This window comes from Pseudochaenichthys georgianus, chromosome 9 (assembly GCF_902827115.2).
Source record: "Pseudochaenichthys georgianus chromosome 9, fPseGeo1.2, whole genome shotgun sequence".
Classification (NCBI taxonomy): domain Eukaryota; kingdom Metazoa; phylum Chordata; class Actinopteri; order Perciformes; family Channichthyidae; genus Pseudochaenichthys; species Pseudochaenichthys georgianus.
In genome coordinates this window covers 24,107,609-24,251,787 of record NC_047511.1, presented here as the reverse complement: position 1 = coordinate 24,251,787, position 144,179 = coordinate 24,107,609, and the positions used below count along the sequence as shown (strand labels likewise).

The following is a 144,179-nucleotide window of genomic DNA, read 5'->3' as shown; positions in this document are numbered from 1 at the left end:
GCCGAAACCAAATAGGAAACAATGATGCTTGGAGCTATCTCACCTCTAGCTGTCTCTGAAGTCTTCATTTTGTCACTGATGAGGTCGGCCTGAGTGTCTCCAGCTCTAATCACTTCTGCAGAACATCTGAGAATAGACATGTGCGGGTCTCGCCCTTCTTCTGAACACAGCTTGTGAAAGTTACAGTGACAGGCGGAGAGGTAGCTGTACAGAGTAATTATACAACGGATGATGGATGGGTCGTAGCCAGTGACTGACAGGAGGTTAGGTTTCACTGCACAGCCCCTTGGAGAGCGACTCAAAGACATAAAGAACCAGGCAACTGAGAGGAAACTCACTAGATGTTCTGCTGGGAATGATGTTGAGCAGACAGAGACAGCGTGGCCCCGGGGGGAGTTTAGTGGTAGAACAATAAGCAGCTAGTCACAGCAGAATGCATTTCAATCCTTCCGATTGACCCGCTGATGGAGATAACAGCTTGTGTCTGTATAAGACTAACTGCTTTGTATAAATATAATATGCTTTTTATAGATGTTTTTGTATCATAATATGTTTGCCCTTGGTAGTCAGATTTTAAGGCATTTTAGATTTCAGTAGAACAAGACATAATTCTATTTGGTAATTATTTTTAATTAATTTACTGTCACAGTCAACCTCAACTCTATGAGATAGTGTTTCAAATTACCTGTGCATAATCATCAAATGTGAAAGGAAACAAAGAGCACATTTAGAAACCAGCTGTTTTATAAAAGCTCATGTATATGTTCTCCCTTGTGTCAAGTTCAAACCATGTAAAGAAATACAAGAAATACAAGTGCTGAACAACTAGCAACATTTCTGAACATGAATGACTATTGTGAGATGTCCATTCATTGACATCTTTCTCTTTGACAAATCTAATCATATTCCAGCAAAGCAGTGCAAGGACTTCGGTTACTGACAATTTGTTAAATATTTCTATTTACAAGATTGTTTTGTTTGCCGTTTTTGGTCAAAAGTGAAGAAAAAATATTTTACTTTGAACTCGTTTTTTCTGAGATTTGAAAACACACACAGTTGTGGAAATAAACAATCCAGCTTGAGGAGTGTGGCCACAGGGAGTGATGAGAGATGAGGTCAGAGGTCAGCAGTACATATGGTGAACTCTGCGGATGGCTCAGGCTACACAACACATTCAAACACCTGCAGCTGCAACACACTCACCTCCGTCTGGTTGAAGTTGGCACAAACACTCACTGATCAGATTAGCGTTTTTTATAGATGTATTTAACATGCTGTGTCTTTATAAACCCGTATAAGGAAATAATGGTTCAGAAGGGTTGTTGGCAATCACCAGTCAAAACTTCACATTGATTCGACTGAATTTCTTATGGAGTTTTTAGGAGTGAATTTACATGGGATCACTTTTGGTTTTGCATTTGTGTGTTTTAACATTTCAGCCCAGACCATTATACCACATTTTACCACTGCACACCCACATTTTAGCTAACTTTGATAGATGTTTTAAAACAATGGAAATGGAACATACACTTTGATAAGCATTAAAAAGATAGAATTTCTAAAATACTCTGCGATTTACTGAACTCTATAATGGATTATATTCATATAATACAAATCTGCGGATGGCCAAATTGGCTATACTTTTTACCTTTTTTTTCATATTTCCTTGTCGCTTGAATACACACATGGATTAAAGGTAGTACAGATTTCTGCTCTCACCTTTGCAAAAACTGCCAATTAAGGAGATAATAATGTTACAACTGTTGAATAATTTAGTCTTGATGATGACAATTATTTTAGATTCTTACCATTATTGTTTCATTTTAAACTGAAGTTGTATCTCTGTGTTTCTTTATAATCTCCCAAGATTTGTCTTGGGTGGTTGCAGCTCATGAAGCACCTCGATGAATAAAACATGACTTTAGTGCATTGTTTAGCCGTTTTTGCATCAAATCTGGTCTGTGCTCAGCTTGAATAATGTAGATGGGTCCCATGGAAAAAGGTCATTGTATATTACCTTTCATTGTGACCTTTAATGTATTTTTCTCTGAACAGGTGGTATCTATTGCAAACAATGTCAAGCCAGCAGGCTTCTCCTGAGCCACACAGGCATCTGACTAAAGACAGTCGGAAGAATATAAATGCACTCCGGTGACCGGGGCACTGTAAACTATTTGACTGCAAATTCACAGTAAATCACGCGCTACTAGTTGCATTACTTTTATTATAGTATTACACATTAACTGTGGTTTTAAATACCCATCATATTACTGAGTACCAGTTTACTCTTGTAGAATGGCAGTATAACATGTGAAAGTAATGCAACACATACTCTTTTTATTCTGGTAACTCTTTGTAAAACTAAAACATTGATACAAATCCTGTGTTAAAGCCCCACTTGCATACATTTCACAATAAAATAATCAAGTCAATATTATATTGTGAAATGTCACGGTTAAATATTTTTGAAATTCTGTGAATAACTTAGTGTGTCTTTTCTTTAAACTCAGCTAAAGACTCAAAGTCCAAATCACAAGTTTGTAATATTACAAATAACCCAGGCAATGATTACGAGTTGTCACACTGTACAGAGATTTGTTTGTATTTAAAAATCATTGCGTTCCCTCCTCAAGTGCTCCAAGCAATAGATCTCATCAATAATAATGGATGCTGATAGTGTCCTAAAAGGATTACATAACATTAATGTCTGAATAATTGTTGTCCCTCTTACTTATTTCTGATAATAGGTCCCAGTGTGGCCCGCCATCTTCATGAACTTCTGCCACAGGTGCCAGTGACACCAAGCTCATTGTACTGAATTGCAAGAGCAATTAGTAGGTGAGGCAAACAATGCGTTGTGACTGGAAACAGCCAAGGGATTTCTCTTCTTGTCAACACTGATTAATTCAGCTAAACACTAAACTTATTTGTCCCACAGAGAACAGCGCTTATGACAGCGCATGTGTCACTTACAATTTGCGTGACATCCAACCGGAGATGATGTGTTGAGATATTGACAGATTTTCTGGGTGGTAGAAAGAGCAGGGGGCCATTAAGTAGTGATTTCTGGTCAAATGGAAAAGCCCCTTCTCTTCTCTTTTACCAGCTGTTCTTTCGTGAGAGGAGACTTTCAACATCTTCACCAGCAGGTGTTTGACAGGTACCTTGCTACTAATTTATTTGCTTCTTTAAGTCATGTGGTGGTTTTGGCTAAGCCTGGAACCTGGGTCATAGTTCAACCTGGACGTCCTGTAAAAGTGTCACCGAGGCAGATTGGCTACATGGTCTCCTCTGAGAGGGTAGAATAACTGATGGGAAAGAGAGAGAGAGAGGGAGAATGTAGTCAAAGGGGACAGAAAAAGAAACAAGACCGATAAGAGCACCAGAGCAAACAACTCACCCATGGGCAAACTCACGCCAGCCTGAGGCTTCCTGACAAAGCGTCAAAGCCTGGTGGAATTTTTTGAAGTGCATTTTGGAGCCCGAGCTGTGGTAGAAATGGACTGCAGTTTTCCTGACGGCAGGTTCTCGTACAGTAGGTCAGCTATTGCAAAGACACTTAAAATATGGCCTTTCTGGAAGGAAGCAAGAGAGGAAACAGATCAGACATGTGCCAGTCTACTACTTCTCAGCTAAGTCTAATTATGAGAATTAATACAAGTAATACAGTGATGTTCATAGATACCACGTGTCCCACATCTATGATGCATTCAATTCTGTAGGGACAGAATTAACTCACTATCAACACACATCAGGTGAAGACGCACTTCATATTTGGGATTGGGGAAAATAATTTTTCGGGGGGGGCTGGGGACTTTCTACATTTAAAACATATCAACGTCCCTTTGAATATTTTCATCACTTCTTTACACACTTTCTTTCTTTCTCTCTCTTTCTCTCACTCTCTCTCTCTCTGTCTCTGTCTTTCTCTCTCACACACAAGTCCACAGTTTTAATTTGTTTCAGTTAATTTAAAAGGATCTGTTAAACACAGGGAATATCAAACAGAAAGGAAGTTTGCATCTCCAGCCACTTAACAGACTTTCTTTTGATCGTATTTTTGGACTCATGCTGATCGATCTTACCTCTCGTCTGTGCCCCTCTCTCTCAGATGGCTGGAGTCTTGTCAGTTGTCTCTTTCCCCTCCAATAGGTTGTCCTGTCAGTTTATAGCCAACCTCCATCACCAGCATTATCTTTGCCTCTCTCCTTCGATATTCATTTCTCCCTTTCACACCCCATAATACTGGACAGGCTGGCCCCTCTGCTGAACGGCCAATACATTGTCTGTCTCAACCAGTTAGAGTTCACTAAAAGTCCCATCAGGGCAGAGAGAGGAGTGCATTGGCCAAATTCATTTGGTGCAATGTCATGGACCATGAGGATGGGATGAGGATTAGCACCTCCAAATCTGAGGCCATGGTTCTCATAGGAAACCGATGGACTGTCCACTCCAAGTAGGGAATGAGTCCTTACCCCAAGTGAAGGAGTTCAAGTATCTCGGGGTCTTGTTCTCGAGTGAGGGAACAATGGAGCGTGAGATGGGCCGGAGAATCGGAGCAGCGGGAGCGGTACTGCAGTCGCTTTACCGCACTGTTGTGACGAAAAGAGAGCTGAGCCAGAAGGCAAAGCTCTCTGTCTACCGGGCCATTTTCGTTCCTACCCTCACCTATGGTCATGAAGGATGGGTCATGACCGAAATAACGAGATTGCGGATACAAGCGGTCGAGATGGGTTTTCTCCGCAGGGTGGCTGGTGTCTCCCTTAGGGATAAGGTGAGGAGTTCAGTCATCCGGGAGGGACTCGGAGTTGAGCCGCTCCTCCTTCGCGTCGAAAGGAGCCAGTTGAGGTGGTTTGGGCACCTAGTTAGGATGCCACCTGGGCTCCTCCCTAGGTAGGTGTTCCAGGCACGTCCAGCTGGGAAGAGACCAAGGGGTAGACCAGGACCAGGTGGAGGGATTATATCTCTTCGCTGGCCTGGGAGCGCCTTGGGATCCCCCAGTTAGAGCTGGTTGATGTGGCCAGGGAAAGGAAAGTTTGGGGCTCTCTGCTGGAACTGCTACCCCCGCGACCCGACCACGGATAAGCGGGAGAAGATGGTCATGGACCATAATGAGCTTGCAAGAACAACACAACCAAGGTTAACCAGATTGTGTTTAAACTCAACCAAACACTAACATTGGGCTGTCATAGTTTCATTTGATTTTTTTTTCACAATTGATTAAACTGACTGGCAAATAAACTAATTTGTGCACATTTCTCATAATCATGAAACCAGAGTTCATCCTCATCTTGGGTTGTTTAGGATGTTTTGCTAATAGAAGCTGTTTTGTCAAAACCTTTATTGCAGCTTTGTCAGATCACACACATTTTTATATATTTTTTAATGGTGTCAAAATTATCGCGTTAACGGCGGTAATTCATTTTTTGAATTAATTGCGTTAAAATATTTAACGCATGTGCAGAATGGCCCGCCCCATACATCCCACCAGTGGCAGTGCCAGGGTATGGCTGGGTAGGCTACACCCATACCAAGAAATGGCTTAGCCCCACCATGAAAAATGATGTTAAAGTAAGCAAAATAAAGTCCGCCAACTCGCGCGCAGTAAATTGCACAGACAGCAGTTAGTAAGATTGATTTCAGTAGCCACTTGTCTGGAAATACCAAAGACCAGAAACGGTTTTGAAAACTTTTGTCACGTAGTGATCGTCTTCTCAATAAAACATCTTTGATAATGTCTTCTGGCCAATCAGAATCAAGATAACGGCGTGGTGTTGTTGCAGGAAGTCCCGACGGAGAATACTTTTGCTGTAGTACAGGGGTGCACATAACTGGTACGCAGGTTATGTGCACATTTCTGAAATGCGTACCGTCACCTGTGTCACAAAGCGCATTTGTGTACCGACGTACTTGTGAAGCTTTTCCAGAAGGCGGTTAGATCACCGGACGACAGAGTCGGTCTCCGTGTGCACAGGCAGGGCTGCTGTTAACGTCGGTCTGTACAACGGATTTGTGCCTAAACTACGTCAACCGGCTGCGGAGGGAGACTCCCCCCCTTCACTGGAGAACTGCGCAAAAACAGCTGATCACAACGTTCACGCTCTGTGGTACTCCACTAGCCGCCGCCCCCCGTCGACTTTCCTGAAGTACTCCCCGTTGATAGAAATCAACACGTAATGAATTAAGACCCCACGGTTTGATGATTGATAGGTGTGTGCATGGGCTGTCTTTCATTTTGACACACATGTTATAATAAACATACATACTGTATGTTAAATGGATATATCCGCCTTCTTTCATTTATCTTTCCATTCCCACAACAATATACATAAAGAAATCGCATATTTTGGACATAGTTCGAATGGTGATTAATCATGATTAGTTAATTTTTAAGCTGTGATTAATTTGATTACAAATTGTAATCGTTTGACACCCCTAATATTTTTTTAATGATTAATAACAGTTTGGAAATGCACCAAATAAACATAATGATGTTATTAAGTTGCCAAAGGCATCGGATCAGAAAACATGTCATTCTGGTAGGATATTAGGATAATCATATAATACGATGGATTTGTTGCTCGAAAAACCTTTTCACAAAGTGAGGACTCTAGCTTTAGAAAAATGTCCTCACTCTCACTTGAAGCAAGAAGTTAGGCATATTGCATATAAGTAAATAAATACATATTTGATTAACACCCACACAGGTTGACATAAAATGCATTGTAAGCCCAACACATTCAAACATGTGAACAAAAACACACATGCAGTTACATGTGCACACTCACAAAGCCGGGAGGTGAGTAACCATCTGGCTTCTGTTTCCCTGCGCGCTGTGATTTACACTCTGAGGCAGAAGGCTGAATCTTTAGCTTGACGTTGCACAGTGTGCTGCTCCAATCAGTGCCTCCATCTTCTGTTTATGGATCGCAGCTACCAGCTGTTAAGCACTTCCACTTGAACTATAGTCATTTCCTGGCAAAGACCGAAGGAGGCCAGCTAGTCAAAGGTTCACTCTGACCCAAGTGGGACCAGAAATGTTCGATTGAGTGAACAAAGTTTATTTTAGCAAGAGTCAAGGAATGAGGTGTGGGAAGAGCACTGAAAATGTTGCAATCTTTTCAGCAAATTCTCTGGATTAATGTTGAAAAATGTTCAAGGGCAACAGGGCAAACTTATATTTCACAGCTGAAAGCTGAGATTTTTTTTTATTATTTGTTCTGATGTTGTATTTGACTTTGGTATTTTTGTATTCATGATTTTACCCTACATTTAGTTTCCCCAACATATTTTGAAATTAAATGATCACAATATTTAGAAATATATGTATTATGTAATACAAACCTCAGTCTTAAAAATGACCAAGAATAAATGAACTCATTACATCATACAAAACTGGTCTTTATCTTGGCATAATAACCAGATTTGAATAAAAATGTTCTGGTCACTCAATGTATTGTTGTAGTGAAGATGTCAAGAATCACTTTCTTCACATTGAGAGCAAGGTTTTCTTCTATGTATGTTACGGTGAGTGAAGCAAGCAGGACCCAAACGCAGATAACACCGCGGCACTCAGGGGGCCGGGCTCGAGGGCGGCGACGGGACAACTCCGGAGGACGGGCAGGAAGGCGCTGACGGGACAGCTCCGGAGGCCAGGCAGGACCCGGTGTCGGCCGGACAGGAACCGGAGCCGGTGGGGCAGGCTTCGGCAGGATCCCCCACGGAAGAGGACCAGGAGTTGGCAGGACCCCCGGAGAGATAGGTGACGGCGGGACCTCCAACGGAACAAGACATGGGATTGGCAGGACTCTCAGCGGGACCTCCAACGGAACAGGATATGGAGTTGGCAGGACCCCCAGCGGAACCTCCAACGGCACAGGACATAGGGTTGGCAGGACCCCCGGCAGAAGAGTAGTCGGCGGGACCTCCAACGGCACAGGACATAGGGTTGGCAGGACCCCCGGCAGAAGAGCAGTCGGCAGGACCCCCAGCGGGACATGACATGGAGTTGGCAGGACCCCCGGCAGAAGAGAACAAACAATAGAACGCATTATCTCCAAACAACTCCACCGCCATCTCCAAACCAACCAGCTTTTTGAACCCCTTCAGTCTGGTTTTCGTCCCCACCACAGCACAGAAACGGCCCTCATCAAAGTCCTCAATGACCTCCTCACCTCTGCTGACACCGGTTCCCTCAACATCCTTATCCTCCTCGACCTGAGTGCAGCCTTCGATACCGTGAGCCACACCATCCTGCTTACCCGACTCCATGACATTGGTATCGATGGTACTGCACTCAGGTGGCTCCAGTCCTACCTCTCCGACAGATCCCACTTCATCTCCCTCAACAACCACTCCTCTGCCACAGCTTCAGTCACCCAAGGTGTTCCCCAAGGTTCAGTACTCGGCCCCCTCCTCTTCATCATCTACATCCTCCCCCTTGGTCAGATTCTCCGACTTTCACTGCTATGCCGATGACACCCAGATTTACCTCAGCACCAAATCCCCCAACAACCCCCCCCTCACCCACATCGAATCCTGTCTGACTGCAATAAAATCCTGGATGCAACACAACTTCCTAAAACTCAACAGCAATAAAACTGAACTCCTCCTCATCGGATCCAAATCCACCCTCAGCTAAACCCCCAACCTGACAGTCACCATTGATGGCACCCCTGTTTCCCCCTCCACCCAGGCACGCAACCTTGGCGTGATATTTGACCCCACCCTCTCCCTCGAGCCCCACATCCGTCATGTTGTAAAAATCTCATTTTTTCACCTCCGCAATATTGCCAAACTCCGTCCCTCTCTCACCCGCCCTGCAGCTGAGCGACTCATTCACGCCTTTATCTCCTCCCGCCTTGACTATTGCAACTCCCTCCTCTACGGCATCAGCTCCACCTCCCTCAATAGACTCCAGCGTGTCCAGAACGCAGCCGCCAGACTCCTCACCCACACCAAATCATGGCATCATATCACCCCGGTCCTCAAAGAACTCCACTGGCTCCCCGTTTCACACCGCATCCATTACAAACTCCTGGTCCTCACTTACAAAGCCCTCCACCATCTGCCCCCCCCTACCTCACTGACCTCCTCACCCCCTACCAACCACCCCGGTCCCTCAGATCCTCATCAGCCGGTTTGCTTTCAATCCCCAAGGCCAAACTCCGGAGCTTCGGGGACAGAGCCTTCTCTGTGGCAGCCCCGAAGCTCTAGAACTCCCTCCCCCAAGACCTCCGTGAGTCTGAGTCCCTCATCCTGTTCCAGTCCCGCCTCAAAACCCACCTCTTCAACTCTCAATCCATAAGCCCCCCCCCCTCTCAATCAACTTCCTCCTGACTGCTTTTCTGTTGTGTTTTGTCTCTTTTTGGTTTTGTCTTTGTTTTTGTTTTGTTTGTCTACCCTCCCTCCCAAATGTAAAGCATCTTTGGGTTCAGAAAAGCGCTATATAAAATTAATATATTATTATTATTATTAAGACTAGTCGGCGGAACCCTCAACGGGACAGGACCCAGGGTTGGCAGGACACCCAGCGGAACCTCCAACGGCACTCGAGTAGGGACTTTAGTGGAGACTGGAGAGGGGACTTGAGATGGAACTGGAGAGGGGACTCGAGAGGGAACTTGAGAGGTGACTTGAAAGGAAACTGGAGAGGGGGCTCGAGAGGGGACTCGAGAGGGAACTCGAGAGGGAACTCGAGAGGAGACTCGAGAGGAGACTTGAAAGGAAACTGGAGAGGGGGCTCGAGAGGGGACTCGAGAGGGGATTTGAAAGGAAACTGGAGAAGGGGCTCGAGAGGGGACTCGAGAAGGGACTAGAGGAGGGACTATGGCTGCTGGTGCCGGAAACAGGGCCGGAACCATGGCTGCTGGGGCCAGGACTGAGGCTAGAACCATAGCTGCTGGGGACTGAGGCCGGAACCATGGCTCTTGGGGCTCGGGCTGCTAGCCTGGACTTGCGACTCCTTCTCTTAGGAGCCTTTTGGAGGCTCCGTGGACCTCCGAAAGCCAGACGAGTTCCAGAGAACGGCTCCTGGACAGGAGCAGGACATGGAGAAGAAGCAGGGGTTGACTCCGGACGGAACACACTGAGACGTTTGTAGTCAGCAGGCTGGAAATCACACACCCAGAGGAAGTTCAAAATTCAGCCAGAGCGGCCTCCTTCTGCAGAACACTGGACGCTCCCTTCCACCAATCATAGCAGCAAGCCAAATAAAAGGAAAAATGTTGTAATTCCACCTCAAATGGATCATCTGCCGGGTCCATTTCTTGGTCGGTTCGTTCTGTTACGGTGAGTGAAGCAAGCAGAACCCAAACGCAGATAACACTGAAAAATCCTTTATTTCAAAGCTAAACGTCAAAAACCAGAACACTCCCCGGTGAACACAGTCACAGACAAACGACGAACCAACAATGACAGACAGCAAAAACAGAACTTAAATACACACAAGACCAGTGTTGGGCAAGTTACTTCCAAAATGTAATATATTACATATTACTTATTACTCTCTTTTGAAAGTAATAAGTTACATTACAAAATTACTGTCTCTGAAATGTAATGAGTTACACTACTTTAGTTACTTTTCTAGTTACTTTCACCAAAATAACCGCAAAAGAATGGCTAGGTATTTTAAATGCTAAAATGTAGTTTAGTGCAGCTCATTATACATCCAATGAAGGGCAATGTGGTATAGCATAACAACTGTGTAGGCCCTTAAGGCTACTAACAACTTGTATTACACGGGTTAGTCGAATACTCGATTCTGATTCTAAATGCTTAACATGTGACACGTTGTTAATACAGTAGTACAGACCACTGTCATGGACTATAATGAAGGTTGCTAAGGAAAGAAAGAGAAAGGAAAAGAGGTTAAAAGACGGAGCGCTGGACGTCAGATAAATCCCCAGAAGAAGGCAGACAGGACACGGAATGGGCTCTGTAGTTTGTTTAGTATTGGCCGTGTACACTACAGGCCCGGTTCCAGAACAAAATGACTCAGGGTGCCTCTGAGATTACAGGGGACGCAGCAGTAGCAGGTTTACGTGAGCAATAGTGGCCGGCAACAGCAATGAAAAATAGCATTGATGGTCCCCAATGAACAGATTATGGCCTTTGTTATGTTTTGAAACCACGCAAGTGAGAACATTTCAAGTGAGTTAAAAGTGCAATCCTGAAATATATATAGTCTCATATAGTCCAAAGCTTCAAAGCTGTACTGATAAAACAAAGGAGAACATATTGTAAATCAAGGCACATATTATTTGAACCAGCTCATGGTTTGAAATGGCAAACATTGAAAAGCAAAAGTATTATTACAACCATGTAGCCTACTACATCATCACTTTGGACCCATCATATACTCTGGGAAGAGAATATTTACTGTGCTTGAAAACTGGTATCACATCATCATGTGAGGTTGACTTTGTCACCTGGAGAACATTTCAGCTGCAACATTAGCTCGTTGATAAGCTTGGGATATGAGATCTTTTTGTAGCCATTCGTGGTGAAGGCATCTGTGCTATTGTGTGCATTATTTTTGACCCAACATTTCTACAGGCATGGCAGAGTATGGCACTATTTTCACATATTCTAGCCCTTGTCTATTTGTATACCACGAGCTGCAAAATGACCACCTAACCCCACTGTACAGGCGGGTACTTGTTTAGATATACCTGGGCAGGCTCTGTTTTGCCGTGGTATCCTGGCTGGCACCTGCGGGCCGCAGAGGGGCGGCGTAGTTTCGGGCAACGAAGAGTGCTGCTCCGGGGTTGAGGGCGGCGAGTCAGGCGGGAGTAAGCTCGTGTCCACAACGGAGGGTAACGTGATGTCCCCATCTGACCTGTTGCTACGGTCTGCAGTAGATGCAGTGTTGCTGGCGTTTAGTGATGGTTGATTTAACCATTTTCGTAAAAATGATTATCCACAGATGTGTGTCACTGCTGTGGAAGCACTTTGGAAATGATGCACGCGCAGCGGAGCAGGTCACGCGCAGCGGAGCAGGTCACGCGCACCTGACACAATTTGTTGTTAGTATTTTTCGCTCCGTTCTCTTTTTTGAATAGAGGGCATAACATTCAACTGCCCCGAAGATCCCGACGCGAAGCCTGAAGAGTACACACCAGGTTTACTAATCTACCCGCACAATTTGTATGGTGTCGGAATGTCTCGCTATGTTAGTACATTGTTAAAAAACAAAACACCATTACATTTCGGGTTAAAATGTGTTGTAACTGCGTTACTGAGCATTGTAACGGGTAATATATTACCCACATTTCATTAGTAATGCGTTACATTACTTCGTTACAGCAAAAAGTAATATATTACTGTAACTCCGTTACTTTTGTAACGCGTTACACCCATCACTGCACAAGACTAATCAACGAAACAAGAGACAGGTGAGGAAGGAGGAGAAAACACAGGGGCAACAGGTGAACACAATCAAGTAAACAGGTAGGAGGGAACACACACAGACAGGAAACCAAAGACAGATCTAAACAAGACAAAACACAACGCAGACAGAAAACCAAAGACAGATCTAAACAAGACAAAACACAACAGACAGATCGTGACAATGTAATCATTGTTGAATTGTATTCAAAGCCGATTAAACACTTTTTAAACTGGTTCAATGGTAACATTTTGATAGTACTGTATTTACTGTATTTTGGAGTAAAACGAATGGAATGCAATATGCTCGTCAAACCCGTAATCTGATCTGCATTACATTACGTTTTTGATTCCTTACTTTTTTGAAAACATAGCCAATCAATGTCAATGTCATATGTTAAAAATAGTCTTAACATAAGTAGCTGTATAAAAACGTGTGTTCCAAAAAGTTGAACACGTACAACCAGAATAGATCTCTGAATATGAACTGTATAACTTTCTGTTTTGACATACTCCTTCATAAATAGTACGACTATACTTCTAAATGTAGTTTCTCTGACAGGAAATTAGTTACATATAACTTCTCAGAGGCTAAGCAAGATATGAGTTCTTATATTTGTTTCCTTTATACTGTTTTTAAGTCACCTTTTAATAATAATAATAATAATAATCCTTATATTTATTATAGCGCTTTATCAAAGACTCTCAAAGCGCTTTACAAATACACATTACACATACAGATCATACATGTAATGGTCATCTACTGTGGACAATACCCACAGGAGCAAATTCGGGTGAAGTGTCTTGCCCAAGGACACACCGGCCTGACGCAGTGGGGCGGGAGCGGGTTGTCTGTCACCATAAGACAACCTGAAGCAGTGTGATATCTAAAAGTCATATCGGTTATTTGTTCCTGGGTTGGTGTTGTATCTCTGACAGATCTACTTGGGACCAATCAGAGCTCTGGTTGGCTGCGTGAGAAGCTCTTCCACTTATGTTCAGGCCAAATGTTCATGATATTATCTGATTCCCAAATAATTACCACTGAAAAGCAGCAGATAGGGAGAGAGGCAGTGAATGTCGGTGATAGGCATCTCCAGAGAAGAAAGAGATTTAAAAATAAATAATAATATTATAAAAATATGAGCTCACATTCACAGTACATGAATGACGCAATGCACTGACAATTATATTTTGATTTAAAATTCTAACATGAGCAATTCCCCTGAATGATCCTAATTAGACGGATGTGAGATTGAAAACATAAAGAGACATCATGGTTTGGAATGCATTGTGTAGTGTCTGGCTCCTGGTCAGGTTTATATGCCACAGGCGATCCTCAGGAGCTGAGCCAGGTTTCTCCCCTTGATAAACCTCCAACATTATGACTCTGCACGCACTGTCACATCAATGTATCTCCTAACCCAGCCCAGCCACTGATTATACAAAACAATTTGCCCATTCATTTCTGAGAGCTCTCTGTGTGTTTGCTGTTACGGCAGGAACAGTCGCAAGTCTTTCAAGGTTTAAAAGCTGAGCTATCGGGATCCAAGGTCGACAGCATCTATCTCTACTTTTCATTTCCAATAAAAAGTCAACACAAACTAAATAATATTCTATTTGTACTCTAGATAGAAGGACACAGAGCTAGAGGGAGGTTCATGTAAAAATCAGTTGCAGAACCCATCATGCTTTCTTTTGATGCTGTTTAGCATTTAAATGCCCTCAAGTTGTACCAGGGCAGCTAAACACTCTTAAATTAAAACCTTGTGTTATGCTGCAAGGATTTAAGTCTTGTGTTTCAAACAGCAAGGCTATAATTGCTTTAGTCTTGATCAGAACTACAGTCAAGCATGCAGCTGCAGAAATGTTAAGCTCACACAGTAAGTTCACATTAATTCAGTTTGCATCCCTCTGGGAGTTAAAACAAGGATCCTGTGATGGATTTGTAAAGTAAACAGATTGAAACATCAGAAAAACTCAAGGGGACTCATCAAGGTATTTCGGGCACTCACTTCCCTCAATGGCCTGCATGATGCAAGATGTTTGCTTTGCTTTTACCGGCAGATATGAAATTCAAAAACATGATAAATGAATGATAAATATAAATGGGTTGATCAGTAGGCGGTCAATAAAACAGACATAGGTTGCAAGAAGCAGAAAGAGGCTGAGAATGAGAAAGCAATAATGGTGTAAATCTCCCTGTGAGCATGTAGTCTTCTCCGTAATGGAAATGGGAAAATGCATTTTCATGATTCATGTTGGCCATTTCCACTTATGGTCTGCAAATCATTAGAGCAACAGACGTCATATTTCTGTCTACATGGCAGCTGAATGCTCAGACGATGGATAAGAAAGAAGCTCACAGGGAGGAAGAGTCACAAAAAATGTACCGGGAAATAATTTGGGATGGTACGGCTTTAGCCACTGACTTCTGTTAAGTTGCTGGTAAATTCAGCCCCAAGCTTTAGTGGCTTTCAAAGGCAGAGGTGTACAGTATTTGAAGATGAGCATCTTTGTTTTGTTTTTTGTGTTAGTGTATTAGGAACATCCTTTACAACAAGAACCCTGGTGAGAGCATGGAATTATATGGGATTATAGTCAACATTAGCATCGTTTTTGAGCGTCTATTCATCTCAAAGACTGCAGTTCTGCTGTGGTTACCTCCTCCGAGCATGTCTCTCCAAGCTGCCACATCAGCACCACCGTTTTTATTCAAATGTCTTGCAAATTCTTAGTTATATTAGGAAACACACAAGTGATAACCACAAGCATATGTATGTACACATAAACAAGAATGATCAAATACTAACTTAATCCCAACAGATGGGTTCATACACGAGAAGGGAGGGAGGAGGAGAAAGAAAGGAAAAGTAGTATTACAGTTTGTAACACAACAATGATTGTGTTGTAATTGCAAGATAAATTCAATGTATCCATTTTGTTTTGTAATTGTTGTTTTTTAAACCAAGTTTTCTTTTTTTGTTCCACTCATGGCAATACAAATAAATCAATTCACAAACACAGCTCTGAGCAGTTTACAGAAAAAAGAAGGGAAAATTAAGTCTTATTTCTGCTCCTTACTCAATAAATGGTCTGTCAATCACAGATGCTGAGCAACCAATACTTATAACATTACAAAACAAACACAATCAAAAGTAATACACAGTCATTTGGCCCCAAGAAAAATTGAAATATTTGGATTTTGACAAATGTTATCATATGCTGGACTTTAGATAATACTACGTACTGTATGTTGTAGAATTCATTCATGAAATGGACCATTTATTTTGATCCCGGGTTGGGTTAAAATCAGGCCTGAGCAACTGTGAAATTGTGTTGCTTAAACACATTTCATGATGATGGGCACACTGATGTATTTTATTTCTAATTTTCTCGTTTACAAAAATATTTGTTGATCGTTTTCAGCTTATTCAGTCATGCATTGAACTTTATTGACAACCTTGTGAAAACACTTCTTCATTTACAAGGATTCTCTGACAGGAACAAGTCAATGATCTTTAAAGTTCTTAATACCCATCACATACGCACAAACACACACACACACACACACACACACACACACACACACACACACACACACGTGTTTCATGCACGAACACACACACACACACACACACACACACACACACACACACACACACACACAACCAAATTGGCTCTAAACATTTGGAAAATATTAAGGTTAATTATAATGCCACATCAGGCTTATAATTCGAATTTGCATATTTCATTAAAGCCATTTGGTTGTATGCTGCAATTTACATGACACCTTCAAAAAGCTGCCTATTAAACTGACAGCCTCCATTGGTCGCTGGCTATTTGGAACAATTTGTATCTGCATGGCTTGGGTTTAATTGAGCTGCAATTGCTCCCACAGAGTACAGAGGAGGGCAAGGTCAGAATGCTAATGTGTACCCTCATTCTAGCATATAAAGGGTGACATAAATCATATTTCTAAAGAAAAAACACTTGCACTTTGATAATTTACAGTTAAGACGTGAATAAGGCAGTGCAGACACTTTGAGTTGACGCATCCTGTTCTAATTTTCTAATAGCCTTCCTGTATTTTCCCTCTCTGAACTTCTCTGGAAATGAATGAACGTCTTTCTCTAATTTTTCCATTTATCTCAATTTACTGTATTTGCCCTAGACCTGACCCTGATTGTTGCAGAGCCCTTCACAGCCTGACATCACTCCCTGATACCAGCATAGACTGTTTCCCCTTCCTCGTCTTGAGGGTGACAATTAACTGCCCTGACATCTCTTGTGTAAGAATGAAAGCCGAAGAAAGTGTACCTACGATAAAAGGAGCAATGAATCATGTTGCTACATAATTGACAGAGAAAACGAATGCACCACTGGAGTCAAATATTCAATCAAAGGCAGAAAGTGGGACATATCGTTTCTGTTTAATCACATGTTTTCCCTTTTTTTGGGCCAAAAGGGAAAAAAAGTCAGCATAAAAAGAAAAATATCAAACAAAGCTTTTTTTATTAATACCATAGGCCTCTGGCGCACTTTCAGGTCTGCTTTTTTTGAGTAAATTCTTGGACCTGTACTGTAGAGTGAGACTTTAAATCACTGTACTCTAAAATCTCACATCCCCTCTCATCTTTCCGTCTAAAATGCTGTTTTATAGCAGAGTGACAACCTGGCAAACACACTTTGCTCACTGTTAAGGTCTGGCTCCTAGTTTGTCTGCTAACACTCAAATAAATAAAAACTCTGGTCTACTCTTCATGGCCTCTTGTCTCGAGAGGCCCTCTTTTCTGCGACTCTGTGATTGCGATCTTCGTGCCTTTGGTTCGGCCATCCGCATCTCGTGCTCCCCTGTTTCGTAGAAACTTTATCTTCCACCGTACACCCGTGTCTCTGGACTAATATTCAGGTTGCTTTTAAAGCTCCCTTCAGGGGGGTTTGTATCAGATGCAGACAGACAACACAGGGAAACACACAAAGGGCAGAAGACACCGGCTCACATGCATATGTGGATTGTGGGTTCTTATAATAAGGCCATTGTTGGTTGTTATCAGTCACGCTTTCACGTTGAAACTGGCTGACAATCAGATGGATCTAAATAAGACATTGCCGCAGAGAGGAGCTTGTCTAATTCCTTCTTTAATATCTGTCACAGGGTGTTATGAGCACATTGTGAAGTAATTACGTCACAAACAACATTATACTTAGAAAAAGGATCCATGCAAAAGAAGGTTTGGTTTAGCTGTGGGTTTGAGGCTGCATCAGTTCTATTTTTAGGTTTTGGGATATTGTTTGCATGTTTGGTGATGGGGGGTACAACCATTGTGGTAGGATTCACTGACACAGGTTGGCAGTGATGGTCGTGCTAGGAGAACAGACCAATATCCAACAGCCTGGGAAGTGCACTTTAACACCAACAGATCCAGGCAGCTGTAGAGTAACTCAGCTCCATGCCAGCTCGTTCTCCAGATACCAGCTTGAGAAAGCTGTAACACGGCTAAATGTGCCCCTGCATTATGGCTTTGTTCAGTAAGCAGTTAGATGGCTTATCTTTCTTTATTTTTTAAGCAAAATATGTGAATAGTGGAACCTTGTGGGAATGAATGACCAATGGCCAGTGACTGGGATTATCCAACCAGTGATCATCTGTTCCATTCCTTTTATTGAAACACGCACACACTTACATCCATATGTTCCATAATGCAGCCCTATAATGGGCCATTTAATCATTCTTACTGCACTGTGAGGGAGTGGATCAACATTGACTCCCTTCAAATATCCCTAATAACATAGTCATTGGTTTTAGTCGGTTTTAGTGGTAGGAGCCCGCTTGTCAACGTGCTACAGGATTTTCCATGAAGATCCTTTTGGGTGTTTAGCAACAGCACAGCAGAGAGAGATATATGAGGTGGAACTTCTACGATAGCTGTGTCAGTATAACCACACTAATGCTAAAGCAAGGTGTCTAAGCAGCTGTGCAATACTGCAAGCCTGCAGTTATCATGATATATCAGCTGCCTGTTTCACAATCAGCAGTCGAAGCTGGTATAGCAAATCACTCAGTTAGGCTCATCAGAAAATCTTATCATCTCATTTGTTGTGGTTTTAAGCCTAAATTAGTCAAGGGATTTAGGGATTATATAAGAACGTGGATTATACCAACTACGACATAGGGTTGCAGGTGTGTGTGTGTGTGTGTGTGTGTGTGTGTGTGTGTGTGTGTGTGTGTGTGTGTGTGTGTGTGTGTGTGTGTGTGTGTGTGTGTGTGTGTGTGCGTGCGTGCGTGCGTGCGTGCGTGCGTGCGTGCGTGCGTGTGTGTGTGTGTGTGTGCGTGCGCCATGAAGCTGTTGTGTGATACAGGGAAAGAGAGAGGATTGTGTATATGTAAGCATTTGTGTGTTTGCATACATGTTTATGAATGTGCGTGTGTGTGTGTGTGTGTGCGTGTGTGCGTGTGCGTGTGTGTGTGTGTGTGTGTGTGTGTGTGTGTGTGTGTGTGTGTGTGTGTGTGTGTGTGTGTGTGTGTGTGTGTGTGTGTGTGTGTGTGTGTGTGTGTGTGTGTGTGTGTGTGTGTGTGTGTGTGTGTGTGTGTGCTCCTTTGACACATTCACATGTAGTTACTACTGCTGGATGACTTGGCCAATCTGTAATAGCTGCCTGGCAAAGAGTGGCCACTATCACTTAGAATGTTTTGCTATGATATAAACAGTATCTTATTGCAAGCGAAAAATCAAGGAGAACAACAGACAGCCATTTTCCATAAGTCTCTATTTGGCTGTGTTTCCATTCCTCTTGCATTCTCACACTTTCTATCACCCTCAACATGGTTTCAGTCATATGAAGTCATCAGAAGGATCAGTCAGTAATTTATCGTTTTCCCCATTGTATATTAATGTAGAAATCATATCTTGTATTAATCGAGAAACCAAAATGATCATTGTTGATGTTACTCGATAATACAGGATGTGACATTTATCATATACAGTACATCATATTAAAGCTATCTCGTAAAGTCAGTGAATCCAGATTTGAGGTGTGGGATTTGGATTTCACCACACACTTCTTGGCCTCATGTTTACTTTCTTTGGCATGCGTCAAAGCTGAACTTTGCACCTACCATAGTCTCCAGAGATTTCAAGTGTTCACAGACCAATCACAGGAGGCACGGATGTTAGATGTTCGAATTTCAGCACAGTGCTCATAGCCAAAAGCACTTTATGTTATTTCTCCCCCTGTGTCATGGATTACAAGGAGACAAGTTTAAGAGTTATAATGTTCTTTAACATGACCTTACAAGACCAAACGGTATGATTTTATTGTGGCTGCTCACATGAGTTATATTATTATTCTCCTTCCTCACAGGGAGATGCATCCCCTCTTCCACTATATAGATGTCGTGGTTGAGGCAAGTGGTTAGAAAGGCCTTGTCAACAACTACAGGACAATGACTTTAATATATTTTCTTTTGTTAACAGAGCAAATATCTCCACACAGTATGAATTATCTGAACTATAATAATGAATGAGGGGCATAATGAGATGTTACAAATTGGCTTTCATTTTTTTCTCCCTTTTGGATCATTAGCTGCTGTCCCACATGACGCTGCAGACCAGGAAACTTAGTGTAACTGTTAGAATACCATTTCAAGCACATTTTAGGGCTCATTTGCGCAGCATGTGAGGAATGTTTAGCTAAGAGGTTGTAGGTCTGGTGATTAAGGCTTGGCTCCATTTTCTTCTTCATGAAAATGGATTACTTCAAAATAATCCCATTTATGGGATCATAAATAACTTTACTCTGAATTCATGAGCCTTGAAGACTTTGAATGTTTGTGGCAGGCTGATGTTGTTATTTCACATCTGGAATTACTAATTTTTTTCTCCAAAAGAGGTGCTCCTGTAGGCATGTGTGCACATACACACACAATGTTGATATTTCTCAAACAATAGACATTGTTTTAGCATTTAAATAGGAAACTGGGACAGTTTTTTTACACATGGAAGTGGCAACGGTTTGAGCCTGGTCCTCAGCCCTCCTTTTGACTGGGCTGGGTGTCACAGTTGACCCCAAAGTCTCCGGTCACATTTAATTGCCACTATGACTCCGCAAACTGGAAAGCTCGCCAGTCAGCTCGCCTGCAATGCCCGGTCCAACCTCGAGCCACAGCAGAACAGAGCAGACCAAAGCTTTGACATTTTGAGAGATAGCAGCCGCGGAGCAGTCTGGGGTTTGTACCAACTGTCTTTCTTGGCCCGGAGTAGAGGAGCCCGTAATATTCAGCACATTTCCTACACGGCTAATATGTTCTGGACATTGTCTGTTATTGTCTGAGCCAGTAAAAATACACTCATTTCCAGACCTTGAAGCTGGTTTGCATCCAGGTCTCTTTGAAAATGTATGGAAAAATATGAGTGCAGGAAGGAGGGGGAAAAGTAATATTAATGTATTGCTTAGTGTGATGTTATTTGACTGCCACAAAGAAAAACTGCAGCATACAGCATTTGGAATACAAAAAAGAAAACGTTTATGATGTTTTTTTGTTTTTTTTTATGTATGCAAAAAACGTGATGACTACAATTCATTAAATGAACAATTGATATATCAAGCAATAAAAAACAATGGTTCTCATTGGAGGATGTTTTCCATTACTAATCTAGTAGATTGAACCAATGTAAACTCTCAGCCTGTTTCCCAGTTTACAGCCAAACCTGGCTCATGTTCAAACTGCTGTGGTTTTTCTCTTGTGGGACATTTTGGACATTCTGGTGGACAGTTTGAGTTGCACCAACATTCTTTGTATATTTTTGCAAAACTATTGTTCATCAGAAAACACTTTAGCAGAATCTGTTCAGTTGTTTTTGGACACACTCGGTCAACCCACATGAAACGGGAAAAGTTTCAATGATCAATATCTCCAGGTCTGCCTGTCAGCACGCAATAATCAATTTTGTCTGCTGAAATATTAGTTTATGGATCTTAAGGCTTTCATGGGTGGTGTTCCTGTTCCACGCATTATGATGTTTTGACATTGGAGCACTGTTAAAGGAAACCAATCTCTTGAATGCCTCAGGTCAAGATGGATGTGTTGAGAGCCACAACCCAGACCAGATTCCCCATGGTGGTTGAGCAACTGGCCCATTTCTTGAATCCCCTCATCCTGCCTTTTCCTTCTCCTCATCCATCCCCTCCATTTCCCTCCCAGGGACTATTCCACCTCGAGCAACTGGAAATTCCCCTGTCTGTTGAAAGGCATCCATCACTGGCACTCAGCAGCCATTTCAGACATGTGATTTGGGTGCAGAATGATTATAACAAGCATCTCAATCTTTCAGTCGCTGCAAAATGACTACTGACTGGTTCAGGGGAAGGAAATAGTTTGACAGGGAAAATGTTTATGCCCTGACCACTCAAGTGTAAACGTGGATTAGGGACAATGTTTCAGAGGTGGAGAAGTCAAACTGAACAGGATCATGTTTGCCTATCTTGACAAACTGGACAAGGGTTAAACACCATGTTTTATATCCAAATAACTATTATGTTTAGCCTCTGAACAACTATATTGTTTTAGTAACAATGAACAATGTTCTGTTATTCTGCTGTTAAGTAAATGGTGGAACAGTCAGGTACGGAGCCCTGGAGGGTTCATAGAGAGAACAAAAATAAAACGAGGCCACGCTTTATTAATTTGTGCGCACGATATACTTTCTCGCACAAGAAAATTACTTGTAGGAGGTGGAGCGCACAGGAGACAACCGTTTCATTGCAGACTGTTATGTTTATGTGGGGAAATTAAAGAGCATACATTATTTTAGATATATTTCAAACTCGGACTTAATTTTAGGGACATTTTGGCCAGAGGTGTAGAGCTATTTGTTTAAGCACCGGATTCGCAAAACAGGAGAGTCTGTGAACCAGTCTGCCTAGATCTATGAATTCCTGTCCGTGACTCTCACAGTATCTGCTGTGTCTTTTAACAGCTGAATAGAGATACAGTGTAGAGGCTGCTACGTTTTAGCCTCACACACCTCTACACACACACCTCTATACACATCGAACTGCCCGATTATTCCCTCTATTACTCGTTTTATGAAGGAGATGTCCGGTCACCAGGGCGCATGATGTGTAAATAACCCAATTTGTGTACCGTGAAACTGAAAAGGATATGACATTGTTTTTGTTACTTTCGTTGCAGTTGTATTTGTCTTAAATGTAATTTAGGTTAACTTCCTGTTTTATTTAGATGCTTTTATTTTGAAGGCGAGTTTACACTGTTGACAGGAAGTTGTTGTTGCTATGGAAACGTGAAATGCTACATGATGTGTGTGTGTTCGGTGTATGTGTGTGTCCGACACCGGCATTTGTTTTCAAATTACCATGAACAGTAATTTACACACATCTGGCTAACTCCATATGTGTATTCCCAAGTGAAAGAAGTTTGTTTAATCTTAATCTCGATAGCTAGTGCTAAATGCTGTCGGAGTGCACCGGAACGAACGCCACTATCATAATATCTTCAGAAAACAAATGCCCACACACACACACACACACACACACACACACACACACACACACACACACACGCACACACACACAAACATACATGTACACACACACATACGCCCTGGCGACCGGACATCTTCTTCATAAAACTAATAATATGGCAGTTCGATGTGTCTAACCATAAGACAAACAGCTTGTGTGTGTGTGTGTGTGTGTGTGTGTGTGTGTGTGTGTGTGTGTGTGTGTGTGTGTGTGTGTGTGTGTGTGTGTGTGTGTGTGTGTGTGTGTGTGTGTGTGTGTGTGTGTGTGTGTGTGTGTGTGTGTGTGTGTGTGTGTGTGTGTGTGTGTGTGTGTGTGTGTGTTATCGTGTGCACGAATTAATAAAGCGTGGCCTCGTTTCATTTAAATTGAGGCCACGAATTACATCTTGTGCGCACAAATTAATAAAACGGGGCCTCGTTTCATTTATTTTTCTCTCTATGTAGTCAGGACCATTTGCAGTCTGTGAACTTCGCTGAAAAAAGGGTGACAATGAGTGTTTTGCACTTTCTTACTATCCAAAAAAACCAGGCTAATGGTGGTGCAGTGTTCATTTAAAATAATTAAGACAGCTTTTGAGTTTTGTTTTGTGTTTACTTATTTAAAAATGGAACTGATTTAATTTCTTAAATCTATATTATCCAGCCTCTAATTTTAACTGGTCTCAGTGTATGGCTTTGGATGCCTGTCTGCAGACTCGGGTTTATGATTCTAGCTGTTGTACCCTAGAGGTATGTTGTGTCTCAGCATCTACCCCCATTTCGCTTTTTAACACTCCTTGTCAGAAAGGGGATATGTCATATCCCTCCATAAATCTGACTGGAATGTCGGCTTCCCCTGGAAACACATCTTTTACCTTTACAGACCTGATGAAGGTTATAGCCTCTCAGTCATCCTAATATCCTACTCTGACATTCAAGCACACGAGAATGCAATTCCACATGCACTAGCTCTCACACGGAGCTGCACACTTACACAGTTATTCAACACACTCACTCACAAGCCTTCTGCTCGGCAAAAGTGATATCATGTGACGTTCTGGCTTTAGATGGCGTCCCATAGTGGAACTGTGAAATGTTATCATTTAGTTCCTTGCCAGTGGTCTGTGACGCTATGAAGGACAGCAGGGCATACAGAGGAGGGGCCTAGGGTTAAACACATGGTGATAAACACTAAAAACATCCAGCTATACAAACAGAGTCTAACTTATTTTAACTGGTGCACTGTATTTCAACTATGAACTTTTTCTCTGCCTAGAACTGTATTACGATGGCATTACACACTCAGTCAGGTCTGATATACATTCGATGAGTTTCTTTATAAATTAATGAAATTATCAAGTTTTTGTTTTTTTCCAACTCTCTTTCCCATTATCATTTTCCCCGTGACCTCTGTGGTAATTGCCCGAATAATTTCCCATTAGCCACAAGTGTTTGCTTGAGTTCAATGGCCTTGACTAACTGTGTCTCAAGGTGGAATTTCAGTTTGAGGACATACTTTGGATGGACAATGTCTGTGGGAGAGCACACTGACACAATTACTTTAACCATTAATGTTGGTATAGGCTTACACTAGACCAGTGATTCAATTAATGCTTAGAAGAGGAGGGGCGGATGGCCTAACAGCCAATTACACCAATACTGAACCGCTGGACCGCATTATCTAATGAGCACTTACTCACACAACAAAGGAGGAGGTGAGAGGAAGGCGCGTACATTAAGGCAACTTCAAGCCCGCGCTGTTACAATTTGTGTGAAAAAGGAGATTTTCTGCAACTTTGAGTGGATTTCACATCCTGCCTATCACTCACAAGCATGATTGCTTCCTGTGGTGTATGGAGCAACTTCCCCCTACCTTTTCTATTAACACACACACACACACACACACACACACGCGCGCGCGCGCACTCACGCACACACACACAGGGATATATATGTAACATAGGGTCTAATTGATAAAATATGGTATTCATTCAAGCTAATGGGCCCTCTTTTTAACTACACACATGATATTGAGAGGCAATGGCTTCACCTGTGCCCTTCTCCACACAAGCACACAGCTCAGGGTTCACCATAATGGAAGCAGGGCGCTAGTTACAGGAGACATTTTAAGTGCACAATTTCAAGGTCTGTAACCAGATACAGTACGAGGAAACACTCAGTGCTCCTCAAAAAGCAGAGGCAGCTGCAGTTTAGAAAAACATTTCTCATAAGCAAGTCAACAAAACCCCCAATAACTTTTACATTTTATTATAATTATATATTTTTATATTTTATACTGGTATGTGTCTGTTTATATCAGTTTCAATGTTGATCTTAGTACATATAGTATACATTTAAATACATGAATGCATTGATATAATCGAATGATATCCTTATGATTGAATATATAAACATCCTCAGTTTGACTTTTCCTCTTGTGGGTTGAGGCATCCCAGAGTTAACAGACAACAGCACCTCTTGTTATAGTTGGCAGGACAGACACTAAGAGATCATTGAGCTAATGATGTGCAAACCAGCTCCTCTCCCTGTTAGTCTGCTACCCTGACCTGGCTCCGGGCACTGCAGCTGTGGACAGAAACTGTGCCAAAACACCAGGGTTAAGGTTTGTTGGATAAAACATAGGGTAGTCAGGGCATAATATAGTACCAATTGAATGCATCATTCCTACATGTATGTGACAGTAGAGCTCTTTTTTTCATAAAGACCGCCTTGCAAATGTGCCAGTTTTCAAGGTTTTTTTCCAAAACAATTTTAAATGATTAAAATCAGAAATATACTGCCTCATATTTAATATAAATCGTATTTAACCTGACAAGCAGCAGTAAAGTATGTTTTTTTGTATATCATATTTAGTATGCTTATCAATATTTATGTAAACCAAGGGAGGAAAAAGCAATTGTTCCACACCAATGCTAATCCACCACATAAGTACTGATTTATTCCGCACAGCACGTAGTAGTTGTGTGATGAATGGAGTTAATTTATTTCTAATCGGTTACAGATCTAGCTTGGGCAGCATAATGAAAAGTGATAATGCAAACTAGTCCAGCCAATCACATCAGTTAACACTGAGGTCGGCGTCCTTTGTACCACTGATAAATGTATAATACCTCGTTGGTTATATGTTTAACAATGATATGAATTGAGCAAATGGAAGAATATGCCTGTAGATGATCAATTTTAAGATTTGGTAAAGTTCTTTAAAGAAAGACTGATCAGGAAGGAAATAGAAACCTGTGATCAATCATGTGCAACGGCTGTGATAACTTCTCTATCATTTGATTCATTTCCATCACTAGAAATTAGGATGTGAAATCAAATTTGCTATGATATGTGCGTGCATGTGTGCGTACTCGAGTGCATACATGCGTGTGAGTGATGTGTGTTATCTATTACCCCCTACAGCACAATTCATGATTTTCAGACCACAAGACAGGGATTATACACCTGAGCGGACAAATCACGATAAATACATGTATCTCACACAGACCATACGGTATATATACTGTCAATAATTGATATTGGCATATTTTGATTGATTAGCTGAAGACACAATATCCCAGTAACAAAACTGAAACAAATCCATATTTGGTGTTATACTTACTATACTGCAAATTCAATATGAAGAAGAACAAGAACTCATAAATTAGGGCATCTACTGTTAGGAAAAAAGCAAGCAAGAAGAAACTCTTTTCCCCTGGTCTCATTTTGTGGTGATATATTCAGCACGGTGTTGTGATTGAAAAATCCCATCTCGTTACCAGACCCTATTAATGCAGTAATACTAATGTGTGTGACTCTGGCCGTGAGCGCACCACCAGGTGAATGTCCCAGAAAATCAAGAAAACACACATTTCTTCTGACTGGGATTATGTGACCTCATTCTGAGAAAGGAAGAGAACACCTCCAATTTCATTCATGACTGTGGAATTCCACGCATATCTCCTTTTGGTTTAAAAGAAAGAGGGATGAATCAGTTCATGAAGATGGACATGAATCGTAATTAATTATATTGACCCTGTCTAGGTATTTTTGGAGGGATAAAACACTACCTGTTCAGTACCAGTTTTTACACTCAGTATATAATTTATTGGATTTGTTTTTTAAGGAGACACTGGCTGAAGGGAAAGAGACAGCATCACACACTGGGAGGGAATTCACCACAAAAGCTTTGCTCTGCGACCTTGAGATGAGCTGCTGGCTCTGTGCATGGCATGGCCACAAGAGAGTGAGGGGAAAATCACAACAATTGAATAAAATAAAGCCATGAAATGCCCAGAAGGGAGAGAGTGCAGGTTCAAATGTTGATGCATGTGTGCCTGTTTGGAGAGGGGGCTGGAAGAAAGTTGAGGGGCTTGAGTGGTACCTCAAGTCTAAAAAACTCTACACACCTCAATTACTGGTACTTAATAGGGCTCTAAGAGAACTGGCCTGAAAGCAGTTGAAGTGGTTCAAGCGAGGAGGAAAATCAAAGACATTTTCAAGCAGAAGGAGGCCGTATATGCTTTTATAGCTAGACCTAGGTTTTTAGTTGGCGGGAGGAGCGTGCGGTGCTTGGAATAAAGCTTGATTCAGGCTCTGAAAGGTTTTTACGATTATACGGAAAGTAGATTCAAGCATACGAGTGTGTTCTAATAGGACCCACATTACTGCCATGGCAACAGATACACCAAATATAAAGTCACAAAACAATACAAGAGGAATGTAAATGAGATCAGGAGAAGGGAAAAAAAAGTTCCCTGGATGAAGTGTATCATCTGAAGTAAAAGACTGGTTTGTGGTCTACAGTGGGAGTGAGTTCTCCCCCAAAGGAGCTTATTATCCACATATAGACACATCACTTTCCCTCTGAATGACATAGAAGATTGGGCCTAGCTAGTATATCTCACTCACACACACACACACACACACACACACACACACACACACACACACACACACACACACACACACACGCGCGCGCGCGCACACACACACACACACACACACACACACACACACACAAAGACTGGTTTTAAAGCAAGCGCACTACAGAGAGAGTTTCCATCGTGTTTGACCACCCTGATAATCTAAGATGATGAAGTGTCGGTTGCTCTCTGCTGTGGGAAACACATGTGCACATTTTATGTGTATATTTCTGGATGTGTTTATAAGGCTACATATGCGTGTGTATGAGTGTCTTTCCATCTTTGAATCTTTCTTGTCTGCTCACTGTTAATACTTGATTGCCAAGAGATTTGTTTTTCTGTTCTTTCTTTTGTAGATTTAGCGACAGGGTTTAAACTGACCTTTTGTCGGAATGTTGGATCTCGAGTTTTACTGCCTCTACGGGAATGGTTGTCTTAACTTATGAACAACCTCTGGTGCTAAAGCAACAGGTATTTTCCCATTGTTTGACTAACCAAAGGAACTTTATATGTGGGGAAAGATCTGGTCTAGACTCAACAATTCATGTATGGGGGATTTAAGTTGTTGTGGCTTGTACAACTCAGGTCAGTTATATGTCGTGGCTTGGTCAAAGACTGGGTTAAACATCTCAGTCATTTCAATTTTGGTTTTGAATATGGTACAAACAATGCTCATACAAGGTTATTGGAACATTTTGATCTCGAAAAAGAAATGAAAAGTGTGAAGCTAAACTCAGACAAAACCATAACCAGATAATGACCAATGGCTGATTTGCTATGTATCTGTATACATAACCATGCAGTCACACAACTCCTGAACTGAAAATAAATGAAATGACAGGGGATGAATATCATCACATTCATTAAATCAAATGGCAATTCAAAGCAACATGCTGTAAAACTAATGTTCCCATTGCCATGTAATCATGTAAAGCGAAGAAAATCTGAATTGTGTTTTGAATCTGATATTTTATGCTTATTTTCCACACTGTTATGTTCAAGTGAGCACAATTAGTGTGCTATAGTGGTGCACTTCTCTCTGGCTGTATCTACATTGGTTATTATAGGCTTTACAGCGATAGCATCCCTCTGAAGAAGAGATTTGTAATCTTGCTCACGCATCCAAACCCAGCAGCAGCCTGGTTTTGCTTTTATTGATTTCTTATAGTTTGTGTAAAGGGTTTTGGGCAGGAGGAGATTGATGCTCACGTGCATTGTTTGGTGCCAGATTGGTAAACTATATTTGTATTATTTACACTCAAATCACAGCTCATGCCAATGTGTTACAAAGACTTGCACAAATATACAAGTATTATAACGGCTAAAACCACAGACTTAAGGGGCTGATAGACAGTTTGAACTGACTGGATTTCTGTGATTCTTCTCCAAAAACTGTAGTTGAAGAGTTTGCTTTTGAATGTGAACACAGTATCATGTTACTTTTGTGCAGCAAAGGGGCTAAACGGCTAATGGCTTAATGTCAGACAAATTCTCAAACGGTGTAATACACCACTTACTCGGCTGCATAGAAAATAACTTCTTGGTGCTCCTGTGGTATTTGCACATATCTAAATTACGTAAAATTGGTCTCTTTTATACAAATGAGCCTTACTGCTACAACAGTCCAGTTCACAAAGATTACAGCCACATGCACGTACAGTGCCATTGTTTGCCTTTTTAGAGTTCATGTTTACTGAAGCACAAGCTAGCAAATGTTCTGGGCATGTTTTCGATTTAATCAAAAACACAATGTCTTTTGTGAATCTACCTTGAGATGGGGAGGATAGCGGTTGTCAATATTACGCGATTCATGGAGCTAGCAGTGGCAGCAATCCATCCTTTCTGAATTGAATTCCCCCTCTGTGCCGAGTTACATGTTCTTCACGTCATCACATATCTTTAGTGCCTGACTAACTGTGTGTTCAAAATAATGTTCAGCCTTTATTCAATGTGATACTGTTGGGCTCCATGCAACCTGTGAACTTAAATTAAAGTTTGTAGCAAATGGATTAGTGAATAATGAATGTCTCTACCCACCACCCAATAAAGTAGCTAAAGGATTTGATTTTTCACTATCCTTAAAAGACCTTCAAATGCATCCCTTTTTCTCTTTGGATGTCTCTGGTCTGCTTAGTTTAGTTAGGCCCTCAATCTCTATCCAGAGACTCTCTCCACTTGTTTCACAGGAAATGCTGCATACTTAATGAGCATTATTTTAAGACATCAGGGTTGTATGGTTCTAAGTGGCCAAGATAGAAATAAATGAACTGAAAACACCATTATCTGGAGGAAGAGATTAAAATGCTTATTGGCTGTTAGGCCCAAAATAAAACACTTTATGTGACTTTATTTCTTTACGTATGCATTTAGTAATGGTGCACATAAACTGATTATTTCTATAATCCTTTCAGGATTAGGTCTTTTAAGACTTGACTGTTTGTGATTATACCCCACGCAGTCAGCTCTCCCGGGTTCAGCCCAGAACATGTGTTTAAACACTTCATTGAGACTTTCCATGGTCGCTTTGGTTCCAAGATGAACTGCGATTCTGGCTTTTTAATGTATCCCAATAAAAATTCACAGTAGTCCATTTATCTCAAAGGCTGGTGTGGGTGTGATATGTGCCACAGCGCTGCGGTGACATCCAGGGAGGTTTTGTTTTTTTGTTTTTGTCAGGCTTTGACATGATACTTTCGATCCTTCCCAGGTGACCTACAACTTAGTCACAATGTCTGCTCATGCACACTATGGTAAAGATATCATCATGTAGGAGGCCGTACATATTACACACACAACATTTCTCTCCTGTCTCCTGTTTTACCGTCTTCTACCCACGTTCCCTTCATCCCCATATTCATGTTTATAGATGTGGCAATATTCAATGGTTGTCTGTAATAAAGAAAATCTAAGCTAATAAATGCAGTCCCGTTATGTTAGTCTGATCAATACAGTCGAGACAGTAGGTTCACAGACAGCCCTTAAACTAAACAGCTTTAATGGTGTTTAGGGAGAAATAACATCTAAGGGCACTTTGCCTTCGACATATGGGTATTATTCATGGTTATTACACTGTGTCATCACAAATCTATTTTTATCCACTGAATAATCTTTCAGAAACAAAACAAATTAGAAATGAGAGCATTGAGCCTTTTCTGTTATGCATCAATAGTTCACAAAGGTTTCAATATGGCATATAGATTTTCACTTTTACAGTCAGAGGTAGCAAGAAGTTAGCAATTTGTTATGCAATTAAAGTGACACCATATATATATATATTTTATTATCTCACATCCGAGATATATAATAAAGTAAATGAGCATTGCTGTGTGGAGGTTGAAATAAGGGAAAATCAATAAGACTATTATAATTGAGGGAATGAGCATTATTTAGAGGAAGAAGTAAATATAAGTCATCCACCCACAGGGACCAAAGCCAGATGATATTATTGAGAGCCTGTTGACGTCATTCCTTAGCTTTAGCGCATACAGCAGGACAAGTAGCATGAACTGCCACAGTTAATCATAGTGTATTTATGTGTACCCGATGCAAATCAAAAAGTGAATCATTGCTTTATTATAGATTTTGCCTGACTGTTATAATTGTTATTATCATGACACTTCGCTGCTGATTATATTTAATCGCTGACATGTTGTTTGTAATAGCAGTATAACCTCAGCTCAGAGCTGGTCAAGTTGACCAAAGCCAGGCCAGAATGGTTACTCCCTCATATAATGCACATTACACCGCCCTCTGCAGAACACACAGATCATACAATGACACTAAGCTTGTTCAATTTCGCTGAACACGGAGGGCCACAACAACTCAATGTAACTACAGTACCAGGCGCTGGACATCTTAGAAGTATGGTTATTGGATTGTTTTGTGTCTGGTGTAAGCGATAGACGTGAGTGATACATTTGTGTGAGAAACAGGCGTTAACATCGGTGCCCTGATTTTGATTAACAGCCTTTTCATATATTACTATGTGATGCGATATTGGCCAGAAAATGATTTACAATAAAAAAACTGTTACCTCTGTTAATGTGTTAATCTTGAATAAAACAAAAGCAGTAGCCCTGCATAGCTGTTGTCCAATGATAGGAATTGTATAATAAATATTGTAGGGCAGAGGGGACAATATGTTTGAGTCTGTTGCATTCCCTCTATTTATAATTATAGGTAATTTATTTAATGTTTACTACAATGTTATGAAAACCACTGCCTTCATTTCACCTCATCTTTCTGCTTTGTAGCAATTAATATTACAGGTCCGTCATTTCCTGAACATTTCCTAGAAAGCACTCTAAAAATGGAGACTGCATATAATTGGTACACTTCCATCTCATTAATTCTACTTAATTGCTAGTGTAACATAGAGAGTCTTTTAGTCAGTGCACAGCAGGTCATTATAATATATAAAACAGTAAAGATAATCTACAGGCAAGCATACTGTACAATCAACATAAGCGAAGAATAAAGTTTCCACTTATAAATCAGTAATGTATGGGCTTAAATGGAAATCAAAACCTCATTATAAACATGACTCAATTATAACTGTATATTTATCATAACTATCTCAATTTTCCCTACAATAAGTAACATTGTAACTCTTCACAAAATGTTTCAAGAAATTCTAGAGAACACATTTTGACCCAAGGAAAGCTCAGGTTAATACAACTGTGCATACATTTTTGCTGCTACCCACGAGTCCAATGGGTTTTATTTTCATTTTGGTTTATTTTTTTACTTTAACGCAATTATTATTATATAAATAAAGGATGAATACAAATCAAATATTATTGTCTGTTAAGTTTCTGGGCAGAGTCTATGGGAATTTATCCTAGCAATATCATGTCTCTGATCTTTGCATACTGTACTACACCCTCAGATACTGGCATGGGTTTGTGGATTTAGCCTCACATTATCACAGTTTACTCTGCTTTTATCTGGAATTAGTAACTAAGCCCAGCTAAGAGGTGCCCACCTGCCTGTTTAGAGCATATCACACTGCAGACCCCTGCTCTGTCATCATCCACCTACCCACCAAACCCACAACCATCCCTAAACATTCTCCACCACTTACTCTAAAGCTTAAACACACACATGTTTGAAGTGCACAAAATGTAATACAAACAAAAGCGTGCACACACACTTCACTCAACAGCTACATTCCAGGTGGGTTACCTAATAAAATTGTCTGCATCTAGTGGGCCTCCTTTGTCCTTGACCCTGATGCTTTTGGTCACCCCCCCCCCCCCCCCCCAACGGGCCTGCCTGCCTGGCATATTTATAACCAGACAGTAGAGGGACAACACCCACACCAAGAGCTAAAAAGAACACAGACTATAAATCTGGGCATTTGCTAGTCATTGTTCTATTTTCAATAATTACCCCAAATATAGCCACTCTATTGAAAGGCTAATGGAGGAGGAGTGCTCTAGGTTAAACAAAATAAAATGCAGCTCCAGCTAAAATAGACTTTTGTGATATTGCCAAATCCAAACATATAAAATGTGCATGATTACAGTCACATGGGTCATGACTCATGAGCCTACATAAAAAGAGGAAATCTAAACAAGTGCCATTACAGAGTACCCTCATCAAAAGCAAATGCATCTCTTACGTAATGTCAAATATGGAAAATACAACACATCCTGTCAATTCGGTTTTATTGTTTTCACACTGCAAACAGTCTCGGTCAAAGTTGCTCAGGTTTTGGCGCTCTTGGCGATGCGATCACATTACATCAACAATGTGAAACATGGACATGACTAATCCTCCTACACCCATCCCAAACTTTCGTATCCGACCATAAGGTTAGAGTCATGACAGGTACTGAAGTGCACAGCATTAGCTCTCATAGCGTATGCAAAATCCCTGTCATATCTGTGCCCACACACCAAGAGGGGCCTACCGCACCTGTCAGATAACATCTGTTCATCTGTCCTCTGTCTTTCTGTGCTCTCTCTCTCCCTCTCTCTTTTTCTTTCTCTCCAAGTTACTCTCTAATGAATATCTCGGGATTTAATCATCATTTCTAGACAAACAAATTCATACATAAATGCAATCCAGACATTTTAAAATACAGCCCTGTTTGCTTTTGCATCTACACACACGTCTTGACATGAGTATGGCTTTCAGTTAACTAAATAATGTAGTGTGATGTGATAATTGCTCTGTTTCAAAAACCTGCAAGGAGGCTTTCAAAAGCGTCCGGATGTAAAATGCTGATAATTAAATCTCACAACAGCAGGACAGAAACCCTTGAAATCAACAGTTAGCTGAAATGGCTCCCTTTGATATTTCATGCAGTCTGAATTAATACACTATTTTTCCTCATTAATTACATGGTTATTATGGTAGCTTTAAGGCATCTTTTTAGAAGTACTTACTGTAGAGACTTTTAACTTTCTTAAATCTGTCGTAGAACCACGAGGCCCTTGCCATTGGTTTCATCAGCCTCACCTTCCAAGTGAAGAAAGATATCTTCAACACTATGAGAAATGGGCAGCAATACATTTAAATGGCTTACAATATTGCACTAGTGCATGCACCCTTGATCTATCTTGCACACCACTCTGGGAGATATAACATGGCAAGCTTTCAGTGATAAAATATGAATTAATATTTTTGTATTCAGCTTGTATATTACAAGTACCTACTGCATTGAAAGTGGAATACATTCAAATATCATATCGTTTTTCATCATGCATTCAATGGTAGAAATGCATTTTCTGTGCATACTAAACATCCCTACAGACTTTCTTTAAGTGTTAAGGTCACTAACTAAATACAACATATTTGTATGTATTTATGCTGTATGCCTACTCCAAAAGCTTGGGAAATGGTGAGTGTGACAGCACATCACCTGGGACAACTCATGTACTTCACAGACAGGCAAAGCCGACCGTATTTGAATGTTGACCTTGTGACCTGTGACATTTAGGATTGATCCTCAGCATCCACACTAAAAGTCAGGGGTCAGCAAAGGTGCCAGTCATGTAAGGATCCGACTTCAATGAAGACTTGCGGTTGTTAGAGCCTAAAGCAGAGGAAGGCAGCTTATTGTATTTGTTTGTCTTCATGATGACTCAAACCATCATGACTGAGGTGGTGTAATACTGATTAATGACATAACATAGTCCGTCAACCTTCACATTGTTAGTTATAATAAGTTCCATGTGATATTCTGTATAATGATCTATAACTTGACCAAGCTAATACAGCTTCTTATCATGGAATAGGAATTAGGGGCTGACATTAGAGAATTTATTGTCAGCAATCAAATGTGTGTGTACTTTATTGTGTGTGTGTGTGTGTGTGTGTGTGTGTGTGTGTGTGTGTGTGTGTGTGTGTGTGTGTGTGTGTGTGTGTGTGTGTGTGTGTGTGTGTGTGTGTGTGTGTGTGTGTGTGTGTGTGTGTGTGTGTGTGTGTGTGTGTGTGTGTGTGTGTGTGTGTGTGTGTGTGTGTGTGTGTGTGTGTGTGCAAGAGAGAGAATATGTGTGTGTGTGTGTGTGTGTGTGTGTGTGTGTGTGTGTGTGTGTGTGTGTGTGTGTGTGTGTGTGTGTGTGTGTGTGTGTGTGTGTGTGTGTGTGTGTGTGTGTGTGTGTGTGTGTGTGTGTGTGTGTGTGTAGGTGAAATAGTAATAGAGGACATCAGCGAGGAACGAAAGTTAGAAAGGTCATTTTCATGATCTTTTGAATTACTGCCATAGCCTCAGGCTTTTACTGAGAATACTGAGTTTAGAGAAAACTGCATTTTTCCCATACTGTGTTTACTCTGCCAGTTTGAGATTAATGAATGCATTTCCATGGTGCATTAAAACAACCGTATTGTAGAACTCTCACAATTAGCTCTGCCTTTCCCCTTAATTAATGTTATTCAGTCCTACTTCAGGATAATGACGTTTAATTAGCTCCACTAAGAATATGATTCCCAATGCATAAATTGGACAGTATTACTAAACGTATTTGTTATTACAGCTCCACACAACTTAGTCTAAGTATAACAAGTGGTATTGGAAGTATGAGATGATTATATAAAAAGTAACATTTAAAAATGAATTATTCATGTTGAATTAAGGTAGATGTTTATGTTTCACACATCATGTGTTAGTTAATGTGTCCTCATGTACGTATTCTGTCCATAGTTCTTTAATTATACTGAATTATTTTATCACTTATTCTGAGGCATTGTGTTTCAATTTGATTCATTTCGATTTGTTTTCCAATGCTTGCTTTGCAGTGAATTCATTTGACAGGCTGCAGTTCTTTCACTGTAAAGCCTAACAGCTCTTGCTGGTCTGTGAAATAACATTTGTACTAGGTTATTCTGGTGAAAGTGCTCTTGAATATGAATATAACAGCACTGCCATGTTTACTTCATGGCCTTATGCATAAATGCTGCGCAACATATGTTTGCTGTATTCAGCCTAAAAGTGCAACTGACAACAGTACAAATACACATTAAAGGTAGTCATTTATCTTCTGGGTAGAAATGCAGTGATAGTTTGAATTACTTTATACTCAGCATGAGAAACCTCATGTTTTTATAACTTCAGTACCAACAATATTTGTATTTTGTCCATTGATATCATGGTTGATGCAAATAAAACAATACAACTTGGACAGTAGGGCTGGTGATGTCAACATATTCTTGTCCAATCTATTGTTTGTATAGGTCATTATATACATACACATACATCATACATGAAAACATATGATAAAGCCTATTTGTGTAATCCTTCACAACAAGTATTTTCTCAATTTACTATTCTATAGTGCAACATAAACATTACAGTTACAGTACATGTATAAATGGCTTAAAGTAAAACAATTTATAATGGAAACAATATAAAAGAAAAATACAGCACTGACACTTGCATATCATTTTATGTTTATCATCATACTGTTAGCAAGTATTCAATCTTTTATGAAACAAAGGAGTGAAATGATTTAATGAAGGTTCTGAAATAAATCTTTAGCTTTTAAAATTCCAGTAATATGGTTGTTATCTATGATCAAATGTATGAACGTTACTTAAACTGTGGACCAAATGTCCTGTACCTTTACACTGGAACTGATATTGCAAGTGTCAGATCTGTTTAACCTGCTATCCAGGCTGTATAGTCAATATTTATAGCTAGATAATTGAGATATTGGAACACTAACTGGAGCTGATTGCTGATCTTCATCCTCATTTGAAATACAATATGATGCTATCAAGAGAAGGAGCGATAATCCAACCAAAGACAGATTTGCAGAGATGACGCCTTCATGGAAATTGCAAAAGACTGACTTGAAATATTGTCAGAGAAAGAAAGTCTTGAATCAAGAATCAGATTAAAGTTATGGCGAGCTTCATGAATAATGCAGCCAGCGTTTATTTCCCAGGAAGTCAGCTGTAAGACATCGTCTCATGGCCAAGGCTCCCTGCTCTCAGTGCTCTCCACATTTCATCCACAGTAGTAATGATGGATGGCATTTTAAAGTAAACTAATTAAACCAGAAAAAGAAAATGAATTGTGACGATATTTCATCGCATCAACATTATAATGGCACAAGTGTCAGACTATTTCTTGCCATCAAAGAATTAAAAGCATAAATCAAAGGTTATGGAGGCAAGAAAAGGAGACTGGGTTGGAAAGTTATTGTTTTAACAGCATGACAAAATCATTAGAATCTAATTTATGACCCCGGGCAAAGACTTTCTATGATCTAGCGTTGGCATGTCTGTGTAATATCCCTGTCATCGCTTTTGCCTCATTCATTCAATGGGCACTGGCAGGAAATACTCTATTTCAATGGCACACTCACTCTAAGTGCAACGGGCTGCTCGGATCTGGAGAACCAATGCCCGCTCCCCCCTGGCAAAGCTGGCAGACTGTCATGCTCAAATCACACTGCAGCACGCCTCAAATGTAACTCGTCTATTTTGTGACTGTGAAGGAGAAAGCAAAGAAAAGAAAATATGAAATATTTGAAATATGAAAATATGTGCATCAAATGATTCTGACTCTGATTGGCAGAAAAATGGGTTCATTTCATTCCATTTCTGTAAAATAACTTGATGCCGCTTAGTGCAGTTCTGATGTTCCATTGAAGCTTCATAAGTGTACAAACATTTTATATAGATGTAATTTAAAGATCTACACTTACTGACAGTGAGAAATTTGACAACCATTTAACAGTTGACAATCTAATTTACTTTTGTGTCTTAATTTGTTTTTAAGCAAATAAGCCAATTTATGTTACTTCTCTCCTTGTGAAATGAGTTGTCACTTCAAATGAGGAAATCTTAATTTGTATCCAAGTGTGTAACACTTCAGCCGGGGTGTGAAACCTGCTGTTTTCAGAGCGCTTCATAGCATCTGACCGCCTACATGAAACGCTGTTAACAATCTGTCCTGTAGTTCACATCTCACTGGGACCCTTTTCCCATTTTTTCAAGATTTAAAAATATGTTTACAATACCAGACATATAAACTTCATCCATAAAACATTACAGACCGAAACATGTGATCCTCAGTCTCAGTCCTGACCCTCCAGTATCACCTCTTTCAATCTTGGTCTCATTTCCCTTGAAGCTCATATTTTGTAGTGGCGTCACATCTTCCCGTAATCCTCCTTTGGAGTGGCTGCAGACCCTCATCTCTCAGCCCTGAAGGTCAACATGTGAGAGGCATCAGTAAAATAAAATGACCTGTGTGAAACATGTTGCAGTGACCTCCACCTAAGCTGAAGGTATCCCTCTTTGTAATATTAAAAGACATGCGGAGAGAAGCCTTGGGCATCGTAGGCTGATAATTGATTTAGAAACATAAATAAAACCTACTGCAGACCCTTTGCCTCAACATCTTTGCATTTCACTTTAGTTTTTACAAGATGTTGCTTTCTAGTATTGAGACCCTCAGACACTATTTGATACGGTTTATTATTTGAAATTCTGCAAATCATTCATGCATCGTTAAAGATAAAGATCTGTGACTCTGTTTTCTCCCTGGTACTGACTGAGCAAGTACAATACAAATTACTTATACCTTATTTTATTTTGATGGGTATTGATTTACCATAGCTGAGTGGAAAGATACATTGTGCCTGTTTTTAGATAGACAAGATGTTTGAAATCAATATGTTTTGTGCTGATAACTCTGCTGTAAAACACTGTGTTGATGGCTGTTTTATTTATCTTCTTCTTTTTTAATTTTTTAATTTCTGCAGTTATTTATATTTTTCTTACTTAACTTGTTCTGGAAACATGTCAAAGCTGTCATAAACCATAAATCCTGAACTTGAATTAACTTCCAAGTCTCTAACACTGACATTCCTCAGTGTGGCTGAGACTCTGGAAATGTATCCAGCTTATCAGTTATTTCTGGCACAAGCAGCCTCCCCCTAACTCCCTCTCAATAAATACGGGGTTGACTAAGTTGATATGCCTCAGAGGCATTTTAAATATTCCCCCAAAAATATCTATTCATAAAGCGGGGCAACATAATTGGGTGATTTATGACCTTTTCACACCACTGGAGCGATTAACTGAAGACATCATTCAGAGCTGTCAATCAAACTGATTGTTCACATGGAAACGAAATACCATCTAACCAATAAGCAGCTGACTTTGAGAATGATGCCTTCAGAAGCCTTTTACTAAAGTGGCCTCTTCAAGACAGGCTCAGTTGCGTTGTTATGTTTTAAAATAGCACATCTGTATCTGAAAGCTGCACTGGCAGAAAGAGGAACAGAATCAGGCACAGGTTAATCTGTGCACATCCATTTTGCCATCTCATGAGGGACATGGTGTGAGTCTCATCCCAGTGCCCTCTTCTCACTCAATGGTGGTCACAGACCTTGATTATGTTCATAGCTTCATAGTACATCTGGGACACATCTTCACATGAAGCTATCATTACCTTAAATTTAATGATCAGGCGCAGTGATTTGTCTTTATTGGTCTTCATAGACACACACACACACACACGCACGCACGCACGCACGCACGCACGCACGCACGCACACACACACACACACACACACACACACACACACACACACACACACACACACACACACACACACCTGCATCTGCAGATCATTCCTTTGGTAATAACAGCAGGCAGAACAACTTGACACTAATTGGCTCATCATGTCAAGTGTGTTCTTGCATAAAGCATTTCTTCTTGTGATGCTTAAAAAAGTACAAACCCTGGATGAGAAGGATGAAATTGTAAAGGATTTCATACTGATGATTGTATGACTAACACGATGTACTCTTTACCTTTCAAACAATACCTATACTTCAGGAATCCAAGCGTTCTTGATGTTATTTATCAAATCCTTCTTCTATATGTACCTCCCATATGACGGACAGTGTTTGTATATTATTAAGTCAAATCGTTATAAAATGGCTCCAATTGGCCTATCACGACCCCCCCCCCCCCTTTGGTCCTCAGGGCTGGCTGGCTCTGAGTCTAATTACCAGAGATAATGGAGGGTGAAGCTAAATGGCATTGATGGGGTCCAGCAGAAGGTTATTAGGTGTCCTCATTAGTGCCCGAGTGAAGTGAAAGGAGGTTTAAGGTCTTATTCTGATCCTGATGGATGGTGTTCCTCTCAGTCTGTCTTTAGAGGGTGTGATTCCCCAGAGTAAACCACTAGGCAGGGGCATGGAGGGTGAGATGCGTATAAACGGGAGTGTGTGTGTGAGTGTGCATGGTTATGGTGCATCCAATTTGGTCCATGATTAGACATGATTATACCCAAGTCAGAGGTATATGTTTATTTGCTGTGTTAGTTACAGTTGGAATCTGTATTGCAGTATACATTTGCCATATGCATTGGCACCAATGCATAATGCATATGACCACCATGTGCCATATGCAGTGGCAGATTTAACAGTTATTTTTGATTACAGGGCTAGGACAACCATCACAGTAAAATAAGTCAGTTGTACTTTAATTTCTCTGTTAAAGGTTCAAAAAGACAAAAAAGAGTAACACAATGATCACAATGTATTTCTGTTTTATTGTATTATTCATAGTTGCTCAGACACGTGTATATACAAATACAGATCATTTTTTGTCAAATTTTTCGTTGTTGTCTATATACTGTAAAAGAGCAGGTTGGAAATATTCCCCACTGATGGCAAAGTGGAAGCGAGGTTTAAAGGTGAGGGAGCAGGAGAAGGTGGGGTTCATACAAGCACACGAATGGGACAGGACAGGCGCACAAAATGAACAAGAGCTCATTGGCAAAAAGGGAGCTGATGAAAAGAGAGGCTTTGCCCTGCAGGCACAGAACCTGGATCGATGATAGGCATTACCCCGCTAACAATCCAGTTAAGGATTTGGTGCAGGGGGTGAACTAATCCTTGAACTGTGTCCAGGACTAACGTCTACTGTAGGGAGGAGTGATTCAGGGTTGTTAGAAAGGGAGAGAAAGTGAAGGGCCCTGTTGTAGTCTCTTGGACGCCAGCAGCCGTCCTGTGTAAAAGCACAATGGCAGAAAGCGTCTGAACACAGACGAGACTGCCAGGGCAGAGGCTGGAGGGCTAAGGCATGGGAAACACTCTTCGTTGCCAAAGAGGGTTGCCGCTTCCCATTCACTGCGGCAACAGCAAATGAGACACGCACACACACAAACTCAAATGTCTCACACATTTTTTCACACTGAAAAACGTCCACACATTGATGTATACACTCCCAGAATGCCTCCTCTTGGGAGAGCAGAAATAAGATGAATAGTCAGGAGAGACAGACTGCAACTACATGAATTCAATAGACGGGTATGGAGAGAGTCAGCCTTAGGATACATGAAAAAGTTGCTTTTGAACTACAAAATGACTGTCCCCTACTGTAACTTCACAACAATGGTTTGTGTTATGTACATTTGTCATCTGTCACTACACAGTTTAAATGACATCACTCAAATGGGGATGCAAAAACACACAACATGAAAGTGATCCAAAAATCTAACACGTCTTAAAGAAAAAGGAAAACAAGAGCAAAATAATACTTTCTTTAAAAAACATTTTTGATATTTTTTTTTTTTTATGTCATCAAGTTCATGCGCATGCCACGTAATGAAACTGGTGAGATCCTTCCAATAAAAAGCAGACAGTCCATTCCTGGCAGATCTTTAAGCTGACTAACATGCTTTCAAACACTGAAGGCAAAAAAGTACAAATAAACCGTCCGTTAAGTCCAAAGTGTGTCTTTCCAAGGCAGGATCCTTATGAAGAGATGTGAAGGTTGGTGACTGGTTTGAAACATGTAACAGGTAAGCCAGCCTTTTGTACATGGTGTACAGCTCCCACAGGTTTCCCCTTCATATTAGCTCAAAGTTTCATTAGGCATTGAGGGTCAAAGCACACAATGCATTGTTTGAGTACAGTATACACTCCGCAAAACCCAGAGATAATACCGTATTCATTTTTTAGAAAAGACATAAGAACCAAATTAATACTTTAATATCAAACACTATTTACATCAAGTTTTCCTAATAATAATAGTCATAATCATCATCATAACAATAATAATAATTATACAGTTTAACAATGATCTAATTTTTTTGTCCTCCAGAAAGGTACAAAACAGATACTAACCTAACACTACTTGTATTATGGTTGACTACCTCAGGATACACAGTATCCAGTTTATAAGTTGATCCTCATTTCCCAGGTTAAGGTGTGTACAGAATAAACCATGGTAATAATAGCAATAATGACAAATAGTAGTATCGGTAACTATAAGAGAGTACAATTGAAGCTGGTTTCTGATAAAGTCTAGTGTTAATCTGCTGACAAGCGTCCATTTTGTATCTTATGCGGTGCTTATTCCCTGTGGTGTTCTCCTGAAAATTAGTACCTCATTAAATGGCCTCGTCTCCTATTACCCCCCATAGCTGAGCTGCTATTCTGCTGTAATAGCATTGTTACCATAGCGTAAAAACAAATGGTAAAAGGCAAAGGCAGTCTTTCAGGAAAAAATTAATGAAAAAAGGCCGCTACAAAAATGGAAAATAAAGCAAAAACATAACAGTGCATGCCTTCTGAGACAGCGTGATACTAAACAATAAGTTTGTCATTGAGTCAGGTGTTTTTTCAGTAGTGTTGCATGGAATTTAAGTTGTTTTGTCTTGTCGTGTTTTTTTAGTTACTGTAGTCACACCGCCTTCGGCTCTCTCCCATGTCTTTCTGACTCCCTGTGTGTTTGTCTCTCTGTTTCCTTAACTAACCAATTTTCTCAACTGCAAGGTCATTGGTGCTTTCAAACCCCCCACGATGGAAATCTACACCCCCCTCCTGAGACCCCCCAAGCCTTCCACCATCTATTTTTAATACCAGGAATAACTCCCCTTGCCACAACATGGGGTCCACATGCCTGTCATTTTGAACCTCATTAAAGAGTCACTTAAACCTGTAACATTAGGAGCTGAAGGTGGACATGCTCATTTTCTTGCTATATTTCTCTCTATCTATCTTTCTTAACCAATTGGTGCCCTATTCTCAAACTAAAACTTGTCTCCAAAAGAAAGGAATTAGTTTCTCTACCCTCCCACATTTCTTGAAAACAAAGAAACACGGTCCATTCCTTTAAAAGAAAAGACGATAGCTTTCATTATGCTTGCATACCATGTGTATCTGTGGGAACTGAAGGATGCTGAATGTCATTACTACACAGGCATTCTTTTTTATGTAAGTGCTAACATAAACCTGGCCCGTCTAAAAAAAGAGCTGGCATTGCTTTGAATTAAATGGAAAGTTGTTCTATTAACGCTACGTGTTTTCAACTAATGAGCTATGCATCAGGCCTGTAAAAGCTGTCTAAATACTGCAATAAACTAAATGTGAACTAACTAACATTTAATAAGAACGAGTCAAAGCTGTGGTTTAAGTGACAGAGAAAAAGCTATGGTACTGTGAATTTAAATGTATTTTAAAAATGTTTCCCATGACATCTGTTTTTTAATTGAGGGGGCTGTCAGACAGTACAAAAATACATTAAAAAGTTTACAGTGTCTCCACTGAATATAATGTTTGAAGACACCATTGGCAAAAATAATTTAATAGTTTGAAAGTCTCCAATTTAGCTGTGAATCATTTTTTAAACAATCACTTAAACAATCAATATCCGATAAAAAAAGGTGTAAATCCAAATGTTTATGGGAGTGTTAATATTGATTAATACTCAAATGGAGCGGAGAGAACAATTGCAGTCCTGCTCAGTAAACATTGCATACAATGACTGTGACTGTGGCCGTGAAATTGTGTGATCAACTTTCAAAAGATATTGATCCTCGAGCTTGATAGCAGTCTACAAAGTGTCTGGTGAGAAAGTTTCAATTTAGCTGTTTTGTGAGTTGTGGTGAACCAGAGGTGTTTTATTGAGTGGACTGGCACACTCTACACAAAGAGGGATGAGGAAAGAATGCCTCGTGTTTCAAAAGGTTTTACACTCACTTGCTCTAAGCAGCTTATCCACCTTTACACACACACTTTGAATTCCTAAGAGAATTGGGCTCAACTTCAATCCGAGACAGTCTGAAGATTGGCAGGCTAAGGTGCATGCCATGTATGTCAGTGCTCAGTGCTGTGGTTTCAAATCTGACCTTAGCTTAAAATCATTGCTCCTCTTTTCCAACATCTTTATCTTTCAGCTTTGTACTTTACTTCATTGTAAAATGGAGGAGCCAAAATCGGCTTCATATGAACCCAAATAACTTGTTCAAAACTATTTTCTGAAAGGCTTTTCAGAGGTCTCGGGACAATTTATTTTGTGTATGTACAGTTCTTTCTAAAACCTAGATTCTCTACATTCCTACTGTGTACTGCTGCTACTGTTTACAAGTGTAAAAAACCCTACTTCTATTGATTGTTAGTGTAGTTGTGTAGTTTGTATTTGACTCTCAAAACATGTTTCTGTGTATGTGCTGTTTATGTGTGTGTGGCTAAACATCAGTGCTGCAATGACATAAACATGATGTAAAGGGATGTCAAAAGTCACTGGAAAATAAGAATCACTAAGTGTCAAAAAAGGGATTTGGCATCTCAGTTGAAGAGAGAGGGGAACTATCTCTCCCACTTCCAAAATCAACTTTTGTTCACTCACAGATGGAGAAAGACCACTTAAATATATTTCTGAAAAAAAATAGAGGGTTCTTTGAGAAGCCTGCTCTGATGCCCAATCAAGCAAACACACTCCACCCAAATCCCGCCCCTTCCCTGCAGCCTCGGGCAGATTCAGGCCACGCTAGGTGTAAATGCCCTCCGGGGAAAGAGGGGAGCGCTATAAAGTGAAGAGTGCTGATAGGCAGACCAGCAACAAAGCCAGGACTGGACTTGTTTTCTGCAGGTGCGTTGCAGCATTCGTTTCGTCACTTTTGGAAGGCTCAGCCGGTTCATGGCTGGTATCATCTAAAGAACAGGAAAAAGGACCAAAGCGGTTGTTATTCATTGAACAATGTTGCTTCATTGCATCACAGACAAAAGAAAATAATATACAATTAATGAACTTCCATATGTTTTAAGTGTGCCATACAAAGCTGTGAGCTATATTTGAAAATGAATACCAATTGTGGAGACTTCGTGCATCATGTGGGAGATGTTTGGGCTCATGTTTATTAAACTTTATGAAGTTGTTGCAATGAAGTCTGAGTTGTCATATGAACTTGGGTTGCTATTTCATACTTCAAATAATTTTGAATTAAATTCCCAGGTGAGGTGCCTCTTGTGTCTGCTCGGCATCAGTGTGTGAGCAGCCATGTGCCCTCTGCACCATGGGGAGCAGCTGAACCGCACAGCAAAGGATAGAGACAGGAAAGAGGACCTGGGCAGTTACATCATTAAATAAATGTGTGTGTGTGTTTGTTGTTTGTGCAATGTGGAGGGACATGAGTATATGATGGTTGAATGCTTTAATTTCCCTTCTTTAGAGAGCGTTTTAGAGGAATGAGCCAAAAGAAGCATGCAAGGTGTGAGGCAGCCCTGAAAGAAGCAGGTAGATAGAACATCAGGCAGGACGAGAGGAAGATGGGCGTCATCAATGTCCTAGGATCTGGCCTTGTGGATGTGTGTGTCCCATTTATACACTTTGAACGTCATAGTAAACCTCCAATTTCAGATTGGAATACTTTAAAATAATGATTTAATATTCATAAACAGTCTTTTTTTAAATGTCATATGTTGGACAGGCTGTTATATATTCCCAGCGGGGCTTTTTCTGATCTTTGGGTGAGCTCCTGCTGGGAATGAGACGTCAGCATGTGGGTGATGTGTTTCAGTTCAGTGACTGGGCTAGACTCATGTATGAAGAAGACATTAAACCCCTCAGCGTTCTGAGCACTGAAAATAATCAATCACTGGTACATTTTTATATACAAAGCCATGTTAGGGAAACTTCCATCTTATATCTGCTCCCTGATCTCACGGAAAATTGTAAGTGGCTACTGCCTGAGATCGAATGCTGTGGTTTTATTAAATGTGCCAACTGCTAGGACTGTCTTAGGGAAGACAGCTTTTAGATGCGCAGCTCCTCTGTCTTGGAATAGTCTGCAAATTAAATGGAAACTGAACAATCTGGTGCCACTAAATGTTTTTAAAGCTCGGTTGGATGCTACTCAATCGGAAGCTATTGGTACCTGTTTATGTGGATAATTATGTAAATGATGCTGTATGATGTCCTTTTGTTGTTCTATTTATGTTTTTATGTTTCATGTGGAACTACTTGAGCAGGTCTCCCTTGAAAAAGAGATCAATGATCTCAATGGGATTCATCTGTATAAATAAAGGTTTGAAATGAAATGAAATCAATGCTGTGCTACAGAGCAAACAGAAGAAAAACACGAGTTATGTTATGGAGTACAACATGCAGTTGGAAATGACATTTAGGGTTAGTGAAAAGGTTTGAAAACGGTGTAAAAATGTGAGACATGCACTTCTATGAAAAACCCTCACATTTAAAGTGACACATTCATGAAAGCAATATGTTTGAAATTCATTATAAATACTAGTCAGTGTATTTAAAAATATATATCACCATGCAACATAGTCCATCAATACCATATACAAGCAATAGTAACAAGGCACAACATCTGGAGAAGCATCAGGCAGGAAGTGGAAGGACACCTCAGCTTCCAGGAATCGGCAGAACAGAACAGAGCAGGAGACACATGTACAGATGTATGGAGGTCATACTGAAGAGAATCAAAAAAGCAGGAAGCCATACTAACCTCGTGGTTCTAATGTATTGTCTACTTTGTCGTTTACGTCAAAAACGCGGTCATGTACGCCTATAGTTTTCACACAGCTGTCTATAACAGAAAATAGGGAGAATGAGAGATCATTAGAGGTTTATGCCAAATAGGTTAGTGACATTTGAAGCCCCCCCCCACTCAGCACTGAAATTAAACATCCCAAGCAACAAAGCTCATGGCAACATTCAGATGAGGTATGAAGTGACTTGGATTTCATTTAATGTGATTATATATCAACCTTTTCATGTTAAAGAAAACTTGGTGGGGAAGTTTTTGTGATAAATGAAAGGGATATGTTGGGCAGTGAGCACAAGGTGATTGAGGAGGAAGTGAGGTAACCAGAGAAGTAGACATAAACTGTTTTGATTTTCAATCCAAATGTGTACTTCAACCAGCTCGATTACAAAGCCTTGTGTTGGATGCAAAAACGTACTTGATGGTCGGACGAAAACTTTGAGCTTCAGGCATGTTTTCCTCCCGTTCTCAGCAATGGTGGAGGCTGAAAAACAAAACAAAAGACAAATATAAAGAGGATGTTAATAAAAGACTAAATAGAGCATCACATGTGTACTTTGCATATTTCTGACTGTGTTTTCCCCTTTAGAAAAAGCTCTGCATGAATAGACGTTTAAAAGGACTACTTTCTTCCATGTAGACTGAGGTAATCTATACAGAAAAAAACAAATTGATGCTTAATGTTGACTCTTAAGAGGATTTTGTAGGGTTAGTCAGATGTGTTAGGCAAATGTCTCTTGGGAAACCTGAGTGCTGCACCCACAGTTTAATTGAAGCGTTTTAGATTTAACCACTGGCAGCATCTTAAAAAGGATCAAGTACATTTGCATCCTTTAAACAATGTTCGAAACTGAAAGATATCATGTTGTGCTAACACGTCGCATGTTTACTATATGTATTTTTCCATCGATAACAACCTCAAAGCTCTTCTAGCGACACAAAGTTCACACACTGAGGATATATGTCCTGCATGCGCGGATGGTTTGTGGTTGCTGTCAGGAAATGGATCCCTTCCTGTCAAGCCCATCGGGTGTGAATCTCTGAGTGTTAGCTACCATAGTGGTTGTATCACATCTTCTAAAAATATCTCATGCGGAGAGCGTGTGGAAGAGAGTTGTGTGTGTGTTCATGTGTGTATGTTTGTGTGTGTATTTGACCACTAATGGTGTTGTGTTGAGGCACCAGGTGCTGTCTCCTGTAGACAGAATAGGGGTCAAACACATGTCAGCTAGAGCATTGGGGCTGTGCAATGTGTGCATCCGTCATGACAGCAGGAAGTACAGTATTTAAAAAATGTATGCTGTTGTCTCATGTCAGGACCTAATGCACCATATGTCCCATTATTGAGATATCTTAACGCTATTTATTGGTAACTAGTTTTCATTTCCATTATCTCCAGAGAAATGGTGAAGTGTCCACTTATATGTCTTTCGGGCATCATTTTACATCTTCTGTGGATCATTCCACAGCTGATGCAATGAAGCCAAGCATTTCCAAAGGCTACCATTTGGGATCTGTCAACTCCTCTCTAGTGAACCTTTACCTTACCCCTCCTTTCCTTCCCCTCTCTCCCAGCTGTGTCACCCTCTCTTCTCGTCTGTCAGCGTGGCCATATTCATTCATCAAAGCTCAACTGACTCGGCTTCATCATATTTTACAGCACACAGCTACCAATGCGTGCACATACATATGCCCATGCATACAAGATGCAGATTTTAATGTCTACCTGTGTGTTGTTCAACGTCCTCTTAAATAACAGTATTTATGTACAATACTCTGATCTCTTTCTCTCTGTCTGCAGAATGTTTTACATTCAAACATGTTTGTAGACATTGCTGCAATCAATGTTCCAGCATATATTTTATGTTAAGGCCGTCTCTGAAGCCTTATGTTCATTAAGATAATTATTGACTAATAACTTTGGAAAAGGGTAAGAAAAGATGGAAATCAAATCCTTTCTTGCATGCTCTGTACACCCGATTTAACCTGAGATCAAGATGCCAGTCTTTAATTAAATGCATTTTGCGTACTCTCTCAATAACTTCCTCTGTGCGGAATCTTCTTTACAGCTCATCAAGCTCTCTCTCTATCCCTCACAACCTCGCCGTTACATGCTAATGTTGTCGCTTCATCAGCTATTTCTTAGTTATGTGTCAGTGTGTAAGCTAGGTCACTCAAGATCAGATGCCCTTTTTCACAGCTCAGTTCAGCAGATACAGAGAGGGAAGAAAGTGAAGGCAGTAGAGAAAGGGGGCCTTATTATTTCGGTGTGGAGGCAGCCGATGACACACTAATGAACCTTGACCACAGCCGCTCACCCACTCAGTCATGTATACACACCAGTACCCACACCATTTATGTCACTCTTCTTATTGCTCCACTTCTCCTTCCACCACAGCTTAATTCACCCATATTTAATGTGTGCACACAATGGGAAAGCACACACATACATCTCCAGATGTCTTATCTTCATCATTGTGGCAGGCAGAGCTGAGTCACAGAGCTGAGTCGCAGCCATCGACACCAGCCACTTAGCAAAGGCAGCTGATCATTACAGAAGTATGGCCCCGATGAAAATGGCAAGAAGCATATGGGAGTCTCTGTCATGATGACAGTGGGTGAAGCTGTTGTGATGTTTAGAGATGTGGCTATATCACGCTATCCACCGCCTACACACACAGAACAATGGACAAAATGTGCGAGTGAACAAATATCAAGATTGTGTTATAAAACTACCTTTCACCAATTGTAAATTCATATTTACACTGGAATTCATTCCTTGATCATTTGCAGGAAAAGTATAAGGCTTAAACTCCTTTGTGAAAAATCAACTAAATCAATTCAACTGAACTTGGATGTTGCCATTGTGTTGGCATGCTGCAGGTAACTGATGTGCGTTGCTGTACATTTTAGACTACAAAGGAAGGATTACGGTTTGGCTCTACATTCCTTTCTTGCTAACAGCTCTTCATACTGGTGTGTTTGATGAGGATCCCTGCACCCGGGACCAAACTGTCCGCGACAGCGCCTGTTTATTTTGGATTAACATGCTGCTGAGGGCCAGCTTATTGTTCTTGCAGGCTGTAACATCAACACCTACTATTCTGGTTCCCATCAGGCAAGCAGCCTCAACCATCAATCCATCCAGCCTGAGCAAGTGGCTGCTTTGAAGGACAGAGGCCCTGAAAAGATGTCCCAGAGACCGGAGGGGGAGGAAGGCGGGGGGACGAGGTCGGGTTACTCCTCCAAGCCATGTCCCCTGGCTAGTAATGGCTGGTCCCCTCAGTACACTGCATTATGCACCAGCATTAAGGCAAATGGAATGAAGCAGAATCCAATTACGGCAGAACAAACAGGTGGGCTCAGTGCGGCTTAGGCACAGTATTGTTTCAATCACAGCCCAAGCCAAGTTTTATTGCAACTGTAATGTTATCTGGAAAACACATTTCCGTTGCCTTTCAATGAAAGATTCAACAGCACATTCCAGACATGAGGACATAAAACATGTGTCTGTAGGGATGAGAATCTAAAGCTAAGTTAACGCTGGCTAAATGTAGTAGATGATATCATGGCAGGATATTGAATTCTGAACCATCATTTAGGAGGTGCAATGGCTCGGCTGTAAAAGAACACTGTGAAACTACAAGTAAAAGCTTTTTTTGCTAGACTTTTACATGAAATCAGTTAACCAAGATGTGCTCATTTGATAGAATCACCACAACCAGAATGCTCAATGCAATATTGCAGACTAGTAAGCATTGCGTGAGTGGTTTACAATCATTTGTAGTGTAAACGTTTAAAGTTCCTTCTTTTGACAACTATGTTTAAGAATCAATCCATTGAGAGACTACTGATGCCAAATCTCCACAAATCTGATAACATACTGTAACTTTTGATATAAACGTATTTGTCAGCGAAGAACCCCAGCTCTCTAAAGTCATGTATCCCATGATGTGAAAATGCCAAATTATTAGCATCATGCTTCTAGTCGGCAACAGGCCTCCAGCTGGTTTTAATAATGGTGCTCTAATCCTTTGATCCCTGCTTATTTGTTAGGATGGGGCGGGTTAAACAGAATGCCCTGCAAAGTTGTGTCCAGCGATGAGCATTCCTAGCGAGCTAATTCTGCCAGCTCTCTAAAAAAAAAGCCGCTGGCCTTGTCTTTGATTCACTGAGATTACTCATGTGGATTTTAGGTCCAGGAGTCTGAGTTTACTTACACAAGAGAGCGGACACACATTGACAAAACATAAACACATGCAAAGCTCCTTTTCAGAACATTTGTGCCATCTACCCTCGTCTCCAACCATTTAATTAGACAGTTTGCAGCCAGAACACATCTCTTCCATTCTGTGTACAGAAATCACTGCCGGGATTCATTAAAGTCTCCTTCGCTCTCAGGTTGTGGAATCAGTTAACAAGGACAATGTTAAATAAATACACCCAGAGAAAACCTTGAATATAAGAGAATAGTGCGAGTCTTAGACAGAGAAATAGAGAGAAAATATTTGTATAACCCCTTCAATAGGTAATATTAACTGCTACACTGTCCAAAGTAATTTCTTTAATGCCTACAATCGCACACACAGACAGTGCAGTTCATGTGAATTTAAATTATTTTCAGACATACTCGAAATTACTGAATGTCCTTCACAAAAAGTCCTTTCCACATTCAACCAGTTAGCACACATTCTTACCAAGACATCGTGGAACGAGGGAAAGAATACAAACTGTATGTGTGGTTGTATGCCCACACAAAATGTGCGCGTGTAAGAAGATGGAGGAGACTATCCACTGAAGAGGCTCATGAACCAGATGCTACCACAGCGAACACACAATAGGAGGGAAGGAGGAAGCTGGGAGGAGCAGTGAAAGAGGAGGACTTAGATTCATGCAGCCGAGGGAACATACTGTAGACTGTCCCCCTGGTGATATCTGGCCTTTTGCTCTTTCCTTGCATCTTTCAACCTCCGCCAAAAAGGAACCAAAGTCATTTCTCATGCCGCTTACTCCGAGGTGAAGAGGTTACAAGCAATGAGGAAAAGAGTGAGAGAAACATGGGGAAAGAGCAATGAGTCGAGATGGAAAAGTGAGTTGAAATCGATAAGGCCTAATTAAACAATGCACTACTTTCCTCGCAGAGTGTGGGGACAAAATCATTTGCATCTGCTATTATTTAATTCTACATCAAGTGTCATTATTCTGTTAAAGATAAAATAATAATCTAACAAATCACTTGAAAATGCAAAGCAACTAGAGTAATTTAACCTTTGAATCAGCTCATTCATGTCTTCACAACCAACAATAATGTGTTTTTATAATCTAAAGGGGTACATATACCTGTATATAATATGGTTTCATTACTGCACTCAGTGTGTCCCATCGAATCATAATATTATTATTATAGCAGATTATACATCCACTGATTAAAGGAGAAAAAAACTGTGTGTGTATCAGCACAAATGTGTGTATTCGGGAGTAATGAATAAATGGGGAATAACCAATTCAACATGATGACCAATGGACTGGGTTAATATGTCAGTGTACGTGTTAATGGTTTAATGGCCAAGGATAAAATGTCCTTGGCTTTGATAAAGGGAACCATAATGAGTTCCTGAAGACGGCTGTTAGAAGCATGAACAACATTAGGCTGAGAGGAACCATGTGCCCTCGCCTGCCCTACTTCTCATCTGATGCCTTGGCTTTCTAACAGCCTTTCAGTTTCTGTTTCTCAGCAGACAAAGTGATGACTACTTTATTGGAGTTCAAACTCAAAGTAACTTGATTAGAGACTTTTGTCTCCTTCCTCGCTTTCACTGAGCTGTCAACAAGTGCAACATGACTTAGCTCATAGACTATTATTAGCCAACTCTGGCAAATGATCTATCTGGCTGGTTGACTGTTTTCACTTTATTTTAAAAAGGAACTCTTGAAACACCAATGAGCATGTAATAACCAGACCGTAAACTATGTATTTGTATGTTATTGGAGCCAGTCGACCCAGCTGCCTTAAAATGTGTAATGTGTGTTGAATGTTCATATTCAGATTGATGACACATTTAAGACTTGTCAAAATAAAGTGTCATAGTAAGGCCACTACAAGCCAGAAAAGCTTTACCACACTGTAACTTGGTTTCACAAGTCTTGTGATTACAACTTGAGGGATGAAAAAACCTAGCGTTCTTCCAAATAATATATCATACTTTTTTGGGTACCACTTTACAGTAAGACTACCCTTATAAAGGGTTTACAAATAGTTTGTAATAATTTTATTAATTAGGTTGTGCACACTTTATAAATTATTAACAAGCTTTTATAAGACATGAGATAAACAGGGCAACTGTGACCGGTTGCTTGCCAAATAGTGAGCCCACATTTATCTGTACTGCTAAGCATTATATTGGCTACTTAGCTTACTTCGTCTTCTTCATCAGCCAGCATCCTTGGTATCTGTTGATTCTCGCTAAGTAGCCAATATAAGGCTTAGTCATCTTGCCAAATAGTGAGCCTGTGTTGATGTATGAAAACTATGTTAGAACTGGTTTATAAATGGTTCTTAATGATTAATAAAGTGTTTACAACCTAATTCATAACCTAATTATAAACCCTTTATGAATCCTTTATAAGGGTAGTCTTATTGTAAAGTGGTACCCTTTTTTTTTAATTATGGTTTTAAAGGGCAGTGCTGAGGTTTACTTGGGTTAAATCTCCATCCATCCATCTTCTCCCGCTTATCCGTGGTCGGGTCGCGGGGGTAGCAGTTCCAGCAGAGAGCCCCAAACTTTCTTTTCCCTGGCGACATCAACCAGCTCTGACTGGGGGATCCCAAGGCGCTCCCAGGCCAGCGAAGAGATATAATCCCTCCACCTGGTCCTAGGTCTACCCCTTGGTCTCTTCCCAGCTGGACGTGCCTGGAACACCTCCCTAGGGAGGTGCCAATGTGGCATCCTAACTAGGTGCCCGAACCATCTCAACTGGCTCCTTTCGACGCGAAGGAGGAGCGGCTCAACTCCGAGTCCCTCCCTGATGACCGAACTTCTCACCTTATCCCTAAGGGAGACACCAGCCACCCTGCGGAGAAAACCCATCTCGGCCGCTTGTATCCGTGATCTCGTTATTTCGGTCATGACCCATCCTTCATGACCATAGGTGAGGGTAGGAACGAAAATGGCCCGGTAGACAGAGAGCTTTGCCTTCTGGCTCAGCTCCCTTTTCGTCACAACGGTGCGGTAAAGCAACTGCAGTACCGCTCCCGCTGCTCCGATTCTCCGGCCCATCTCACGCTCCATTGTTCCCTCACTCGAGAACAAAACCCCGAGATACTTGAACTCCTTCACTTGGGGTAAGGATTCATTCCCTACTTGGAGTGGACAGTCCATCGGGGTCCTGCTGAGAACCATGGCCTCAGATTTGGAGGTGCTGATCCTCATCCCAGCCGCTTCACACTCGGTTGCGAACCGATCCAATGAGTGCTGAAGGTCGCAGACCGATGAAGCCATCAGAACCACATCATCTGCAAAAAGCAGTGGTGCAATCCTTAGTCCACCAAACTGCAGACCCCCTCCCCCGTGACTACGCCTCGAAATCCGATCCATGTATATTACAAACAGGATTGGTGACAAAGCGCAGCCCTGGCGGAGGCCAACCCTCACCGGAAATGGGTCCGACTTACTGCCGAGGACCCGGACACAGCTCTCGCTTTGGGAGCACAGAGATTGGATGGCCCTGAGTAGAGACCCCCTCACCCCATACTCCCGCAGCACCTCCCACAGTAACTCCCTGGGAACTCGGTCATACGCCTTCTCCAAGTCCACAAAACACATGTAGACCGGATAAGCGTACTCCCAGGCCCCCTCCAGGATCCTTGCGAGAGTAAAAAGCTGATCCGTCGTTCCACGACCAGGACGGAATCCGCATTGTTCCTCCTCAATCTGAGGTTCGACAATCGGCCTGACCCTCCTTTCGAGTACCTTAGAGTAAACTTTCCCGGGGAGGCTGAGTAGTGTGATGCCTCTGTAATTGGCACACACCCTCTGATCCCCCTTTTTAAAAAGGGGAACCACCACCCCGGTCTGCCACTCCTTCGGTACTGTTTCCGACTTCCACGCAACGTTGATGAGACGTGTCAACCATGACAGTCCCTCAACACCCAGAGCCTTCAGCATTTCCGGGCGGATCTCATCCACCCCCGGGGCTTTGCCACTGTGGAGTTGTTTGACGACCTCAGTGACCTCCCCCCGGGAGATTGGTGTTGATCCCCCGTCATACTCCAGCTCTGCCTGTTGTCGGGTTCAGGAGTTCCTTAAAGTGTTCCTTCCAACGCCCCAACACTCCATCAGTTGAGGTCAACAACGTCCCATCCTTACTGTACACAGCTTGGATGGTTCCCTGCTTCCCCCTCCTGAGGTGTCGGACAGTTTTCCAGAACAACTTTGGTGCCGCCCGAAAGTCCTTTTCCATGTCTTCTCCGAACTTCTCCCACACCCGCTGCTTTGCCTCGGCCACGGATGAGGCTGCTGCCCTTTGGGCCTGTCGGTACCTTGCAACTGCCTCGGGAGTCCCCCGGGATAACAAATCCCTGAAGGCCTCCTTCTTCAGTCGGACGGCTTCCCTGACCACCGGTGTCCACCAGGAGGTTCGAGGGTTACCGCCCCTTGAGGCACCTAGGACCTTGAGACCACAGCTCCCCGCCGCGGCTTCGGCAATAGAGGCTTTGAACACCGACCACTCTGGTTCAATGTCCCCAACCTCCACAGGAATGCCCGAAAAGCTCCGCCGGAGGTGTGAGTTGAAGGCCTCCTGAACTTGGGCCTCCTCCAGACGTTCCCAGTTCACCCGAACTACACGTTTGGGCTTACCAGGTCTATCCAGAGGCTTCCCCCGCCACTCGACCCAACTCACCACCAGATGGTGATCAGTTGACAACTCCGCCCCTCTCTTTACCCGAGTGTCCAAAACATACGGCCTCAGGTCCGATGATACGATAACGAAATCGATCATGGACCTTCTGCCTAGGGTGCTCTGGTACCACGTACACTTATGAGCATCCTTATGTTCGAACATGGGGTTTGTTATGGCCAATCCATGACTAGCACAGAAGTCCGGTAACAAACCACCACTCCGGTTCAGATCAGGGGGGCCGTTCCTCCCAATCACGCCCCTCCAAGTGTCTCCATCATTGCCCACATGTGCGTTGAAGTCTCCCAGCAAGATTAAAGAGTCCCCTTCAGGAGCCCCATACAGGACTCTTTCCAGGGTCTCCAAGAAGGCCGTATACTCTGAACTGCTGTTGGGTGCATAAGCACACACAACAGTCAGAATTTTCCCCCCCATAACCCGCAGGCGTAGGGAGGCGACCCTCTCGTCCACTGGGGTAAACTCCAACAACGAAGCACCTAACCGACCCCATCGCTGTTTCCCGTAGGTGGTGGGCCCGCGGGACGGAGAAGCGGAGGTGTTGCCTACGTTGCCTTTTCGGGCTGGGCCCGGCCGGGCTCCGTGGCAAGCCCGGCCACCAGACGCTCGCCGACGAGTCCTCCTTCTGGGCCTGGCTCCAGAAAGGGACCTCGGGCTTCCTCCGGGCCGGGTATCCTCACTTCTTGTGTCGTCTTTCATGAGGTCTTTTGAACCAATCTTAGTCTGGCCCCTTGCCTGAGACCACTGCCTGGGTTAAATCTTTTCATGTAAATCACAACCTATTTATACTCCAACGCGCCACACATTGGCCCCATTGGGACATTTATGGAAGCACCTGCGTGACGGACATGCAGGGTTCTCCCTATCTTTTATCACCCTCCTTTACATGTCTAGCATTCATGTGTCCTTGACAGGAAGTGCAACAATCTGGTGCAAAAGAGACACAGGGAGAAATAGTTTTGTAGTACCATTGTAGAATTCAAGGAGAGAGATGGGATGAAAGGGGGCACAAGAAATGATGTTGTAACCAGGGGAGGCTGAGTTGGTGGAATGTCTATCCATCTATCAGGATTATAATAATGCATTCCAGACTGGGTGCATCTGCGTGGCTTTTTGTATGTCTGTTCATGCGTGTGTATGCATATTGTCCATCAGTGCATGTGTATCCATGCAAGTATGTGTGTAGCTTTTTATCACATTACTCCGTTTTGTCAGATAATTTCTGAATCCTGGTGACAGGATTGATTTTTCATGTGAATGTATGAGAAGGCTGAGTTATGATGGTGTCCATCCCTCCCTGTACCACCAAATGGTACAGCACCGGCCCTTTGTCATTATTAGCAGACCTCCCATAGCTCTACAACAAAACATAGAGTGAATACACCGTCCCCTGCCTTTATTTCATTTATCCATTAAAGCTTTTCCTGCTCCTGCTACCGCCTGCTACACGATCTGTACTCCTTTCTACTTTTGAAGGAGGCGTTTCACAGGATTTACGAACTATCAGTTGACAGCTATGTCACAGAGAATCCGTTTGAGCTCTCTGTGTGAAAGTAGCAGTCCAGTAAAGTTGAAGTGAGGTTTTTTGAAAAAGCCTTTTGGATATAAGAAGGTGTTTCTTGCCTGGTATTTATGATCAACCCTAGTCTTCTGTTGCATTTTGCATATTGGCCTATGGGCATCTACAGAGTGATTGAAGCCTCACCAAATATTTTTCAAATATTCATCGCCCACCTCTGGATTTTGTGTTTTACCATTAAACAAATGTTCATTTGATATCAGCCACAGGCTCCCTTAAGCTCTCTAAAGGTTTCTAAAATATCCTTATTTGACATCCAAATAAATATCTTCATAAATAAATGGATCCACATTTAAGACGCAACATTTTTGTTTATGGTGCTTTCGATGAGAAGCAGCACCAGTCCTTGAAGGCGAATGAGTCAAACCACAAGAAAACGACATTTGTTCTGCCTACAATCTGCCACTGCATGATCGCATCAAGTGCTTTCCTATCTGCCACCGATCTTACACACCTAAAACACCATAACTCGGCTCACTCATCTCTTGCAGTGTGCTGCAACTGATATTGGATTGCTGCCCTTTTCAGATTAAAATCACTCAAATAGGAGATTGAGGATTGTGTCCATATTAGACCAACGTGCGTGCATCAGCATTCTGCGAGATGGGTTTCACTTAAACCATGAATGCACTGTGATCTCTGACCCAAGAAGTGCTGTTACTGTCTGCTTATCCCTTGTGTCAGTCACAGAGGCTGTAACTCATGTATACAGTAATACTGTATTTTGCTAAATTGTTGCATAGCGGCCATCATTACATTACCCCCTGTATCTTCCTAAGTCTGGTACATTTGACATGTTTAATATATTTCTATGATAGGTATTTTGCTCTCTGTCATGTGTTGTTTTGGATAGCAGAACAAAAACACAGCTGAGTGTTGTCTCCACAAAGATCAGGCTCCTGACTGACTCCAGCTTGTCTTCAATTACCTGCCAGAGAGGAGAGGCTGACACTAACATAAATGAAGAATTATGACCTCCATTCGAGTAAATTCCCTCCGTCCTGCTGCCGTTGATTAAGCTGTTTTTGTTGTTGAAGCAGATGACAGCAGAACCCTGTTTCCTCTCTATAATCTTATCAGAGATACAACAAATCAACCCTCGACCCGCATCGAACTCATAGGGCGAAAACACCATTAACGGGAATTTTCACAGCAGGAATATGATTTGACAACTTAATTTTCATCTACAAACAAGAACGCTAATCAATCATGTCACTGCGGGCGGATTTTTCGTCCCCCATTCCCTCAGGTTATTTGGCTACAGAAAGTTATTTGAAATGAGGAAAATATTAATATTATGACTGTGTACATGTATATGAGCCCTGTTCCTTTATGTACAGTATACAGTTTATATATATATATATATATATACACATATATATGCTGTGTGTAGTAAACATGGGTAATCTGAATGGATACTTGAGTGGAATCAGTGAAATATTGATTATGGATAACTATTCTTTCTTCATTAGGACTATCCTTCCACTGCAGTGCTATGAAACCAAAGAGAAAATGCATTTAATGCATTTCCCTAGATGATATACTGTTATGTCTCAAGTGGATGGGGCCGTTGGAAGTTAACTATTGCTAACCTCTGCCTTATGTGCTCATGGATAGTGGCCTCTGCCTCGGGACACTTTGTAATTTCTGTTTAGTGCAGGTGTAAAGTATAGCCAGTTTCAGCGGGTAATGATGCATAACATTTTCCCCTGTTAGGTATGCTACACTTTGCATTCACACAATGTAGGCAAACGGGCTTCAAGGGCAAATACTGACCACTGTGTGTTGTGCTGAGCTGCACTTAACATCGTACGTTTTAAAGAGAAAGTCTTTGTTGAAGCTAGTCATAGGCTCTGTTTGTGGTGTGATGTATTTTGAAATGTAACTTATAAGAGACCTTGTGTCAATAGAAAGTAATGTGTTTCATAAACATTCAATAATGAAAGTAATCACCCACTAATTACTGTTGGAGATTCATTATTTAGACATTTAGCCTTGAACATTTCTATGCCCAGTGGAAGCTGATAAGATGAATATTTAATGATACCTGGGTAACAAACATGGGTAAATTCAGGTTGTGCATGCAAGCAAGCCATAAAATAAATTTGATTCCCCTACGTTGTAGGTCCTAAAAAGTATTAAACTTAACATGTTTTCATTTCAATTACAATTGAAAGTGGTATGAATACTTTACTGTATAAGTGGTTCTGTTTCTACTGTATACAAGCAATGTTGAGAAACTTAGTTTTTAACATCAAAGTAAAAAGGAACTTATTAAGCTGATGAATATAAAAATTGTTCTTGGGGCGATTTTACCATAATGTAATACGATTATGAGATAAGAGTTATTCTGAGAGTGGATAAACCCATGCAACTACAGGTCCACTGTGCATGTAATCATACATTACACTGGGGAAATATAAAAATATACCTGAATATGTTGAAAAAATACCTGCTTCTAATGAACTCTGGCTTTCCGAGAAAGAAATACAAGTGATTTCCTCTCTCATATTTATAGTACTAGTATATTGTAATCCCTGAGAAAATCACAGTAATTTCTTTATACTCAGTTAACTAATGCCGTGTTTTGACAGAACTTTGCAACATGTTTACTCGTAGCTGAGTCAGATCATTGTATTTATTACATTTGTAAGATTAAAGGATAATTAAAATGATGTAACCCGATGCAAGCTGGAAGGTTTTTTATGTTTCTACTTCTGGGGCATGAGGAAGACTTCCCGATGATGAAGATGAGGATGATGATGATTATGATGATGGTAGTGATGGAAACAGATGTTGCAGATAAATTGGCAGGTGTAGTAATGCAACTACCTCCCTCTCAATCTTCCTCCTTCACTTCCACATTCTGTCCACTAAAGAAACTGTCCAATCCATCAGCAGCATCTCCCATGCTACTTATGGACATCCAAGCCGGACACATTGGCAGTGGGAAATCACATGTCAGACCACTTCATGGTAGATGACTTTAATATCCGTAACAATAGCCAGAGAGGCTATACGCTAGAATCATTCAATAGCCAATGAAGCCGCGGGCCTCTAAACCAATATGGCGTGCACCAGCAGAATGGATGTGTTCCATGGGAGCCCTGTTGGTCGCAGTGTAATTTAATCTAGCCTTTAGGACAAGCATCTCTCAACAGAAATGGAAAAAATATATGTTAGAAATACAGACTTGAAGGAGTGGATGAATTGTATAACCCTTCGCTAACCCCAATCTACGCTCACAACTTCCAAGACTTCCATTTTTCCCTCATCTCTAGTATGTCAATGCGAAATCTGGGTAATTGTTATCAGACAAATGGCCAAACACCTAGAGTTGAAAGGGTTTGAAAGAAGATCTCAGGCTATTTGTTTTGTAGACAAGCTTAACGGAGAAAACACCTTTCACCACAGAAAAAACGTAAACAGGGAGGAGCTTTTTGTTTTTCTACTCAGTCTCTAACCCTGAAGTGTAACAAAGCAAGAAGAGGGAGAGGGAAAAAGGCGGGGAAACGCATGAAATGAGAAAAGGACAGAAGTGTTGGCTGGCTGTCAGGTTAACTGCTTCATAAAAAGGTGCCAATTTAAAAAACAGACATCAGTGTGTAGAGCTCGGCTCAGCAACGCTCTCGACTCTTTCAACGCTGTCTCAGAGAAGGAGAAAACACTAAGACTTTGACAGCCACCGAGAGCTGCATTAACACCTCATGCCAAACTTTACAGATAAAGACATACAAGAAGCACAACCTGCAACATTTAGCAGGAAGACGTTAACTGTCAAAACTGACACCCCTTCTGAGAAGGAATTTATAGTTTTTCTCATACATTGGCCCACAAAGTCCTTCAACAGATGCAGACATGCATTACACTGCATGATGTTGCACTCATGCCACCAATAGGAGAACATAACCATGCTTCCTGTTTTGTATTTTCAGCGTGTCCCTGTGACAAATTGTGTTTTGAGCGAGTGGCAGAAACTGCACCTACTGACAGTAACTCCTCCGTATAGCCTGTGAGGGGAGGACAACTCAACTCCATTCCACTCTATCACCTTGCTTTGATAAAACCTAATTTCCCAGGGGCTTCAACTTCAGATGAACTCAGTTTCTATGCCAAGAAGCAGACAACTTAAAATCTAACGCAAGTTGAATAAGAGCACAACATAATGCAGAAAGGACGGCAGTATTTTTTGTGGGATACAGTATTGTGTAGCAGGGGAAGTGAGGTATAACTTTCAAACTGTCTCAATTTAACTCCCGCGTGAATTCCATTGCCATTTTAGGGAAGAGTTCTCCATGAGCGATGAGAGCCGAGTGAAAAGCTTGGAGAAAAGCACAGCATGGAAGCACCTACTAGGATCACTGTAATGCCACTCTCAAAGCTCTGTGGTGAAGTTGTGAAAACATGGGTTAGGGAAAGCATGTAACTATATCTCTCAGGCTTTGTTGTATTAAAGGAAAAACATAAGGTCAGAAAGGGGCCATCTGAGTTTGTAATTAATGTCAATTTAAGTTTTTTAGGTTCATATTTTTCTTTTAATGCATGTCGGGTTTTGTGTAGCTTTTGGAAACATGCACAACATAATTAAACATCTAATTTGAAAATAAGATTGAGATTATCACTGCAGACAATGATACTATTGTTAATGTACTCAGAAGGGTGAGAATGAAAGGAAAAGCCTAAATAAACATTTAGTTGTTTACCCTTTGTTACCCCGCAGTGTAAACAGTATTCTATTAAAAAAGCCATCATGATGGAGACTCACATATGTAGTAGTATTCTCTGCCTGGTCTGAACTCAAAGCCCAAGGAGAACGGAGTGAAGAGCTGGAACTTCTCTGAGAACTTGAGCGGCCCGTTGGGGGAGTGCGGCCTGTTGCACTCCCAGCGTTTGAAGCCCTTGGCGGTGTGGTCGCATGTGCTGTAGCCATCGTAGTTAACCATGTAGAGGACGTAGCGCTCTGTCCGCTCTTCAGGCACCGAGTCTTCATAGTGAGGGCAGTACACATCAAGGTAGTCATTTATGCATACGTCGATGTGGTAGTCTCCACGATGGAACCTGGTGGTTAAAAAGGAGGAAAAGGTTAATTTGTATATCTATTGTTATTAAGACAAATCTTATAATCCTAATACGTCTGTGTATTGGTGCATCAACATTGCTTCAATAATCACAGATAAAAGGCTGTTTAAATTCAGAACATATGCAGAGAATGCAGGTTTGATCTCTCTGCATTCTTTCAAAGCTGTGTGGACATTTACAAGCCTCAGCTCTCTCATCTTCTGGCTCCAATACATTTGTGTGGGTTGGTTTATCTATAAATCAGTCATTGCAACATATATTTACCCACACATCTGTGTTCCCAACGCACCCATGTCTGAAAAAACAGGCTTTCAAGAAAATAGTTTAACGTCTCTTGAAAGAAAAAGACACTTTTTCTTTAGTACTTTTTCCACAAAAAAACTAAACAGACAGCAAGCCCGAATGATCACGGGGAAACAGGATGGCCCAGACAGTAAATGTCAGGAGAGGAAAAATACAGAGCCTGGCTGTCCCTGAGGGCTGTGCGGTGAGGCATCTTTACAACTGCAATGATCTAGAAAGGGCCACACAGGGTCAGAGGGCTTCAATGCGTACAGGCAGATTCATCAGAAGGCCACACACTGTGACAGGTTGCATCTACACACACACACACACACACACACACACACACACACACACACACACACACACACACACACACACACACACACACACACACACACACACACACAATTCTCTCTGTTTAACAACAAGGTTTCTCGTGGGGTTTGGGATGGTATGACCCTAACCATGGGGTCACAGGGGGCCTGACAGAAAAGCACGAAACACCTGTAAGCTTGCTAGAGATGTCCTTAATTTAGCACACACACTTGAAGTGCCCCAAAAGGTGATGATGTGACTCACAAAGTTGAAAAAGTACACACACACACACACACACACACACACACACACACACACACACACACACACACACACACACACACACACACACACACACACACACACACACACACACACACACACACACACACACACACACACACACACACACACACACACACACACAGCTGGTGCCACTGCTTCACCCAGAGGCTAGGTGGTGTAGTTCATAATTGAGACTCAGTCTTAAGTGCTGTAAGAGCACAACCTGACAAGAGTTTTGACAAAACTTTTAATTGAAAAGTGCCACTGATGTCTATAAGAAGGGCTCTTAAAGCTCCACACAAGGGGCAGAGCGTATAACAGGCTACAATTATTTTATCCTGAGGACTCTCGGGCCTCAGGATTAACTAAAGCAGTACACACGCAGAAGTGTGACCTCTTTCTCTTGCCATCCATTCTTTGTGTGATTGTGTTGTCCTTTTTTCCACATCTCTATGGTGGCGAGAAGGTTGTGGGTCTCAGGTTAAATCTGTTTGGTGGCACCAGGAAGTTATTTGACAGTTTTTATCTTTAATGTTGTCATCCTAATTCACCATACTGTAATTTTACAATGTGTATCTATTTGTTACACACGACATGTATTGTATGACTGTACATTCTGGAAAAAAGATCCCTCATCTATTATTTCTCCATCTTCCTGAGGTTTCCTACATTGTTTTTCTTTCTGACAATGACAGTATGGTGGGTGTAGTAAGCTGTACACATTGTATAGTATAGTATATGCATTTGCTTTCTCTATTCAAAACTATAGCTAGTTCTTCTTAGCTCAATGTGATGTTTGACTTCTGGTTCTATAGAATTCATTTTCTAAATCGCTTTATGTAAACTAAAAACACTGCCTTTACTTGCATCTGCAGTACATCTATACCCACATGATTATGATCACAATGCAAACCAGACCACTTGTTTGGAAGATCAAATAGCAATTTGTGCAGAATCTGCTTTAGGCGCCTTCACTTGTCATTCATTTCTTTTTGTTATTTGGGATGATTAATGTAACAATCATGCGAGAAATGGAATCACAGCCATTTCTCATTTATGTGATCATGTTTGTCTGCCCGTTCTGCTCTTCTGTATTTATGTATGTGCATGTTTGTGTATGTGACCATAAACTAGCATGAAATGTAGCCTTTCTGTGTTTACCCGTGTAGGGTAAATACCAATGTGAGAGTGTTTACAAGCAAGGCAGGGAGCAGCTCATCTGTAACATCTCATTTAAAACATGTCTGTGGAGGTCCAGGAAGAGCCATGCATCTCCCTGCTTTAAAATGTCACTGACTTAATGGTCACATCCTCCCATCCGCTCACGCAGTGTGTGTGTGTGTGTGTGTGTGTGTGTGTGTGTGTGTGTGTGTGTGTGTGTGTGTGTGTGTGTGTGTGTGTGTGTGTGTGTGTGTGTGTGTGTGTGTGTGTGTGTGTGTGTGTGTCTGTGATGTTTCAGCTGCCCTTCTCTCCCTGCCTCAGCAGTCAGAATAGTGGCTCGTGGCCCTGACTGCAAATGAAGCAGAGGATGTTTGGGTGAGTGAGCACATAAAAAGGACAGAACAGGCATTTGTAACATGTGACACACTCACTGTCTCACACACACACATACACACACACATGTGCAACAAACACACAACTAGCACACACTTCCACATGCACACATACACACACCCACGTACATACATTAGGTCGGTGTTATCAGCTCAGTGAGCTCCCTGGCACATTGGCACATGAACAGCAGTGAGACAGCCAAAAGCTGCTAATGGCACCGAGTGAGAAAGAGCGTGAGGGTGAGAAACAGACAGGGAGGGAGAGAGAGAGAGAGAAAGGGACCTGGTTCCAAAAGAAGGTGAGGGAATACAAAAAGAGGCAACAGGACTGAATAATGCAGATAGTATTGCCAGGTTCCCAGAGGATCCAAGTATCTGCAGGAGTTATTCAAAGAGGCATTTTTCATTAAAAAAATATGTACTTTAACTGTGTGTATGACATAAATGTGTTTGCAGTTAAAGATGTACACTTTTCTCCACATCCTTTCAGTGCCGGATTATCACCAAAAGGTCCTCCTGAAAACGTCCTGTATTTTGTAACAAGCTGTGTTTGTTGTCCTTATAAAACCAGGTTATCAAGGGACTAATGTGGGAGTTTTAGATGCGGCTGGTGTCTTGTTTATAGCGATGGCAGCTGCTGCTGTTCTATAAACATTCCCCACTTTTTGGGAGGAAGAGGAGAGGAGGCCTTTCCTCAGTGGGAATGGACATGTGTTGTTCAAACATATATCAGCCTCTGTAAAGGACACAGGAGTACCAAGAGGTTTCACCAATGGAATGTAAATCAAGGCTGGACTCTGTGAGAATCTTAAAGAGTGACATGTTCGCAGAAGAGACAGTTCAGTAACACTGCAGTCAATAGAAGAGTGTAATTGCAAAGAGACTGCAGGATCAACTAATCCAGTGGGCACAAAGGACACATGTAAATTAAAGTTGCATCAATATTTGCTGTTTTGTTCATTTGTCAGCGATATTGTGTCTGGAGTTTGCTTAACAATAGCATTTATTTATTGTTATAGTTAAATAAATAGAACATTTATAACTTGGCCATAAATTGGCCAATCAAAACTATATTTGTCATTATTATGTCATAAAATGTTAAATAAATATTAAACTTTCATTTCTGGCAGTTGAGCTTTGATACAGATGCCCCGCCACCTGTTGCTGTGTTCATTTAAAGGGGGCAGTATTGTTCAACCATCACAACAGGCCAATCAAAGTTGATGTTAAAGCAGGATCTCTTTTTTAGGTGTTTTAATTATGATATGTTATAAGAAAACAAAAATATATTTTATGGTGGCACACTCAAAAGTGCTTACAAAAATGGCTTACATGTTTGTTTCTATGAATGCTCCTAGGACGAAAGCTAAAAGCTGGTACAGATCACATAAGAAATTGTCCAGATGGAGTTAACGCTGAGTTGACTTCGCTCCTCCTCTCAATGCCATACACATGTACGCACTCCACCCAACCACCACAATCACTCCCTCTTTTACGACATACTAATAGCAACATCATGAGAGCAACACTCTTTTACATTCTTGTGAGTAAAGAGTTGCAGCTGAGAGGGGCAGCGGAGGCCTGCTTCCAGCAGTAAAATAGGTAATTAAGGAGCAAAGTTGGATGGTAGGCTAATTGTCAAATGGAGATAATTGCATGCCTTTGTTATGCCACAGCTGTCCTAGGGAGCTGTGGTCACAACACAAAGCCAGAGAAATCAGCTGGACACCGAGGGTGGCTGCATATGTTTGTGTGAGTGAGAGAGTGGCACATAATCTTTATTACCAACTGATTACACTTTCACACCACCTCCTCAGGTCCTCAGGGCTGAAACTGAAGGTCCAAGTATTGTCAGCACAAACACACACACACACACACACACACACACACACACACACACACACACACACACACACACACACACACACACACACACACACACACACACACACACACACACAGAGACCAAGCAAACACAGAGTCACAAACAGAGAGTTTGTGAGAGCTGCAACAGTGAAGTGAATGCTGGGTAAGGTGGCACACCACTGCAGTCGCTGATTGGCTCATTTCCATTTCAATTACACAGCCCAGTGACATCGCTGTGTTGCCACACACACACTCACGGAGAGACAAACACACATGCACAACTACACTTTAACGCACTGGCTCTGCGCACACACACAAACACACACGCACACTGTACCCAATGAACTCCCATCAGCCACCTCTTTGAGCTGTGCACCGGTGACTGCAGATAGAAAGCAAGAAGGACAGGGAGAGATAGCTAACCTGAGTAAAAGAGAAAGACAGAGAAAAAGGAGGTGAGCAAGAGCTTAGTGGAAAGCTGAGGCAGGGAGCAATCGGAGTCATCTCGCAGAATAAGTGAGATTCAATAGAAAGTGCCTTAGTAGTGTGCTGCCATAGTATCGCACAGCTCTGAAGTGAGCAGTGCAGTAGTATAGCTCACAAGTGTCACCCAGGAGAATCAGAGAGTGATCCCACACACAAGTTTATAAAGATGATACAATTATTGTTCTTGTTTATTATGGGAGAAGATACTCTTAAACATCCTCATTTAAAAAAAAATGCTTGTCTCCTATGTTGATTAGAAATAAATTGTTACACAGTATAACATCTTCTCAACCTCAGGGCACATTGTGAGATGTTGTCATTGTTGTTACACCAAAAAATGTAACTGACCACATTTTGACTATAAGGAAGGAGAATTGATGAATACACGGTGGCGAAATACTATAAAGATGGTGAGTTATAAAGCAAAAAAGCCAAGCCTTAACAAACTACTTTGACAGGAACTGTCAAGAACATAGCGCTCCCACACTGCTGAAAGCTGCTTGCATTACAAAGTCAAAGCCTCCTCTCCCTGAGTATAAAAGATCCACTCAACTTCTCTTTCCTATTTTCACTTGCCTGAGTGTTTTGATTAGCCCAGTACCGCTCTTGACCCCAAATCAGATCTATTTACATTATTTCACCCTTCCCTGTTGAAATTCATACATTTGATATATTTTCAATTCAATATCCTCCGGCAATGTTCCTTTGCCTGATAAATCAAATCACACTCACCTCCAAACTGCAAATTAACTGGGACCTTAAAAGGCAAAATAGTGATATCCTGTTGAGTGTGAATGTTTACGTGTGTGTGCATGTGTGCGTCTGTGTGTGCATGTTCCTCAAATGAAAGATCATTTGTTGATTTTGGTCCGGAGGGAAAATATGTTTAGCCAAGAGAAGATGAACTCTGACTGAACCTCAACTCGCATGCAAAGGCCTTTTCAGGACCTTTCAACACTTATGACACAAACGCACATCGCAAACACTTCTCGATTTAGTTTGTGCAGTTGTCTAATTAAAGATGATTGGTTGTGTGTCAGCAGATGAAAGAGAATGGCGAGCAGAGAGAAATAATTGAAAGACAGAGGGAGGCAGAGGGAAAGGAGACACTTCTGCGATTGATTGTTAACAGCAGCCAGAAACGGACTTGGCCTTCTATCCAGAGAGGTACATGTATTCACCTTGTTATCACTGATGGCAAAGAAGTGTAATGAAAGAGCCAAGAGAGGGGTGAGGAACAGATAACTGCATCCAATATTTCCACTCCAATCATCTTGACTGTACAATTTAATTTCTCAGCAGACCACCATCTCAGCAGCAATTTTCTTTTCTTTTGGATCTGGAGATGGAAAGCATTTTTTTCTAATTTTGTTCGAGAGAATAGCAAGAAATAACAATACCAACCCCCGGGAGACTCCTTTTCCAGCTCATAATGCACAACAGACAATTTCTCTACCAGTCTAACAATCACACAACCAGGCGGCATCAACTTTGGCTGTAACTAGAATACAAAACCTCTCAAAAAAAGATGCAATGTCACAAAAGGGGAGAGGTGGATTTAAAGGATAACATATGGGTCGTAAAACAAAGAATGAGGAGGTCACCTATATTGTTTGCAGTCTATATGTGATTGAAATGTAAAGAAATACAATAATTTCTATTTGAACATTTGAACAATAACCTCAATTTCCTAACTGAATTTTCTAAAATGCACAATAGTAGTAGTGCCAATAGGAATGAAAAAGCTGCTTTTATCCACTAAAATCTAAAATATGTTGCTCTACTTTGATATGGTTGAAGAACATGATACTGTGACAAGAAGAAATGCAACCCTCAAAATACTAGTATTGAGGTAGAGACACGGCTAAGCAGAGAGCAGTGAAGTCAGAGGAAGAACATGTGAGAGCGTTGCTTGTTATACGAGTTGACAGCAGCATTCCTGGCTGGCTAACGGGCTGATATGCTTACAGCACAGGGAGGGGATGTAGGAAGACACGGAGACATCAGACCTATAGAGTATCACATATTACTGGAATTTCCTCCTGGACATGTTGGAGGGCTGAGATATTATACGGCATATTTGAATATATATATATATGACAGGATATCTGCTGGAGGAACACACATACACATTAACACTTGTATGAATGCTTAGCTGCTGGTCATGGTGCATTTTACTGTGTCCATCTGCTGTAGCTTTATGGAGGGTGCAGTGCAGGCTCAGAGCAGGTGGTCAGCCCAGTATAATATACTGACTGTCAGCAGTGAGGGACACAGGGACGTACCCATGCATTCCTTCATCTCTCTTTCTCACATGCATTAATTCGACCTCCCATCCAGACCATTTCTCCTACACTTCTCCTCTCTGTTTCTGTCCATCTTCAACATCTCTCCTTCCCCCCCCACCCCCTCTGCTCCCTCACTCTTCTCACCCCACTTTCTCTCACCGCCACCCTTGACTGTGATCTTACGATATTCATTTCTGCCATTTATGTCTGTCAGCGCTCATTTTGCCCCAGGGAGACAATGAATTAAGAGCAGTGACAGACAAGTTCTTGTTCTGCTCTTGGTGCTGAGTGATACAACGATATGCCGGCTCCAGTGAGTGTTTGATGTAGGCTGCATTAGCATGCTGCAGCTCAAGTCCAAAACAGAGAAGAGGGGAAAAAAAGGACAGATACTTCCTCTGAGCTCATCTACTCACTGCTCTGCCAAACAACCATTTTTATGGGTGTAAAACACTGATGTGTGTAGGCTATATGTGTGAGTGAATGGCTGGGTGTGTATGTGGGTCTCTGTATATCTCCCTGTGTGTAAAAGGATTTCTTTATGTGTCTGCTCGTCACCAAGGGAGTGAGGGGAAAATGACACAACCCACAACATCCTGTCAGACCCTGGGGCCATTCTCCTGAATCATGGCTGCCCCAAACCCACTTCAATCCCTTAGTAAATACTGTACGCTTTGACATGTTTACCAGGACCACAGTGGGTGTGTGCATGCCGTACACCCACGTGAGTTTATGCACGGTCACACATGGGCAGTTAGTGTCAATTAATAGCTATACATCATTGAATGGGAGACGTGTTTGCCATTAATCATAAGTCATTGTTTTATAGTGACAGGGCATTTGGCAGCTGAAACAGAACAGCAGCAATGAAACATTGTGAGTCGTGTAACATGTCTTCCCAATGTGAGAGAGAGAGAAAATGACCTTGGTGTGTTGTTCCCTCTCGTTACCTGCACTCAGCTCTGTAGCTAGCTAGTGGAGAATATGTTCTCGGAAGTTAGATAATCACAAACACCTCACATGGACTGAAAAAGGTTGCCACGTGTCGGCAGCAATTATTGCTTCGATAAGTATAAGTGCCACAACTAACTCACTTTGATAAGTTAGGTAACATCCATGTGTTACAACAGAATACAACTATGGTGGCATAGAATATCATGAATAGATATTACGTTTTTTAGTAGTCACTGGATTGGAAAAATTGAATGGAAGAAAAATATGCAGCTTTTTCCTTTCCTTTTTTCATACTATTTAGAAGTTCATTGTACTCACAATACAAAGCGTAGGTGCAATACATAATGTCCCTGCTGTAGACCTTAAATAGAACGTTATGAGGCTGGATTAAATAAAGACTTTTATAAATTAAAATGTGTACTTTCTCTCACACACCAAGACGATCACTGTAGTCAGGAAACAATGCAAGTCCAAAAACTCGTACTCTCCAAATTTAAATCCAATTCCAGAATTTCATTAAAACTTTTAACTGGACAACGAGCACAGCGGCTCGATAAAGAGGTTTATAAAATGAAACCTTTTTTGTTTATTGACATTCAGTAACCCACTTCCCATTAGGCTAAAAAAAGACAGCATGTTCAGGACTTGAGTCATATCTCTGGTATAAAAGACTATTACGCATATTCCTCTCTCCCCTACCTTCTTTTCACTTTATCTGCTTCCTGTGGTCCACTTGTCAGTCCACTTTTCCTGTGTTGTTGCTATACTGTATGTAACTACCCCCCCCCCCCCCCCACCCCCCCACACACACACAGACACACTGTCTCTAAAGACAAAATATCAAATGATGGATGGAGGAGTGAAATGAGTAAGAAAACTGGCAAAAAGGGCAAAAACCATGTGGGAGAAGAGAGATCTAATGTAGGAGGAGGCAAAAGGCAAAAGGCAAGTATGAAAGCTGCAAAAAATGGTAGGGACATTAAAGGGTAAATATGTGGGTAGAAAACGGATTGTCAAGGATGACAAGAGGACAAACAAATGTTTATGTGTCCTGTTTGTTTCATCTCAGTAAGCCTGCACCGTTGCACTGATCATTAAGTCCAGCATCACAGCAGGTAACACACACATGCACAAACTGACCCACGCTGACACCCCCGTATGTATATCCATACACTAAATGCACACAGGCAAACACGCACTGCCCTTCAAGGTATAGGTTGCTATGGAGCTGTGTCAGGGTGTTATAATGTCACCACTTTCATAAAACCCTCGCCCCTTTCACAGTTCACAAACCACTGAATGTATACTGCTGTACTGAATGTGTTACTGTGGCTGTGGCTGTGTGTGTGTGTGTGTGTGTGTGTGTGTGTGTGTGTGTGTGTGTGTGTGTGTGTGTGTGTGTGTGTGTGTGTGTGTGTGTGTGTGTGTGTGTGTGAACGAACGCCACTATCATAATATCTTCAGAAAACAAATGCCCACACACACACACACACACACACACACACACACACACACACACACACGCACACACACACAAACATACATGTACACACACACATACGCCCTGGCGACCGGACATCTTCTTCATAAAACTAATAATATGGCAGTTCGATGTGTCTAACCATAAGACAAACAGCTTGTGTGTGTGTGTGTGTGTGTGTGTGTGTGTGTGTGTGTGTGTGTGTGTGTGTGTGTGTGTGTGTGTGTGTGTGTGTGTGTGTGTGTGTGTGTGTGTGTGTGTGTGTGTGTGTGTGTGTGTGTGTCAGGCTCTGTGATTGCAGCAGATTGAAGCTGAGTAAGGTATGTAGCATTTAAAGAGGGAGACATGGTAACTGTCATGTGTTTATCTGTGGGACGTAATTGCTTTACTGACTGATTGTAGCTATAGTTGTGCCTCTCAATACATCACTGTTGTCATGTGAAAACCACATAGGTCTCCTCCTTCTTTGGCCAATGGCACTTTTAAAGTAAGTCAACTCTACGTCTTACAAACCTTCAATTCCCTTTTCACCTTTCAAATGTCTTGTCATCAAGCTACTGAAAACGTCTGATTTACTATTTATTTGCGCATAGATCTAGAATCCAATCTAGACTGAAGCTGAGACTAAATATGTGTTGCCTTTTGAGGAGGGATTCATAAGAGATTAATTTACAAAAACATGTTTACATTTGTGTCTAAAAGTTGTATTACAGTAAAAATGTAATGTAAATTGATTTGACATTATTGAAGTGTTGAACTGTACATTCAACTCTATGGCTGCCTATAAGGCAAGTGCAGCTGGGAATCTTCCCGATGTGTCCATTGGTTAGCACTGTCTTCCTCCCTCCCTCGCTTGACTCATGTTTCCAGGATCTTTCCTATATGTCCGTCTTGTTTGCTCCACGATAGTTTTATATTACATGATTCTGATTTAATAAAAACCAGACTTTTTAGTCTTTTGTTCTGGATAAGTTAAACACAACTTCCATTATAAGTGTTTATCTTTCCTCCTCTGGTTCTCCCATGCTTGTCTAGCTTATACAAATTACCAAGTACTTCATTTAATGGATTAAGCTTGTTCGCATTACGAGATGATACATCAACCATTCATTTTTACACTAATTACTGTCCTAGGGCAATACCAGTGGGCTGTGAAGTGAAATTCAGATCCTCATTGGCATCTTAAATAAGAGGAAAACAGCCCATGATTTAAACTCTACCCAGCCTAATTCAGAAAAGTATGATTAACTCGCCCTGTTGCTCAACAGAGACAACTCTGCCAGCGTTTTTTATTATTTTATTCCCAGGGACACTCGTAATAAAAGTGTATTATTTCTTTGTAATGAAAAGACACTTTTGCCAACAGCTCATGTAATGTTACTACATGTCCTACCAACATGTCATGTGTTGCCTCCTCTACTAACTGAATAAGTCTAGACAGTGATACACATGTCTTAGTCACAGCACAATACAGCCTTAAGGGACAGTGTTGACACATTCATAAGATAACAAAAAACAGCAATAGACCCTGATAACTATCACCCTGGAAGTTTATCAAGTTTAAAACTAGGGTTTTACAAAAGGCTGATACAGACTTTTATCTTAACAGGGAAATCTATAACAGTGAATCAGATTGCATGGCCCTGTCTTCTTTCCAGGAAGATAACAAGTTCAAGTTCCATCAGAACTTTTAAGAACAATTGAAATTCCCCAACATCCTCAGTGTTATCACTTTGTTATTGAACTGCAGATCTGGCAGACAAGTGATGTGGTTGATGTGGCAGTGGAGGGAAATAGGAGGTAATTTCCAGAGCATCTGCTGATTGTAAAAGACAGAGTGTTTTAAAAGCAGATGGTAATGGAGATATGATGGAATCCCTTCATAACCAGTCTCGGCACAAGGCGACAACGGCAATGTTTTCCATCAAGGGAATGCTGTTTCTTGACACGGGAAGGATTTGTTTAAAGCATTTGCTGAGCTGTGAAACAAGAATCTATGAATACATGAAACACATCCCATGCTTAGTCTGTGTTTGTTGTTGAATGGTTTCAACTATGTACAGTTAATCTATCTGCCTTTGAATAATTATAAAACACAAGGTGAAGTGTTCACAGGTCTTCTTGTGTTTAAAAAAATATGCAATTGGTAAAAATGTAAAGCTGAGAAATTCAGCAAATCTTGATATTTCAGAAACTGTGATCAGTCAGATTAGGAAATCATTGTTTGATAAAAGTAGAAACTCTTTACATATATCTGTTATTGCATGCGTGTGTGTCGGAAAGATACATCTAGAGCTGGCCAGGAGGACGGAGCAGTAGCTGTAACTTTAGGGGGCTCAACAGTGTTTTTGTCCATGGGGGGCTGTCACATGGGCCTCTCGGCTAATTCCTCATGCCTGTTTAAAAGCTATATGGTCCTTTAACGTATACATTGTATATGCATGTGTGGCCAGAATGTAAGTCTCTATTAATGCACCGTGTTTGTGTGTGTGCATGTGTGTGTTTGGTATGAACAAAGCATTTTCCAGGACCTTGAGGGTCAGCCTCCTGTGGAGAAGCTGTCAAGGTCCCAGGCAGGGGGTTAAGCAGTGTGTCGGGTACTTGTGGTGTGTGTCTTATGAAGGCAATGTCTGCGTTATATAGGGCAGCAAAGGTCAGTATTTAATAAAGACATGAGCACACACTCACACACCCATACATATATGAATGCATACATAGACATGACATACATCTCCACACATAAATCCCTTAAACTGTACAGTTCAGGGCCAGCTTGCAGTTATCCTTGTATTTTAAATGGCTAACATCACAAGGCCTTAGTAAGGCTACATTTGTGTTTGTACTTATTGCAGAGAGACCTTGTTCAGTTGTACAGACAGCCAGCACATGTTGTGTAAATGGTAAAAACCAGGAAAGCAGCAAATGATTAAATAAGCAACATGTTTTAAAGCATGAACAAATGCTTTATTAAGGACATTGTGTGTCCATTACGTTTATGCGGTGATTACAATGGGTTGCAGTCTATATATACACTTCTATACAATTTCTGTTGTGTTTAGCAGATTTTTTTTTTTAAAGCGGTATCACAGTGATCTGAAAACCTCACCAGCGTGAATGGCCCCCAGGTGAAAATATAACAAATTAACAAGGTCTCTTTCATTTGTTGGGCTGGAACGTGCTTATGAATACTTTGCAAAATGTTGAAATGTGCTTTTCTGTTTCCCTCTGAAGAGACTAAGTGTGTTTCTCTCTGGAAAGAGCAGCAAACAGGATCAAACTGTGCAAAGTGGAAGCAGTCAGTTCTGTCCTTGTCTTTGATCCAAACTCAGCCCTGTTTAAAAGGCCCAGTTTGACGGAGCAGGAAACTCTGTCAGTTTAACTGAGCTTTGTGTCACGTCAAACCGGCTAAGAGACGGTCAGCGGGCCTTTGTTCTGCTGTCCTGGAGAGCGAGCCGCAGGCCATTCGTGTATCAAACACGTTTCATGTGTGTCAGGTCACCTTACTGCACATATGTGTGTGTGTGTGTGTGTGTGTGTGTGTGTGTGTGTGTGTGTGTGTGTGTGTGTGTGTGTGTGTGTGTGAGAGTGCATTTGTTTTAATAACTTTGGGGGTCTATATGACAATACTTGTTTCAAAACATAAATATTCATAATCCAAACCATTCAATTGGTAAAGAAAGATATACGTAACATGTATGACCTTCATGCGCACACAATTTAAAACCTCATCTTTCCACTTAAGCAAATATATTCACACACACACAAAGCCTTCCCTCTCATAATAGAGATTCTGATTGATTCTTGTTGAAGCAAAACTAGTTGTGCATTCTAGCTAATTGGCCTAGTTACGTTTCCCGTGTGTATAGATACAGAAGCTTTTGGCACTGAAACAAGGTCTGTAGGTCAGGTCTTGGTGGGCACAAGCTACACTCTGTTCACACGTCCAACTGTGAGATCATGAACTTTTGAACTTGCCTGGCAGAGCAGGAAATTGAAAGAATACGCTTCTGGAAAGAAGACATTTGGAGCAGAGACGGAATTTGTTACACTAGCAAATAATGTGGCCTCTCTGTGTGGTTTATTTATGCCATCTAGTTAGTCTGGGCAAAGAGAGAAAGGCTCCCCAATATACGCTTCCGGAAACCAATACACACTCACAAAGGGGGTTTTATGGGAGCAAGTGGTGACACGCTGTGGACAGGTTTTGGGAGGTTTACCGACATGTGTGGTCTAAAGTTAGAGCAGTTGGAGAATGCCTTCCATCCTTGCGTCCATCCATCCCTGAACATACACTCCTCACAGCTGTCTCCTTCATCTCATCCTCTGACCTGAGCTGGCTGTCAGGGCCTCCGGCCTCAACACAGCATACTGCACGTTCACCACATACCACTGCTGGGTACTGTAAGACCTCATAACATAAAATTACTATTTCTCAGTATTATAAAAGAGAGCCCTAATCTTTATTATTGTAGAGCTGCAATGATTTCATATAATTTCAAATGTATTTTTCAACCTCTGCACAAGTTAATTGCAGCAATGTTTACATTAACACAAAATAACCAGTCTGTCCAATATTATCCCTTCTGCCTTTCCTCCATTGTGTGCCTGTCTCACTCCACCTGCTGCACTCTCTCTGCACACTCTGATGCCTGTGTGTCGAAAGCCTAAAACGCCTGGTATTGATGTCCCCATCAGGGCACAGCAGGGGCCCCTTCATCACGGACACACACACACACACACACACACACACACACACACACACACACACACACACACACACACACACACACACACACACACACACACACACACACAGATGCCTGGGTGAGATGTCCCAGTTGAAGCATTAGTCACATGTGTGTGTGTGTGTGTGTGTGTGTGTGTGTGTGTGTGTGTGTGTGTGTGTGTGTGTGTGTGTGTGTGTGTGTGTGTGTGTGTGTGTGTGTGTGTGTGTGTGTGTGTGTGTGTGTGTGTGTGTGTGTGTGTGTGTGTGTGTGTGTGTGTGTGTGTGTGTGTGTGTGTGTGTGTGTGTGTGCGCGTGTGTGTGCGGTGAGATTGTCCATATCATGTTAGCTGTGTGGGCTCAGTAGGGTTGGCTGAAACCTCCCACAGGTGTTAGGGATCAATTCAAACACAAATCATTTCATACACTAATCCCCACCTGCATGTTTTACACTTTCTGACATTACACAGCTGTTAACAGATCCAGATGTATCTCATCCTTGTTTTTTCTCTGACAAATTACAGACTTTTCAAGGAATGAGATAAAAAAAAAGTTAATTCTCATAAATACTTCTAACATTTTGTTTCTGTTAAAGGAAAATGAAACATCAGGCAGATATTTGGCTGGTGAGCAAAAGACAGATCAAGATAAGCAAAATAAAAATGACATGATCTAAGCCTTTAACACTCTTTCTGTCATGAAAACAATTATATGTCAAAGAATATCATGGGTGTGAGCAGAATTAATATTATTATGAAAGAATGTCAAAAGGCAACAGAAGAAAGAAGTAATGGGAAAGAGATTATGAGATAAGTAGAATATAAATCATAATTTGCTATCTACTTCACCATCTCAGTTCAGAACAGTCTGAGGCTTACGTGGGAGTTGGTTTAATATCAGCCTTTGTATTATGCTTATGTAAAACACTAACATATGAGAAAGAGAAAGAGAGAGAGAGAGGCAGAGAGAAAAGACATCTGTTACAATACAGACAGCTCTAGCGCATCTCATTCAAGCAAATTTGACAGATGACAATAGATCAAAGCAATACCAGAAACAATCAGTTTCACAAAATGTTACAAAAGTCTAGATTTGCTGTAAAACTCAACGACTGACGGTACAGATTGTATTTAACACACGCACGCACACACACACATGCACAATCATACACGCCAACACACAATGTCAAAGACACTTTCATTATTCATCAGCCCAGACTCAATATATTTCCTGATGAAAGGTGAAATATTTAAAGTGGAGGCATCATGAATAAACAGCAAAGGAAATGATTGGCTGGAAAAGCTTATTTATTGGGAGAATGCCACAGCGGTTGGTAGGTGATGGAGGTGGTAAAGGAAGGGTAAACTGGGATTTGGGGAAAGGGATTGTGGGTAATATTTCTGCAGTCACAGTCAGTTGGCCCGAAATTAAACTGGCACACTGGAGGGCATGCACATTTAAGCGTGCACACATACACACAAATGCAAATGAGAACCAAAATATCATGCATACACTGTACAAATAATTATTTCAAATGAACAGAGAGTCAATGGACTGAGTGATTCAACCAACATTATGTTTATAGACCGACATCCAATTGAGCCGCTCGAATTTTCATCATCAGTGTCTACACACTAAACAAATACTCTCTATTGAAAACAAACTGATGGCCAACCACCAATGAGCATCATTCAAAAAAGCGTGCAGAAAAGCATACACTTAGGGAATGCTGTTATATGTCAGACATACGCGTCTGAAGTGAAGCGTGCTCTTGCATAAAACATCAGGTGTTGAGCATTTTAAGTGCTTCTATTGTAATCAGACCTAAGCCATAACCGCTCCCTTAAAGGCTTGGTGAGAGTGTCTGAAGGTCCATTTAGGCATCCAGAACAAAGAGCATCACTTGATCAATAGACAACCTCGTTAGGGCAATATGCTGCGGCGGGCACATTCTGAGACACAGGGGATGATGGGAGGTGGGTGTGACAGGGGAGGGGGTGGATGGACGACGGTCCCTGTGGTGTTCCTTTATTGGAAAGCATAAAAGGGCCAGAGTGCAGACAAAATATACAGACATGAGCCAACATGCATGAAGGACAGTCCCACAATCACTAACAAAGTGCATTGTGAACAACTCTAATAAGGCCTATGTGTGTTTGTGTGTACGCATTGTGTGTGTGTGTGTGTGTGTGTGTGTGTGTGTGTGTGTGTGTGTGTGTGTGTGTGTGTGTGTGTGTGTGTGTGTGTGTGTGTGTGTGTGTGTGTGTGTGTGTGTGTGTGTGTGTGTGTGTGTGTGGTGTGTGTGTGTGTGTGTGTGTGTGTGTGTGTGTGTGTGTGTGTGTGTGTGTGTGTGTGTGTGTGTGTGTGTGTGTGTGTGTGATGGAAAGCCACTAAAAGCTCTTTAGGGGCACCTTAGGGAGCTATCCTTCATGACTTATCAACTAGGCAGACAGGCAAAAGTGTGTGTACACATACACACCTAGACACAGACACACACACACACACACACACACACACACACACACACACACACACACACACACACACACACACACACACACACACACACACACACACACACACACACACATGCACTTATACACACAAAGTGGATCCTTAATAAACCCTTGTCAGTTTGAAAGGAACAAAGGTTAGAGAGAAAGAAGAGAGGGAAGAGGAGGAGAGTGTAAAGAAAAGAATAGAGTGTAGGTGAGGGAGGGAGGCGTGTGGGGGGGTCCTGCCTGGGCTGTTTGGCCTTGAGATCGATCGCTTATCACTGTCACCTAATCTAACCATCTTCCCCCCTCTCCTTCTTTTTCTTTCTTTCTCCCTCACTCCCTCCCTCCATCTTGCTGTGGTGCAGAAAGGTGTGGAGAAAATGGAGGGCAGACAGAGATATAGGAAGACAGAATGATGGAGTGTGCGCCTCTCATTAATAGAATTAGAGAGGAGAAAGAGGGAGAGGAACTCAGTGCGGAGATGGAGTAGAAAACAAAGGCAAATAAAGACCAACAGAAAGGGGAGAAGAATGACAGTGAGCACATACTGACAGAGAGAGAGAGAGGGGGGGGGGGGAGAGAGAGAGAGATAGAGAAAGTATGCAGTGCAGCTTGCCAATAAATCTACAGTTCATCTTTTCAGAAGCGCACTTCAGATATATGAACAAAAGACTAAAAGCATTAAAGACAGAGCCAGATATGTAGTTGGATCTATTGCATAAATCAACTATATCTGAAGAAATGATAAAAGTCAAAATAATAAACTTGATTTTGGATTAAAACGTTAATCCCCAGGCAATTTAATTTAGAAACAAACCTTTTCACAGCACTTGTTGCTGTTGGTTCAGCATGACCAAGAGACGACTGGCTCTAGACAGTCAATTAAACCGAGACAAATACACACAGGTATACCAAAGGTGTTGCACCATAAAAGTGGATCAAAACTCTATCAATATCGTATAAGAAATGGATATGAATTATATATAATTTTCTTTTTACACCAATATTAAATATTTAAAAAGGTTCTAAACTACCCTGAGCTCTGTGAATGTCCACGCTGTACAGGTGAAGAAAAACATCTGTACTTTTCTCAACTCCCCTCTATTGCGCCATTACACACTGCTTCCCTTTCCATCCTTCCTTCCTTTCTTCCCTCCCTGTTATTACCACGCTCCTATTCCCTGCCTCCTGGCTGTCTTTTGGCAGGACGGGAGGGATGACAGATGAGAGGCAAGAAACAAGAGACGGAGACATCGAGGGGAGAAAGAATGGGCTGTTGTTTGGTGTTGCACCTCCATCATCTTACAGTAAGCTATGCAGATTGTACTCCCATGCTCACATTCAAGGTCCTGGGGAACTACAGTAATATACTTTTTCTTTTGTTTCCAATATTTGCCAGATTTAAAAGACTGATATACCTCACAGCAGAGTGAAAATAACCTGTTGAGAGAGAGAGACAGGCCCCCACAGAGATGGGAAGTGGCCCACTGTATTTCCCAAAGGTTTGCTTTGAAACAATAGAGGACTATGATGGTGAAAGAGAAAGAATAAAGGGCATTAAGGATGGTGTAAAATGGTCCTTTTGAGCTGCACTAGGGGCTCCACTAAGGGCTGCAATTAACCTGAACACTTAACCCCCATCATGGAGAGACAGAGAGAGAGACAAGAACATCTGACAAAAACTGAAAAAAAAAAAAATGTTCCCAATTTGTTCAAATGCTTAAAATGAATTGAAACTGTGAACATACTTTCCACATGAGAACAATAAAGACAAATGAGCTGACCATCAGAAAATACGTTATTTCTTGAATTGAATGGTTAAATTGCCCAAACTACTTCCACAGCGAGCAAGCACGTTTGTCTCTTTTTTGAGTGTTTCTCAAAACGATGTATTAAAACTACTAAACCCACAGCACGTCTCCACTTCAGACACAACTGACTTCTAATCTGTAGTATTATTATGACTCTGGCGTGTTTACTTAGATGTGACCTTTCCTCACTCGGAGAGAGGATTTGCTATATTTTCTTGTGATATATATCTTTTAAATCCTTGCATTGATCCAAGCCAAATATCTTAGAATCAATGCTTCTGGCAGAGTGATAACTATTGGCATGACAGGAAGACAGGAAGCAGAGTTTGAGTCTTTTATCTTCTTACTTTGAGTTCTGTCCCATCAAAAAAGGCTTTCCTGGCATAACCATGTATTACAAGTATTGGATGCATTGCACATAATATAATATATAATAATAAAATATAATAGGACAGATGAGCCGGTGTAATTGCCTTCTAATGCTCCTGACACCGTCTGGGACATCCCGATCATTAACAAACATGTCTGACATTTTCATCGGCACTCCTGTATTGCCAGCATTAGAATGAGCTGCGATATCAAGACAGAAATGACTCCTCTTAATGTGATCGAAGTTGTCCTCAGAAACAACTTAAGGCCCTGACACACCAAGCAGTCACCAGAGGACTAGCCGACGCTGAAGTCGGCTGTTGCCTGGCCGTGTTCTCCTGCGTTTTGGCCATGTGTCGCACGGGAACACACCGCACCGACTTCAGTGCATGAGTGGCAATAACTCTCCTTACCAGCAGGCGGCGGTAGTGTGTATTCGTCATTCAAAAGAGGCAACAACCGGAAGACAGAGAAGAAGAAGAGTATCTTTTCTCCGTAATATCATTACAGAGCTGGCCTCTCCTGGATCAAGGTGATGAGCAGGTCTTCGTTTGCATCATTCCAGATCGCCATGATGAGATGAAAATGAATAGCAGTCTGTGTGTGCCTTCTTAAATCGTTTGTTTACGTCCCTCACTTCCGCTTCGCTTCTCATGCACTGATTTGCTAGCTGAACAGCCAATCAGAGTGATTATTTGGTCCGAGTGCCAGACCCGATGCATGGCCGATTCAACATGTTGAATCGGCCATGCATCGGGTCTGGCAGTCCAAATAAGGCGTGTCACGGTCGACGGTGCGGGACACACCAACCTGACTACGGCGCCGCGAATGCCCGACAGCCTCTGACGGCCTCTGACTCCCAAAATCGGGTTGGTGTGTCAGGGCCTTTAGAGAATGCAAGATTAAGACAACTGCACCCCTTGTTTCACCTTCTAAAGCCAGGATGGAACAAATTGTACAAATACCTTTCACACATTTTAGTGATTGCAATTAAGGTTTAACATTGAATAAAAACAACTGATATGTGTAAGTAAAGTCAAGTGTTGTTTAAACTGTTCAATGGCTTGATTTAAAAATGATTAAGAAACCGTATGATCACAGATTGAAGAGTCATGTTAGACTAAGAGAAGATACATCTGAAGAGTACTTAAAGGTAATCCAACTGTAAGCAAACTGAACCGTTCTCTAATCTGAGATGTATTCATCATGTAATGAGTAATCTGAGAAGGCTCATCACTGTGATATATTACCAAAAGCCATCTGGCAGGGAGGACCACTGTTAAATGTTGACAGTAATGACAATTTAGTTCACCGGCCTTATTAAATAAAGAGCTAATTTGTGCAGACATATGGCCAATCAACTCGTTGCCTGGCACTTCATCATGCGCATAACACACACACACACACACACACACACACACACACACACACACACACACACACCCACATTCATGTACACGCACTAACACAAAGAAAATACACTAAATGCATGCACACACACATGAACATGCAAATGATCTAAGGATAGAGGGTGTCGTGTTTCTCATACTGATATTCTGAACAATCTGTGCTGTTGTATTTGCTGTAAAGTGTCTCTACTGTAGGCTATTTTTATTATATGTACAGCACTTTGGCTCGACCAAAAATCGTTTATAAATGTGCCATATAAATAAAACTTGATTTGATTTGATGACAAGTTATGGAGATGCCTTTGGCCAAGAACCTAGTGTGACATGTTGCATCTGAAGGCAAGACCTGTTTGCCTACACTTTGGCACCAGAGCAGTAGGCGCACTAGAAGATTAGTTAGAGACACATGCCGGCATATAAAAACATGCAGTCTGTGGGTTCACATGCTTGTTAAAAAAGCATATATTTTCTGGGTTGAGGCGTGATCTTTCTCCATTTCCTCCCTCACCAAACATATAAATCAGGCATTGGCCCATTTTCTAGCAACTTGAAGCTAGGGATGGGGGAAAAAAAACAAATCCTGGCGGAATGTTGTCACATGGGTCTTAAGGCCCAAGAGACACACATAACTCTTTGAATCCTTTTACCAGACATGTTAAGACTCTGGAGGAATAAAGAATATGTGTGAATATTGGTGTGGGGACCTGGAGAGAGGACAGACAAACAGCTGGGACAATATTTATTGGATTCCACATAAACACTCCTAGTGGTTGTGAGGGTGGGTGTCTGTCTGTCTGTCTGTCTGTGTCTGTCTGTCTGTCTGTCTGTCTGTCTGTCTGTCTGTCTGTGTCTGTCTGTGTCTGTCTGTGTCTGTCTGTCTGTCTGTCTGTCTGTCTGTCTGTCTGTGTCTGTCTGTGTCTGTCTGTCTGTCTGTCTGTCTGTCTGTCTGTCTGTCTGTCTGTCTGTAGGTGTTGATCTATGTAGAATGCCTATGACGCAGCTCCTGTTTTCCACACACACACACACACACACACACACACACACACACACACACACACACACACACACACACACACACACACACACACACACACACACACACACGCACACGCACACATCCTTTGTGTTCTACAACCAACTGCGTCATCAATCTAATCTTATGCCTTTCCTGCCATTCTATCCATCCTCTGCTCCTCTCTAGCTTTCAGCAGCCTACAATGTGATAATCTATTAGCTTGTTGTGTCTGTGACAGGAGGGAGCAGGATAGCACTTTGAAAGGAAAACTCCAGTAAAGCCCAACATACTCATTTAGATCAGGCTTGAAACATCAATAATGTTGTTACAGATTTCCACACTGTACCCTCTGTTTAAGCAAACATGACTGCTTTTTTCAGAGCAGCTGTGAAAATCCCACATCATAGCATCTCTCAAACAAAAGGAAATGTTGCACATAACTGGTTCAAGAAATTGGCAAGAAATCCAGCAATGTTTTTCCAGTCTCCAGTGCTCATCTGTTTCAAAACACTGACTGACATTGTTGTATTCTATTGATTCACAAGAGGAAGACCTGTTCTGTTCTCTGTTAACATATTTGTGCTTGGCAGTAGTGATGGCAAGTGTTTAAATGTCCCAGTTGTGGGTAAGTAAAAACAGAAACTATATATGATAAGACTGTAAAGTAGTGGACATCTATAAAGATGCTAGCGCTGTCAATGACATACATTTTTGTGTTTGTTTTCAATATGATATACAGTATATATTTAACAGAATACTTAAGATGGGCTTTATATAACAAGCTCACAGTATATCATAAAGGTATGTTGGGATCGACATTTCTTTTTAACATCATGAGTACCATATAATGCTTTTATGAGGCCAACGTTGCCACAGTATATGTTTTTTCAGATTTTAGACAGACCCCAGTCAGAATTGACCTTTGAAACGCTTTCACATCCCTGATACCAGACAGTGTAACCATAACTTACAGCTTTAAGCTTTCAATTATTCTTCCTACACCATGTATTCTTCTGTTATTGGTCACTTTATCCCTAACCAACTATCTCTTTCAAATCTTCACAACTTAAATATATCATATCCTTGCATATGAGCATGTCATTGTACTCCATCTTCCGGTACACATTCTCCTTCTATCCATTTTGCTTTCCGCATTACTCTTCTCTTTCTGTTCACACCTCTCCTACGCACCCTTTCTCCTCCCTTCTCCTTTGCTCTCAGGTGTTGTTTAGATAAGGCTATAAGAGGGGATTAGAGAGAGCTCTCTGCCATGTTTGCCTTTGGCACAGAGGACAAAGGGACTGGGACGTTTTCACTGCTGCGCCATCTCCATTCACCTGCCTGTGTGTGTGAAAAAACCTGCCATGCAAGGACACATACACTCACACTCACCTGTGTAATGACTATGTCACTGTGCCCCAGTTATGAACTGAATCAGCATAATCCCTTCACACTCCATTAATCAAGAAAAGGCAGGGTGGAGTCTCACAAAAACATAACAAACACACACAGAGAATTACAATGCTGACACATATCGCACACTGTGTGGTCTTCCAAATTTAGCTGGTCCCATGGGCTGCTGTTATTGGTCTACTGAGCCCAGTCAGAAACAATAGCATGCACAGTCTACAGGTGTGTGTGTGTGTGTGTGTGTGTGTGTGTGTGTGTGTGTGTGTGTGTGTGTGTGTGTGTGTGTGTGTGTGTGTGTGTGTGTGTGTGTGTGTGTGTGTGTGTGTGTGTGTGTGTGTGTGTGTGTGTGTGTGTGTGTGTGTGTGTGTGTGTGTGTGTGTGTGTGTGTGTGTGTGTGTGTGTGTGTGTGTGTGTGTGTGTGTGTGTGTGTGTGTGTGTGTGTGTGTGTGTGTGTGTGTAAGCCCATATATTTTTTAAAGAACATGATTGAAGTTACTGTAGACGACATGCCGTGCAGGGATATTACGATATGATTGCCCTTGTTTCCAACACAGGGCCTGGCAGAGCATAGCAGGTGGTTCACATTATTGTAGTATTTGATATCTCTCAGCAGTTCTGTAATTTTCTTTTAATTGTTTTCCCTGCTAAGATGATAAGTCAGCTCACACTTCAGCCTTTAATAAAGAAATTAGGCTTTTGATCACATGCTATAAACATCCAATTAGCATAATGCAGACTGTTGATGAGAAGACCAGCAATGTTCATGGTGCTGGTTTCCTTACAGTACCTCTCATTCTCATGACTCCTCTTTTTGCCTATTACAACTTGAATGCTGCATTTGCTCATGCATGTGCCAGCTTCCAACTGGAGGAAACCATGATAAGTCCACTTAAATAAGGACTTATCCACAACAAAGAAAAGTAGTCATGGTTTTAATTTTTTGATAAAGCCCATTTGGGAAAGATGCAAACACGTTTGTGGGCACAGACATAACATTCCACTCTAGGTGTTATCAATTAGGTAAGGAGGCCTATGGTGCATGTGCTAAGGCTTTATGATACCATGTCATGAACATATAGGGGGGAAGAGAATAATCTGAAAGAAAACAAAGGAAAGGCCTGGAGTTGAAACGCCTGAAGTAACAACAAAGAGATATATATGGTATAACTGCAAAGAGAAGAGCTGCTATATCATTTGTTATGATCACTAATTCCTCTTCATCATTTCCAGAAGGTTGAGTTTCCATTCCTTCTCCAGCCCTCCTACATGTTTATTAAAAAAATAAAAATGAATCTCTTGTGCAGGCCAATGATGACTAATCCTTTAGCAATCCATACTGGGACAACATCTCAGTAAAAACGTCAAGTGTACCAAGGTAAACATCTACGGTATATCACGGCGCACATTTATATTGTTTTCCAATCCACATTCTTTACTATTCACCACATATCCATCAATCCATCAGTGTGTCAGTCCCAGCTGTGCAGAGCCTCAGGGCTGCGGTGGTCGCTGGTCCAGAGCAGACTGTAATCTGGAGCTCCTATCATCGAGGATCCGCTGTCTGCCTGTGTGATCAGGCAGACAGAACGCTGAGCATTTGATCAGCCTGATAGTGAGCCCAGTGGGTACGGGCCACCGCGGAGAGACACGACAATCACTGACATACATACACAACTAGACCAGAGCACATAAGTACGGATTCACACACATATACACACACAAGCCACGAGAGATGGTATGAAAATAGACAGATTCAGTGAGTGGGCAGAAACAATATTGAGTTCGAGAGAGAAAAACAAAGAAAAAATAAAATAAGCCAAGGAGGGGAATGAAAATGTGTGTTTTTGTGTGAGAGAGAGGACTCTTGTATTTCTGTCTGCTAAAGGCAAGAGTATGTGTTGTTATTCTAGCACCCGCTTATCAGTCAGAGACCGCAGGCAGGGAGCAGAGCAGTGTGGGTAGGAAAGGTGTCAGGCAATCCGCTGTGATTGATGTGCGAGTCCTAAACTGACGAAACTTTACTGTACTCTGCAAAGGTCTGTGTAACGTCCCAAAAAGACACACTTGTCTGCACACCTACACAACTTACACAAATAACTGTTCCTGAGGGATGCACAAAATCATGCATACATAATAATTGTGCTGCACCCTGATCTACTACACTCACAGCTCATCTCTAAGCCTCTGTGTGCATCCTCTAAAGCCGGAGATTTCCTACCATAGCTGGGGTTTCAGTGAGACATGCTCTACATTTCACCTAATTGGCCATAAAAATGCATGACAAACATAAACAGCCACTGGCATTGTGTGTGTGTGTGTGTGTGTGTGTGTGTGTGTGTGTGTGTGTGTGTGTGTGTGTGTGTGTGTGTGTGTGTGTGTGTGTGTGTGTGTGTGTGTGTGTGTGTGTGTGTGTGTGTGTGTGTGTGTGTGTGTGTGTGTGTGTGTGTGACCTGCATAACGAGCGTTTGCGCGTGTGCCTGGATATTTGTATGGAAACTGGAAAGCGTAAACTGTATGTATTGTATTTATTTTTAAGCCTAATTGCTGAAATAACAGTGTACTTTCGAACGGCGCCCAGATGTGGTTAGAACACCCACACAGAACAGAGATAAAAAGAAGGGAGAGACAGAGGAATAGGGGGGAGTGAACTTTCTTCTTTTTTGTCGGAAGGTATTTTTCAGAAAGTGATAATGAATTTTAAAACATGTAAAAGATAAAGTTACACCCCTCTTGTTATATTCTCCATATCGTATTTGCCATTTAATGACTCATGAGCTACAGATTTACAAATACAACACACACACATCCCCACACACACACGCACACACACACACACACACACACACACACACACACACACACACATCTTTTTATGCATAAAATATGACCTTCTGAGTGGTGATGTCATCTGTGTGAGAAGTGAGCAACAGGGACTGGGGACATTTTATTTTGATTGGTTGACAATGATTCATCCCCCATCCGTTCTCTCAATTAGTTTAAATGGAAAAAATATCATTAGGTGAGTAAGGGTTCCGTTATTAGTTGCTTTGAACAAGTGAACGAATATCTTAATATAAATTCCAACTGTTAATGATTTAATACTTTTTTCTATAGAGCATTTTTTTCAATCACCACTGCGGTCTTCAACAAATCCTATATTTCATTTGAATTCCTCTCTTCCCTAGAGGCTTTGAATAAAGCCTCTTTTTTATTCCACTGCTAAATTGTCCTGTATTCAAATGGACACAGCAGCAGTATTTAGAGTGGTGTCCAAGGTGAAGGTGTTGCTATCTGAACACAATCTGTGTATAGGTCAATGAATGATTCAGTTTTCTGTACGGTACACATGTAAAGTTTGCAAGGGGTCATTTGTGAGGGTGTGAGAGATTAACCTTATTGTGAAATATATATAAGCATGACATTCATAACATGACTTATTTATTTTGAGTGATTGAAACCACGACTGAATTTGTTGTTTTTGAAGCTCAGGATAAGTCACATTATATCTATGTATCTGAAATGGCTAGACTTAAAAAGGCCATTAAACCACACACACTTCCTGCCACCTACTGCCCCATTTGATCTAAAGTGTGTATGTGTGTGTTTGTGAGAGAGAGCGTTGAGTGGTAATTCTCAGAACTAAACATTATGCAGGAATGTTTTTGTTCCCATTTTAAACCAAATCCAAATTCCCACCAGTATTTACAAATACGGTCACATCCACGTTTGAACATGGGACACACGCATACGCACGCATACACACGCATTGAAACAGCAAAGGACCTCTCTCTTTTTTTTCCCATTGCAATTAAAACTTATAAACACCAGACTGGCACAAAACAAGGAGCCAAATGCAAAGGTCCTGCACATTGCAAAGCCTCCCAAACAAACCTTTAGTGGTTCCCCAGAGAGAGGGGGCCTGGGTTAGGGTTAGAATCAGAATCAGTAGTGAGGGACATTGACATGCTACACAATGTTTGGTGATGGGAAACTTTGGCAGCCTTATTTGGACGTGCCGGACTGGAATTGTTGATGAGTTGATGTTTATTTGATCTGGGGGAGATAGTCATCAATTCAACTAATTTGAAAGGAATTTGGACAAACAGCAGTGCTGCATCCAATCAGACAGGGGAAAAATGCTAAGCAACTTCATCACAATCACACTCACGTTCGTGCAAACACATGCCTGTAATGGCCAAAGCCTAGTAAACGGTGTTCCCACTGTGAGTGGGATGCAGAGTGAGAGAAGTTACAGCGGTCCTGCTGGACAGGGGTGGGAGGAAGGTGTCCTCCTACAGCAGTCAGTCGCCTGAGGGCCATTTCGTCAAAGGAGCCATGGTAAATGTTACAGGTTCCTCTCCTATGCTTTATTTATCTTAATGGCTCCTTCCCCCATTATTAAAACAATTACTACAAAGCAGAGCAAATTGGGGTAGACTATCATTTAGAAAGTGTTGCATTTCATGCACGGTTAAAACTGGATTTAGATTTAGCATTGTTTTTCCTGAATAAAGATTGTGAGATAGTATAATATGTATTGTAAGAATAGTTATGTTTACCTGCCCATCTTTACATATTGATACGTCTGACAAAGCTTTAATGAGAGGTCCAACACCTGATTGGTTCTTGCTGGCTTCCTTCCTGCTCTTTACTGCATGGTGCAACAAAAGTAATTACCAGGACCTCTACTTCCTGCCCTAGGGACAGGGAAGAGAGCATGCTATCAGACACACACACACACACACACACACACACACACACACACACACACACACACACACACACACACACACACACACACACACACACACACACACACCAAGTAATATGGTCCGATACGTGTTCACCATCTCTAGCTCCCCGGCCACTGAATGACAGCTTAGCTAATTAGAATCTGATTTACCCATTTAATGAAAAAAGGAATAATTAGATAGCTAGATAATAGCCAGGAGACATTTATTCTGTATGTGTTTGGAGTCACAGAGCCACTGTGTGTGTGTGTGTGTGTGTGTGTGTGTGTGTGTGTGTGTGTGTGTGTGTGTGTGTGTGTGTGTGTGTGTGTGTGTGTGTGTGTGTGTGTGTGTGTGTGTGTGTGTGTGTGTGTGTGTGTGTGTGTGTGTGTGTGTGTGTGTGTGTGTGTGTGTGTGTGTGTGTGTGTGTGTGTGTGTGTGTGTGTGTGTGTGTGTGTGAGTGACCTAGGGGGGATAGAGTTTTGAAATGGGCCGCCTGATTGCACCGCCCATCTAACTGCTTGCTAAAGGAAATTACTGTTAATTAGAAACACATATGTAAACGCTCACGCTCATAAGCACTCTCTACCTCTCAGATGCACGCACATGCACACACACACACACACACACACACACACACACACACACACACACACACACACGGATACACTTTACTTACAGATAAAAATACTAATGTGCATTGTGCTATGCAAACATGTAACAAAGCACTTACTCTCGTGCCTCGGCTGTGTAAGTGACAAGATAACTCTTTCATTGTCCATTTCTTATTTATATATTCTCTTCAAATTGGTGTTTATTTCTGTATCAGATTGTGATTGGACACAGACTAATTTGATTTAGGCATTGAGAATTCCTTTTGTCACAACTCAAGTGTTTCTACAGAGGCTATTTGCTGTTTCATGAACTCAGAGTTCTGTTGCCTCCATGATACATACTGTATGTTTGCGTTCTGCCTTTACAAGCAGGGATTGCCTTTTTCCATGGCTAGCATTTATTATATCTCTAAATCAAATTACAGATTTGTGAGGGAAAGAAGATTATTGTCTTAAATTCAGTAGATAATGATGGATGGTATACAAGTGGTGTACATAATAAAGTGCAGCAGGCAACATGTGAAAGATAACTGTCACAGTTGATGGTCAACGAAGGGAGTACGATATTTAAAAATCCTCAAAAAGCAAAAACGTCGTGTTGAAACATCCACGTTTTTTTCATTATCAAATGAAAACTTCTGAGATAAGCACAGAATAATGCTTATTGGATTAATTTAGTGTGTTGCCTTTGCTTGCAGCAAGCATCAACATCACAGATTCAAGAGTCAGCTGTCAAAAAGCATTACGTTCATGAGCTATGCTGTCAGAAGATCAATTCCCGATAAAAAATACATAATAATGACCATTTTTGTGAATGGGAAAGATTGCTGTTAAGCAATAGAATTTTTTTTTTTCAGTTTATAGCAGAGAAAGTTTTCAAACGTTCCTTGCCCACTACCCATATTATGTAGACCATGGGTTCAAAAAAAGTGTCTTTTATGCCTTAGTTTTTAGTTTTTTTAGGCATTGAAATACATTTAAAATATTAAACTACACAAATCTGGACTGAAAGCCACCTTTCCTTGTCCTTGAGCACTGTGCTTAGGTAAATACCCATAATGCCAGCCTCCAGGTGTGAGTGTGTGTCTGATCCTTCTCCCTTTGCAACCCTCCCCCTGGCTTTTGCTGTACATACTAATGTGAACCAGTGAACCTAGCAGCGCTAATAAGAGCTACGTTTTCAAATTACATTTCAATGAGAAGGTCAAAAGTATTTGGGATGTAAAATGAATCAACTCCTTCTTTTACCCTTCTGGTTCCAAACTCTCCATATGGTGTAAACAAACACAAACAAGGGCATCTGTTAATGAGATGGCATTGCTACAGCTTCTCAAGTTGTAGGCATTAGAGGACTCTCTCTCTTTCAGGGCCACACACAGCCTGACAGAAAAGAGTGTGTGAGCGCGTTGGGGTGGGAAAAAAATAGTCACACAGCCAACTTCAAAGAAAATGCACATGTACATAGAAGTAAACTGTGCTGCCCACCACAATTTAGCTCTGGTTTATGTGTACTGCCAGATTAATTACCCGTTTGGTTGGACTTGGAATAGTGTCAAATACAATCAATGAGGCACACACACTATTGCGTCTGCTTTTTTTCAATCTCAGCTCTGCATTGTGGAGAGAGAAGAACACTGGACAGTGGGTAAAAGAAAGAAAACACAAGCCCACTGGCCTAATGTGAAATGCCAAAATAGCTTTGTTCCCATCCAAAACTCTCCACTGGTCCACTTTCTATGCTGGAAGTTTGAGTAAGCTGCTCTTGAGGCAGAAACGCCCGCCCTTCCTCAGAGAGTTGATGGAGCATTCTCCTTGCCTCATTGAGCTGACTCACTGTAGCATTGCAGAGGATACAGCATATGGGAGTAAATAAATAAACAAATACCCCAAGTGTCCTCTCTCCATCTTGGCTGTGTCGACTTGTAGCCGGCGGCTGTATCCCCTCCCTTCAGTCAGCACTGGTGAGAGGCGCCCCAAGCAGCCAATGGGCCTCGTGTTGATCCATCAAGGTTCATCATCATGTAGGATCAACCACCACCCTGGTGCCTAAAGAGCTGCTAACCGACAAATCTGTCCTCTTTAATTGTCTTCTTTCCTGTCTGTTCCTTTCTCACTCCTTATTTTTCTGTCTCACAATAACACACCTCTATACACACCTGGTCAAACAATGCACCCTCTCCATGCCATGCCCTCCAGCTTGCCTGGTTTGCCTGTCAGGGAACTGTCTCACAGTTCCAGGACAAGCACACTAACACCTTGAACATATCCAAATACACACAATAGAAGTGGAAGACAGGTAAAAACTTTGATCCATGGCAGAACAGGTTGATAGACGGTTATGTCCTCAGGGCCTCTGATTAGGTGACTTACTGCTGGCAAGGATTGCGGCATGTATGCATCACTGTCATGTATTTTCCAAACACAAGTCCTTCCTTGTTCCTGCTCAGGCTTCAAAAGCCTTGCACCACAATGTGAGTACAATAAATAGGATGTATGGAATTAAAATGGAAATAATCCAGGTTGTTAGTATACACGTTGTGTTGTCTTTAAAATGCAACTTAGAAGTGCCTGCATGCTTTGAAAAAAGATCCTGCGTGTAAGTGCAAGCTTCTACACAAACTTTGAAACTTGCCCAGGGCAACAGGCTGGAGTCACAGTACCGAGAGGGAAAGACAGATAGCATGATTGGCATGAGGGTGTTTACTGTAAACAAGAACAAGGGCTTGCAGTCTTGCTGGCTATTACGCAGGAATGCACCCTGCTCTCATCTTTCGGTTTGTTCTGTCTCCGGCTGGCTCCATCTAACCCGGAGACACCAACACAGCATCACATTATCACTCTGACGTGTGTGAATTATCTACCTGGTGCCATGACAAGGCTGACCACAACAGTATGTGTGTGGCAGCATGTTGCATACAGTGTTTAATTAGGTGAGGAGAGTTGGCAAAGTTAGGTAATAATACTATCTCTTTATCTACTAAAAACAATATTTGAAGATCTGGAGACAGATTCCGTGTGTGTACGATTAGACAGTGTGAACAAAGTACTAGAGCCACAACTGGGAATGTCTGTGCATGTGTAGGTATCTATATTGTCATTAACTTTATCAATAGGACTATTTTTTATAATTATCCTACTAACTTATATTGTCTCTGTCTACAAATGACAAACAAGTGGTAGCGTTGTCATTTGTATTTATTTCCTCCTCTTTGACAAGTGGCTTTCAATCAAACAGTTATATATAGGTAAGCGTACACACACACAAACGCGCACACCAGTGACTATCATTCATTTGGCTTCCTCACATCCTTCTCCCAAATGTGTTTCTATCTGTCTGTAGGTAGGGATGTTAATTACCTTAAGTCAAGGGTGGCACCACCAAGTCAATTTTGAGATATGATCTAATCTCTCCTTCTTTGATCCCCTTCCTTCTCTTCCTGTGTACTTCTGTTCTATGCCAAATGTGTTCACCATTTTCCTCAACACATGACATACTGTTGTTTAGCGATGACTCGGGGTGTCATTGATATAAAGTGGTATTTATAGTGAGCAGTATTTGCCTTGTAATTTTTTACTCACTCTAAGTTTAATAACTGTTGTTTACTATATATTGCTGATCCTATTATCCTTTGTTCCTCCTGGAAACGGTCCTTTACTTGTCTACACTATTCCCTCGTGCTGAATGAGATGAATACTTAAACACACAACACGATTACGCATAAGCTTACTCATATATACAGATGGTTTTCCTCTGATCTCTGGGCTTGTGGTGTCCCAGATGACTTCCCCTCACAAACAGTTTGTATTACAAAAACTGCTTTTGTAACGAAAGACAAAATGTAACACGTCTGCATGTTCACATGCCGTTAAATGCAAATGCTAGAGGCATGCAACTAAAACAAAACTGTGGACAAATGCACATGCACGCACAGCTTTTATCCCTATTTTCCTCGCTGGACACAGTGGATTTGTCAACATGGCAAATCAATCGGAAGACAAACACACATTTGTTTTGGCTGTGAACGGATTTACCCTTGGTTGTTTTGGAGCAGTGGTCTGGTAGATAGGGGAAAATGCAAAAAAGGGGAAACTGGTGCAAGTTCTGGAGTTATTCCCATTTGTCTTTTTCCTGCCTGCCTTCCTCTCACCCCTCACCCTCTCTCACCTTTACCCTCACATCCGCCTTTTCCCACTCTACCTCTTTGCAACGTTATTGCAGTCTGGCCCATTCACCTCTTTCGCCCCTGGTCATTGTGATCTGCTACCAGTGGCCTGACAGCGTGTGGATATTTAAACTCGATTGAATCGCACAAAGATCATCAGCTGACATTTCTCGCTGTCAATCTACCTCCGCCCTTTTCTCATTGCCCCTTCCTTTAAGATGACTGCTCTGGTTTACAGTCTGGCCTACATTCCTTTGCTCTGCCTCAGCTCTCACATCATCCCAAGACAGGTCCAACTCCTCTCTCATAACCGGGTGTGTCCTCGTCTCCTGGTTTCGGGCCAACCCTTTTCATCACTTCTTCTCATTTTTTCCCTGTAAGTCCCTTTTTCTGTATGCTATGCACTTCTAATCCTCTCTATCTCTGCAGATCATCTAATTCCCCCTATAGCCCAGCCTTCTAAAAACAGCACTAAATCCCTTTTCCAAGTCAAAGTGTATTTCCCCTTTCAGTCTTTAAAAGGAAATCAACCAAAGTGAGAAGAAATGCATAAATGGTCCCAGGTTGCTAGGAGACCCTGTGTCCATGCTTCAAGCAGCTATTCACGGGTTGTATGTACTCTCTTACTCTCTCTTTCTCTCCCTCTCTTTCTCATGCGCTCTCTCTTGTACTCTTTCTCATTCTCTCGCTCTCACTTAGGTTCTGTCTCTTTTCATCTCTTTTTACTCTGACTTACTGTATCTGTTTATTGTCCTTACATTTTTTCTCTTCACTATCTGGAATCTAAGAAAAGAGAGAGGTCAGAGAGACGGATCAACTCAAAGCCAGTAAGGGACAGATCTATGAGAGTTTTTTTGCAGAAAAATTGAGAGAACATGAAGAGGGGGTAAAGCACTCTCGATTTGTCATTATTCTTCTCCAATGTCCTATACTCTCTTTTCTTTAACCTGATGATTCCTCTCTCCCCACTGTCCAATATCAATATCCATTTGCTCTTCCAGATCTCATTACTCATCTGTCTCCCCTCCCGTCACCAACAGGCCCTCCTCCTTGTATATTTGTCTGTCTGACAGCAGCACCAGGGGGGCCGGGGGCAGTTGAAGGGAGGCATGGTAGCCATTAGCCAAGCACCTATGGTCTGCTACAGGGTGGGAGGATGAAGGAGGAAAAGAGGAGGATACAGTGTGGCTAAAACAAGATGATCTCGGTTGCATGTTTCCTACGCCGTTCTGTTCCGTTTTGTTTTGTTCGTCCCCTGCATGCTCCTAATGGCTTCCTAATGACAGCTTGCAGGCATAACACACCCTGCCATTTATAACCATCTAGACATAGAGATTGTGTGTTTGTGTGTGTGGACGTGGAGAGTTTAGTAGAAAGGGGGGACGTTAAAAGCAGATGCACCTCATCCACAACCCCCACATGCTGTTAGCCATTAGCCTACGCTGTCCCTGTTTAAACAACAGTTGCCCGGGGCCGCTCTACATGAACCCGAAGGTGACACAAAGAGTTTTAGGCTGCGGCCCCACGAGGACGAAAACGGCTAAACGCATAGGATTAACGCAAACGCAATCGCAAACGGCTTCCGTCCACATGCAATAATTATCCGGATAGTGTCTGCCCACACGAGACCGCTCCGTTTAGCTCCAACCGCTGGAGAAGCTGCAGTACATATGCAGGAGCCTCTACGTGGCGCTGTAACTTCCTCCACAAAAGCAGCGAAGAAGAAGGTTGTCATGGTTGCCCTTCTGTTTATTCTCCGCGGTGGGGGCCGAGGGAACCGGGCAGAGTTTTTCGCCAGTCAGCGTGTATTAAAGTTGAAATCTTCCGGACAAAATTATAAAAGTGCCGGTCACAGGTCTTCTTTGTTATTTATTGAGCTTTAAAACAAATGAATAACGACTCTATATAATATAATGATAAAATACACGGAGCCTCTCTTTTTCCTCCTTCTCTTCGGACAGCGTCAGTGTCTGTCTCATGCAGCAGCTGATCCAGTAATGAGTGACCCGGCCGACAGTAAAAAATAAACATATTTATAACTAGTTTAGGGAGTTTGAGAGGTAATTAAAATAGCTAAGGGTGATGATCTGACTTGAAGTGTGTGTTTTGCTGCAGCGGGAGGAGCTGCAGGTGGGCAGAGCTGCGTGTCTCCGTCCTGTCAGATTAGACTTCACTCGCGAGAGAAAGATAAATAATCTGAATTCAGGATGCAGTTTACTTTGACGTGGGGGTGAGCAGCAGAAGTGGGGAGAGGCGGGGCTATTGCCTCATCATTATTGCTGTAGATGTTGCACAAACAACTGTAGCATGGTCAATAGCGTCCGGAGCACGATAGCAACTCTGCGATCCGCCATTGTTGTTGTTGTTGGTGGCGAAACACTTCAGCACTGGCGCGGGGTAAGCGGAGGTGAACAGAAGAGGTGGGGAGAGGCGGGGCTATTGCGCAATCACTATCAGTGATCTGAAAATGTCCGTATAGGGCGCACACACGGAGCTGTTTGACCCCCCAGAGAGTGGCGTATGCATTTCTATCCACCTTGGGACCCGTTGTCGTTTCCTCAGTCGTTTAGTGCCATATTCGGTCGTCCTCGTGTGGCCGAACGGTCTATATGACACTAAACAGTAACGCAAACGACCAAATTCGTCCTCGTGGGGCCGCAGCCTTAGTATCTTACTAGGATTAACCATCATTAGCGAAGGCTAGTTTGTTTGAACACCTGAAGGTGATGTTTACGTGCAATTATGCTCCATCACTTGTTCTTTCTCCATAAATATCTCACACAGAGGTACAAACAAACCAACAACTTTTCAGCAAACTGTCATATTTTTAGCTACTGGTTGTGAAGGTAAATGTTGACCTGTGACTTAAAAAAGTGAGAGGTGTGAAACTGCTCCTACGTATGTTCTCTCTGTGCCAGTTTCTATTTAAATCCCCAGTATTGTCAAGAAGAACGTTACATAGTTATAGCCTACTACAGGATACAGACTCAGATGTCTAGAGTACTGGATGCATTAATCCAGCAACACGCTAAAGATTTAACTCACTGCCTGGGGGTAATAGAAGACAACGCAGCAAACACTTATAATTGACTTATGGATTACATAACTTCCAGAGACAAGCCTTGTCACAGCAAGTATAGTGTTTCATTAGGAAATGGACTAGAGGAGAGGAAGCTCGTGTGGCGGAGACAGTCCTCGGCATCAGCAACAACAGCACGGTATGTCAAGTTAGAACCAAAGGGACAAATGTAAAGCTGACAGATTCAGCACAACGCCTGCTTAAACTGCGTTAAATAGTTATTGCCGCTGATAGGTGTGCATGACTTGAGTATTTGTTCCCAATGCAAAGTTTCATTGACTAAAGGCAAGCCACAGGAGAAGATGTTTGAGGAAGAAACAAAGCCCCAGTGGGGTATTGGACCCTGGCCAATATCCATTGACCTGGCAGAATAAGTCTGGGCTCAGGTTTGTGAATGTCTCTGAGTTGTTTACATTATTTTTTCAGCACTAGATATTTGTTACAATTCATTAATGTTAAACTAAAATGTTTGTTTTGAGAAAAAAGTGAATAAATGCAAGCAAGACACTGACATGCATGCAAATACTAATGACATCTTACCTGAATAGTGTACATGAGACAAGTTAGATCCTATCTGTGTCTGAAAATCATTAACTACATTCCTCCTGGGTTGAAAGGGAAATCCCTCAGCAGATAAAGAATGTGTATTTCTGTGTGTGTGTGTGTGTGTGTGTGTGTGTGTGTGTGTGTGTGTGTGTGTGTGTGTGTGTGTGTGTGTGTGTGTGTGTGTGTGTGTGTGTGTGTGTGTGTGTGTGTGTGTGTGTGTGTGTGTGTGTGTGTGTGTGTGTGTGTGTGTGTGTGTGTGTGTGTGTGTGTGTGTGTGTGTGTGTATTGGGGGATGTGGATGTGGGATCAAATCAACACCTTCTCGCAGGCTCTGTCTCAGCATGTGTTGAAAAGGTACGCCACCCTATAGTCAGACAAAATGTGACCAAACACACCAGTCATATGAGAGTGGGGCAAAACTGGGGGTCCCTGGGATCGGTCCAGTGTTTCTTTGTGTAAGACCTCACATTTTTGTTCAGCTAATATCAGCCTTATTTAAACCTCCCATTTTTTTCCTGAGCCTGTGATTCGCCTGAGATTATGAAACACAGAGTTGCCATTGAAAGCGCATCCTCAGCTGTGAGCAGAGCCGGTAGCAGCCATATGATCACAGTGTTGACAGCTCTCTATGACCTCATCCATCCATTTTCAGCTCAGAGGCAGGGGGAAAAGGAGGGAGGTAATAGAATAATTTAAAACAGGAAGAAACGGCTAGGAACACAAGTAGAAAGACCAAGAAAAGGTAGATATAGTCAGATATACAAGGGGAACGTTTCTGAAAAATTGCATACGGGAACAAAGGAGAGAGCGAATATAGTAAGTACAGAGGAAAAAGGAGGAAAAAGAGCACCTGGCAGCCATTCACAATGCAAATACACATCAAAGCATTGCTGCAAAAGGTGGGATCAGATAGTGAATGCTGCAGAGAGATGGGGTTCTAGGAGGTGACTTCGAAACTTAACCTGCATCAAAACACACGCAAATGCTTGTGTGCGCCTGAACAAACCACAAGCACACAGAAAAGAAAGGAAGTTCAGAATTCTATGTGGAGAGTATGATGAAAATGTGAAGGTTCAAGTGAGGTAATGGAATCTGACGGGTGGATAAAGAGTGTTATGGTTATTATTCTGATAAACACCCATTTAATGCTCTCTTTAAAGTCGTGTCAGCTTCTCACACTGGCTGTCTAATCAGCCTCTTCTCTTTCAGTTCTAATTCACTTAACACGGCCGAGAGGAGAAAAAAGAGCTGATGGGTGAGATAATGGAGCTGATTCGCAACCTGTCCGTACATCAGTGTGTTCCTGAGACCCCCACACAAACGCTTACAGCATGCACACTCGTTCGAAGCTGCACACTCATGCATATACCTGCGAGGGCACGGACAGATGCACACAAGACGGCGATCAGGATAGAGTGGATAATGAAACTGCTTCTGACCCTGTCCACTTATGATCCTCTGTCCATTACCCAAATGGACACCACTCTCTCTTATTGATCAAGGCCCCTTCTCTTTCACTTCTTCGTTGCTCTTGTCGTTTTTCATCTCGTTACCTCTCCGCTCATCTGCATCGCTCTACTGATGGTTTCCGTGGCCATTGATGGGACAATAAATCAGAGGCCGCGCCTTGATATTATCACCACGGAGACCAACTGAGCACACACTCCTCGACCCTGAAAACCCCAAATGTCCTCGTTGGGAATGATACACACTCCCTCACACATGCACAATAGGTGTCCTCTAGCTCAAGTCCACCTTTTGGGAATAAGTGGTAGACAATGTGTGTATGTGTGTGTGTGTGAGATACTGTATGAGTTACGAGAGCAGTAATGGAATCCCTTCCTTGATGTGAGGTGATCGGCCCATTCCAAGTCCCGTCAAGCGTGTAAATGTCAGCAATGATGTAGAGTGGCTGGAGTAGGTTTATGACATCATCAGTGTGCTGCCAGAGCAGAGATATGTCACAGAGAGCCCCGACAGCCTGGTAGATCCACAAGGTCTCAAGTCAAGCAAACAGTCACAAAATGTTGAAACACAACTGGTTCATAAGTGCTTTCCCAAACACAATGAGACACTTCAGCAAGGCAGCGCTCTGAACTCAATCACAAAGGTAGACACTGAAAGCTAAACAGAAAACCTCTGAGTGTATTGTGGAAGACAAAAGGGGACACTGGATACAGGCATTTTAACCCTGGTATTTAGTCTGTGGCAGGGGCTTTGCAACTTGTCTGGTGTTGGCCTGTGCCACTTTCAGTGCCAATCCAAGCAAACTAGCAAGTCTGTAATAAGGATACTCAATGGGGATTAAAACTAGCATACACCCATTACCACATATGCACATTAAGACACTTAAAAATATGTCAAGTACAAAAGCATGTGCATACACACAATTGGGTGTACACAAAGAAGCCCACATATGTACACAGTGGGCACTCTAACCCTGAGTCTCGCTCCCGGTTTCTAAACATATGGTTGCTTCATTTTGCCTGTGGTAATGCGGAGGGCTGAGTTTATAGAAATGATGTTTCACTTACTGTCAGAAGGCTAATGTAAATAAATGTTCTCACAACAAGGCTTCTCACCCGCAGTAAGTTTGAATTTAACATGTGGAGAATGCATCGCCTCTCAGTGTATCTTGGACAGACAAATGATGTTAGTTGCTATGAGGCCTCTGCCCCTATCACTCTTGGTTACTACTGTATAGTCTTTAGTAACACGGAGTACAAGGTTCTGGTAATGCCAAAGGTCACGTTCATACATCCTTTCAACATGGAAAAATAGCAACAACGTGTGTCTTAACCATAGGTCTTAACAAGTGTATCTCCCCCTTCCCCAAAACAACATTGTAACGTTCTTCGAAATGACATGTATGAGACCCGAGACCCTTAAAGGGATGCAATATTACACTTAGGACCTCAGGAGAACCATGGGTAGAGAAATGGAGAGACATAATGGGCGACTGTGGCTGCGAGGGAGCGCGGTCGTCTTTCAACCAGAAGGTTGTGGGTTCGATCCCAGCCCGTGCAGTCAACATGTCGATGTATCCTTGGGCAAGATACTTAACCCTGAGTTGCTCCCGATGGCATGTGTGAATGTTAGGTCCGAGAGTAAGGTACACTGCTCTGTATGAATGGATGTGAATGGGTGAATGACATGTAGTATGTAAAGCGCTTTGAGGGGTCTTAAAGACTGGATAAAGTGCTATATAAGTACAGTCCATTTACATAATAGAGAAAAAATTAGAAAGAAGCAGAGAAGGAGGGGAAAAAAGAGAAAAGCATGAATGAGCGGGACAGTGACTAGGAGTAAAAAGAGCGCTATGTGGATAGTGGTAAATGATAGGGTACAACTAAATGACGGTATGTAATTTGGGGTGTTTAGTAATTACACTGGTTTGACAGAGCCATGTCAAAGCATCCCTTTGTTGATCTCCCAATGCTCCACTGCCTGCTTTTCTGCCAGCATCCATGTTTTCCACATTTAGCTCTTCTCACTCTTTCTTTACCGCTCTCCCTCCCACTAGCTATAGCTTTGAATGCTCCATTACATCCAAAAAGTTTTACCAGCTATGTCCCTTATTCCCCCCTTCATTTGACAACCTTGAAATATAGAGGAAAATGTTAATATATGTTTTCTAGTTACTGGCCAGGTCTATACAATTCATTTAAATTGGCGGAGGCTTTGCCAAAAAGTCGGGTGTGTGTGATCTTGTGGTGATTTATTTGATCCCAAAAGCCTATTATTTGAAGTGTGAATGTGGTGCGTGCGTGTGTGTGTGTGTGTGTGTGTGTGTGTGTGTGTGTGTGTGTGTGTGTGTGTGTGTGTGTGTGTGTGTGTGTGTGTGTGTGTGTGTGTGTGTGTGTGTGTGTGTGTGAGAGAGAGAGAGAGAGAGAGAGAGAGAGAGAGAGAGAGAGAGAGAGAGAGAGAGAGAGAGAGAGAACTAGTGTTTATGATTTTATATTATACTGGACTTAAGTGTGTCCAAGAACATATTCCTAAATCTCGAGCACCAACTGTGTCATGGAGGGTTTGGCAGGGAATTCAAAAAGGGAAAATGTTACTTTCCACTCCAACATCAATATCCACATGCTGAGTTGATAAAATACACATTACTGAGGCAGGAAAATGGCAATAAAACCCAACACATGGAAACAGTCAGGCTCCTGTGATTTCACAGTAGTATATGGGCTCTCCAATAAATATAGACTATGATATACCAATGATGAAAGACTAAACAGAGAATAAAGTGGGGTATAAAGAGATAAAGAAATAAAGAAGGACACATTGTGTAAAAGTGTGTGTCTGATTAGCTTGGATACAGCAACAGTTGATGCCAGTAAAAGCATTAGGGTCATACTTCAGTAATTTCTCTTAATTCAAGATTCATATGAGCCAAGGACAAATGATAATGATTCCCTACAGAAATCCACACACACACACACACACACACACACACACACACACACACACACACACACACACACGCACGCACGCACGTAGAAACGGACTGAATGGGTGTTGAAATGAACATAAAGCTGGCATTAGTTTAACCACCCTAAAATCCTGGGAGAGCCATTATTTTAAACCCACCCCCTTATTACATTACATGACCACAGATTTTTAACAACTGCACACATACGCATATAAACACATATCCAGGCACACACGCACACACAAATTCACACAAAAACATATGCACTGTTCTGCTTCCCAGTTCTATTTCACTGCCCCGGGCCCCTTACAGTGATTGAACCCTGACCTTGTCACAATCGAGTGGGTCCAAGGGGGAAGGGTGGATTCTAAGGGTTCGATTTTACATGGAGGAGGTCACAGTAAGCCCGATCCTCAGACAAAAGCCCCGGTTGTGGCGGGTGTCTGCGGGTCAAGGTGGGTCACAGGTCAGCCCCAAACCCTAACCCTCTTTCTGTCTCCTGCCTTCTTCTCTTCCTCTCTTCCATCCATCTCTCTTTGCAATGCATAAGAAGATCCGAGAGGAACAATGGCCTTCTTCTGCCCCCACTATCATCCCAACAGTGGGGATGCATACTGAACAGGGGCCGTGGCGAGCAAGGGGTTCTTCTTGCTGCTTTTTTTTTTTCACTTCTCCATGCTTTCACCTCGCTTGCGCATTAAACTATTTGCGATTCATCTCCCCAGCCCACCCTCCTTCCCACGACTCCCTCATTCGGCCTCTGTTAACATCTGAAACAAACTATCGATGTTGTTTTTCTTATCTGAAAACTGCTTTTTATGTTTTACGTGACGAAGTAAACATTGCACAATCAGATAGTAAATCTATGTTGCCCTTTGCATCATTTCCTGAAACCCACTCCAACCCGCTGCTGCCGCCGCCCCCACCTTTCATTCATTCTCTCGCCCTCCTTTCCCCCCCCTGAAGTCTGCCTATCTAGTGGGCCTCACAGGCCTCTCTCCAGCTGGCACTACAAGCTGACCTTTGCCACAACAAAACAGCTAGAACGATCTCTGTCTCTGCCTACACGCACGCAAACAGACACTCACACACACTCACAAAGACCCGTGGACCCACTTCTACAAATGCAACAGGAATGCCAGCAGGAGCACGAAAGAGGCCATGCTAGAATACAAAATGACCGCCTTGTTCGTCTTTCAGCTGAGGGTTAAACTAAAGAGTTCCCCCTGTTCTTCTCTCAGCCCCACGTTTTGTGCTTGTCTGACCCCTCAACTCCTTCTAGTTGCACCTTAGCAAGGGGGCTCACTCTGAAAAGTGGCAGCCAATCTGGGTCCAAATGTGATTAATTTGCTGCATTCACCAGAGTTGTTCTCCACACACAATAGAAATGGACTGTCTAGGAGTCCATTAAAAAGCCTCACAAGCCAGAGGGCCCCCATCCCAGGCACTTAGCAACGACCAGGAGGTCACATACTACAGTCAAGAAGTTTCAAACGTGTGTGTGTGTGTGTGTGTATGTTAGAGTAAGGCGGTGCATGTGTGTATAATTTAAAGTTCCTTTAACAAGAGAAATAATATTTGCAAAGATTAGCACCTCAAAATATCTGACAATAATTCAGCATAACTAGAGCTACTTTTACTGTGTGATGGGAACCCATTCAAATAAATTCCTTAAAGGTGGGGTAGGTAATTTTGGAGAAACCAGCTCGAGTGTGCTAGAATTTGAAAATACACAGCCGGAAAAAATCTGCCACTTCCTTACAGAGCCCCTCCTCCAACACACACGAACGTGCACATGACCAATGAGGGCACGAGATAAGTTTGTACACAGATGGAAGGCTGACAGGCAGGTAGGCCATCCTGTTATTTTAGCCGGGCCGGCTCCGATGATTGGTCATGCTTTTTACAGTATTACGGCTTCCACAGATGACGTTTTTTTATGGATTTGTTGTCAAAGCACTTAAGATATTCATTGCTATCGGGATGTTAAGAGCATTCCATGGAATATAACAAAAAGCGTATCTCGAGCCGGTTTCTCAAACTTACCTACCCCACCTTTAAGGTTAATCATAAACGGTGATTAACAGGAAGGAAAATTGAGCTATACATTTTAATATTTGTGCCGCGCATTTGTTTTCCTGCATGTTATGAAAGCTCCTGCTCAGTTAAAATGTAGTGCATTTAAGGTTAAAAACATACAATCAGGTTAATCACATTCAAATAGAAAGTTATATTTAAGGTTGAATTATCTTAATGTGGGAAACTTGAACTGCACAAAGAGGGGATATACACTACGTTTTTATACGCTGCACATTTGCATCTGTGCTCCACTTATCAAGTGTCTCTGTGTTTGTATCCCTCTCTCTCACACCCAGTCTCATTTGCTGCAACAAGGCCTAGTGCTGAAACAATGTAATTAGTCCTGATTGATGTAGCATATTAAGCAGCAAACAATTAGCATACAGTATATTGCTACTCTGGCCATCTGAGAATGACTGATGTGACTGACCCGCACAAAGCACAAGCTCAATAACAGAGAGAGACACACACACAAGCACAAAAAGAAAGAGCTTCATAAGCAGGGCCACAGATTCAAGCCAATTATGTTAGATGCTTCTTTTTTTTTGCTATTTCGCTTACCAACAAATCAATTCCATTTGTGATTAATAAGGTTGAAAGCCCTCATATGATGTCTGTTTGATATTTTTTTTTCCCTCAGTAATATCTGGTCTGTTATTTTCATCGTAAAGAGGTTTAAATGGTGACTTGAGTAAAAATCCTAACATTAGAGAATGATAACAATTAATATGTTGTACATACAAAGAGAAAATGAGAAAACATGGGAGATTCAAAAGAAAAAAATGGGAGCTTCAAGGTATATTTAAACTCTAATGTTTAATATTTGTTATTGTTCTCTTACAGTTAGGTGCAGTCTATCATTATGCCCCAAGAATGCCCCATTCATGGTGAGGAAAGAGAAAAGCCTCCCTATTGTAAAGTTGTCCATCAAAGCTGATATACAGTTTAATACAAGGCTGTTTAACAAAGCGGAAAAGATTACAGGGTGTAAATGTGCAGCCACTGAAAGGCACTTGACAGATCAGTGAAAATGCACCATGAAGGCATAGAGCAGGCCTATTCAACTAGCGGCCCACGGGCCGAATCAGGCCCTTCAGAACTTTTTTCTGGCCCACAAGAGGTTGCCTGCAAATCAAAATGGCATATGTGTAATAGCATAAATAAAACTAATGTCTGATCACACTAAATCCGACGAAAACGCTGGTTTTTCCATTCATTTGAATTATTTTGAATCCATTATTTTGCCTGCCGCGCTCTGCTCATTAAAAAAAAAAAACCGCACTGTGTCCTCACTTGTCATTGGCTCAGTCAAACTCACGTTGCACACTAGGTTCGCGGGCCACAGAGAAAGTACTTTAGTTAACAACAGCTTCAAGATGTCTCTCTCCAAGCCCAAGAAACGTAAAGTTGATTCGGAAAATCTCCAATTCCAGAATGAATGGACTGACAAATATGTATTTACTTTGCCAGCCGCAACAAGTAATAAACCGGTGTATTTATTGTGCAACGAAAGCATATCCGTGATGAAAGAATACAACGGAAAGCGACACTACAACTCAAATCACAGCTCGTTTTCTGCCAGTTTTCTCGTGGTCTCAGAGGAACGGAGAAGGAAAGTACCGGGACTGCTAGCATCATTTCAACGGAGTCAAGTGGCCAACAATGAGGAAGGTGGCCTTGCTTATACTGACAATGTTTGGATCTACCTATACTTGTGAGTCTAGCTTTTCTCATATGAATGCCATCAAAACAAGGGCACGTTGCTCCATGACCAATGAGAAGTTGCATGAGTGTCTCAGGATTGCTTTTACCACTTAGGAGCCAAACTATGCTGAAATAGCTTAATCAAGGCAGTGTAATTTCTCTCACTGACTCAAACAGGCTAAACATGACAGAAGTCTGATTCATGGTATGTATGCAGATCAGTTTTTATGGTCATTCAAACAAGCCTACTTACTGTTTCAAAAATATATGAATGTTATTGTGAGTCTGATGGCTATTGTTTTACTATGTTCTATTTGCATTTAATATTACATTTTATGGACTTGTGTTGTCTTCAATGCACCTTATGTATGCTTGGAAGTGTTGAGGATATTATACACAGGGCTACTTAATGTGATGAATACTGTTTTATTATATTCATCTTGTTTTGTACATTAGTGGACATGGAACTGTTGGGGGAAAAAACTCATGTCTCCTTAGTTTTAAAGATGCAACATTTTGCAGCAAGCCTCGTAACCGAAGCTTTCCTACTTTTTATGGACTGGTTGCTTTTTGTAATGATTTCTGTTGATACAATTAAAGTAAAAAAAAAAGGGATGCACTTGACTAGTTCATTTCATGTATTAGTATCTATGAACACTATAAGCAAGAGTTATTTGCCGTGATTCCTTGACAAAGTATTGTGTGGCCCACAAACCCCCAGTGATGTTCCTATTTGGCCCACTTGTTAATGAAGTTGAATAGCCCTGGCATAGAGTGAGAAATTACACATAGCTTACATTGACTCACGCACTATTTTAGGGCAATCAAAGTGAAACCGGCATGGAACAGTACCAGACATTTTGTTTGCATTTCTGTCTGTTTGAATGCCTGTGTGTGTGTGATTATGCATGTGTGTGTGATTATGCATGTCAGTGCATTCATGTGGACACATGTGTGCACAGGACACAGCCTGTGTCCAACAGGACACATGAGTCGCGCTAGCGAAACTGAAGGGGGTCAATTATCCAGCTTTGTTCTTTGCATGGGACCTCATCTTATCCCTGTACAAAGCAGAGGCCTCTGAAACCACTGTGACCAATTGTTCTCTCTCATTTATACAAATGGGTAGCAAAAGTGTATGTGAAGGAGGAGTTTAAGGCAATATATGTTCTTGTCTAGTAGAAAATACCACAAAATACAAATATGTATGGTCAGAAATGTGCACAAAAGCACTTATTCAGATTTTCTGAATCGTATTTCCTCCGTCTACCTTACCTTTTTTTGCTCGCTGTCCTTTTAAATCTCTCTGTGGTGCCATACCAGACCTTGTGCAGAGAGTACAGGGTCTCTAGAGCCTGCAAATCCCTGTGAGGGCTCCCACAGCAGCTACAAGCCCAGCCTAGGGCTCCCTACCTGGGGCTCTGTGCTTTGGATGTTTCCTTAGGGAACTGGAGACATGGGGGGGGGCAGGCTGGAGGGATAAACACACATTTAATACTACTGGGAGGATTTAAGAGGTGAGAGTAAGGAAAAGCTCATGGGAGGTTATGAAGTCAGAGAATAACTGAGTCAGAAATAAAAGGAAGAAGGCAAGGTGTGGAAAAGGATAAGTGAAGCAGTTGCTAGAAAACCAGTTGTCTCTGTGATCAAAGCACATCGTTATTTCCCCTAGGCATGGGAAGGTATGACTGGGCAGATTTCCCAAATGCAAATTAAACAACAGGTGAAGGAGAGTAAATAATGTGTCTTTCTTTTAAAGAACAAAGGCTTGCTTTGAACACCCAGCTATTATTTTGTTCCTGCATCCTAAAGAGCCGTCCAGCCTGTTTCTAGTTTCAGCTACAGCAGAGGATGTTTTATTATCGGATATTTTAAATAAACAAATACACTTATTTTTATGTTTTTGTAGAATTAATGGGTTCAAACCGTGGTGCAGGACTGACGACTCGGAGTGTTTTCATTTTGCTATTTGTGCGTGTGTGTGTGTGTGTGTGTGTGTGTGTGTGTGTGTGCGTGCGTGCGTGCGTGCGTGCGTGGGTGTGAAGCACCATGGCATTGAAAGAAATCTAGCATAAAGCAACAGTCCAAGGGATGGAGGGCACTCCTCATCTCCCGCCAACAGTAAAGGTCAAGCTCCTCAATATAAACTCCAGCTCAGGTCACCACACTGATTAGTCTACAATAACCATTTTACACACTGCATCTATTGACCCTCTACCCCCCATACAAACACTTTTTTTTACTGTGCCCGTCCTCACACGTCCATTTGGAATTAAATCCCACCCTGAGGGAGAGCCCTGTTGGCGCCTTATGCAGACATACATAAACACATTCTCACACTATCGTCGGCCATCACGATCCTTTATAATGGTCTTAGCATAAACCCAGAGCCCTCAGGGACCCCTGCTCCCCATGCTACGCCACACAGTGGAAATATAAGTTGATATGGGAGAAGTGTGAAAATGCACACGGACACACATACATGCACACACACACACATACTGCCGGAGGAACAAATGCAATACACTCTTAGGGCTTGAAGAATGTTGTAGGTTTACACGGGGGACTTGACTTAACCTCCAGTCATGGCCTGATCTCAGCATTTCTTCACACGATGCTAGATTTGAGGCAGATTAGGCTCAAACATGAACCCCTTCACCCCTGTCAGGCCTTACATCGCTTCATTCCCACAAATCCTTGACAACAAATATGACTTTTGGAGTGTTGAGTGAGGAACATTTCCATCATGAATTATGGCATGTTTCAACATTTTGGGTCTAGATAATGAGAATTTGTTTTATAATCCTGATCAGTTGTGCAATGTGGTCACTGTTTAACTCAATGTGCATGCAAACTATTTGAGATGAAGTAAACTGCCTAGATAATAAATCATGTCATGGTATCTGGGAGAACCTGTTGACAGAGCAAGCTTCAGCAGGCTTCAAAGAAACCAGTAATTGGCCTGTGTGAGTGTTTCTAACACACCCTCATCCTCCCCTCATGTCAATAATTACAAAGATAAAATGGACTAATTTTCTTGCAAATTGGTGGTATTCTGATTGCTGCCACACTGGAAAAAAAGGCTGAAATTAAAAAAATACATTAAAACTGAGAGGATTGCAAAAATGAGACAGGGGAACAAATGCAATGAAGGTAAATATATAAATAAAGAAAATGAAAGGATCAGAAGTCATCATGAGTGAATTAATTTTGGCTCAGCCGTGGAGCAGTATTAAATGACACCTCGTGAAATGTGTGGCTCAAGCTGTCTTCTGCGGTACCTCCTTTCTACACTGAATTATTCTAATCCTGTCTAATACTGTACTGCTAAATGTCTGTCTTTGCTGACTACAATGTCTCATATTAGCCTAGTGTTGTGTTAAATTATGTGACTGAGCCTTTCCTCTTATTATGGTGCAAAGAAGGGGAATGCAGTGGTGCAGATACAAATAGAAAATGATTATATGTAATACTCTTATACAATCATTGCCTTAAGGTGCTGGTAAGAAACTGGGGCAAGTTGGTGTTTTAATTTTCATTCCTTGGTCTCAAATGAGGCTTCATTATTATTTCATTATTTATTTTTAATTATTACGTTTATTCTGGTTTGTTTTGTGTTTGTATCTTGTATTTTAAATGTACACTGAACAAAAATATAAACGCAACACTTTTGTTTTTGCTCCCATTTTTCATGAGATGAACTCAAAGATCTAAAACATTTTCTATATAAACAAAATAACCATTTTTCTCAAATATTGTTCACAAATCTGAAAGAATCTGTGATAGTGAGCACTTCTTCTTTGCCGAGATAATCCATCCCACCTCACAGGTGTGGCATATCAAGATGCTGGTTAGACAGCATGATTATTGCACAGGTGTGCCTTAGGCTGGCCACAATAAAAGGCCACTCTGAAACGTGCAGTTTTGCTTTATTGGGGAGTCTGGGGGGGTCCGAAAACCAGTCAGTATCTGGTGTGAGGGGTAGGATTAGGGTTAGGGGTAGGGTTAGGGTTAGGGTAATGTTGTGAATTGAGTGGCCCATGGTGGTGGTGGGGTTATGGTATGGGCAGGCGTATGTTATGGACGACGAACACAGGCCACTCGATTCACAACATTACCTTAACCCTAACCCTACCCCTAACCCTAATCCTACCCCTCACACCAGATACTGACTGGTTTTCGGACCCCCCCAGACCCCCCCCCAATAAAGCAAAAATGCACGTTTCAGAGTGGCCTTTTATTATGGTCAGCCTAAGGCACACCTGTGCAATAATCATGCTGTCTAATCAGCATCTTGATATGCCACACCTGTGAGGTGGGATGGATTATCTCGGCAAAGGAGAAGTGCTCACTATCACAGATTTTTTCAGATTTGTGAACAATATTTGAGAGAAATGGTTATTTTGTGTATATAGAAAATGTTTTAGATCTTTGAGTTCATCTCATGAAAAATGGGAGCAAAAACAAAAGTGTTGCGTTTATATTTTTGTTCAGTGTATTTATGTTATGTTGTGTGAGCTTATCTCTCTGTACAGCACTTTGGTCTGAAGGTTTTAAAGTGCTATATAAATAAAGTTGGATTGGATTGGATTTCACATAACGTTTCTTCAAACTACAACTTCTAGAAATAATCAAAAGAATAGCAACGTTATGTCTTTCTTTTTCACACAAACACATAAGCAAAATTGGACTCCTCCATTGATTTTAAAACTAAAAACTCCACCAGTGTTCGACCACGAGTGTCTTCATTATCGTCCCTGCTGATTAAGAGTGGCGCTAGCAGAAAAAATGGGTGACAATTGTGAGTCTGGCTGCTTCTATTGCCACAGTGACCACCACCAACAGCTTAGTGGATAAATCACATGTACCACTAAGAGATGCCGCACACTTAACTATCCAGGGGCTGAAAAATGACTTCCAGGTAGAAAGGAGAGTCGTGACTGATCTCCCCCCTGGACTCATATCTGCTCTTCCTGTGATCGGGGCCAACCGTGGTTGAGGGATGAGACTCTGGGAGCCCAGGAGAAACACTTAGTCATCTCTGACGATGAGAAGGAGAACCTGTCAGGTATAATCCGCAGGGTGACAGGGGTGGAAGCAAAGAGGGGCACACATGGAGGATGGATAAAAGGAGGCTGGCATCCCTCTTGTTAACACAATGTATTAATCCCGCTCTGTTGGCTGCAGAGTTTAGAGTAAAACAAGAGGAAAATATATAATTGACCTGTCACAATCCCAATTACCCACTGGGTGCAATCACACTGACTGTTCTAACACAGTTTCTCTACATTAAATAATTGATATGTGTTGTTTTCACGACGATCTTTACATGATCATGCAAATATATGCAGGTTTTACTCACATTCAGTTGCATAAAAAATACATTATACAAAACAGTGGACGAAGCTTTGCATATGAAGAAGTGTCCTCTGTGTGTTTGAATATCCATCTTCTATTTCCCTTCATTAAGGTCAGCAGGATGGGAATAATACATCACAGGATGCACTTATTTGTTTTTTATTTGTGATAATTCTAAGTGAACTTCTATACACACAACTATACCTCCGTGGTTTATCAAAACTACAGAATGGCATGTAATATAGTAGCCATATTTACCTATTTTAAATGACATTTACTCAAATTAAATATTTATTGCCATGGAGAATATGGGTAAATTATCTCTGCTGATAAACAAGCTTCAGATACAGTGCACAGACAGCATAAGCAGCAAACAAAGGGGGAAAAGGATCATTTTAAGCAATCAATTACCTCATTTGATTCCCCTGCTGTAACAAAGACGGTGTGAGGCCATGAAGCCCCAGGGCAGAGCTTAATATGATTCATAACGGTTCAGCAAATGAAAACAACACAGCAGCACAACAACTGAGCAGCTGAAGAACTGAAATAATGAAAAAGAAAAGTGCTTCCTATGTCTTGGATTCATAACAGCTATGCACTACTGTATATACACATATAAAAGATTGCACTGAAACTAGTTTTCAACTAAATGAATCTTCATTCAAATGTTTCGAGCTTCACAGGCACAGACATTCTCATTTTACTGCTTTCCCTCTTTAATCCCTAAAAGTCTCTTGGACTCTGACTCTCTCAATTGTGTAACCAAAAACACACAACACACACACACACACACACACACACACACACACACACACACACACACACACACACACACACACACACACACACACACACACACACACTCACAGAGAAACCTGATGGTCTGACCACAAGGATTATAATGTTATTTCACAGTAGATAATGAGTGCATTAAATAACTTCTTCAACAGACCATAGTACTGAAATTATTCTATTACTCAACCTACCTCACCTCATCAAGAAGACAAGAAAAACAAGTACATACTGTATGTATTAATACATGTACACACACGTCATGCTCTCGTTCTCCTGTCTCCAGCCTACCTCATTGTGTTTCAGAATGTGTGTGCATTTGCAGAACAGGATCTGTTGACCCTTTCATTAAAGGAAGAGCTCACCATCCAACTAACTGAATTTGCAAAGCAATTCCAGGCTGGATCTTATTTTGCTGCTGCAAGGCACATTTCTTAATTTCTATTGATTGAGGAAGATTGACGAGAAGAGCAGAACTGCAGAACAAAGTTTGTATCTTTCTGTCAAGACCTTAAAGCGTGTAATATGTGAAAGGAGATATCTCTTTTTATCTCTTTTCCACTGGCTGACCTCCAGATGGAATCAGGGAGCTGTCCTGAAACACACTGCCCAAAGAGGGCAGAGGTTTCTGGGCTACCTTTTCACCGCGTGGACCCTACGACCACAGTCCCCTTGCAGGAATGAAAGAGGAAAAACAGATGAAAACAGCAAAGAGGGGAATGACTCCCCTGATCCCCTCCTGTCTTCTCCATCACCCACCCGGAGGAAAATTTAATAAAGTCCACATACCAAGAGCCACACAAGAGAGAGATGAGAATACATGAAAGAGAGAAAGAGATGGAGGGATGGCAGTGATGACTGACCCCTCTCCCACGGTGTCATCTCTGACCTTCAGAATAGCCAGAGAGCATTGAACCCCTGGAGGCAGGATGAAACACGGAGATACCATACACATTCCCACAAACACATACACAGGCAAAACAACACTGAGACAAAAATAGAGCTTGTGCATGCCATTTACACGCACTGCTGACATAAGCATACTTCCCCAAGTTAGCACACACTTATTAAAGTTCAGCATCAATTCCTGTGAAATTGGTCTGTGGATTATACGCCAATTTCAAAAATAGGATTTGAGAAATATGCCTGTGATTCAGCAGAGTATGAGCCCTACTCATAAAGGTACACAAAAGCAAGAGTCATGGGATCAGCAACAGAGATCTACACACACACACACACACACACACACACACACACACACACACACACACACACACACACACACACACACACACACACACAAACACAGACACAAAGGCACAGCGTATGGTACGAGTGACTGTGACCTTGAGGAAGAATTTGGTGAGTGTGTGAGGAGGGGGTGCTGGGTGAAACAAAGTGGGCCATGTTGGCATCATGGGCCACTCAGACGGTGACACACACACACACACGAACAGTGCACACAGTGTTAGCTTTGGCAACATTAATGTGTCGTCTTTCATAGATGATTACTCCCAGCAGGAGAGGGGGCATCTCATTAATGAAAGTCTTTCACACCCAAAACCCCCCAGCAGACAGGAGGGAGGGGAGGGGGGAGTATTTAAGGAGCAAGGAAACTAAGAATTGAGGATAAATGATATGAGGATGGAGAAGTAACGAACACAAATGATGGCAACTAAAAGTACAGTATGGCTACAAGGAAAGGTAAAGTTTAGAGATGGAAGACTAAACTACTAAACAGAGTCATGTAACATCATACTAAAAAAGTGAAAGGAGGAAAGTGACAGTGAGGAAAGTTTAAAAGAAAGAAGATTTGGAAAATAGTGAACGGTGCAACAGATTTGTGTGGAGTTGTCAATGTGTTTGGGTGTGCAGACGATGTGTGAGCTATGCGTTTGTCAGGTGCCAGCTACCAGATGGTGTCTAATCTATGGAGGGCACCCCCCCCCCCCCTCAGGGCACAGCGGGAGCTAAGGACCCTAAGTGGTGCTCAAACAGTAATCAACCACCAGTGAGTGGTCTTGCTAACAACATGCACAATCATACATGAAGTATATACACTCAGTAAATCACTCACTCATTAATGCACAGTATGATTTTATGAAAAAAAAATGTTTTTGTCATGTACCTCTAAGGTACGTAGCCATGCATTTTGTTTTGGTTTAATCTGTTTTTAGATTATCGTCTCTCTCCTTCTCTTGATGACTGTCTCAAAGGGTATGTAATTGACTACAAATGAAAACATTTGCATAGGTAGTTACAACTTTATTTTTTATTAGAACATTTGGGTTGGATTTGACATTTTATCTTGGCCAAATTTGAATGAACAACTATTTTTTGGGCACAACATCAAGAGCATTCAAAGCTAAACACTGACTGTCAACGGCACCAACTCTCTTACTGCAAGGCCACCCTATCTGACTTTGTGAAATAAATAGAAAATTACATTTACATCATATATTATATATATATTTTAACTTAAACCTCAGACACATGCACACACATACAAACAAACACATACAGGCACTCACACACACACAGGACATAGTGTCTACGTGGCTTTGCATGGTGTCTGTCTGGCGTAGCCCGCAGTGCTGATGCTGCTGTGACAGCTGTCTGAATCAGCAAGATCCAACATTGACTGACGGACTAGAAAGGTACAGCCAAGCAGGAGTCGAGGGTGAAGGTGTGTGCTTGCGTACGCATGTAACTGTGTGTCTGTCTGTGTTTGTGCATGTACACGACTGCTGAGGCTGTGGGTGTGCGCAGGTATATTCTGTAATGTGTGTGCATGAATGTGAAAATAAATAAAAATGGGAAGAAAGTGAGAGAAGGAACCATGTGGGATGAATTAGGCATTCTTGTTTGAAAAATGGAGGTTTTGAAGGCCTGATGAAAACCTTGGTGTGAACAAAGAGGAACTGTTAGTCACACCGCACCCCCCTTGGGCTGCCCTGTCCTGTGACAAGCAGTGAATCAGAGGTTATTTACTCAGTAATACACAGAAATAATAGCAGCTTCAATCGGCTGCTATTCTAATGGGACTAAATTACTCTGCAAAACCACCATGACAATTTTGAAGTTATTTTTCCTTGAGCCGAATTGAACCTATTGTATTCTTTGTTTAGCCAAAAGACTCTGTAGAAATTGCAACAGTGGATTCAATCTTCGGGGAATGTTCTCTAAGTACTGTGCTGCGATGAGCTTCATTCTGTCTAATACAGTAGGTGTGTCTATTTAATTGTGTGTATGGTACACTAAATGCTGGAACTAAATGCCTGTTCACCTGACAAGCTCATGCTTTAACTACATGGAGCAAATAGGCACATTGCATTTTGCAATACAAAGCAAAGGTGACTGAATGAACAGAAAGGTGAATCAGGTTCTCATCGCTTTAAAGTGTCCATTTTTTACAGATATGGGTCATTCTATCTCTCTGTCTTCCACTAGTACCTATTTTAAATTCAGTCCATATAACCGGGCACTTTACACAATTAAACCCTCCCTCACTCCGCCTCCACAGCAGCTCCCAGTGTCTGATCTAGAGACACAGGTCATTTGTCATCAGAGAGGGGAACAGCAAGCCCAGCATGGGAGCTCCACCCTGGGCCTGACAGCTCTCAGCACTCCTCCACAGAATCGCTGAATACAGTCAAGTAGTCAAGTCGGAGAGGAAGAGAGACAGAGATGGAGAAAAGGTGTCAGTGTGTTTCCGACTGTGTGTCAGTCTTTCTCCCTGAATGCTTTACTGTAAAGTCTCCGTGTGTGTTTGGGCTTACATGAGCTCGCCTGGTACTGTTCTCTCTCAGGATGTAGCTTGACTGGGGACAAGAGAAGGTTAAAGCTGGAAGACTGCAGTCAGCTCTGCATATATAGTGTAACCTACTCACACACACAGGCACACACACACTTAGATGCACATGCACTTACACCCACGCACAACAGGGTAAGGGGTTATAAAAGTGAGTGCCCTGCTCTGCTGTGCATGTTCCCTCGCACTGACCCCATAAGAAGCGATATCACTCTCATTACTTACACACACAACACACCCACATACAGGCATTCAGACTGTCATTACAAGCCCTTTTGAGGAGAAGGTGGAGGGAAAGAGGGTCACTGTAAATGCATTTTCAGTCTCTTCATTTTCCAAACGTCCCGCATTACATCTTAGCATCGATGAAAGGGGGGTAGTGAGGAAAGAGAGGAGGCACGTAAACACGAGGAAATTATCAAGGTGGGTGTAGAGAGCGAATAGATGAGAGGAGAAGGTGGTGGAAAGACAGCAACAGAGTGCACAATAGGAAGATAAATAAAGAGGGTGAAGAACTAGAGGAGGCAGGCTTAAGAATAGGAGCCCCCCGCTTTGACACACTTATAGTGTGCGCATGTATTTTATCCCAATGTACATGCAGATACTGTATTGATTTGGACTGTGAGGGGTAGGCAATGGCAGAGGGGTATTAAATAAAAGAAAGGGGGGTGGGGTGAGAAAATCAATTCTCCCATGCTTTAATGGCAGACTGAAAGAGAGTATAGAGGAATAAAAGGAGAAAAAGGTACAAAATAAAATAGGAGTGTTGGTCAGCAAACCGAAGCCAGTTCATTTGAGCCGGGCTGTTGGTGGTGTGTTTACTTTCTCTGCACCCTCGCCTCAGCCCACACGCCTGGCTCCTTTTGTCGCTGGATGCTCTGGTCAGCACATTATGCCTCTTTGTCTGCAGAACCTTCACCTTTCCTTCTGTTGTCAATAACATAATTGCTAAGAGCGGGTGGAAAGGCATTGAGCTTTGGAAGCAAACATGTACATACACTGTGGAAATCCCATAGCAAAATACAGCAACGCACACTAATAGACACGGATACAGACAGGTGCACAAGATGCACGTATATTATCATATTTTATTTACTGTGTGAATGTGCTGTATTAGCCTGTCTACGAGCTGTGTGTAGAGTTCAAAACATTGCGTGCCAAGAATCACCCAGGGAGATATTTTTGCGGGCCCATCACGTGACCCAGCCTATCCCAGCCTACATCGACAGCATAAACCAGACATCGAGCACTTATCTTCCAGCCGCCACCCTCCTCCTCCCCACGCCCTCCTCACTCCACCCTCCACCCAAACCCCATCAACGACACAGGACCAGGCAAGCGTGAGAGAAGGGCTGGCGATAGACACGAAATGTGGCACGAAATGCAGAAATGGAGCCCCTCAGACACACAGAGAGTCAAGCACACAGACGTCTCAGCCTTGCAGCCAAGCCTACAGTGTGGTTAACTTCTGGCATGCCATGCAGGACCAGAGGCAGCTGTTCCTAAGAGAGACGCCATGGCTGGATGGAAAAAATCTTCCTGGTGTCAAAGCGACCAAGACGACTATTCCACTTGCGTCTGATATTTTATAAATAGCACAGTATACCTATCAAATATAAATACCCTTTGACCATGACATACAAGTGTGATCGTATTTAATACAAATCATGTAATCAATTAAATTATTTTCATCTTACTGTTTTTTTTAAAGGGCAAATATTTTTTACAGTGAAATATAAATCACGCTTTTAACCCGTTTATTTTAATTCAATTTTAAATGAGTTCGTCATGCTGTATTCTCTATCCAGATGGTTGATATAATAACAGGAAAATCACATCTTTATGTCTGCGGGTGGGTTTGGATAACCTTTAAATCTGCAGTATGCGGGTGATCTCCTGCTACTCTGAAACACGTCCCCCTGACCTTCCAATTAGAGCTCACTACCCAACAGCGGCAAAACACTAAATCTCCCGCAGGCTGCAGGTTTGGACACCGGTATAAAACAGCCTGCGATAAAATCATTACTAGACTGTAAAACACTGAAAAAATTCACAATTAAAAGACCAATAGAGACACAGAAAAAACAAAGCCAGAAGGAGAGGAATTATTCCTTGTCCAGATATGTGGAAGTTAAACATTTGCACAACAGACCCAATAAAGTACAATTCCACTGAGAGATCAGTACAGACAAACGCAATGTTTTCTCTGTGGCTTACAAGGACACAAATGGACAAAATAAAAATAACCACCGAGATATAAACAACTCATATTCTAATAATGGAAGTGTTTATACATAAATCCATATGATAAGCCATGACAAGAAAATAATAACACATCAATCAGAAATCAATTGCATTTTCTCAAATGATCATACATCATGCTCTGAGAGCAAATGGCTAATCTGAGCTTCGCTCTGACATTTAATTAACTAGCTCGCTTTTAAAAAAACAGCACATAAGAAACACGTTCAGACAAATGCATCAAAAGGACAGTAGCTCATCCACCAATCAGCCATGTGGGTATTTAAACAAAATGCCATCCATGGGCATTAGCAGTGGCATTTCCTGATTAGCCTTTTTTTTATAATACACTAATTAGGTCTAAAATTGCAACATCACAATATTGCAATGGGAGAAATACATTTTGATTATATTGCTGCTGTATGTTAATATAGAAAGCCATGTAGAATCATTGCACAGTTACATGTAAATATGCAAAAGCTACCATTAGTGAAGCAATTAATGGTAGAATAGGATGATGACACATCTAACTGCTGTACAATCTAATTACTGACACCGTAATTAGCCATTATATCATATTGATGACACTACATTAATGGTGATGGGGGGGCTGGGGGTGTGATGAGGAGGACTTGTTTCAGACGGAGCGCCCAAAAGGTCACAGAGGAATGATATATTAGACGCAGTCTCATCAGTTTTGTGTCAGAAATTGTCAACTAAAATTAAAAGTGAAACTGTAGTTCTTTGTAAACTGAGTCGGCATGTAGACGAGAGAGAGTCCCAGTACTGTGGTGGGAACATTCCCTCAATTAACTTCACAGTGAGACACAAAGGGGTGTAAGTCAAACCTGCAAATGCAGATAGCATTGCAGCACTGGCATGGAGAGCCAAGCTGAAAATAAATAAGAATATCCGCTCAAGGCTTGTTCATAGGTCCTACTGCTGGTTGAGAAAGAAAGTATTTCACCCAGGGCCGACACCATTCTGTTATGCACCAGAGCAGCAACATTGTTTACTTCATATTGTGTTAATTTTTTATGTTTCTTGTAATTCAAATTCTTTCTCATTTGGGATATCGAAAACAGATTTAGTCGGAAAAAAAAGAATAATTGTAATAAAATGCATTTTCTTTTAATAAGACAAAGGCAAGTCTCTAAAGAATTTAAGAAATACAAAAGATAGAAACATTCATTTCAGACGACTATACTGCAAAAACAGCTCAATGCAGCATCTAGCCTGTAGGAAGAAAACAATAAAACAAATCAATGGTAAGCTTGTAAATGTTGCAATTTTTGTTTGATAAGGAGAGTCTCAATTGGAAATAACTGGGTAAGTCCACAATTAACGGGCCCTCTATCACTTATCGATCCACATTTATTACTTTTAAATGTGGGTAATTGGCGAGTGTTTGGTGCAATCTCTGTCTGCATCTTTATAGAATGGCTCCAGTAGGTGTATGGGCCTTAAGTGCACTCGTAAATTGCTTTTATGAGTTTCTGAGACATATCGCTGCTAATGTTTCCACTCGACGGTTTTACGGCCACATTGTAGAGACTCCTGTGAAAGATACTTTCTAATATATTGCAAAAGTGATGTTGGATAAAAAAAATATAGCTTAGACGTAGAGCCTTCGTTTAAATCATAACGGTGTGTTCAGCTGTGCTACTAGCAAGTGTGTTATAGAAAATAAAGAGAATCATAGGGAACGGAAATATCCCTTTCAATTTCAGTGAAATAGAAAAGGCCACTCTCTATTTATTTGTGTACATATGTGTTACTGGCTGCACACAAAATATTTGATTACCTGTAAAAACGTAATAAATTAAATAAAGAAATTACTTTTTTTGTGATTGGAGGAGAACTTGCAAAATCAAGGAATTATCATAAAAATAACCGCTTATGTGTATGTTGGTGTGAGTTAGAATTAGTGCACACTGTGTAGTGTACAACTCCCTGTATTATTCTCCAGATGTTCTCACTTCGCAGCTCCGTAAAAAGCCTACCGCCTTTCTATTTTCCGTCATCCTCATTCCTCCTACTCGCACCATCCGATCCCTCCATCAAAGCAGGCCACTTTGCCAAACATGATCCCTGCCTGTAGTGTGTTGGTTTGGTTTCGAGAAGCGGATTAAACAGTTCCCACCAAGTCTCTGATGTGGACCTTATCTCAGGTTTCTCTTGACACTGGCGGTGCTGTGGTGTTATTAGAAGCTAAAGGGCTTTGTTATGGAACACAAAAGGCAGAGCTAGGCAGCAGTTAGTAAGGCTTTGTGAAGGGTCAGAGAGGTGTTGAATAGACTACACCTGGGGCCATGTTAACACCTTCACCTGAGACATTCAAACTTCCTTGGAAGGGTGTTACTTTCAATTGAGGGAGCTCGCAGAATGGCTCGACGATGATTAAGTAAAAATTAAAATTAAAAATCATATGAATATCTAAATCTATGATATAATGTGGAAATAAATCCTTTGAATAACCCTTTAACTGCCAGCACCACGATTTGGTAGAGCACATTTTGCGTCTTGATAAAAAATCTGATTCAGCCAGCTCTACCCTTTGGTTGACATGTTATGCACAAAACAACCTCTAGATGTCACTGTGGTTTAAACAGAATGCCCTTCAGCTAGCTTCAACGGAGAAAGTTGGCAATACTAAAAATCATTGCTGAAGAAATCACTCTTTTTGGTCAACTTTTGTAAGGTAACCATATCCTTTTTGACATATTTTAGTGGCAGGGCACTGACTGAACATATTTAGATAACTTTATGCACAACAACAAGGGTGTAATTATTTTTTGGGAAATATGCTCAACCAATCGGTAAGCTAGCAATATGACTTTTTCAGAGTTTCAGAGATGTTTTCGAATAAAATATGGTAAATAAATGGCTAGATTCATGGTAATATTACTAAATCTAGTACTGCCTTATGAGTGAAAGAGTGATAATAATTTATATAGCACCTTTCATGCATGGCATTCAGCCCACAATTGCACACAGATGAGCAAGTTAGGCCAACACAGGATATAGACATTTGCTGTTAGGCCAGTGGTTTCCTGTTAGGCCAATTCAGCATATACAGTAAGATGAGCAAAGAGAGAAAACTTTACATACTTTTTACTTTTTTCCATTTTATTTTTTTTACAATTATAATTTATTATCTTTTAGGAATATATCTGGTTGTATATATTGCTCATTTTCCATAAAAGAAAGAAATGTATTTGAGTTTGTATTTTATTTGAGTTTGATGCATACAAATACTGTACTGTATATGATGATTGTTGGAATTGTACTTACCATAGAAGGCCAGCTCGACCATTTGGTAGAGGCTCATAAAAACAAAACTGTGTGGTCAGTCAAAAAAAACAATGTGTTTGTGCTTATTTGTGGCCCATTTGATAAGAAAATGCAACAACAACAAAATGTCCATAGCTTTTTTCTTGGTCGGGCAGTTAAAGGATTAATTAGTAATAGATGAAGGTATGCAATGGCAGGTTACTTTAAAATAAAACATGGAGTGTGGAGTATTGTCTTGAAATATATTGAAACAGTCGTCTCACTCAATTTCCAAATAGATTGCCTCTCTTTACTATTGGAGCAGAGCCAATCACTACTTTCCTCTGGAGGTTGCTTCTTATTGATGGTTATCATATGGTTGTAATGTGATGTCTGTGCCTCTCTTACCTGCCTGAGCAAGCAGCTAATGAAAAAACGTGCTGGATTAGGTCCAACGGAAAACCAAACCTGTATGTATTGACTGTGCGAATACAGCAGTTGTGATTACTACTCCCCAATAATATAAAAGACGAAAAAAATCTGAAATCAGATTCAATTCTATTTCAAAATACAAATTTGCCCACAGCGGAGCCTGAGAGTAACTTTGGGGGAGAAACAGACCACATTCTGGGCTAGCTCAGCGTCAGGCCTTGTTACTCTGGATCCCCATCTCCTCTCCCTCCCACCACTTTTCATCCCCCTCTTATCCCGCTCTTATCCCCCAACCTTTCCACCTCCCCCAGACTAGTCTGGCTGGCCTACACACGCGATCCTCACGCTAGCTGGACCAAAGCCCCGTAAAGGCTAAAACAAGCTTGGTGTAAAAACTCCTATAGGGGCCCAGCCCTCTAACCCCCTCACTACCCAACCAATCCCCCTCTTCCCTTGAACTGCCTGACTACACTTTCGCTTTGCATTACTTCTGCTATTCTAACTTTTCCACTTCTGAGCACTATCAATTATGCACTAGAATAACAGTGGGGCCAGGCTTGGCAGCAGGACATAAAGGCCGATTATGAGTGTGAATAATTCAGCCATCTTCGTGCCATGTTCCTCTTAACAGTGATACAGCAGGAAGGCTGTGCTGCTAATGTACAACGGCAGACGCAATCTGACCTGGTCTTAATGTAAGGACAACTCTCTACATCCCAGAGAGAAGAGAGGCTGGAGAGCCGGAGAGGACATTAAAATGTGGCTGAACTGAATTATTAAAGCAGACGTGAACCTGATGTCGCTCAGATTGAAAAGTCTGACACTGTCACAAATCTGGAGACTGACACACCTGTCAATCTGTTAACAAGAAAACAGGGAATCTAGGGAGCCTGTTTGAATACATTAGTTGTAATACTTGTTATTCCTCTTTTTGGAGACAAACAAACAAATACATATCAAATCAAAATCCTGAGCCCAGACACACGTAAAATAAATGTCTTAAGTCAAAACAGCCAATGTTGATTGATTTAGGTTCAGGTTTTGCATACCAGACAAGCAGACAGCCTTCCATGACAAGAATGCTCAATACACATCTAACTTTTGGTCCCTTCCAATAGTTTGCAAGTTATACTCTTCTTCGAGGTCGCAAACAGTAATAAATATTTCATCAAGCCAAAATTGTGGAAAACATTTGGAAATTAACAAATCCATAAAAAAATATGAATTGATTAATATCTATTCGGATAAAAAACATTAAAAAAACATAAATCTGAACGTGGCTATCATTCAATCTCAGTGACCAAAAATTGTGTTAAGGTTTGGTAAAATGTAAAACTGTACAGATGTTGTTGTTTTGTATTAAATTAAATTGTCACACATTTATTTATATTTATAACCTACAACTGCTATTTCTTGTAATCATTTTGTACATTTTTGTTTTATATAAAAAATATTTAACAATTTAATTTGATCAGAAAATTATGTTTTAAAAGTTTGTAATTATTCCCTAATGTGTTCGGATTTTTATTTTTTTTCAACTGTGCTTCGATTGCAAAATACTTTTACAGGAACCACAAAATGAAAGGAAATTGCGCACACAATGTTGTAAAATGTCAAAAAGCGTATTAACTTTAAAACAGCCAGACATAATGCTATGTCATTTCTGAGAAAAGCCCCTTCACTCCCTCTTATTTGTGCTTCCGTTTGCCATGCACGCTCTAATCCTGGCTGGAATGTCTCCGGTCGTGGAGTCCCGCAGCCCTGAGCAACAGAACAGCAGGTGAAACAGAACTCTCTGAGGACGGTCCCGCCTCACAGCTACTCCACTAGTTCAACTGATATAGTTAAAACGGACTCTGTGTCACACAACAGCCCAAACGTGCGGGACACTTTTTTTTTAATGATTTCTTTCAAGTAAATTAACCCCTTTGTGACTGCCATGTTTCATCAGACCCAGACACTGCAGCTCTTGTTTTTCTGGCTTGGGGGTGAGATCTTAAGTAGCAGAGGGGAGGGGTTAGGCTGGTGCATGTTTTAAAAAAAGATTAAAAGAAAAACAGAAACAAGGAATGAGAAAGAGAGTGTTGGTGACTGTCAGTCAGTGCTGCAGCCACAACATTGAACTAAATGCTAACAGTGGGCATGCTGGGTCACCTCAGCAGGACCCCAGGGGCAAGGATATGGACAGTACAGTTAAAGATCTGTAATCCCTGAGACAGGGGGGAGGAAGGGAGGGAGGATGGGAAAAAGAATTAGGACAATATGGCAAGAAGAGCAAAAGAGCGGGAGGAACTCAACTGGCCTATATTCCAGGGATACTTGGCGGGTGAGGAACAGAGGGCATGAGCGGGTGGGAGGGAGGGGAATTATAACAAAGAGGGGAGTTATTGAGGAAAAGACCTGATGTTGGTCAAATTGACAGATGCAATACTGCTCAACATGTAAAAAAGCCCAGAACTAAACCAAAATCATGAAAGCATTTCATCATCACATGGCCATTTACAAAGCATGGTGATGACTTTCTCTTCAATGCATCTGCTTAAGTTAAGTTTCAGTTTTCAAAACTCAACAGTGAGATTAAGGACATTAAAAACTTTTGTATGCATGACTATGCTAGAGAAACAAAACACTACTGAGGATGTGGCCATAGGCAGCGCTCATCACCTCTGTTTATCCGGAGGGCTTAGGCCACTTTGGGGACTCCCCTTAAGTCTCACTTATCTCATTAGACCCTTAAAACTGATTAATATGAATGCCAGCAGAGGCCAGCTCAAAGCATTCTAAAGAAAGGATGGAAGGAGGGAAAAAGAAGAGAAGTTTGGGGGTGGATTTTAGAGGAAGGGGGTTTTGTGTCTCCGGACAATGAGCTGATGGCTTTTTAAGCCTCTCAGTGGCTCTGGGTTAATACCCAGGGCTGCAGTCATGGGATAGGCCGCAGTTCAAAGGCTGCTGCACTGCGTGGCTTGCTGCTCACTGATTTAGAGGATGAAAATAAACAAGCAGAATAAATACCATCTCCTGCAACTTGAACCTCCCTAAAGATATAATGAGCTGCCCTTTTTAACCGTGTATGTATCTATTATGTGTGTGTGTTCGTCTATGTTCTTTAGGGTGTCATATTTGGTTTTGTGGGATAATGTTTGGAGTAAGCCAGACCAGTGAAAGCTGGGCTCAGATGAGAGGAGAGGGTGAAGATGGGATTTATCGGTTTTCCCTGCAGGGGAAAAATACAAACACGGTACAGTTTGACACAGGAATACCATCCACCACAAACAAAGATCGAAAATGCACACTTTCAGAGGAACCGGCTCAGAGAACTGGGTCAAGAATAGTGCTACGCTCTGCTATAGTGACGGTGTGCGTTTCTACTGCTTCATTAAAGCGGGCCTCGATGCAGAGGTCGGCTCAGGATAACAGTGCACGCACACGCACACTTACTGTTTTGCATGAATAACTACGTATGCGCACGAGTTGCCAGAAAATACACATGTAGGCACAGGAATACCCACAAACACAAAGCCCTCGTTCGTCTTAGCATCAAACCCTGATTCATCTGAAGATGTCAGATTCAGTTCTGTGTTATACATTTTTAAACATGATTTATTATCTGCTTGATTTCAGACTTTTCTTAGAGCTCAAGATCATAAAAGCATCTGTTACAGTAGATCCAGGACATAAGTATGATGGGATCTTAGCGTTTTATTTTTGGTCAAAATCCCACTTAGCCTTTTTAGACCCTGAGCCTTCAAACCGATGCGGCTAGAAAGACGAGCTTAGTCCGAGACAAAAAATAAGAGATTTGTAACAAAATGAGATATTTGAATTTGAATCATGCGTATTTATACACATTATTCATCACAATGAAAGGGACCAATCATTGAATGACCTTCGCTTGCAAAGTAAATCTACTGCTGAGGACAAAAACAGCTCATTCTTATTGCACCAATTGTCTGCACAGCAGATATACAGCATTTTGGAATGAAACCCTCCATTAAGCCGCTACATTACACACACCCTGGCATTACGACTGTGATGCATGCATTTCGGTAGTAAATGCACTTTCAAGGGCACAGTGCGTCATGTGTCACAGTAGTTAAGACCAAGATGCAACGTAGTGCCACAGCACCAACTCCCAAGTAAACACAGCCCTGTGTGTGGGAGTCTTCAGTGTCACAGGAAACAAAGCAGGGGTCTAAACCTGAGCAGGCTTAATCCTGTCTCTGTAGAAAATAGCCCCAGTGTCACTAAACCCGGACCGCAAAGACGACACCTCCTCAGGGTAAAGACCCAGAGTCTGTCCCCTAGAGGACCAGCAGCAACCAACCAACCACGTTCCCCACCAGGGAGACAGAGAGACAGACTGAGAGTCAGCAAGCCACATGCATCCTTGGCAAGGACAGACAAGGGGGGGGGGGCTGATGAGCTGGATGGTTTGGAGCAGGCAGATGAGGGAGGATGGATAAGGCTAGTTGGAAATGAGGGAAACTGCCACCTCTTCTTTTCCACACAATGTGTCACTCCTGGCAACTTCATGCCTCTCCCCTCGTGTCTGGCGCTCACATTTTACTCCTCTCCTCCCTTTTTCTGTACGAAAGCATAGTACAACTTCAGCTGTGCACTCTCCCTTTCCCCCCGAGCCATTCACATAATTCTCCCTCACTCCTCTCCTTTGCCCTCCCTTTTTTTCTTACTCCGTTTAAAGCGCATGCATGTCTCTCAGCCCAGGCTATGTGGAGTGGACAGAGAGAGCAGAACAATGGCCGCCTTTCAGTCTCACGGCCCAGCATTGGGGGGGAGCATTGGCTGCTAGTATTTTCCTCTACTGTCAATTCAAACAGGCTAAAGCAGCTAGCTTATTATTGGCACGTCTCGCCTCAACGGTAGACTGAACAAAGTGAAAGCAACATTGTTTGTTTATTTATATTTATGTCAGTGGAAAATTGTAGCCGCAGTGGGAACTTTACAAAGAGGTGTTCATATTAAAAACAAGGCCAGGAAATGAATTGCTCCATTCACTTTTTAATGACTTTGCCAACGCAAACAAAGAAACATCGAACAAAAACACAAGAAGCCGTTCAAGCAATCCAATGGTACTCACCACATACAGGTGAGGAGGTGTTAACTTCATCTGTGGCTCAAAGTAGCACTTTATGACTTCTAAAATTATATTTGGGGATATAACATTTTGGAAATAAACCAAGTATTGTCTCAATTCCAAAGGGGAAGCCGATCACTCAATTGTACAGTCCCTCTGAGAGTTTCTCAGTCTGTCTGTAAAGAAGAATTACCTCATGAGTCATTTACAACTGGCTACAACCCGTCAATTAGGTCTTTATTCACAAGCTGGAGACGTGTTCTCTTCTGGGATCTATTCTTCACACTGCTGCCCAGCTAGAAAAACATCCAGTCACTCCCCCGCAGCCCCCCAAGTTAAATAAGGAAAACGGCAGTGTAAGGTCCGAAGCCAGCCTACCATGAAAGGAATTATCTGTGGAAAATGTGTCTGGCAAAAAACTGAACAGTCTCAATCGTTCCTGTCACATTTTCCAGTTGAATAGTGAACGGTGACAGTTTGGGAAAAACGTTGAAACCCATCGTTTTGGCCTTTATGTGCTGATGTAGTCACTGTAAATATAATATGACTTTGACATTAAATCAGTTTAACGAAGTCAAATCAGCCAAGGCAGAAAGAGCTGGTTTAAATCAAGCATATGTATTTAGCTTTCAATCCCAACTGTGCACTTGAAATACTTAAGGCTGAGAGCAGAGGGCACAAAGGGGTATCAGACCTCTCTCAGTAGCGCCCCTTTCTGGTCAGGGGTGATGGATCAACCAAGTGTAACTACTACAGTAACAGCTGCTTACAAGCCTCCATCTTACAGAGGAGAGAAGAGGGGCTGAAGAAGGATGTGCTAGCGCCATTTTCAGCCAAAAGCGAAGACACGATAATACACGATAGCGAGATTCGTTGACCTGCATTGCAACCTCTACTGGACCTAAAGCAATCCTGTATTCATGCAAATTGCTCCTTCATTTGTCTTCAAATGAAACTTTAGCTTCACTGATATTGAATCTTATGAACCGGACATAAAAACATTGTTTTCCTTTTTCTCTGTTCATATCAACCTCAAATATACGTAGTACATGGTAAACATAAAACGTTGGACTGCCAGATCTGTTTCCCACAGCTGCACAAAGAAAATACAAGAAAATACAGAAACAGTTAGGGAGGTAAAAACATTCCATAACTTAAGAATTGTGAGTGAAACTGAGACAGTGAGAGCAAGGTCAGAAGAAAAAAAGAATTAGCTGCTGAATAAGCAAACACATGCATCTAGTAGCAACCAACGAGCAAAAATTGGAAACGTTATTTTTACAACTCTCATGGCAGAATATAAGTCTCGTAGAGAGCTTTGCACATGTGGGTGTTGCATAAGCTGGTTAATACTTTATTGTTTCCAAGTAGAGTTACACAGAGCGTTCCCCTGAAAGCTACGGGTTGAATGAGGGCTAAAAGACAGATCGCTCAGCTGATAGCCGTGTTTCAGCACTCCATCTGACCTTGGAGTGATTACTCTGAAAACAAAAACCTGGGCATTAAAATCTGGCTCTCCAGGCAAGGAAGGGAAACATGTGCTACAGAAGTTAAGATGCCATTCAATATTGTTCATTTATGTCAGTAAAAGAGGTCCTGCCCGCTCTTTGGTGGATAACTAAACGTTCTGACTTCCAACACCCTTAACCTTGGGCTATGCCTATGAGTAATATTTATTTTATTATGAACAAACAGGTTTTTTGAGGTTGTGGACAAGCCAAATAAATCACCGAGATGAAGGTAAAAAAAGATTATCAAATTATTTAAAATTGTGTATCTTAGAAAAAGGAGATTTTTGACTGTATTTATTTATTTCAAAACAAACTAATGGAAAAACACTTTTAAAGAACAAAATGATTTTACATATAATAAATATATTAAGTACAAATATAATATATATACAGTATATAAATAAACAATATTTGAAATATATATAAACAATATATAAATAAACAGGAACAATTGAAGATATTGGTAATGTAATTTCCCATTTAGTTGTAGTCTGCCTTTACTTCGATATTATTAGCGAATCCACAACTACAGCCTGACCACCAGCCACCCCCGGTGACAGGGCTGCTTCTGTCCACCGCAGAGCACCTCCACAAGGGTCATGACCAAGAGTCCTCCCCCTCTTCCACCGCGTTAAAGAACAGCTGCTCTGCCAAGCACATTTACTAAGCATTGACTACTGCCTGCTGGTCTCATTTTCTAGTAAGTAGAAAAAGTCTAATTTAAATGGAAAGTGCATTTACAGGTCTGGTGAGAAAACACAGAGTGCCAATTTAGACCTAATAGAAGTATTACATCGCACAACACCATCATTACAGTTTGCTGGTTTTCCGTGAGGACCTGTGTTTAATTTCTGCATCCTCTGCCTCGCGCTCTTTGTGTCCCCTATACTCGCTGTCCCCGCAGCTCAGTTGGTGCCGGTGCTTGCCAATGCCACGGGCATGAAAGAATGACAGAGCAAGGGGTCATTAACAAGAACTAATCAGCCCTCAGACAGAGAGACGGAGAGAGAGAAGGAGAGTTAGAGCAGAAGAGAGGAATGAGTAAGACACAGCTCCGAGCGAGGCAAAGGGGGACAGGAAAACCTCGCATGCGGTCCAAAACGACCCACAAACTCGATCTTAAAAATCCCAGGTTTCAGAAATGTAATTATCAAAAAGTGTTCATTTAATATATCATTTTCATATCTGTTAGAGACAGATGGGTATATTGACTACCTTTCCACCACCACGCGTACAATCCTTTGTTAGAGTCAGCATTCGCACCCGCGTACAGACACAGGCAAGCACAGATTGACGCTATTCATGTCCCAATGGTGTGTGACAGGTAATGAGAAGACCAAGGGAGAAAGATGTAATTATTCTGGTATCTGAAGTCTGAAGGAGAGGAAACAAGCCCTATATGACCTCATGGCTCATTTGGTACGTTGCATGCACATGCACGCACGCACCCACACACACACAAACATACACACTAAATCAAAAAAACATTCATATGCACAGACAAAGCTGAGCCAGACATAACTGCAATAAAGGAAAGTTGCCATTGATACCAGCGACACAAAATAGAGTATGTAGGCCTCCAGTTACAGTACATTGTAAGAATAAAAACGTAAAAAATGCAACGAAAGGCAGCACGTTAGAAAAATGCATTCCAGGCTGTTTGATGAGCTACAAATGATGCACTAAAATACAAATTACATTGAGCGATTTGCATGACCACAACCGCACCGGACTATTAATGTTAATAACACTCTGCACTTCAAGGAGAGTTCTAGTTAGTTTGTCATTCAAAGACCAACTTTCCGTGTCGTTATTCCGTGTCGTTATTCCGTGTCGTTATATGTGTGTGACCCCTCCCTGAGCTCCTCTCTGAGTCTGCCTGACCTCTGTGCGTCTTTCTCCACCATCAACCGTGGAGGGACTCCCGAAGTATTTAATTGTATTCATTCATAATCTGCGCCCGGCAAAGAGAGACAGAGAGAAAGAGACCGGGAGAAAGAGACCGGGAGAGGCTGAGCGCTGAGAGGCCACATGGAAGAAGAGGCAACGCGGGATATGGGAAAAAGTAAGGGCAGAAGAGAAGAAAAGGAAGGACCATCTCTTGGCATTACAGCTGAGACATCATTAGAGAAACTAGCTGCCCCCACATAGTAGAATAAATACTCATAAGCGAAGAGTCATTGAGAAAGCAGAGGGCAGGATCCACGGATAAATGTCCCTGCACTTTAAATAGTTTCAAGCTGTAGGAATAAGGACTGATAAAAACTTCTAGAAGTCCCGGACTTCTCTAAAGTTTCCCTCAAAATAACTTTTTTTGATGGGCAAAACCTAAAATGAATATAGTTTCTGGTCTCATGCTAAAGTTGTGACAAAACAGTGGACTGAAGCCAATAGGACAAAATGGAAATCCCCTCAGCCCCGGACCCAAATGACCCAGCAACAGAACGCAAATTACGATACACTGAGCAAACAAAATATTCAACACTAATCTTCCAGTTTGCTTGTAATTCTGACCACTAGAAAAACCAATAAATGAAGGTCTTACCTGCGAAAACATTTTTGCTACAAAAGGTTTAAAGGCAGACTTCCCCGTTCTATGCTACCGATGATCTAAGCTGTAAAAGTGGCTTCACCAGTGGGTTCTGTCTACCATTGACTCAATCAACTACTTTTGTCTGGTAACTCTGGTTAAGCTTACTTTCTTCAATCATTTGTTATTTAAATTCTATAATTAAAAATTATGTTTTATTTAAATTAAATATAGGAAAACAAAGTTTGTGAGTAAAGCTGCATTAGTAACTATTTTCATAATACGGTTTTAATTTCTCTCTCTGAATTTCAGGTGATTAAGTTAGTAAGCAGTGCACAACATATTGCAAGCACTGATGTAAAAAATCCGACTTAAGCATAATGGTTTCAAAGAAAACTGATTTTTGTGACAAAACCTAAACTGAAACTACAGCTTTAGCTTGATGGATAATATTCTAGCTAAAGCAATTGTAAAGCCTGCAGAAGCTGCAGTTGTGAAAGATGCATACAATTGAAGGGCGACAAATGGCTTTTTCTGGCAGTAGTAAAATGATCTCCGAACTGTGTTCAGATACCAACGAGAACAAATTTAAAGAGCCAGTCAAACTAGAAATAAAACACTATGCAATTAGTATTTATAAATAATGAATGACAAACTATGACAATGTGCCTGTGTGCGTGCATTGGGGCGTTAACACAGTAAATACTTGGAGCAGCCCAACTTTCGGAGTGACTGTGAAGCCTAGGAACAAAGGCAGACGTGGGCAAGTTACGTTGCAGTGCCACACCAGCTCCTTACAGTAATGCATGAGGAAAGGGACTCAATATGTAGTAACTGTGAGTCATCAATAAGACAAGTTTGCTATCTCTCACTCTCTCCGTCTCCTCCCTGCTGTTTTGTTAGTTTCCTGGCTTCCTGCCTCAGGACTGCAGAGGGGTGAGAGTCAAACAAAGTCTATTTAGAGTAAGTAGAACGGAGGGACTGGTGTTAGCAGCACTACAGCCTCTGTGAAAACCTGTTTCCTTTCCTCGGGCAATCAGGGCTTCAGAAATGGATGAGGCTCAGGAAACGATCTGTTTCTCAGATTTGACTTGGGACGCAACGAGAGTAAGAGACACAACGTGCATGCAGCCAAGTGAATCACAAAGTTGGTGTTTGCTCTACTCTCTCTTCTAGTGTTAGTTTGTCATATCTGAGATGAACAGATTTATGCCAATTTCCCTTTTTTTTCTTACTACACTTTTTTCCTTCATTGAAGCTGAGAAAACTTGTCAGCACATCTGGAAGATATCAAGTGAGCAGCCAGTCAAGTCAAAACTTTTTTGTTTAAAGAAAAATGTAATGTCTAATGAAAGTGTGTCTATCAACAGCCGGAATCTAAATTAAACGCAACGTTGTGTTTGCCTCTATTGAAGAAAGTGGTCTGTAAATAAACAGCCGGGGTAAGCCATAATAAAGACCTGAACCACAGCAGTCATGGTGTACGGGATATCAGGCCGAGAATCTACGCACCCCGCTACACTGGCCCCAACTTCAGGAGAGGGCTTACAGTCAGCCCTCCGTTGGTACCTCTGACCACTAATTGCTTCAAGCAATAAATCTTGTTTTCCGAAACTTCCAACTGAATATAAATAGTTGTGCAACAAATTCAGCATGTGCTATTAATGGCTTTGTGCACACTTGGAGGCTAAGCTGAGGATTTTATTCAACAAATACTAAGTGCTGTTGGCAGTTGAGTGAAAGATCTTTGTAACCTCCAGCAGCAGTGTTCAGACTTAATAAGCCGGGGACAAGGCTGAACAGTCTGACTCTATCAGGGACTTTGAGAAGGTAATGCCACTGCGACAAACATGTTCACTAAACACTGAGGCGGACTCCAGCCTGTCCTAGCAGAGGAACTAAGGAACTTTTATTTCAACTCTTAACGTCCTTTTGAGTGGCCCGTCTAAGTCCCCAGCATGTCAAATCCCCACTTCACTACGAACAGTGCTGAGAGTGTACTAAAAAAGTTCAGCGCACACTTTTTATTCATACAAATAAAAAGTAAAAGGGATGCACTTTTATTTCTGTAAAAAGTAACAATATTTAAATGATTGGTATTTTAGTGTTTTTTGACACAATAGGTCAGGATATGACTTGTGCGTGCCTCTGGAAATGAATTAGTAACAAAATGCAAAATGAAATATGAATGTGTGAAGCTTAAGGAAAACTTTAATTTCAGATTCATGAAGCTGACCACTTTTATATGGTTTCAAGACTACACTTAGTGGAATAAAACCCTCTCACAGTTTAACTTAAGCTTCAGTGGGTTTTATGATCCAGAATTATATTACATTTTTTACTTTATAATAGTGTCTTCAAAATGTCCTTGATCAACCAAATGCTGCACCAAAACGATTATGTTCTCTTCTGAACTTTACTAAAATGAATAAAATGTTACTCAAAGAAAAAAATGGTCACATAAAAAGTGATTCAATAACTATTTATATGACTAATAGTTAGTCAAACAAATCCTCATAATATTCCCCTGTGCCTTCAGCCTACCCAAAGACGAGTTTGTCATTTCGTGTAATTTGTCGACCATGGTGCTTTTATACTATTCATAAAGCACCCAGTTGTGCTGGGACTGCTTTATAAAAACAATGTCATTATTGCAATTTTACTGAATTTCGTGAAGGAGCTTTTCAATATTGACATTATATTCTGACTACATTTACTATCAGTAGTTTGATGAAGCCACATGAACTAAGAAAACACTGAATTACGGAAGCTGTCCTCTGCACGGGTCTGAGACGTTTGGCCTACAGATTTTAAGTTTTCTGAAACAAGCAGTATACCTAAATAGTCTGAAGTCAGTTAATGAATTGCCATATTGAATTAACTTTGTGCTGATTATGTTTTGATTAGCCTTGTTTTAAAACGAGTTAAATTCAGTTTATAATGACTCCGATGTGTAAAGAAGTTCCCGGCCTGGGTCCGCCGGACAGAGAAACAACACAAGATAAAGCTCCAGGGTAATTGTACAGCTCTGAACACGACGCTAAAGCTAGAATAAGTCAAATTCGGTGAATATACTCTTGTAAATATTGACAGCGGGTGCAATACCAGGCGATAAATGTTATTTCCAGGCCTTATACGAACGAGTGTATTCTATATTACCCTGAGGGACGCGCTGATAACGAGCCGCCACGTACTAGAATAAGGAACAGTATACTTGTATACTCTTTTTCTCCTATCCTTAGCTATAGCATGTACCTATACAGCTACTGGCAGTATGCCCCCACTGCGGAGAATAAACACAGATGAGGTCTAGCAAACATGAGAACCCCGTGGTTCATGCAGATGCGAGGAGACGGAACATCGCCGACTCTCCGCGGAAAACCTGCCGGGTGAGGGCACTTACTTGGCGTTGGTCCGGTTCCAGAAGACGGCATAGCGGTCCGCCACCACTTTGGAACTCGGCTCCTGGCTAAATACACACGTCAACAGCACCAGGCAGAAGAAGATGACCAGTTCCATTTGCAGCATCACTACAGCGGAACTTCGGCACGTATTCCTCTTCAGTATCGGTCGGTCAGTCAGTCGAGTTGTACGGGGCGCTTCAACCGGGACAGGTGATGAGTCTCATTCACATGTGTTGCTGGCGCTGTTGGTGAATGCTAAAACAAAGTACAAATGCGCACCACGTAGAAAAGGCAAAGGGAAAATCGAGAATGTGATCATTCAAGGGGGCACTTGAGAGGACACTTGTTCAGGCTTTTCGAAATGTAAAGTTATAAAACCTACGTGTCACTGTGCCGTATCTCTGATGCAGGTCGAGGGTCCGGGTGAATGACAGTCTTTATGTCAAACAGGATGTCAGCTCTGACAAGTCCGTGGTGGGCTATCAGAAATAAATCTCCCAATAATGCACAAACAGTGAGATCAGCACACACAAATGCGCAGCACAACAGGCTGTGTCTTCAGTGGTGTGGTGACGTTCCCCTTATGCAGGGAGCTACTGGATGTAGCCTGTGTCAGGGCAAATGACAACTGCTGCACACTTCTGCTTACTCCCAACCCAAAGCGCAGGGGATTAGTCACTCCAAGATGTGATGAAGAAAAGAGAGAGAGAGGCTCATATGTGTGTAAAATGACGCCGTGTGGCGCACGTCATATGTCCATGTTCTCCATGCAACTTTGTAAAGCCATACAGTCAATCACTGGCAGATCAATGGTAATGCAAGACACGGTCCTTCGTCTCCAGCGTAAAACAAAATCTTTTTGTCGGCGATGTACCGGAGGTGTCACTACCGAGGTGGGGAGGAGTCCTTCTCGGTGTCCGAGAGAGGACGGACAGCGTTGTATTTTCTCATGCGCTTCTCTCCGTGGAGACGCGTGTTTATGTCCGCATCCCAAAGTGTCCTCCTCATATATAAGCCATCGTGCGACGTGCAGGTGAAAAACAAATATAGCTTTTTCCCATGTGCGTGCTGTGTAGTCTTCCTCTTTTTGCGTTTGGGTTTAAAACGCCGGGACAAGCAGGAAGGTGAGGGCAAAGGCAGGCAGCTCCAGACGCCGACTGAGAGTGGGTTTGGTTACGGCGGAGCGGGGGATAGTCCCATTGGTTTGAAATTATTTGAATGGGCGTCACTGCCCAGCCCCTCCCCCGCCTAAAACCGAGCTAATTTAATTACGGAGAGCTGGAAGGGGACGGGGGAAGAGGTGCACTGGACAGGGACAGCTTTTGGAAACTCCACTGTCAGATGCGACCGATAAGTGCGCAGGGCGCTATTTAATTACATGCAAACGGATGCAGCGGAGCACAGAAGACCGTGGACTCCAGTTACGCTCTCTGTTCAATTGAACTCAGTTCGTGCTTTTTTAATTACTAGGAAGAGGCATGAGATTATTAGAAACTGGACGTTAACAATAGCCTATACATATATTGTATATAGCCTATACGCATATGTTGTAGTACAGACATTGAAAATGGCTCTTCGTCGTTCCAACGATATTGATTGTCAATTCCTCAAGGATAAAGCATCCCACACACAATATTAATAATTCAAAAGGATTTTTCCAATATTTAAAAAAAAAAATTCAAAAAAAAAATGTTTTGTCCATGATAAATTGTGAGGAATTAAAATCCCCAAAGGTCATATTTATATCGCACATGTTTATAGTTTATAAGAGACCGAGAGGCGGAGGGTGCTGGTGCCTCACAGCCTTCTGTGTGAAGGCGTAATGCTGGGAGATGACGGCTATGCAGGCTTCGCTCGGGTAGATGTGACAGCCTGTTGCGGGGAGCTGAAAGGGTTCAAGGCACCACCCCGAAGCCCCGACGCCCCGCAGTGGCGATCAGGCGGGATAGCTGACTCCAGCCGGGGACAAATCCAAATTCGGGTGCACCAGGGGAACCGTGTCTGTCGTCGCCTAAAATCGGTGCTAAAAAAATGCTCACAAGCAGGATTTATTAAAGTTGAGAAAATGAGAAGTAAGCCTGTAAAAAGCGGAAATAACTATGACATGAATTAATACGATACAATGTGAAGGACATTTTGGGCACATTTATACGGACCTGCCCTAATGGCAAGTTAAAAAAAAGTTCTGTATCTTTCCAGGTATTTATTGTGTGTGTGTGTGTGTGTGTGTGTGTGTGTGTGTGTGTGTGTGTGTGTGTGTGTGTGTGTGTGTGTGTGTGTGTGTGTGTGTGTGTGTGTGTGTGTGTGTGTGTGTGTGTGTGTGTGTGTGTGTGCGTGCGTGCGTGCGTGCGTGTGTGTGTGCGTGTGTGTGTGGGTTTCTGTGTGTGTATGTGTGTGTCTGGCAACAGGTGCTGTTTGCCATTAAGGATACAGGACGAGAGGAAAAGCAGAGGTTACACAGAAGGAGTGAGGAAGGGGTGAAAGGGCAGCTAATATTTTAAGAGAATCCTCTTGACCTCCTTTCTTGGACTATAGTAAATTCAGGGCCATTCACTTACAGCTATCACAACACATACTCATACAACCACACACACACAAACAGCATGACCACCACACAAACTCCGGCAAGTATGATCACGTACGCACACATATTCTCGAACATTTTATGCAATGCGCACACATACACACACTCACACACACACACACACAGGACACTATCAACTGCCAGGGGAGGAGGGGTGGGGAGGTCAATTTGGAGGTCAGTGAACATGGCTGTTTTCACACCCACTTTACAGCCATGACCGTATTCCTCTCCTGCTGTGTCCCATCTCCTACTCTTTCACACACACACACACACACACACACACACACACACACACACACACACACACACACACACACACACACACACACACACACACACACACACACACACACACACACACACACATAAAAAACACACTTGATAACAAGCATATATGGCTGGCTAGAGCGCACAGCACATACCCCCAGCTGCTTTCATTTTCTCTGGCATAGAAACATAGCTTTCTTTCCCATTCCCTTCTCTTAACCCGCTGTCACTATCATAGTGGGCTGCGTTGATTACTTCTCATGCAGGCCTGTTTTCTCACTCTCCCCCTTCCACATGTGCCAGAAGAGCAGTGTGAAGATGGCTTGACACTCTATTTCCAAAAAGCTTCTTTTTTTGTATTGATATAGGAAGGAGGCAAACAATACTATCATGGGCTATAGTGATCAGGTGATGTGTTTTTCTAAATAAACCTTTCTTGCATTGACACACACTTATTTCTCCTCTCTGTTTGTCTGTCTCTTATACCTCCTCAGCTCTTTTTGTACATTCACATTTAAGGCACACATAGTACTTTTGAATTGTACAACAGAGCCTCGTCTTTCCATCTCAAAAATCCTCTTCAACTTTTTATTGTCCTATTACATTTTGGTGGTGATTCTGGTAATTACGTTTTGATACAGGATAACTGGTTTTATCAAGAGCTTCAATTTGATATATAGAAGTTATTCTGGCCAAAATGACAAGTGTCTGGCTGTAAACTTGAGATGTTACTCCTCTCACACACTGTAATCTGTGCGCTCACACAGCCAGGGTCACAGCAGGGTGAGATGGGAAAGCTGGTTTCTGACAGACCTGCTGGGTGGTTCATACTTTTTTTTATGTTAAGGTTATTTTGCCAACAGCACAATTATAGTCCACATAATTGCACAATTGTCTCATTAAAAAGATGTAAAAATGCAGCAGGTATGACTGGTGTCAATACGGCAGGTCAGGCATGCCAACAGGCATTTACGGATATGAAAAGCAAAAATAATCCTTTCAACAAATTATCTTGAAAATATCAGCTGCAAAAACATGTCATACTGTTGGGCAAAGCATTAATTAAAACAAATCTCATCAATTATTTTTAAATTGAGATAATGATATTGTATCCATTAGTCGCAATTGTCACTGATTTGCTAATGAGATGTCCTTACATCAAAAGACATGCTAACTTTAATCACTGATTGAGTGTAGATAAAGTGTCACCACAGAGGTGCAGGGGCGGACTGGTCATTGAGAATACCGGGAGTTTTCCCGGTGGGCCGGTACCGAAGTGGCCCGGTCGGACAATTTACTAGCACTTGTCAAGTGCCAAAATAAACTATGCAATATATTGGACGTTAAGTACTTTGTCAGACTTAATATTTATCTGTTGATACCCCCAACCATTTTTTCTTATTCAAAAGAAGACCTTAACTTAAAGTATTCTTTAATGTTTAAATAAAGTCTTATTAGTTTGTCTGTTTTGCACATCCTCCTGTTAATATCTATGGACGTCCTCCACTAGCTGTTTTATTGTAGAGGTCACTACAGTATCTTCTTGATATTTTCTATTCTATATTTCTATCATTGTCCTTCTACTTTCCCCCTATTTTGTATGTAGACTACTCTTAATATTTAAATGTTTTCATCAAATATAACATTCAACATCAAAATTCAATAACGTGCTTTAACCACTAGGCGGTGAGGGTTAAAAAAACAGTGGTCTAGTTTATAAAACATAATAATATCAGCTATTGAAATTGTGATTCCATAGATGTTTCTCCCATCACCCAAAACCCCTGACTATACTCTCAACTCAGCAGTGGTGACTGGGCACAGCCCCACCTAGTGTCAGCAGAAATTATTACAAATAATGATTACAATGCAAAAAATAAATTAAAAAATATATTAAATATATTTTAAGATCATGTTTAATCATCTGATTCGTCTGTACATTGCTGTTTTAGTCTGTGTTCTTCTAATTAGTGTCTACAGTGTGTGCCTATTGAGCTGTTTAGAGCCATGTGGGACAACACCCAATCCTGCCCCTCCCTCTTACTGTCTAAGTCAATGGTGACTGTAAAAACTACATTGCGCATGCTCAGAATATTTTCCTATTTAATGTGTGTGGCAAAAAAATAATGAGCATAGGGGCAGTGAGCTGCCATCCACACCACACGTCATCTCACATAATGAAACTACAAGAACATAAGGAGGACTTTTACAAAAAAGTAATAGATATTTTTGTCCAGAAGGATAGGCAAATGGACTTAATCTTCAAGGTAAGACTGCAATTTTATTGAAAATGGGATCTTACTAAGAGAGAACAATTCAATGATACAATTACATTTTTTGGGTATCCTTCTGTTGAACTGTCTGTTTAAAATTAATGGAAGCATCAGACAAAAAAAGCTTTTGAAAATAATATTATATTTTGATTTAGGTCAAAATATAATATTTGTAAACCTGAAGAGTCAGTGCCAGTGCCTCACCAGCCATGAACCTCACTGCAGAAGCTTATAGACATCTACGTTTTTTGTGCCCCACCACTTTTGTACATATAAAAACGCCACTGCAACAAGAAAATCAGTAATATTGTAGCGACCCTGCATAGAATGTCCAGGGTGTCACTCAGGCATCCCCCGTCTCTCTGCCAATCATGGAGCTGCACAGTGATGCTGGTAGTTGTGCGGGCCTGTGGTTGGGGGAGCGGACGGGGGAGGGCGGGGAGCTAGCGGAGATGGAAAAGTTCAGCAAGATGGGAGTGAAGCAGGAAAGTAGTGAGGGAGAGGAAGATGGAGCATGCGGGTGGTCGAAGGACATGAGTGCACGGGAGGCGAGAGAGCGCCTGAGAGAGTCGGAGGTGAAGATGGCTAGAGACGCGGGAATGTCGCCGTCTTCAGCGGCATTTTGCGCCATTTCCAAGCTGGATGTAAACAACAATGGCGGCGCCCATCAACCAGTAGCAGCCGCTGCGTCCGTGAAAACACCCAAATACTCGGGTAAGGCAGACTGGGAGGCTTTCCATGCCCAATTTGAACTGCTTGCACATGCCGGGGGGTGGTCAATAGAGACTAAAGCACTACAGCTAGCTTTGTGCCTCACAGACGAGGCTCTTTCATGTCTGCTACTACTTAGCCCTGAGGACCGACACAGCTATGAAGCGTTAGCGGGGGCTTTGAAGAGGCGGTTTGGACAGTGTTTCCCGCCAGAGCTGCTCCGGAACGAATTGAGTAACCGCTGTAGGAAGTCTGGAGAGATGCTGCGTGCGTTGGCTAATGACGTGGAGAGCCTGACGCGGAGGGCATATGCACACATGCCACCCGGAGTGCAGAGTGAGCTGGCACGTGATCAATTCATCAGGGCTCTCCTCCCTGCAGACTTGAGGGTTGGGGTACAGCTGCAGCATCCACAGTCCTTGCAGGCGGCCTTGGAGATGGCTGTGGAGAGAGAGATTGTGTGGAGTGTAGCAGTGAGGAGCAACGGAGGGCCCGTACCACCGGCTGTGAGGAGCTGCAGAGAGGAGGAGAAGCCTGTATGGGTTACCGAGATGACGGAAATGATAAGGGCTGTTTCTCTTCAGCCAACACACAGACCAGGTACCTGGGTCTGCTGGGAGTGTGGTCAGCCAGGACATTTGGCCAGAGACTGCTCCAAGGCACGCCGATCCCAGGGAAACGTCGGGGGGCCCGCATAAAGGAGAATATGCGGAACCAAGCCCAAAGACTCCCCAACCAAACCACAGCTCTATTGCCACCGACTCAGACATCCGAGGAAGGAGCCCGACAGCACAGCCTGGGGAGCCAGACTCTACACCCTCCTGAAGAAGATGACATCACAGGCGTGGAGCCTGTCGTCGCGGTGGGCCATGCTGGTGGGGACTCCTGCTATGTCCCTGTCGATGTGGAAGGGGTGCCCTGCGCTGCATTGGTGGACACAGGCTCTACAGTAACCCTGGTGAGAGCAGATGTGTTGCCCAGTGGGACTATGTTCGAGCCGACATCGGTGCGTCTACGCACAGTCACAGGAGAGTTGGCGGCTATGAAAGGAAGAGGCGTGCTCTCTGTGTCGGTGGGGGGAGTGGAAGTGCGGCACCCCGTGTGGATAGCGGATGTACAGGACCCGTATATTCTGGGTTTGGACTTTTTGAAGGCGACGGGCTGCCTCCTGGATCTTCAAGCAGGCACAGTGAGTTTCCGGGGGAGGCCTGTGATTACTATGACCCGTATCCACAACCATGCTGAGCCTGCGGGGAGACCCCCTACACCCACCGTGAGTACCCTAGAAACCGAGGAAAACCCTCCCTCCGTTCCTGTGTCCCCGGTGACGCCCACTCAGGAAAATTCCCCACCTGTCACTCCCGGACTGCGCCACTCCGAGCACAGCCCCCCCCCAGTTACCCCAGACGGAGGTAGAAGAGGCTCAGTCTGCAGTATTGGAGGTGTGGAGGAAGAACTGTGGCGGCCTAAATCCCGAGCAGCAAGAGCAATTGGGGCAGCTTCTGCTAGAGTTCCAGGGCAGTTTTGCCATGAAGGAGGAGGAGGTGGGCCGAACGCATCTGGTGGAACACGAGATTGATACGGGGGACTCGCGGCCCATCAGGTGTCGCCCGCGGCGACTTCCCCTGGCTCGTCAGCAGGCTTGCGACGAGGCAGTGCAGAGCATGCTGCAGGCAGACATAATCGAGCCCTCCGACAGCCCGGCAGCACCGGTAGTCATGGTCCCGAAGAAGACAGGTGGCTGGCAGCTATGCTCAGACTACAGACCGGTGAACGGGGTCACCAAGAAGGATTCATACCCCCTTCCCCGCATCGATGAGTCCCTGGACCTGGTCGCAGGGTCGTCGTGGTTCTCTTCCTTGGACCTCCGCAGTGGGTATTACCAAGTCCCTCTTGCCCCAGAGGCCAGACCAAAAACGGCTTTCTGCACCGGCCCGGGGACTATGGCAGTTCAAGGTCCTCAGTTTTGGGCTGTGTAATGCCCCGGCCACCTTTGTGCGATTGATAGACAGGGTGCTGTCTGGGATTCCCCGCCAACAGTGTTTGGTTTACCTGGACGACATCCTGGTGCATGGCAGCTCCTTTGAGGCGGCCCTGGGATCTCTGAGAGTGGTGCTGGAGAGGATCAGAGCCGCTGGTTTGAAGCTACATCCAGATAAGTCTCATTTCCTGCAGAGAGAGGTCACTTTCCTGGGACACAAAGTGGGGGGGGAGGGCATCAGCACCCTGCATGAGAAAGTGCAGGCGGTCACAGGCTGGCCAAATCCTCGCAACCAGAAACAGCTGAAGAGTTTCCTGGGCCTGGCCTCATACTACAGGAAGTTTGTACGGGGTTTTGCTGGCACTGCCGCACCCCTGTTCCAGCTGCTGCAGAAGGACAGGGATTTCCTGTGGTCTGAGCAATGTCAAGCAGCGTTTGACGGCCTTCGGCGTGCCTTGAGTGAAGCCCCGGTTCTCGCCCCAGCCAACCCCAGGCTGCCGTTCACCCTGGATACAGACGCTAGCGGCGTTGGGGTAGGCGGAGTGCTCTCCCAGACTACACCAGAGGGGGAGCGGGTGGTGGCATACTTCAGCCGGGCGTTCAACAAAGCGGAGCGACGATACTGCGTCACCCGCAGGGAACTTTTGGCAGTGGTGCTGTCCATCAGGCACTTTAAGTACTACCTGTGCGGGCAGGCGTTCACGGTGAGGACGGATCACTCTGCATTACAGTGGCTCATGACGTTCAAAGAGCCAGAAGGGCAGGTCGCCAGGTGGCTAGAAGAGCTCCAAACTTTCGACTTCAGGGTGGAGCACCAGGCTGGGGTGCGCCACACAAATGCAGACGCTCTCTCCCGCCGCCCGTGTGCCGCCGGCGGATGCCACTACTGCGAGAAGAGAGAGACTCGTGAAAAGGAGCTGCTGGAGGAGGACATCGTCTGTGCGGCAGCACAGCAAGTGGAAGAGCTCCAGACAGTGGATGTGACAGAGTGGAAGCAACAGCAACAGCGGGACGCCATTCTACAGCCTGTACTGCAGTGGGTTGAGTCGCAGCAGCGACCACCGTGGGAGGAAGTGGCAGTGCTCTCCAAAGCAACCGAGGGGCTGCGGTCTCAGTTTGAGACTCTACGTCTGTATCAGGGCGTA

General features: G+C 42.1%; 1 protein-coding gene across 2 annotated transcripts; it reads right to left on the bottom strand.

The window, feature by feature from the left end:
- Positions 1 to 40,840: 40,840 nt before the first annotated feature.
- On the bottom strand, positions 40,841 to 136,364 carry efna5b (ephrin-A5b). Of its 2 annotated transcripts, XM_034090861.2 has the most exons (6): positions 135,601 to 136,364; positions 135,218 to 135,473; positions 62,364 to 62,656; positions 47,522 to 47,587; positions 47,065 to 47,145; positions 40,841 to 45,250 (listed from the first exon to the last, which is right to left on the bottom strand). In XM_034090861.2, the coding sequence occupies exons 2-6, from the start codon at positions 135,340 to 135,342 to the stop codon at positions 45,123 to 45,125; spliced, it is 693 nt and encodes a 230-aa protein (XP_033946752.1). In that variant the 5' UTR covers positions 135,343 to 135,473; positions 135,601 to 136,364; the 3' UTR covers positions 40,841 to 45,122. The 2 variants fall into 2 exon arrangements, with proteins under 2 accessions (XP_033946752.1, XP_033946753.1); XM_034090862.2 differs by lacking the exon at positions 47,065 to 47,145 and having other exon boundaries at positions 135,218 to 136,364.
- Positions 136,365 to 144,179: the final 7,815 nt, after the last annotated feature.

Excerpts from the sequence above, each read along its gene's own strand:
- efna5b (XM_034090861.2), bottom strand. The coding sequence starts at position 135,342 with ATGCTGCAAATGGAACTGGTCATCTTCTTCTGCCTGGTGCTGTTGACG. Across the intron at positions 47,588-62,363 it reads CAGAGAATACTACTACATAT|CCTCCACCATTGCTGAGAAC; the intron begins GTGAGTCTCCAT and ends TTTGTTTTTCAG. Across the intron at positions 45,251-47,064 it reads CAATACATTAGAACCACGAG|ATGATACCAGCCATGAACCG; the intron begins GTTAGTATGGCT and ends CCTGTTCTTTAG.